Below are 144,179 nucleotides of genomic sequence, written 5' to 3' on the forward strand. Positions count from 1 at the left end.
CGGAACCACGTTTCACTTTCAGTCTGTCTGCGAGAATTTTTTTTAATATCTTTGGCTTCTGATGCTGACACTCTTAAGGAGTCTATCACTTTCTGCTGTTTTGGATCAGGATTTGTCAACATGTAACTACCTGTACGCCCATACACAGGAAAATCAGGAAACTCAGCAGCCTTGAACAATGCACTGGTTACAACACTGAGATTGGTTATAATACTACAAGTAGGATCATCTACTTGTAAATGGTTGGTCAACGTTGACAGTCCTGGTCATTTCAATACTCTGTTCTGACCAAGCTTGATCTGTAAATATTCTATTCGTTTAATTCTATCTTTCAATAGATAATTAAGAAAATAGTTTTGTATATTTCTCCCTTTTCCAAAAATACCATATGTGTCATGGCTTGGACTTCAAACTTAAATTACTTGCATCAATCTGGAAATGAGAGAACCAGCAGCGTAACCGGGATTTCGTTTGGGGGGGGGGGGTGTCAGTCTACATAATATAGTAGTCAAGAAAGCAAAAAATGGCATTAATTGGAATGACGGATCCAGGATTTACGATGAAAGGAGGGGGGGGGGGAAGAAGTAAAAAGTACGTCCTTGTCTCGAGCAATTTAATAATAGGCAAGGTCATCCTAATTCCTTTGGACCTTAGGAAGGGACGACGAAAATGTGCGGACTAAGTTAAATCTGTGCAGAAAATTTTGAGGTTTGAAGTGGTAAATATATCTATTTTGGGCGAGAAGATGGTTTGAAAGCAATGGTTTCTACCGCAAAGCAGCGGAAATTTTAGAACTATGTATAATTAAAAGGTGTACTATTCCATATATTTACTTCTTTTACACCTATCTTAGAGGATTAAATTATCTTAGAACTAGTTTTGTGTGAAGAGTTTAAGTTTTAAGAAAATGTCTAGTAAGAAAAGTCATTTTCTATTTTTTTCTGCTCATAATGAAGTTGGTGAATAGTCAAGGATAGAAAAGTATTTTCTGGCATGAAGCACTACATTTTTGGACTTACCACTAAAGCGTGCATTTTTTTTTCTATGAACAAGTAATTACTCTTTGGCTCCTTAATGCCTCCTGCCTACAGGACCTAATCTTCTGTACCAACCATACTATTTTGATGACAATTGGATGGTGAAGATTGCTAATGAATTGCCCTTTCAGTACCTAAAAGCTGAATTTTTCTGTTAAAAATGCATTTTCAAGTCTCTATTACAACACTAATAAAAAAAAAATTCCTCTGGTACAATGTAACAACCCATCCTTAGTTACACAACTGATGATAAGATCCAGGGTATTGGAACAGTCTGGAATAAGCAATTTAAGGCATTACAAGAACGCCGTTGCCCCCTTTGGACTGGGAAAATTTCCAATTTTATGGCATTTATGACAAACTTTACCAGATTTCAGAGGGAGGGTGATCACCCCTATCCCCCCCCCTAATATATGCTACTGACCGCTGTAACCATGAAAGCCATGTAAAACCTTAGGTAAACCTGTACATCAACCCCTTTTGCTTTATTGGAACTTGCTATCTGTTGTCTTATTCCTTGGCATGTGTCCTGGTAGTCCTGAAGCAAAACTTCTGAGATGCAAGTCAAAACAGCAACTCACAGCATGCTTCACCAATGGAACAGTTCAGCTACTGCATTCCCCAGTTCAAAGCCCAGAAAGCTGCCCAAAGGAAGAGCAGAGAAATACAAAGAAAAAGGTTTTTCTCATCATCAAAATGTTCACATGAGAGCCATCTCAGGATCCTAAGTCCAGGTACAGCTTACATTTGAAGATATAATTTTTGAACATAAGTTATTGTTTCTGAGAGTAAAATAAAATTGCTTTAGTGAATCAGATTTACCTTTATAAAAAACCATTAACAAAAATAAACAAAGATTATGTAACAGAAACTCTGTCCTACCTGAAAATGCAGATACAGCCGGGTTAAGGGAAAAAATAAGTTGCGCAACTCGCAATCTCAGACTGAGAGAATCATCTTTACTGACTCACAGGTCATACAGCTGAATTGTCTTTTGAGTTGACAGTCCTCCTTTCTGAACTTGGCGAATGTCAATGTCCATCACCTGTGGTGGTTCAAGATCCCGCTTTCTCATGTAATTCCACTGTTGAGACATCTCGGTGCAGCTCATGCAGGCGGGGATTTCTTTTACTTCAGACTTTGCATCAAACTGATAATTTTCAAGAGCGACACCAGGTGATTGCAAAAAACACTTCCAGCAACGCATGAACAAGCACTGTTGATAATCTGACTGTCACATGAAAGATAGACTTTGATTGAATGTGGCTTGTCCCTCTTTAAAACTGCGATAGCAACTCCCTTTTATCACTAACCCTTTATTTCCGAAAAGTCCTTCCACTTCTAAAATATGCACGGTTTCCAGGTCAATATATTGCTCCACCAAAAAGCTGTAGCTTCTCTTGAGTTGCGGGCTAGCTGAATTTGAAGCTTTGTAATAATCTTCAATAAGATTGCCTGAGATAAGTGGGACAACATCAAGATCTCTGCACCACTGGCCCTTAAAAATATGAGAAAATTAGAACTGACAAATTTTGTTCTGATTTGTTCTTCAAATAGACATAGGCCTAGGCCTAACCAGTTAAACTGAGGAGATTTGAGCATGGTTTTTGGGTATGAAATGACTTTATAAAGTTTCTGCGTGTGTTGGAAGAGTAAAACTACTATGGGCTGCTTTAAATCAGTGGTTGAGGGGGGGGGGGCACCAGCTCCAGAATAATAAAAAAAAAAAACTGAAATGGACAGGTAGTGACCATCTTGGGAAATTTCAGGGGGGCCAGGCCCCTGACCCCCCCTAAACAAGCCACTACTTTAAATTATGTTTTTAGGAACTCTGGGATGCTTTTGTGTGACAGACATACATCGAAATTTTTATTTGAGATCTGAGATCAGACAGCGGAGGCCGGATTGCTAAATATACAAATTTATACTCTTGTGTTTGGTGTAGCCTGAGGAAAAGTTATAAAAAATGAAGCTTTCCTGCTGCTGAAGGAAAAGTAAAAGAAAAACAGATTAGGATCAAGGTCCATTTTCAGGAGAGGAAGAGGACTATTACCATGTGCTGAATTGCTGGGAATGGACTTAAATCTCCCTGATAGCTGATCAAAATCAAGGCCAGAACTAGGGGGGCCCATAGGGCACCTACCCTGGGTGCTGAGTTGCGGGGGTGCCTAAGGTGTCCCCTGCAACCCTCCAAAGTTAATTAATGTATTCAAAAAACATATTTCGATTCTGTTCTAGGGACAGAAACTGAGGAACAGGGATCCTTAGCTCCTCAAATGGTGACCTTCTCAGCTAAGTCAACTCAAATTCTCAGTCACAACACAAACATAACAGAATTTTTCATTAATATCCGCTCACTCTGCAAAACTCACTTGTACTTTTCATTTGATCCAATATGTTCATGGATTAAAAATCAATTCTGGTAATCAATTTATCAAATTAAATTTCACATTGAATTAATTAAATAAAATTAACTCAATTAATTGAATAATTAATTTGAATTCAGTTTCAAAATCAATTCCAAATAGCTTATATTCCAAGGGGCAGGGGCATCACCAAGGAGAGGGGCATAATATTTATTTTAAAATTATTTGCTTTCCTACAAAGAAATCTGAGATGCAAATGAAAAAAAATACACATTTTAGTAGAAAGTTTGAAAATTTTCCAGCACTTTGTACCAGAAAATAACATTTCAGACCATCCAATTATTTTATCTGCTGGCAAATAAGCAAGAAAACAAACTGACAATATCCTTGAACTAGATTTATAAAATTTTATTCTTTGCGGCAAACTATTAGTTAATGATTATTATATCTGGATTCAGCATGAAATTCTAAATGGAGATGTAGGTCTATTTCTTAGTTATTTCAATATTCCATGAATGGTAAAATTTACAAAAATGTTACAACACGATGCCTGTGCAGTTGGAACACAAAATATGAACCTGGCTGGACAGAGAGGAATTTCTTAAAGGGCACTGACCCCAAAACCATCCAATTATCATCACTTTTGTAGCAGAATCTAGCCTCAGTTTTCTTGGTACTGATTCACAATGTTAATTTGTAAGGGTCAAATTTTCCTAAAAAACTGGAAAGTCAACCTAGGTTCTTAGTTCATAAACATGTTGGAATTATTGTAGAGACTATGGCGGATCTTTCTGTGTCAGTTTTGTTAACTTCTTTGCCTTTTTTGGCACCTTAATAAATGTTTGTAATTTTCAAGTTAGAGTGCATGATTGGCTGGGCAAAGATATAGCCTAGTACAGGCTAAACTTACTACCCAAGCTCAGGAAAAATCAATTCAGAATGCAGGTGATGTACAGCCTTGCTATTAACAAGATTATCAACAAAATGAACTCACCAGTGCCTTCTGAATTTCAGGAAATTCCATGATAAGTTCCATGTTTGCACAACAAACCTGCCAACAATATGGCCGATTTTCGCGCAGCGTTGCAATTCAGGCGGAAAAACGAATAAGGTTGGCTTGAAAATCAAGAAAAGTGGCAGCTACTACATTTTTCGGCCTCAACGGCAATTTTTTTTCTCTTTCTCTCTTTTTTTTCACAGATAGCTTGGCACTGGAACATCGTAGAGTTGCTCAATGGCTCATTTTAAAGGAAATTGCTAGATCTAGTCTCATTTGTAATTAAAAAAAAATATATAATAAAATTAGAATCACTTTTTGTACGAAAAACTTCATTTTTCATGTGCAATATTGGTCAATGACGTCATAATTGTAGGTTGTAGTACATAGAGGCTCGATCATCGGATAAAGCTGAATGCTACTAAAGGAAAATTATCCAGCGCTACCATTGCTTATATTGGACTGAGTTAGCTGCCTGATAAACGGCATCTTTATTTGACGATATTTTGCATAAACGGCATCTTTTTCTTTTTTTCTTTTCCACAGATAGCTTGGCAGTGGAAATTCGTAAATGGCTCATTTTAGAGGAAATTGATTGGGTTAAAAAAAATCCTCAACATAAACAAAGTCCGCAATAAATAACCAAGTCAAACTCGGTATAAACAGAAATGATCGCAAATAAAGTTCAAAACCCGTATGCTATTCCAAAATCCAAATATGGTTCGTACTCCACTGAAAAAATACAAATGATTGCGAATCGCTAGTTTAAAATATATACATTGGTATTTATTAATCAATTTTAAAAGGTATTTGTATCTGCTGAGCTTAAATTTAAAATGGCTTCTCTTCCTGGCGAGTTTTGTTTGGCAGGAAACTGTCAGGTATTTCACGCTTGCTTTTCTTTACAGTCCCTACATAGGTCAGCTTCTGTTTCAGAAGCTCATACACGAGCTGAACGGAACTGTACCAATTGTCGGCCGTGATATTTCTGCCGGAGCCAGATATGGTCCTCGTCAAAGTAAGGGCTGTCCTAGTTGGTACCGAAAGATGCTCGGATCCAAGCAACTTTGTCACGATGTTTATAGCTCTGGTTCGACCCAGGGGTGGTGCACTTTTTGACCACTTTGTTGTTCTGTCACGTCCTAGTAGCACATCCTTGCGGGTCCATCTTTTGGTTCTCTTATAAAGAGGCACATCATCGAGGTCTGGCTGACCTGGAGCTGTTCTCTGAATTGATGGCTGGTGATGGCTGTTCTCTGAATTGACTTGAAGGAGCGGTAGCTTCATTGGATTCTTCTGCGCTTTCTTCTGATGATGAAATTTCATCTGGAACAAGGATTTCCGGCTCGTCATTCGATGGTCTGTGGTCATCGTCGTTCTGGGTGTCGGATCCACTTGATAAATCGTCATCTTCTTCAAGTATCTGAATGACATCTTCCTCTGTAAGGCGCTTCTTAGCTCGGGTATCCATTCTTTCTCTAAGAGCAGAAGAAATGTTAAAGTTTTCCATACGAATAACTTTTCGACACTGAAATCCGGAAAGAAAAGGTGAAAACGGCCAAAACAGAGAAATTAAAAAGTGAAATCCAACTAGAATTTACGAAAAAACAATTAAGTCATTCTTGGCAATGACAGAAACGTGTAATACAAGCAACAAATATCATATTCCTTCGAAAAACCAAATCTTCATTTTCCTTTTTTTTGTAACGCTAATGGCAGGGTGGGGTCAAAATGACCCCAGACCACTCTTACCTCCTCTGCCTTTGGTGCCAGTTACTCGACTGATTGTATGCTTCAACAACACCAAGTTTCCGGAGAATACACGATAAAACAGCGCTGTGCTCCTAACGGCATAGGAGGAATACACTCTCAAAGGGTCCTTGGGGTCAAAAAGACCCCACCCTACCAGTTAGATGAAATAACAAGGCCTGACTGGTGGTTAATGAAGGAAATGAAAGAATAGCACAAAAGATATGCACTTTAGAAGTTGAACCAAATATAGTTTGGTTCCAGGAGACAATTATAACTTTGAAGTGAGAGATGAAGTAAAACTTTCGTTGATTAAATCAAACAACAAACCAAAATATTTTTAAAATTTTCAAGTATTTTTCTAATTTGAATTAATTAAAGTAAAGAACTAAAAGTGAAGCCTATAAAAACTGAATATTACTAGGAGACTAAAAGTTTGTAATAAAACTTTACTTTCCTAGAAACCAGCATCTTCCATTTATAATTAACAGAAAAAGTTGCCCCGGGTGAGGTTCAAACTCGAGGAAAAAGGATTATAAGACCTACGCTCTACTGACTGTGCCCCCAAGACGTGTAAAGAGCAAACCACGGCCCATAGGAAACAAAAGTTAAAAAATTAGTGTTCGAAAAAACTGTCTAGTGAGAAAAAATTGCCATTTGACACTAAATCAGGAATTTTAACTATTGTTTCGGTTAATCTTAGAAGTAAAAGTTTATGACGAAAAGAAGTTCATGGTGATCTCAAAAAAGAGCCTGAAACCCCTTGAAATGGAGTCAAATGGAAACAAAAAGCGCACCATTGGAATCAGCATGGTCGAAAACCTATCGTAGGATAATTACAGTCCCCCACCTTGAACATCAAGGAAAATGACTTTTTTGCATGGGTAGCACTGATCTGTCTCCCTTTTTTTCGTTTTTTTTTCTAGAACGGCTAGGGGGTGGCCAGAGCGTCATATAGAGGTGTGTGATAGCTCATTCTAAAGGGAATTAAATTTGTAAGTGTCATTTTTAAGTGACCGAAAAGATTGGAGGGCAAACAGCCCCTCCCCCTCCCTACAAACCCCCTCCCCCCCCCCAACAAGTCCTATATAGCCATTTTGTTTAACATAGTTCAAAGGTCCAATATATATGGCTTTGATGATAATATGGCCCTCCATAGTCCCTGGGGAAGAGCTGTATGTGGAATCGGGTGTATCGGTATCGCGCGTATCGGTATCGTGTGTATTGGTATCGCATGTACCGTATCGGTAATATCGGTATCCGCTGTTGTTGTTTTTTTAGTCATTTTCTAGGCTCATTTTTTAAGCATGTCCCGGCAACGTATCATGGTTGCAGCGGCAACTGCAAGCTAGTAAAGAGCGAACCACAGCCCATAGTAACTAAAAGTTGAAAAACACGTTTTGAAAAAAACTGCTTGGTGAAAAAAATTCCCATCTAACACTGACTCGGGAATGTTAACTATTATTTTGGTTTGTCTTAAAAGTAAAAGTTTATTGCGAAAAGAAATTTATGGTGTTTTCAAAAAAAGCCTCAAACCCCTCGAAAATGGCGTCAGATCAAAATGAAAACTGTACCATTGGAATCAAAATGATCAAAACCTTGTACAGTCAAGTTACAGTCCCCCTCCCTGAACAAAAAGGAAAATCGTCGGTAGCACTGATTTTCCATCGGTAGCACTGACCTGTGTCCTTTTTTTTTTTTTTTTTTTTTTTTTTTTTTTTTTAACAGGTCTATCGGGCTACCAGAACATCATAAAGAGATTCTTAATGGCTCATTCAAAAGCTGTTTCTCATATCTACGTGCATTAAGATATAAGGAAATATATTTTTACTATTGCAATAAGTTAGAGACTTTCTATGTCTGCAAAATGATACATATATATATATATATATATATATATATATATATATATATATATATATATATATATATATATATATATATATATATCTATATATATATATATATATATATATATATATATATATATATATATATATATATATATATATATATATATATATATATATATATATATATATATATATATATATATATATATATATATATATATATATATATATATATATATATATATATATATATATATATATATATATATATATATGTATATATATATACCTTGTACAGGGAAATTACAGTCCCCCTCCTTAAATAAAAAGGAAAATCACTTTTTTCATCGGTGCCACTGATCTGTCTCCCTTTTTTTCAACAGGCCTAGCGTACTACCAAAACATCAAAGAGAGATTCTTAATCGCTCATTTTAAGCCTATTACTCATATCTATGTGCTTTTTATCCATTTTACAATCCAAAGGTGCCATATAGCACTAAAAACGACACTTTTGGTACCACTTTTTAATTGGAAGAGTTTGGAAACATAAAACGGTATCATTGCAATAATTATGGTCCAAAGCCCCTAACTGGAGGTTCATTATACCCCTCACATATATTCCCACTCCAGATCCTCTTAGTAAGTTTCATAAATCGCTTACTCATCTTAAAAGCAAAAGATTATTGCGAAAAACGATTAATTAAACTAAAAACTTTTCAACTGAAAATCTACCAAAAACTAAGTTTGAATGATCAACAGTTTTGAATTGAATCTTCAAACTTCACTCTGCGATGAAGCCTGTGTGCTAGTTCTAACGGCGGTAATTGAGGCGAAAGGACGTTCTTGCCCTCTTAGTTTTTTGCTCCTGCCTAGGTTTCGAAAAACACCTTTTTTGGGTCATTTCATTGGAAAAGATACATTTTTCATTAAACAAAATTGGGAAACAACCGGAAGTGCACTTTATGGGAATGTGCTATCAAGTCAAATTTATAAAAAGGGATTAGGTATAAATATAAGCTATTAAATGAGCCCTTAAACAGCTCTCTTTTGTTACAGTAGCCTTCTAGTTTCTGCTAGTCAGTAGGTAATTTACAAAGCCCTGTCTACATTGTGGCTTTTTCAGGGGAAGTCGGCCGAGTAAAAACAATTTTTTGTTCATCGAAAAACTAACGTTCCTGAAAAACATGTATTGTTTTGTGAAGTATGGATGGGGAACTTCATGTTATAGACTGAAAGTTTTTCTTAGCTGTCAAGGTTGTTTTCAGTATTTTCTATAGGTGTCTTATATCCCCTAGATCGGTGATAATTAGAAACTACATTAAAATAAATTTTCAACTGAAGCTTAGGAGTGCCATTAAAACTTAAAACGAACATACATTATTCCGTATAAAAAAAAAGATCATGGCAACGTTGTTTCTACATTAAATTTTAATCAAAAAACGAACAAAGATTAATTTAAAAAAACAATGCTTTTGCGAGGGAAGTAAAGAGCGAAGTTGAAACTTAAAACAAACAAAAATTATTACTTCACGGCCTATCTCACATATATTAATAAAACTAGTACAAATAAACCAAATAATTATGTTTCTCTATGCTTTTAGGATTATACAAAACTAGCGCTTTACTGAAAACACATAAGTCAAGTATAAAAAACAGGATTCAAACTTAAAAGAACAGAAACTATTACGATACTATTACTACAGAAACTATTACTATTACTGATATGGCGAGGATATCCCCTCCATAATACCTCACTCTTCACGCTAAAGTTATTTAGAATGTTCAAAAAGCTATCTTATTCTATTTTAACGAACCTTGTGTTTCACTTTTTGTTCGTAAAGGATTGGGATTCAAAGTCATACTTTAGCGTAAAGCGCAAAGTATTTAAGAGGGGGATTCCCCATATATCATCACTGAAAATTACCCAGAGAGAATTCGCCTCCCGAAAAATGTCTGTTGACTTCCCTATAATAGATGCAATTTGTAAGTAATAGCCTTTGTGCTTTTCTTCTTTGAATTGAATGAAAAAAACAAGTTTTTTAACTAAAACTAAGGAATGACCCTAGAACTTAAAACGAACAGAAATTATTGCGCATATGAAAGGTATGGTTCCCTCCTCAACGCCTCGCTCTTTACACTAAAGTTTGACTCTTTGTAACGACTCTACTTTTTAAAACAATAACAACTTTAGCGTAAAGAGCGAGGCGTTAAGGAGGGGACAGCTCCTTTTCATATGCGGAAATATTTCTGTTCGTTTTAAGTTTTAATGTTGCTCCTTACTTTCAGTTAAAAAAACTTATTTTTTATTAATTTCCGAACGTTTTTCAACTAATGCAGGTTCGAATTTGGCTCACCGTACATGAAAAATTAAAACCAAACTTGCAAATTGATTTTGGAAGATTTATTCCTTACTTGGAGGGTTGCCCCCTCCTCATTATCTTTACTCGCTAAAGCTGTTAGCACTTTTAAAAAAGCTTCCTATTCTAATTAAAAAGCCCCCGTTTTTCACTAAACGCTCTTAAAAAATTGGGACAGTCAAACTTTAGCTAAAAGACCAAGGTATTAAGGAGAGGGACACCTTTCATATGTGGAGGGGGCCCCTCTCCCACAGAAATTTCCGTTGGTGAAATTTCATCCAACATAAAGTAAACCTTCCCCTCGTCAAATTCCCTCCAAACAGTTCCATCCACGCTGAGAATCCCCCCTCCCTATAAAATTGCTTGAGGACGATTCATACAGAAAAAGTCTACTTGGTATTCTTTTATTTGAAAAAGACTTTAATCTCCAATCGGTCTCTCGATCACTCCAGAAATGGCCCCTTCTGAGGAAATTATTTCCCAGAAATCAAAACACGCGGAAAATACTCCCCAGATAATTCCGCCGGAACATCTCCACATGAAAAATTGGCAGAAACCGTAATACTTCCGGGCCGGCACTGATGTTTTCAATAGTTTACTATTTTTATTAAAATATTTATAGTATTCAGTGCTACTACAACTACTACTAACAACTCATCGCAGCACCAAACCACCCTAGGCCATTGACAAATTTGGGCTATATATTTGCACATTAGAGCGGGGAGGGGTGAAGTATAGCGGGTCTGCATGCAAATTATGGTATGTACAATTATTCTGCATATTACAAAGTAAGAATTCTTTTCTGACTTCAAACTGTCCAAATAATTTACCCCCCCCCCCTTATGTGCAAATATATAGCCCAAAATATATATTTCCCATCTATTCTGTCACTTGCCTTTGGCTTGTCTCGTGCTAAGCTAAAAGAAACTAACAAAGACATCGGTTTGTTCTCGAGTTTGCATGGCGTAAACTTGAGTGAGTGGCGCATAATAGACAAGGACCAAAATTCCTTCCCCTATGGAAAATAAGAAAAAAAATGAAACTCAAATAAAATTCTCAAATTTGGAAAGCCTTATTTTCCACCGGGAGGGGGGGGGTATTTTATCGGGAGATTGTTTTCCGGTGGGGTATTTTCCGCGGGGGGGGGGGGTATTTTCCGCGGGGGAGTATTTTCCTCGGGGGGGGATTTTCCGCAGGGGGGCAGGTGCAAACGCCTAGAACAATGAGGAAGATACCCTCTCCAGTATACCTCGCTCTTCCCGCTAACGTTATTTAGAATTTTCAAAAAGCTTCCTATTCTAATTTAACGAACTTTGTGTTTCACTTGTTGTTCGTAAAGGATTGGGATACAAAGTCATACGTAAGCATAAAGAGCGAAATATTTAAGAAGGGGCATCCTCTTCATCCCACCACCGAAAATTCCACCAGAGAAAATTCGCCTCCGCGAAAAATGTCTGTTTACTTCCCAATAACAAATGCTATGCGTAAGCAATAGGCAATATTGTTTTCTTAAGTTTTTTTTTAACTGAAAGTAAGGAACAACACTAAAACTTAAAACGAACAGAAATTATTCCGTATATGAAAGGGGCTGTTTTCTCGTCAATGCCTCGCTCTTTAAACTATAGTTTGACTCTTTGTCACAACAATAAAAGCTTTAGCATAAAGAGCGAGTTGTTGAGGAGAGGACAACCCCTTATACATACGGAATAATTTCTGTTCGTTTTGTATTAATGTCGCTCCTTACTTTCAGCAAAAAAAAAATTTATTTAATTTCTGAATGTTTTTCAACTAATGCAGGTTCGAATTTGGCTCACCGTACATGAAAATTAAAACAAAATTTGCATATTAATTTTGGGAAATTTATTACGGATATAGAAGGTTTGCCTCTTCATAAACAGTATTTTCCAGCAAAAGGTTTTTTTTTTTTTGGGGGGAGGGGGGGGGGGTACAAAAGAAACTTTCAAAAACACATCAAAAATGCGAAATTGATATCTACTCCCTTATGATTTCTGGATATATTTCTGGTCTACGCTGTTATTCGTAAATAAAGAATAGCATTAAACCCCAAAATGAGCAGAATTTACTCCGTACAGGAGGGGGATTTCCACAACTCCACCCCAAGGTCAAAGAAACTTCGGACTGTGCTCATCAGATCAGAAATTGATCTAGTCCTTCTTTTGAAGTCCAAGGAGATTGGAGACCAACCAGCTGCGTGAGGGTGATGTTTTCCGGGGGAGGGGGGTATTTTCTAAAAAAATTCTGGGGAGCATTTTCCACGAGGGGTTATTTTCCAGGGTTCCGGGGGGGGGGGGATAAACGCCGGCCACCGAAAAAGTACAAAGAAAGATAAAAAAGACCGCTAATATCTTTAGATGCGTCAAACGAGGCATGTTCAAAGCGGACAAAAACCAGAAGAGAACAGAAACGTCTAGCAATAAGGAAAAAGGAATTGCAACTAATCAAGTGAAGAAGAGAAGGGGAAAATCAGAATTGCTCGTCAATAAAACTAAAAGTAATTAAAATATAACCTGCATTAGGCTGGATTCTTATTACCTGGATGGGATTGGAGTAGCTTAAATACATTTGGTTTGCTTTTTTGTGCCGGAGGGGGCGGGGGTCAATTGTTTTTGGTTTTCTTTTTTTTAATATTGTTTTTAGTTTTCTCTCTTCTTGCACTGTTCTTGTTGTTTCATTCTTCCGATTTCGTATTGCTTTTGTTTTGAATCTTTTGTTGTGCTAACATTAATGAATAAATAAATCTTAAAACGAGTTCAGCTAAAATTGAATTAACAAATCAGCTTAAAACGAACAAAAATATCTTATTATTGTAGCATAACTGAAGCCCAAAACGAACATAGGCTAAATAAACTATCATAGCAAACAAACATACAACCTGTGCTACCATAAATGAATAAATAAACTTTAAAACAAACTAAAGATTTAATTAAATATGCGAATCAAGATTGAAACGTACAAAAATCACTACAAACAAGAGTATGAATACTGCCTCCTTCCCTAACTATAAAAGTATAAAACCTACTGCGTCATTGGCGCTTTACTGAAAATGAATTATATTACAAATATTTTCTTAAATACTTATTACAACATTGAAAATAAAAATGAAAATTACAATTAAATTAAATTTTGAAATGATGGGCTTTTCAGAAGCTGATATCACATACCAAATATTTAGTTTAATCTTATTTCTTCCCAAAACCGTTCACGACAAATTTAGTTTCGCTGCAAACAAGAATTTAGCTAATGTCTCCTTCCCTAACTGTAAAAATCTAAAGCCTACTTCATTGGCGCTTCACTAAAAACTAATTATATTACGAATATTCTTTTTTCCAGTTATTACAGCATTGAAATGAAAATAAAAATTACAACTACTCAAATTTTACATATTCAATTTTACTTATTAAAAAAATAATTTTATTTTTTCAATTTTATTTATTTAAATATAATTAAACGTTTAGCCTTCTAATAGTATATTAAACACTAAATGCATACTATATGCGTTCATATCTTGTGGCAATTAAATTTGTCTCCTGGTACTATAAAACATTACATTCAGATGCCTACTGGTACAGAAGTTTTAGCTCACATCGCCACTGCAACCGTGGGCGGTTCTGACAGATAACAAGCTGAACAAGTTCAGTGAAATCAGATTCCAACCCGGGTGTTTAGCCTGTTAGGAAAATGGGTTTTGACTATAATTGATTAGTGAGAAAGGTCCACCAGGAAAACTTAAACTTAAAAGCGCACCTTTTTGAGGCATCGGACCCTCACCAGGAAAATATTGTGATTTTTTTTTCGAAGGCAGAACAGGTTCGCATCTATAGATACACATTTCAGGCAACTACGATCAAAGTAAAGCACAGGAATGTCTTTTGGTTACGGAAGAAGAAGGTTATAACAGTTTTGTCCAGAAGAAAGGGCTCAAAATTTCCCTTTGAGCAAGAAGCATCCAAGGAAAAAAATTGGACAATTTTTAGGTCCAATTTCACTTAAACTATATGTCTTTTAATTTACTTTCCAAAATCTTCATTAGGAAGGCTTGACTCAGTCCAATCTTTAAGCGAAATATCTTTTCCTCTTGATTGTAATTATCCACACAAATACGTCTAATAGAGCATTGGGGAAAGTCCTGACTTGTAAGACAACGCTAATCAATTTGTATTATTTCTTGACTAGATGTCTTTGTATCAATAAAAACCTCCTCATTGTCAATCAAGTCAATAACAATGAAATTTTTGCCTTGGCGTTGATCAGATGTTGGAAGACTTTTATTCTCCTTAAAATGAATAGTCTCTTTCCGTGTTCTTCTCGATCCAATTGGCTCATTGAACCTTGGGGCATGTGCAATTGAGGCGCTATTAGTTGTTGATGTCACAGGCGCTTCTTCAATAATCAGGGGTATGTCCTCTTCCAAACGTGGAATAACGTCAGGATGGAGTACTGTGTGATTTAAACTACGACCCTTCAACACTATTGCTATTTCTTCAACTTCATCAAGGCTTTGAACCTTTTTTTGTTTATTTCGTGAATTTTTCAGGCGTGAGTCATCAATGATTTGGATACTTGCTAATAAAATATTGGGAGCAGTGTCGTTCTCTGAAATAGTTTGCACATTGGCATTGTCTTGGTTTCTAGGCATACTTTGTCTATGTCGCAATTTCGTAAAACTAGAGTCACTCCCGGTTAGATAACCAGGAGCGAGATCATTATTAGAAATAGGATCATCATTCAGTTCAAAGGTTTCACACAAAGACAGATTTTTATTCATATCTTTCAGGCTGTCGTCTTGGCAACAAGGATCGCTAACGACCTGCGAACGGTGCAATTTATTTGAAACTCTTGTATAATCTAAAAATCTGTGGTCGTTTAGTGACATATTCTCAGCATCGTTTGGGCTTTTGCAAGCCTCATTTCTACCATCATAATCAAATGATAAATTAGGAGTTGAAAAGACTGCTGTTCTATCTCCAATACCGTTGGGATACGATGTATCACGTTTATCCAAAACTTCTTTATGGTGAGTTCCAATCATACTTTTAAAGCATCCGCTTTCAGCCATATCCGAAAAAGATTCATTTTCATAATTCAATACCATCAACTGGGATTGAGATTTTGAATATTCTTCAGCTGGGATTATTTTCAAGTTGGTGACATTGGTTTCGTCAGAAGAATCAGAGCAGTCAGAAAGTCGAAACTCGTCGAAGATCAAATTCTTCAAACCGGAGTCCCTTCTAGGTGATAAGCAAAAACCATCAGAATGGTCACTTTCATCATCACTCTGGGATAGTCTAAAAGGTGATAGTAGTAAGTCTCTAACTGATCTGGCTATTGTCTTTTGGTTGTCGTCGTCTATAACATCATAGTTATTGGAAGAACTACTGAGAAAACTTGTTGGACAAGGAGGTGCAATATCACACCTTAACATAATAGAAGAAACATTATAGTTCCTAAGCCCCATAATATTTTTTGGCAACTCTATATTGCTATTATTAGAAATATTAGCCAATTGGCTACTTGGAATTTGCTGGCCTGGCTTGATTCCTATGCATGTCTCTGATGTTTGGGGCATTGAAACAGGTTTAAGGCCAGGAGCATTAACTTGCGTCTCTTTTTTCTTTTTCACGATTTCTTTATCATCAGAGACATATGGTAATTGTGGTTCTCTACAAGTTATAAGAGCCTTATGGTCTGTAAACTTTATTCCGGTTGAGGAATCATCATCAGAAGTGCAATAAGAAACATTTTCTTTAACTAATTCCGGTATAACAATTTTTTCAAAATTCGGATTTGACGTGGCAGAACCTGAGTCACTTATCCTTTTCTTTTTATAGGGAGGAGACAAATGTTCTTTATGCCCTTTAGGATTAATACTTGCCTGATCTGAACGAATTGCTGCTGAGCATTCAGGTCGTTTAAGAACGCCATCATTCAGACAATTTCTTAAGCCTCTTAATGCACTGCCGGTCTCAGCTTCTTCTAATCCTTTATCTGTAGAAGTAGATGGTATCTCTTGTTCACACGACGCTTTAGAAACATTATGTTGAATAGGGTTTAACTCAGGGGTGGAGGAATCTACAAAGGTCAGGAATGTTTTTCTTTGTTTAACTGGACTTGCTTTTTCAATCCCTTTAAAATCGGTGTTTGACGAGGAAACTATGAACTCCCTGTTTCTTTTCTTTTTCCAAGGGAAAATATTTCTATACTCTGACGTGGAACTTATGGGTCGTTGAAGAATGTCATCGTTCAGCAACGTTAAATAGCTTTTTGATGGGCAGCTAGTAATTGTTTCAATTTCAGCTAGTTTCCTGCTCTTAGTTGAGGTTTCAACACCGAATTGTTCAGTATTTAATTTCGGGTCTGAAGAAATTTCAGAAATGCTTAGAAGCTGGTCACGCACGTTCGCATCATCTACTATTTGCTGATCTGAAGACGGCGTTGCATTGAAGTCACTTCTTTCACAATTTTGCATAATTTTCGGTTTTCTAGACTTGTCATCAGGATTTCTTTTGACTGGACTTCCATAGCTATCATAAGGGGCATGCCCTGATGGAACATATGCTCCACTTAGCTCAGTAGCATGATCTTTTTTGGACGCTATTACATTCGAAAGTTCAAATTCATAACTTTGTATAATTTCTAATGTGCTAGCCTCATTAGCATGATTAAAAGCAGTTTGACTTGTATTAGCAGCACAAGCAACTTGCATTGATGAAACCTTTACTCTACTAGTCAGAAATCTTTCAGAATTCATATTCTGGTCATGTACGTCAGATTGCTTTGATATATGATGAGCTACAAATGTTGTTGCACCTAAATGTTCTCTTTCAGAATGCTGCATATTTGATTCATTACACTTGGCAATAGGGTTATCTTTGATTGAAGTGTCAGAGGCTTTACAGTCAACATGTGCAGACGAAACAGAACTTTCACAAGATTCATCTCCATCCAATCTACTGGAGTTACTTTCTTCCTGCCTGAATGGCTGTGCTTGAATACTACACAAATCATGTCGTGCACGTACAGGACAAACGCTTTCACAAGGATTTTGGTTCCAAAACTGCATCTCAGTACCACCATCATAGTTTACCTAAAGTATAGATGGTGTTATTAGCTAAAAAATATAGTTTCATTTCACACCTTGATAGTATGCTCAGAAGCACTGGAGAAAAGATTACCCATCCTGTAAAAGCAGCTATTTGACCCAAAAAAAAACAATTTCGCTGATCGATTTCTTAAAAAAAAAACGAAAGAAAGAAAAGGGAAAACAGTTTAACTGACAATTTTTATGTTCTGTTTTTACATTCATATAAACCATGCCATTTCCAAAAAAAACATTTGAAATAAAACAAGAAGAAAATATGTGGCAGGGGTCTAAGCTATCCAAGGAATCATTGTAAAAACCTTAAGCTGGATTTATTCTTGGTGCCGAGCAAAAGGTCACTGAAATAAAATAAATTTGCTGAATTGTAAACACATACAAGTCTGGTTCAAAACTTCAAGGCTCAAGACAGATCTGACACAAAAACATCCATATTTTGTTATTTGAGCCTAAAAATGCATCAGGTTCCCTTAGATAGCTCCTCTCATATCCCCTAGCCTGTTGATTATGTAAATCGAATCTTTAACGGGATCCCTTCAGAATACCAGGGGGTTTCTTCAAGATTAGGTTGACAGTGCCGTTTCAACCCTTCTACCTCTGTGATGCCCAAATTGGGCAAGAGACCCTTCCAAAATCCCGAGCCCTTATCCCACCACCAAGTTTTTAGTGGAAAAAGGGGCACTGTATTATTATATGGCTTTGTTTCTGCTTTTTTTAGGCTTTAATATAGCTCTTTTTTCTAGGATTTTTTTCTTTTTAGGGATTTTTTTTTAAATTACGTTTATTATGACGATAAGCTTAATTTTGCTTCAGGATAAAACAAAGCTCTTTTTTTAAATGACTCAGATAGGTATTCATGGAAATGCACAAACAGTTTCAATAAAACCGGACGAAACAGATTCCATTCATAAAAAAAGTGTGCGCTTTTATTCAAGTTGCCGACAAAATGAGAGTCATGATGGCTTCAATCTCATAGAAGAAAAGTAATAATAAAATTTAAATCCATACAGCTATAAATCCCCCCCCCCGGCCAAATTCCGAAATCCCCCACCAAATTTATAGCAAAAAATTCATGAAAAAATTGCTGCACAAAACTATGGCTGATCAAAAATTTAGATCTAAAATAGAAAATAATCTAATTAGAAAAATTGAGCATTAAAATTAAATAAGCTACTAAACGTTAAAGCATAAAAACTAAATTTCTTAATCATATACAGCGCAATAGCGCTGCCTAAGTAAAGAGCGATGTGGGCACAATGTATTATTCATTTATTTACTTTTTTGCTTTTTTTTAGACCAGGGCACTTCGTATCGAAGGAGTTGTCGTAAAAACTTCAAAAAGGGCTCATTCGATTGGAAATTCAAAGGGCTAGTGCCCTTTTTAATAGTCGAAAGTGATTGGAGGGCAACTAGCCCCGCTTCTACGCCCACCATTTCCCCAAACACATCCAATCAAAATTTTGAGGTAGCCATTTTGTTCAACGTAGTTGAAAGGCCCGTAAATCATTTATTTGAAGATGACAACCCCCCTACAGCCCTCAGGGCAAGGGTTGTAAGTTATGCCCGTGGGGCATACAAGGTTTATATAGAAAGGGCAATCGTATAAACTTTGGACGAGCTATCGGATTGTTAATCAAACATTTGAGTGTCCTTTTTGAGATTCAGAGTGATCGGAGGGCAGATGCCCCCCCCCCACACACCTTGTATTTTCCCGAGATGCATCTGAAAAGAAATTTTGAGATGGCCATTTGTTGTCGTAGAAACTTCCGAAAAGGGTTAATTCGATTGAAAAATGAAAGGGCTTTTAATAGTCGAAAGCAGCGGTTGGAGGGCAACTAACCCCCCTCTCACGCCCACCATTTCCCCAAACACATCCAATCAAAATTTTGAGATAGCTTTTTTATTCAACGTAATTGAAAGGTCCAGCAATTATGTCGTTGAGGATGGCAACCCCGCCACAGCCCTCTGGGAAAGGGTTGTAAGTTATGCCCTGGGGGCATATAAGGTTTATATAGAAAGGGTGATGGTATAGACTTCGAAGGGGGCTCTTTGAAATGGTAATCAGATTTATAGTGTCCTTATAAGATTCAGAGTAATCGGCGGCTGGATACTCCCCACACTTCATATTTTCCCGAAATGCATCTGATATAAATTTTGAGAGGTCATTTGTTGTCGTAAAAACTTCGAAAAAGGCTCATTCGATTGGAAATTGAAAGGACAAGTGCCCTTTTTATTAGTCAAAAGTGATTGGAGGGCAACAAGCCCCCCCCCCTCCCCCACGCCCATCAATTCCCAAAACTCATCTAATCAAAATTTTGAGATAGGCATTTTGTTCAGCGTAGTTGAATGGTCTATAAAATGATGTCTTTGACAACCCCCATAAATTCTCAAGACCAGAACATAATTTGCACTTTACTGAAAACAAAATTCATTTAAAATGTTTTCTCTTTGTTTTTACTTGTTTAAAATGTTTTACTAGATATATGAGGGGAGAAGTCCTTCCTCTTGCACTCCAATTACAGCACGAGTGTCTGGTGCCCTTTTTAAGAGTAACAAGATACTAGAGGGCAAGCAGCCCTTCTCTCAAGCCCATTCATTTTCTAAACGCATCCAGTCAAAATCTTGACACAGCCAAATTGTTCAGCATGCTAGAACGGTCCAGCAACTATGTCTTTAGGGATATTAGGCATGTCAACCCCCCACAATTATGCCACTGTGCTTTAAAAGGTAAAACTGGCCCATTGTGCTTTAAAACTAAATTTTTCTTTAAAATAAATAGAAAGGCATTGTGTTTATGGTTACCAATAAGACTCCTCAGCAATATATCGAGAAAGACTGGAGGTATCAAGTTGAATTCTTTGTAGCTGCTGCTCAATCTACTTCTACTCTTACGATTTAGTCAAATAACAAGAGTGTAAACATGTCCAGGCTGTCTAACAGCATACATAGAATATTTTGGGAATGGAATTAAGATTTAAGATCAACGTCAGGAGCTATAAAATTAAATTAAAAACTAGTGTTTGTGTCAGGATTCAAAATTGTTGAAAAAGTTTCTCCAACATACAGATAGCAGTAAGTAAATTAATTAGGATATTAGTTCGGATAAGTAAAGTAAACCTATAGTAAAACTACTTACTACTTAGGATAACCTAAAGTAAATTAGGAATATAGTTAATCTTGTCAGTAAAGAAAATGCAAGACAGTAAACATAATGTTTTAAACGTAAAAAATAATAAAAAAGTAAAGAAAATTATATTAGAATTCTTGTTCTAAAAATCCTATTTTAAAAGATAGAACAAGTACTGCGAAGTGTGCATTCGGTTAAAAACGAGATAGCATTTGAAGAACAAAATGACATGCAGATAATAACATCCGTATGTTACATTCGAGCATCCGAATTCTAAATATCCGAATATCCACTCTGCTGAAACAGTGGCTCCTATTAAAATATCATTTCATTTTCAAAAAGCAGATGCCACTTTTCAATTGAGAAAACGAAAAAAAAACCGTAAAAAAAAGAGAAACGAGGATAATACAGGCAAGTGAAAAACATAAATTGCAATGCAAATATTTCGGTCAAGACCTCCGCTTGACCGTCCAAAGATAATATAAAAAATCAAACCTTAAAAGAAAGACGAAAACTAAAATATGAAGACCCTCTCCAAGTAACAGTGAAAGTGTGGTCTCAGGAATTATTTACTATTTAAATTTGTCAACAGATGCGGGTTTTTGTCATCTCTTTTATTCACCCAGGCCACAGTTCGAAAAACGCAGTAAAAAAAGAAAAAAAAACCTTTACTTCATAATGTTTAATTCCAGTTTCTAGTTTGACAGCAGGCCCAGTGCTCTTAACTTCATCTATAAACTCAACATCATAGTCAACTTCTTTTGCATCGCTAAATGTAACACCTTGACTGGTGGCGTACCCGAAATCATTGACGCTATATCCCTCAACGGGAGTTAAGGGCTCCTGTATCGAAATTAGTGGGTCTTGAGTGATAGGCGGTGATTCTAAATCTGGATCAAAATGAAGCCTAGTGCTAGCTAGTGATGTGGGCCCGACTATGTTTCGTGATAGTGTTAAAGGTGGTAGCAAGTTTTCCACAAAATCTGGTGAATTAGAAGTATTGCTAATTTCGGCAACTTTGGATGTCAAATATTCTTTGACCTAAAGAAAAGACAGTACACAGATAAATAAGCAAAGTAGAATGAAAACAGTAGACACAATAAGTAATAAATCTGAAACGAAAAAATCTTCGATTGTTGACTCACTATCTAAGATAGAAATTTTCAGTTTTTAGTAGTTTAAAACTGAATGAAAATTATCAATAGGATGGTGGAATTATCAAAATTTTATTGAACAATTAAAATGCTTTCTATTTAAGTTTGGTGCGAAAATATTGTTTAATAAAAATTAAGTGTGACTGTAAAACCGTAACTAACATTATTTTGATTACAACAACATCAAGTAAAATTTCCTGTTTTTTCTTCTTTTCATTTTTTTTACATTTTTGAAGTTTTAGCACCAAAACACTTCGTTAACTCTTAAACTTTTTACTTTCATTAGGATGTTCATGATGTTAACATTTAAAACCAAATAAAAAGATGAGATTCAAATTTAATACAGATTTCCTTCAAATTTAATGCAAAATATCTGCGAGGCTGGAACAGTTTTTTAGCTAATGCCTTAATGCGCATTGTAATGATTGTTAAATATATGTAATTTCAATAAGTAGCGAGTAAAACATGAAAGATATGAGTGTTAATGCCTTAATGCTCATTGATTCTCATAGATTGGGTCGTTTGCCCCTATTTTCTCCAATTTGACAATGATTCGGCAGAAGTTAATACGCTAAAGATGCTCATTAACTGTATAAAAAAAAAACAATAAAAAACTGAATACATAGTTAACTTTCGACCATTTCAGCAAATAGTTTGCTCTCACCTCAAAAGATAAACTAACTTTTATTAAATATTATTAACTTATTGTCGAAGCTGGAATGTACTCAAAGCATACGTCATTGACCATCAAATTAACTTTGAACTTAATTGTCTGAATTCATTAGAGAATGCATTTACGAACATTCTCTATACTCAAGAGCAGCATCAGATAACAAATAAAAATTTTCCATCAGATGAAAATTAATTTAAATTTGATTTAAATGGTAGATAACAAAATAACATTTTTCCATCAGATGAAAATTAATTTAAATTTGATTTAAATGGTAGAAAGCACATTAAAATCAGAATCAGCAATAAACCATCTTTTTGGACTTTTTCTGCTGCTAAATTAATGCATTCAGGTAAATTAGCTCATCAACATCACTTCACTTAAGAAATTCATTGAACATTAACATTTAATTTCAATGACAAGTTTTTTTTCTACAGTAGTTGCTATTGTAGGGAATATCCTTATGACACTATGAACTTTTGAGAATTAATCAAGTGCTTTGATACAAAAACTTCAAAATACAAAAAAAAACTTGCTTTTTTAGATTGTATTCTAAAGGCTCATATAACAGTTGAATGTAACAAGTTTACTTCATTCTTCAAATAAGAAAGGAGGGAGCTCAACCCTGTGAGTGATAAAAGAAATGTTTATCCCCAGAGCTAGGTCATGGCTCTATATGGACCATGAAATCAGTGAAACTAAGTGGCATAGAAGTATGAAAACTAAAGGAAGCAGAGACACATATACGAAGCCAAGGCCGTATCCAGGGGGTGGGGTTACCCGGTTTGAACCCCCCCCCCCGAAATTTTTGTTCGACGTAAAAACGTAACAAAAATGGACATAAACAAATTTTGTATGCGGTTTTTGAGTTTTTTTATGTAAGCCCCCCCCCTAAAAAAAAATTAGTACCCCCCCCCCTGAACAAAAATCCTGGATGCGCTTCTGTACGAAGCAGTTTCTACGAAAATAACTCTGAGCAAACTTTTAAATAATTTCTTAGACCACACTTCTTTTCCATTTACAAAAACTGAGATTAAATGGTTATGAAAAGGTAAACAGATTAAATGCATTGAAATGCCAGACGCCACTGATTAGGCTGAAATAAGATTCTAGCATGATTTATTTCTTTGTTTAATCTCAGTACGACTCTTGATTGGCTCAATAATACTTTATTTTTTAACATTTTAAATTGAACAAAAGCAATCTGAGCTATGTTTATTCTCCCATATTCCAAAATACTTTATAAAATAAGAAAGAAATTATCTTACTAAATGAATTTCTTCTGTAAGGACTCTTGATTGCTAGTGAACCTATCACATGCATTATTATCACATGCATTTCGTAATTCAATGCGTAAATCTAATAATTAAGGTATTATAGAGGCATGGTCTAGAAATATATCCGATAAAACTTAAAAACCTGCTCAAACATAATACCACTGTAACTATAGGGTCTGAAATCTCAGCTATTGAACAGCTCTTTATTGAAAATACATAACTGTCTGCCCAAATAGAAAAGATGTTCTCTTAGTGGCAGGAATTCTGCAAGTATCCTGCTGAAAATAAAAGACTAATTTATGAGGCTCTCAAAATCATTCAGGCTCATTTTATCATTCAATGCCTCACTTATGCACACCCTAGTTGACCTTAACTGCCTTACTAAGTTCAATAATTGTGACCAGATGATTGAACCTTGGCATTTTTCTGACTTACGATTTATGGACTCGATTAATCGAAGCAAACTAGTTTCATAAGTTATATCACAGATTTTCATTTATGGAGTACTAGTGTAAGTGAAAATGAAAGATCCCGGAATTTGAGTGAAAGATAAACTTTTCTATAATCCAGTGTCGGATTCCATACAGAAATATCCCAAATAAGGAGTTTCCCACTATTCAATTAAAGACCCTTTTTTTGTTTTGTTTTTTTGTTGTTGTTTTTTTCAGCTACAGAGGTGTTAGATGCAAGATAGCTTTTTCTACAGAAATCTTCAGTTTGTGGTACATGAGGCAAGTTACTTGTTATTTTGTTCGTGTTAATTAGAGAATTCACTTACGAACTTTCAGCATACTCAAGAGCACAAGCAGATTAAAAAATTGTATGACTATACTAGATTAACCTCACCAATTATATTTTACTTACCAATCAAATAAGCAATTTAAATTTAAATTAAAAGATCAAATCCCATTAAAACCAACATCATGAGTGGCTGAGTGGCAATGAATATTGGTAATAGTTTTATACGAATTTGCTTTGAATTTACAGGTCTAAGATGCATCTTTAGACTGCCGTGGATGAAAAACTCAAATTCTTTATTTTGAACGACGATTATTATTAGCATCCAGTGATTTAGTCTGTTTCTCAGACACAAGTTTTCATTTCATTCATTGACAGTTCCACCGTAGCGATCTTTTTTTTATTGAATAATGGACTAATTAAACTACAGATTTCGTTTTCAAGTAGATTTTTCAAAAGATCAAATCCCATGAATAATCCCATTATTTTATCATTCAGCCACTTATTGCAATGAATCTTTTTTTCTGCTGTTCGTTTAAAAGGTTCGAGTAAATTAGCTTATCAGTGTTATTCAACTTAAGAAATACATTTAACGTTGCACAACTTAATTTTCAATGACAAATAATTTTGTTTTGCGTTTTGGCAGTAGTTGTTATTGTACGGAATCAAGGCCGTACCCGGGATTTTTTTTTCGGGAGGAGTTTTACTCAAAAAATTTTGTTTGGGGATTTTACACATAAAAATCCTCAAAAAACACATACAAAATTTTTTTATGTCCTTTTTTGTTACGTTTTTACGCGTCAGACAAACATTTCGGGGGGGGGGTCAAATCCCCTTACCCCCCCCCCCTGGATACGGCCTTGTACAGAATATCTTTATAACTGTATAATAGTTACCATTCTTGAATAAGCTAAATATGAATTTTTTTTTACTAGCCAGATTTTTTTTGACACGTTTTTTAATTTTTTGTTACTATGGGCTGTCATTCATTCTTTACTAGGTTCTAACTACCGTTGCAAGCATGTCTTGAGAATTGATCAAGTGCTTTGACAATAAAGCTTCAAAAATGTAAAAAAAAAACTTTACTTATTTAAATTGTATTCTAAAGGCTCCAATAACAGTTGAATGAAAAAATATTCCTTGATGTTATAAATAGGAAGGGATAAAGCAAAATTATAAGCAACAAAATTGAAAAGAAAAAATTGTCACCAGGGCATAATCATGAGTCTACATGGTCCTTTAAATCAGCGTAGATAGATGGCATTGAAGCATGGAAACTAAAGGAAGAAGAGAAGAGGTTTCCAGGAAAATTACTCTGAGCAAAATTTTAATGATAAGATTAAGAGATTAAATGTATTGAAATACCGGGCGCCCTTGATTAGTTTGGAATGAGATTATAGAAAGATTTATTTCTTTGTTGGATTTCAGTTCGACTCTGCTCGACTCAATGAGTCTTTATTTATTAATACTTTAAATTGGACGAAAACGATTTGAGCAATATTTATTCGTCCGTATTCCAAAATACTTTTAAAGAAAGAAAAAGTGATCTTACGAAACGTCCTTCTTCGTTAAGGACTCTTTATTACCAGTAATCCTAATTACCGCATCAATTTGCTCAAGGAGGCCAAAATTGTTTGAATCTTTGACATTTTTCAGCTGAAAAAACGCAAACAAAGTCTTTGTCTTTGAAAATTTCCTGGAAGTTGATTAAAACCGAGACCTTGAATCCAGCGGAGGTTGGAGGACGAGCAATCAGCATTAAGTCTGCCCAGGGACCTTAATGCCGCGAAAAGTTTGCAGCAGTAGTAGAAGATCATGCATGGATCAATCAAAGACTTCGATCAAAAGATTGAAAATGCACTTACCTCTTCAAAAGTATACTGTTTGTCGTTGAAAGCAGTTGGATGTATTTTCTCTGGCTTCAAAGTTCGAAGGAAGTCCACCAGCTCCTCCTCTGAGCAATGCATTGAATAAAGAATACGCGTTTTTGACCCATCTTTTTTTGTTGTTAGGGCGTTGTTCTGCCGTACATGCCACATAGTAGTGAGAGCAATTTCTTTAACTTGTTTCCCTTGAAAACACTTGTTACCCTGAAATGGATAAATAAGTAAATAATTAGCTATATCAATACAAAACTTAGATTATGAACAATAAGTAGAATTCTTAGCACATAGTAAGAATAACTATACATATGAAACTAGCTTCTAATTTCCAGCCATTATAGTGTTAATACTGAAACTTGGTAAAATTGAGTCTCTCCTCATGAACAATATCACTTAGCCATAGTAATTATTTTTTGGATAAAACTGTGCTCAAGGACATTTTATTCTTTCTGCAATTACAAACACCATAATTCACATATGGACTATAGTATGGCTAATATGTAGCTTTTCCTATGTCACCATGTAGCTTTCAAAGACTTGAAAAGCATCCTACTCGCTTGTCTCCTAACTAGTGTGGAATACATTTGCCAGTCGAGCGTAAAGTACAAGCTATTGCGAGGCAATCAGCCTCCTCTCAAAACAGCTCAAAATAAGAGAAATGCATATCTAGAGGTAAGGTTCATTGATCAAGGCCCAAAATATTAAACTAGCCGCAATGTATCAGAAATATCTTTCAATAATCTGGTTCAGCAAAAGGGAGCTTTAGCAAAAGGAATTTTGAACGATGCAACCTATCCAAATCTAAAGAAATCTTCTATTCAAAAAGGCAAGCCTCAAAGGAATCAACATAGAAATCGATTAATATTGGATCACCGAACTCAGCTAAGACTCATAACACCGGTCTGAGCATTCAGATTCACTTCAGAGATCCTGACAGCCCTGAATTTTCTGGTATATTTCAGTTAAAAAGCTCATATCAACGAGATAGGTGCTACTTACAAGACATTTATAAATACTGAAACAAGAGTAGTAGCCAGGTTTCACCTTCATATAACGATTAAAAATTTCTTTTATAATTTTTTTTTTCAAAATTATAGCTTGTTAAAAGATGCTTGCACAATACTATGGATAATCACTTTGTAATTGATTTGTCTGTTGTATCTACAAAAGTCTTATTTCATCAGTTGAATCTCAGCAATCTTACAGATGACTTTCTGATATGGAAGCTAAGCATTGTCCGTTATTGTGTTTAAGAATACTGATATAAATTGGTGCACACACAAAATCCGCTCTCTAAGATTGGTCTAAAAGACCTCGTCACAAAGAAATGTACTGAAAAGAAAATTATTGTTTTCTATCTAATGCTTTTTAACATTATGTTGGTTAGTTTCCAGACCCACACAATTTTTTTCTTTTCTTTAGAACTACTGGCCTTTTTTCACTAGCTTCGGTACAGAAGATTCATTCTAAAACTGGGTGAAAAAAATTTACTTTTGCAACAAAATAAAAGAAACAAATCCAGATATTTCAACTGCACCCCCAGAACTGTTTCAACAGACATGGAGCAACAAAATATACAGGCTCGAAAGCTGTATTTTAATGTTGCAATACAATTGTTCTCAATTTTTAACTTCATTAATGGAAACAGTTATTTCTAGCAACAACATAATCAAAAGGTGAAAAATTTATCTTCCACCATTAGCTTAAAAGACTGTTAAACATGCGTTTTTTCTGGCAACAAAGATTGGTCAAAATCTAGATTCGGATTTTGTGATTCTAGGGGGCTTGAGAGGGCCAACAGTGCTACCAAGGCGTTTACTCCAATCCTAATATGAATCTACTTAACGAATCTGCTTCTAATAATTAACTTTAATTGATACTATTTACCACTGATGATCTTTTTTGTGTGAAATTGCTTGTATTTGACAACTAGCGCAATAAAACGTCAATAAAGTAGCTTATTTGTTTACAGTAATAACATCACTGTTGAGACCTGGGGCCCTAGTTATTTATCAGATAAATGTCATTTTTTGCATAACTTATTTATTCCCTTTAAACTTATTCCTTCCTTTCGTTTTCCTTTGACAATTATTTACCTTTTTAAGATTTGCTAATTGAAATAAAATCTGGACTATGACTCACCAGCTTGTTCAGGCAGATGTTTACGTCATTTTGGATAAAATAGTCGAACAATAAATTCTCTTCAAGAGAGAAGAATCTTCTGCCGTCTACGATTGGTCAGATTGACACTGAAGGGACATTCCTGTGTATGTTTGAAAAGAAGATATTATTTTTGAGTTGAGCATTATTTTGTGATTGAAATAGAATAGTGATTTTTTCATCTAATTGTATGATTTTTTTCTAGTATAGTCCAGAATAAGGAAATTTATAGCTGATATATTTTTTTGGAAAGTATTAACATCCCAAGTTGAGTAGGATAGACCTAGACAAAGAGGATTCCCCGAAGTGTACCGTTGCAATTAAGGCAGTTTTATATATAATTGTAAACCACCCGTTCAATTACACCCGAGGCGTGCACTGCCTCTCCAAACCGGCTCCAATCGTGGCAGCCTAAGGTGGCTACTGAGTCGTACCAGATCGAGACAGTATCAGCTCGAAGCGATTATAAGTGTAAGTTCTCTCTAGGATGGTTTATCTAGGCTTTTCAAGCAACCTAATGTTATAATCTAAAACAAAATTCATATTTGAATTAGAGTGAACACCTCAGAAATACTATTTCCCCCTCCAGCCCCCTTTTATCACAAAATCCAAATTTAGGTTCTGGCTAATATGAAACTTCTGAAAAATAATTTTACGAAATAAAAATAAATAGCCAGATGGTGCAGATAGAACAAGCTAAAAAAAAAGCAATGTGAATACAGCAGTTTATTTGATGTAATGATGTTACAAAATCTAAACCTTGGTATTAATTAATCTGATAATTCTGAAAAAAAGCTATATGATTTAAATATCCATAACCAAATCACACAAGCTCATATAAAAGCAATGTTACAGAAACAAAAAAAGTTTTCCATAACGGTTTCCTTAAAAAACGGTTAAAAAAACGGTTTTTTGAAAGGTACTAAAAAAACGGTTTCCATAACGCAATACAAGCAGTAGTTTGTCAATGGCACGTTGTCCACGGTTGTTCTTCTTTTGTTATAATACATAAACTAACTCAAAGAAATAAACGGTAAACGATTTGTTAGAAACTACATGAAATTTTTGTAACCATGAATCCACTTTTTTATGCATCATACTGAGTTTGTCGGCTATAGTACCGCAGAGTCACCGCCAAAAAGTCATTTGAAGTTTTCAATTTGCGATTGACTAAGTTTCAATTACAAAATTTCAGGCAAACGCGAATCTGCTACCCACTCTATTGGATAAACAAGAACGAAAACTAAAGGGCTTACACATAGACTGCGACTTGCCCCCATTGCTAGATGCACTCTAGTGTCTAGATTTTCGGTAACCGCCTGTTGAATCCTCGGTATAAATTTATAGTATTCTTTTTTCTCTGGAGTAACATGCACTTGAATGCCTAGTTTTTCATAAAGCTCAACGAACAAGAACTCCGATCCAAAATTTCCTAAAAAAAATAAATATATGTATATATGTAGATTACAGGTACAAGAAGCAATCACTAACCACAATAAAGCCACATTAACACTTCAATAAAACCACCAGAACTGAGAAAGTCACAAAACAACTAAAAAAAAGATGAAACTTTAATTTATCTTTCCGTTGGAGTATGGAGGAAACTTCGGAATTCTATTTGAGACAGAAAGAATGAGGCAAAGTTTAATTGGACGATTAAGACGACTTTGTTCTGTGGGTGGATTAGAGAAAGCGATGTTGATGGAACGTAAACAGATTCTTCTAGGGTAAAAAATAAATATGCTGGAGCAACAAAAGACAAACAGTATAGTAAATAAATCAGTTGATATTTCGCAGTTAATAGAAGACATTCATGTTTATTCAAATTTGAGTATTTGCCTTCTACAATAGACAATATTTACGATTTCTCTTGCTACTCTCGGCCAAATTATTAATTGTAAGAATCCACCGCTGGGCAGCAGTAGGGAGCCAGGTATTACTCCGACGGGCAGCTCTGCTGCCATCTATAACCAGTCTTACTGTACCTAACCGCATAGACAATGTTATTGATCTACTAACGGTACTTGATTTCTAGGAATTATGCGGGACTCTAAAGAGATAGAAATTATATTTTAATATGGCTTCTCTACTTTAGTGTCAGAGATAAATTCGGGAATTAATATTCTTTCGAAGCCTTAATAGTGTAACTTGGCATAAATGTTAGAATAACAACACTAGTATCAATCTTTGGAAACGGTTAACGGTGAAAAGAAAATTTTGCGACTTAACTTGGCTTTACTTTACGAATGTGTTCGGTATAAAACACAAATACCAATCGAGCAGTGTTGCCAATATAAAATATGCTTTTAACAATGGAGCATGCTAAAAAGTTGATACTAATAGAGATTTAGATGCCAAGAAAAGAATTTTAATAAAGAAATTCAGAACAGTCCTTAGAAATCCTTAGAAATGAACTAGTGAGACGAATATGGATTTGAACATCAAGGACAGCAACAACCAATGACCCTAGCCATCAAGGACCTCAACCTCCAAGGTCCCCTACCCCAACCCTCAAGGACCCCCCCTCCACCCGACTTTTGCCCCCCCCCATTTTTTTAATACTTGTTTTGCGCGCTTGAGGCACAGAAGGGTCCCCCCTCCCTCAACTTTTTTGCCCCCCCTCCCATATTTTTTATAATACTTTTTTTGCGCGCTTGAGACACAGAAGGGCCCCCTCCCCCAACTTTTTGCCACCACCCCCCCCCCCCATTTTTATTACATTTTCAAATATGGCATTTAGAATGTTACCATTTTTCAAGTCCCACCCCACCCCTAACCCCCATGACCTAAAATGTTTCCCCATTATGACTTTTGTATTTACGAAACTTAGCACATCAGCTATTCATGCAAACATCCACCAATAAAATCCATATTAAAAGAAATTTTCGTCAATATAAAATTAAGACACAGCGAAAACGTCTTTTTCCAAACACATTTTAGATCGATATGCTAAGATAAATGGCTAGAAACAGTTTGCAGACGTTCACGAAACGTTGAAAAGTTGATTGTTTCTATATTCCGGGTGTCATGTGAAACAATCGTGCTTATTTCCACCAGAATAGACTGCACTATTAGCGATATCTAATAATGATAAAAAGTTATATCATTTTCTTAGGGGTGAACCAAAGCTCCTTTCAAATTAGCTAGTGAAAATATTAAAAAAGTAGGCGACTTAGGAAAACTAATATTATTTAGGGAGTGAAGGATGATTCAAGGGTTCATTAGGTATATTCTTATGCCCTTCTTTTTTTCAAAATTAGCTAGTGAAAATATTAAACAATGTAGGACGACTTATGAAAACATTAATATTTTTAGGTGGATGGGGGTTTGATTCAAGGGCTCATTGGGTGCATTTTTGTATTTCGTCCAGAATTGAGTGCATTATTAGCGATATCTAATAATGATAAAAAGTTAACTCACTTTCTTAGGAGTGAAACAAAGCTCTTTTCAAAATTAGCTAGTGAAAATATTAAACAATGTAGACGACTTATGAAAACTTTAATATGTTTTAGGGGGGATGGGGACTGATTCAAGGGTTCATTGTGTACATTCTTATGCCCTTCTTTTTCAAAATTAGCTAGTGAAAATATTAAACATGTAGGCAACTTATGAAAGCATTAATATTTTTTAGGGGGATGGGGGTGATTCATGAGCTCATTGGGATACATTTTTACATCTCGTCCAGAATTGAGTGCGTTATTAGCGATATCTAATAATGATAAAAAGTTATATCATTTTCTTAGGAGTGAAACAAAGCTCTTTTCAAAATTAGCTAGTGAAAATATTAAACAATGTAGTCGACTTATGAAAACTTTAATATCTTTTAGGGGGATGGGGGATGATTCAAGGGTTCATTGGGTACATTCTTATGCCCTTCTTTTTTCAAAACTAGCAATTGCAAATATTAAACAATTTAGGGAATGATCAACAAGAGATGTAACAACACCTCCTTTAATAAAGTGGGGTTTTAGTTTTCAGAAATACACTTTAGTTTTCAGAAATAAGAATATCCACGTTTGAAATACATTTGATTATATTAATAATATTTGATTTTTCTTAATAAAGCTGGGTTTATGTTTTCGGAAACAAGGACACCCAGGTTTGAAGTATATCAGGTTTTATTAATAATATTTAAATTTTCAAATAAAGTAATTTCATTGTCAAAATCAACGATAAACCCATTTTACACGTTGAAGTACTTAACATTTTTCACTCCTAATATTACTTAACGAATTTTTGCACACATCAACACCAAGCAAAACTCTTCAAAAGGCTTTAAAATATTATTTCATAACAACTTCTTTTCTTAATTTTCATCCTAAACCCATCTTACAAGTTGAAGCACTCATCTTTTTTCACTCCCAACTTTAATTTAAGGCTTTTTGCATACTCTAACACAAAGAAGTACTTTTCAAATGCTTTATTATATGTTTTCAGAACATGTTCTTTTCTTAATAGTAATACAAAGACTGAAGTACTATTTGAGGTAGTCATCTTTTTTTCACTCTCAACATTACTTTACGAATTTTTTCATACACCAACACCAAGGAATACTTTTCAAAAGGCTTTACCATATTATTTCAGAACAAGGTCTTTTCGTGATATTCCTCCTAAACCCATTTTACAAGTTTAAGTACTAATCTTTTTTCACTTTCAACATCAATGTAGGACTTTTTGCATACCCCAACATCAAGCAATACTTTTCAAATGACTTTATTATATGACTGTAGAACACCTTTTTTTATCAACTTTCCTTCTAAACCTTATATTATTTGAGAACAACGTCCTTTGTTAATTTCTCTCCTGAACATGTTTTACAGTTTTTGGTACTTATCCTTTTTAATTCTCAACATTTCTTTAAAACTTTTTGCACGCTCCAACACCAAGCAACACTCTACAAAAGGCTTTATTATATTAATTCAGAACAAGTTCTTTTCTTTATATTCATCCTAACCCCATTTTACAAGTTGAAGCATTCATTTTTTCATTCCCAACATTACTTTAAGACTTTTTGCATACCCCAACACCAAGAAATACTTTCCAAATGCTTTTTTATATCTTTTAAGAACAAGGTTTTTTCTTAATAGTCCACCTAACCCTGTTCTAATAGTTGAATAAGTCGTCTCTTTTTCACTCTCAACATTATTTTAAAACTTATTGCATAAACCAACACCAAGCAGTACTTTTCAAAAGGCTTTAATTTATTATTTCAGAACAAGGTCTTTTCGTAACATTCCGCCTAAACCCATTTTACAAGTTTAAGTACTAATCTTTTTGCACTCCCAACATTACTTTACAACTTTTTGCATACCCCAACATCAAGCAATACTTTTCAAAAGGCTTTATTATATTAATTCAGAACAAGTTTTTTTCTTAATTTTCCTCCTAAACCTGATATTATTTCAGAACAAATTCATTTCTTAATATCTCTCCTGAACCTGTTTTATAAGTTATACTACTAATCCTTTGCCATTCAAAACATTACTTTAAGACTTTTTGCATACACCAACACCAAGAAACAATTTTCAAAAGGCTTTATTATATTATTTTATAAAAAGTTCTTTTCTTTGTATTCATCATAAACCTGTTTTACCAGTCAAGGTACTCTCCTTTTTTCAATGCCATCATTACTCTAAGACTTATTGCATACACCAACACCTAAAAATACTTTTCAAATGCGTTATCATACTATTTCAGAACAAGTTATTTTCTTAATATTCCTCCTAAACCCATTTTACAAGTTTACGTACTCATCTTTTTTCACTCCCAACATTACTTTACGACTTTTTCCATACTCCAACACCAAGCAAATACTTTTCAAAAGGCTTTATTATTTTTTTTTAGAACACCTTCTGTTTTTAACATTCCTCGTAAACCTGACATTATTTAAGGACTACTTCTTCTGTTAATATTCCTCCAAAACCTATCTAAAAAGTCGAAGTACTCATCCTTCTCACTCTCGATATTACTTTACAGCTTTTTGCATGCTCTAACACCAAGAAATACTTTCCAAATGCTTTATTATATCTTTTAAGAACAAGTTCTTTTCTTAATATTCCACCTAACCCTGTACTAAAAGTTGAAGTACTCATCTTTTTTCACTCCCAACCTTACTTTACGACTTTTTGTATACACCAACACCAAGCAATACTTTTCAAAAGGCTTTACTTTATTATTTCAGAACAAGATCTTTTCGTAATATTCCTCCTAAACCCATTTTACAAATTTAAGTACTTATCTTTTTTTCACTCCCAACATTACTGTACAACTTTTTGCATACCCCAACATCAACCAATACTTTTCAAAAGGCGATTATGTTATTTCAGAACACCTTCCTTTCTTAATATTCCTCCTAAAGCTGTTTTACAAGTTGAATTACTCATCTCAATTCACTCCCAACATTACTTTACGACTTTTTGCACACCCCAACGCCAAGCAATATTTTGAAAAGGCTTTATTATATTATTTCAGAACAAGTTCTTTTCTTAATATTCCTCCTAAACCCATTCTACTAGTTGAAGTACTAATCTTTTTTCACTCCCAACATTACTTTACGATAGATCCTTAATAAGGATAGTTAAAATGTTTATTTCTATCAAAAAATATAGTTAATTCTGAACAAATGGTACCCAAAAATGGATTTATAGATCCTTAATAAGGACATTAAAAATGTTTATTTCGAGCAAAAAAATATAGTAAATTCTGAACAAATGGTATATACAAATAGTTTTATAGATATTTAATTTACAGGTTTAGCGATCTCGCAAGGTTTAAGAACAGTTAAAAATGTTTATTTCTATAAAAAAATATATTTAATTCTGAAAAAATAGAAACCACAAAGGGGTTTATAGATCTTTAACTTGCAATTCTAGCTGTCCTTACACGTAAGGGCTAAAGACTACTAAAAATGTTTATATCTACCAAAACAACATAATCAAACCTGAAAAAATGGTACCCACAAATGGGTTTATAGATACTTAGTTTACAGATTTGGCTATCTCGTAATGGTTAAGGACAGTTACTCTTCTGAATTTTCTCAATGAAAAAGAAATTAGTTACAGATCAATTCTATTTTTTTTCAAGAAATTAAAAGGTTTCACTTGAATTCCGATTTTTCCCAAAGACATAAAAAAATTTAAAGCTCTGCTCTAAATTTTTCCGTAAAAGACAGAAAAAGTTACACTATGATTGTGAATATTTTCCATGAAGATAAAAAGTTCCACTTTAATTCTAAATTTTCTGAAGGATGTGAAGAAAAGTTCAAGTTCTCTTCTGAATTTTCTTTATGAAAAAGAAATAAGTTACAGATCAATTCTATTTTTTCAAAAGAAAATAAAAAGGTTCCACTTCAGTTCAGGTTTTTCTCAAAGAACTAAATTTAAAGTCCTCCGCCCAATTTTTTGTAGAAGATAGAAAAAGTTATAAATTGATCATAAATATTTTACCATAAAGATGAGGGGCTCCACTGTAGTTTTAAGATTTTTTCCCATAATTGTAAAAAAAATTTAAAGCTCTTTCTAAATTTTACCGTAAAAGATAGGAAATTACGATATGATTGTGATTATTTTTCATGAAGATAAAAAGCTCCATTTTAATTCTAATTTTCTCAATGAAGGGAGGAAAAGTTCAAATTCTCTTCTGAATTTTCTCTATGAAAAGAAATAAGTTACAGATCAATTCTATTTTTTCCAGAGAAAATAAAAATTTTCCACTTCAGTTCAGATTTTTATCAAAGAGATGACAAAATTTAATGTGGAACCTTTTTATTTTCTCTGGAAAAATAGAATAGATCTGTAGCTTATTTCTTTTTCATAGAGAAAATTCAGAAGAGAGCTTGATATTTTCTACACATTGTTGACAAAAGTTAGAATTAAAGTGGAACTTTTTATTTTCATGGAAAATATTTATAATCATAGTATAACTTTGCCTGTCTTCTATGGAAAAATTTAGAACAGAGCTTTAATTTTTTATGTCTTTGGGAAAAACCGGAACTCAAGTGAAACCTTTTAACTTCTTGAAAAATATAAGAATTGATCTGTAACTAATTCCTTTTTCATTGAGAAAATTCAGAAGAGTAGCTGTTCTTAATCACTAGGAGATAACGAGACCTGTAAATTAAGCATCTATAAACCTATCTGTGGGTACGATTTTTTCAGAATTATCTATATTATTTTGGTAGAAACAAACATTTTTAGTAGTCCTTAGCCATTACGTGATAGCCAGACCTGTAAATTAAAGATCTATAAACCCCTTTGTGGTTACTATTTGTTCAGAATTAACTATATTTTTTGCTAGAAATAAACATAGTTAGCTGTCCTTAACCATTATGAGATAACCAAACCTGTAAACTATGGATCTATAAACCCATTTGTGGGTACCATTTGTTCAGAATTAACCATATTTTTTTGCTAGAAATAAACATTTTTACTGTCCTTATTAAGGATCTATAAACCCATTTGTGGGTACCATTTGTTCAGAATTAACTATAGTTTTTTGTAATAAATAAACATTTTAACTGTCCTTATTAAGGATCTATCGTAAAGTAACGTTGGGAGTGAAAAAAGATTAGTACTTCACACTCGTAGAATAGGTTTAGGAGGAATATTAAGAAAAGAAGTTGTTCTGAAATAATATATTAAAGCCTTTTGAAAATATTGCTTGTTGTTGGGGTATGCAAAAAGTCATAAAGTAATGTTGGGAGTGAAAAAAGATAAATACTTCAACTTGTAAAACAGGTTTAGGAGAAATATTAAGAAAAGAAGTTGTTCTGAAATCATATAATAGCAATTTGAAAAGTATTGGTTGATGTTGGGGTATGCAAAAAGTTGGACAGTAATGTGGGGAGTGAAAAAAAGATGATTACTTAAACTTTTAAAATGGGTTTAGAAGGGATATCACGAAAAGATCTTGTTCGGAAATAATAAGGTAAAGCCCTTTGAAAAGTATTGCTGGGTCTTGGTGTATACAAAAGTCGTAAAGTAAGGTTGGGAGTGAAAAAGATGAGTACTTCAACTTGTAGTAAAGGTTTAGGTGGAATATCAAGAAAAGAACTTGTTCTGAAAAGAATTGAAAAGATCTTTCAAATCTCTCAATAAAGCATTTGAAAAGTATTACTTGGTGTTGGAGTATGCAAAAAGCTGTAAAGTAATGTTTAGAGCGAAAAAAGATGAGTACTTCAACTTTTAAGATGGGTTTAGGAGGAATATTAAGAGAAGTTGTTCTGAAATAATGTCAGGTTTACGAGGAATGTTAAGAACAAAAGGTGTTCTAAAATAAAATAATAAAGCCTTTTGAAAATTATTTGCTTGGTGTTAGAGTATGCAAAAAGTCGTAAAGTAATGTTGGGAGTGAACATAGATGAGTACGTAAACTTGTAAAAATGGGTTTAGGAGGAATATTAAGAAAAGAACTTGTTCTGAAAAGATATAATAAAGCATTTGAAAAGTATTGTTTGGTGTTGGGGTATGCAAAAAGTCGTAAAGAAATGTTGGGAGTTAAAAAGGATTAGTACTACAACTTGTAAAACAGGTTTAGGAGGAATATTAAGAAAGGAAGTTGTTCTGAAATAATATCAGGTTTAGGAGGAATGTTGAGAAAAGAACTTGTTCTGAAGTAATATAATAAAGTCTTTTGAAAATTATTTGCTTGACGTCGGGGTATGCAAAAAGTTGTACAGTAATGTTGGAAGTGAAAAAAGATGAGTACTTAAACTTGTAAAATGGGTTTAGGAGGAATATCACGAAAAGACCTTGTTCTGAAATAATAAAGTAAAGACTTTCGAAAAGTATTGCTAGGTGTTGGGGCATGCAAAAAGTTGTAAAGTAATGTTGGGAGTGAAAAAAAGATGAGTACTTCAACTTGTAGAAGAGGTTTAGGTAAAATATTAAGAAAAGAACTTGTTCTGAAAAGATATAAAAAAAGCATTTGAAAAGTATTGCTTGTTGTTGGGGTATACAAAAAGTCGTAAAGTAATGTTGGGAGTGAAAAAAGATGAGTAATCCAATTTGTAAATGGGTTTAGGAGGAATATTAAGAAAAGAAGTTGTTCTGAAATTGTATTATAAAGCCTATTGAAGTGTTGCTTGGTGTGGATGTGTGCAAAAATTCGTTAAGTAATATTAGGAGTGAAAAAGGATGAGTACTTCAACTTGTAAAATGGGTTTATCGTTGATTTCGACAATGCAATTAATTTATTTGAAAATTAAATATTATTAATAAAACCTGATATATTTTAAACCTGGGTTTCCTTGTTTCCGGAAACTAAAACCCAGCTTTATTAAGAAAAATCAAATATTATTAGTATAATCAAATGTATTTCAAAGGTGGATATTCTTATTTCTGAAAACTAAAGCCTATTTCTGAAAACTAAAACCCCACTTTATTAAAGGAGGTGTTGTTACATCTCTTGTTGATCATTCCCTAAATTGTTTAATATTTTCAATAGCTATTTTTGAAAAAGAAGGGCAAAAGAATATACCCGAGGATCCCTTGAATCATCCCCCACCCCCTAAAAAAAATTAGTTTTAATAAGCCACCTATATTGTTTAATATTTTCACTAGCTAATTTTGAAAGCTTTGTTTCACTCCTAAGAAAATGATATAACTTTTTATCATTATTAGATATCGCTAATAACGCACTCAATTCTGGACGAGATGTAAAAATGTATCCCAATGAGCTCATGAATCACCCCAACCCCCCTAAAAATATTAATGTTTTCATAAACCACCTACATTGTTTAATATTTTCACTAGCTAATTTTGAAAAAGAAGGGCATAAGAATGTACCCAATGAACCCTTGAATCCTCCCCCACCCCCCACCCCCTAAAAGATATTAAAGTTCTCATAAATCGCCGAAATTGTTTAATATTTTCACTAGCTAATTTTGAAAAGAGCTTTGTTTCACTCCTAATAAAGTGATACAGCTTTTTATCATTGTTAGATATCGCTAATAACGCACTCAATTCTGGACGAGATGTAAAAATGTATCCTAATGAGCTCATGAATCACCCCCCCCCCCTAAAAATATTAATGTTTTCAGAAGTCACCAACATTGTTTAATATTTTCACAAGCTAATTTTGAAAAAGAAGAGTATAGGAATATACCGAATGAACCCTTGAATCGTCCCCCATCCCCCTAAAAGATATTAAAGTTTTCATAAGTCGACTACATTGTTTAATATTTTCAAAAGGTATTTTGAAAGGAGCATAGTTTCACTCCTAAGAAAATGAGATAACTTTTTATCATTGTTAGATATCGCTGATAATGCACTAAATTCTGGACGAGATGTAAAAATGTACTCAATGAGCCCTTGAATCAAACCCCCCTCCTTAAAATATTAATGTTCTCATAATTCACCTACATTGTTTAATATTTTCACTGGCTATTTTTGAAAAAAGAATGGTATAAGAATATGCCCAATGAATCCTTTGAATCATCCCCCACCCCCAAAAAATATTTAATATTTTCACTAGCTAATTTGAAAGGAGCTTTGGTTCACTCCTAAAAAATGATATAACTTTTTATCATTATTAGATGTCGCTAATAGTGCAGTCTATTCTGGTGGAAATAAGCACGATTGTTTCACATGACACCCGGAATATACAAACAATCAACTTTTCAACGTTTCGTGAACGTCTGCAAACTGTTTCTAGCCATTTATTTTAGCAGATCGATCAAAAATGTGTTTGGAAAAAGCCGTTTTCGCTGTGTCTTAATTTTTATAGTGGCGAAAATTTCTTTTAATATGGATTTTATTGGTGGATGTTTGCATGAATAGTTGATGCGGTAAGGTTCGTAAATACAAAAGTCATAATGGGGAAATATTTTATGTAATGGGGGTGGGGGTGGGGTGGGACTTTTTTTTAAAAAATGGTAACATTCTAAATGCCATATTTGAAAATGTTATAAAAAATGGGGGGGCCAAAAAGTTTAGGGGGAGTGGGCCCTTCTGTGTCTCAAGTGCAAAAAAAGTGTTATAAGAAAAATGGGGGGGGGGCCAAAAAGTTGAGGGAGAGGGGACCTTCTGTGTCTCAAGCGCGCGAATGAAAAGTATTAAAAAAATGGGGGGGGACCTTGGAGGTTAAGGTTTTTGATGGCTAGGGTCATTGATGGTTGCTGTCCTTGATGTTCAAATACATAATCGTCTCACTAGTTCATTTCTAAGGATTTCTAAGGACTGTTCAAAATTTCTTTATTAAAATTCTTTTCTTGGCATCTAAATCTCTATTAGTATCAACTTTTTAGCATGCTCCATTGTTAAAAGCATATTTTATATTGGCAACACTGCTCGATTGGTATTTGTGTTTTATACCGATTACATTCGTAAAGTAGAGCCAAGTTAAGTCGCAAAATCTTCTTGTCACCGTTAACCGTTTCCAAAGATTGATACTAGTGTTGTTATTCTACAATTTATGCCAAGTTACACTATTAAGGCTTCGAAAGAATATTAATTCCCGAATTTATCTCTGACACTAAAGTAGAGAAGCCATATTAAAATATAATTTCTATCTCTTTAGAGTCCCGCATAATTCCTAGAAATCAAGTACCGTTAGTAGATCAATAACATTGTCTATGTGGTTAGGTAAAGTTAGACTGGTCATATATGGCAGTAGAGGTAACCCGTCGGAGTAATACCTGGCTCCCTACTGGCAGCCTCATTAATATAAAGCCTTTTTGATATTTTTTAAAGAATATAACGTGTGAAGAAAAGAGCGTGCAAAGAAAACGTCAACCTGTGAAGAAAAGAACCTACGAATAAAATGTCAAGTAGTGAAGAAAGTTCAATATGTTTTAGCATTTTAAACCGAAAAAATAGCTGGTAGAGTGCGTTCAAGAAAACAATAAGATTAACATAAAGTTTATTACTCCAACAACAAAAACATCCAGCCTGAATACCCCACCCTTCCCCGCAAGGCTCTATCACCAGGAATACCGGGAGAAAGAAAAAACGAACATCAAAAATACTTTTACGGTTCTTTTAAAGGCACCAAAGGAGGGGAATTTTCTAGTCATCTCAGGGAAATTATACCAGGCAAAATGACAAGCATTCAGGGGGTTGAAGTCTGATCTGACAGATGAACTGAATGGAATCCAAAGACTATCATATACTGTTTTTGTAATATTACTGGGAAGACAATTTGTAGAATAGCCACAGACAAGAGACGATCTAGTTTTAAGGGCCGCTGGAATATACAATATTACTATTGATATAATATATTGATATTGATACTATTGATATAAGTAATAGAACTACTTGTTTCAGGGGTAAGATTTCTTGCTTTCTCATATATCATAGAGAGTGTAATCAGAAGGAAAGCAAATGTTGACATCCATATAGTGGGGCAATAAGAGACGTGAGACTGAATTATACTCTGAAACAAGATTTTTTTTAATTGACCCAAAAAAGCACGTTTGAGCTTTCTAAGATTTCCAAGATATCTCGGCATCATCATTTTAATTTGATTAATATGATGCCTAAAGGAGAAATTTTCATTGAGAAGAACATCCAGGAAACGAACAAAACGATCACTAGGTCCTATGAGATAACCTCTTCAAACATGAATCTACAAAAGTTGGAGGCAAGCGTGAGAAATAAACAAGAAAATCAGAAAGCTCGAATTAGCCCCATTTAATGTCAGGCAATTAGCATTGAACCGTAAAATTACTCCCCCAAACAAAATACTCAACTTGTTACGGATATCAGGCTCTGTTCTGACAGCAGTACCAAGGCTACTATCGTTAGTAAGGGTAACAAGAATGTCGTCACCAGCTGAATTAGATCTAACTGTGTGGGCATGGGAAGATTTGATGTGACATTGAAGACAGCAAACTGTTTATTTTCTGTTCATAGTCTAAAAATTAGATCAATAATGTAAATTAAGAACAGAGCCGGCCCTGGGATTGAGCCTTGTGGGACCCCAAACTCAACCTGAGACGGTGAGTGGAAAAAAGAAAATCAACGAAAATAAGCCTCTAAGGCAAATAAGAATCAACCCAAGCACTAGCATTCAATACTATACCATAATTAGATAGCTTGAAGAATATAATATGGAGGGTCAAGAAATTAAAAACTTTTTAGACGTCCAAAAATATAGCAGCAGGAATGAGACGAGAATCAAGAGTTGAATGTTAAAAAACGAAAAAAATTGCATAAACATGCGCAATTGAGTACTTTTCTCTGAAGCTACACTACATATGTGGCACCCTTCAGATATGCCACCCCGCTGTCAAGCAAAGTAACTGAGATATCTGCTTTCTCTTCTGTAAATATTGATGATCCTAAATATCCTGGAGAAAATTACTTCACTTGGGGCATGCAAATAGCAGACAATCCTTCTCTGTATGTGTACTACTGAAAATTCCTGAGCTTGCCAGAGCTGTACCACCATATATTTTTCAAACCACTAGGGATGACTATCCCAAAGGCTTCCAAGGAAAACTAGTTGCTTATACTCTGAAACAGGCAGAATAATATGTGGTCTAAGCTTACCAGAAATTTCAGAAACTCAAAAGGACGGTTTGGCAACGTTTCTGTTATTGGCTAAAGCAGAAAAAGTAAAAAAAAAATGGCAATTAAAAAACCGAACAGAAAGAGAAACTGATAAAAAAAACCTGTTTCAGTTTTTCCGTTTTTACCGAAATACAGAAACAATCTATTTTTACAAAAAAAAAAAAAAAAGAAGAAAAGAAAAAGAAAAAGGCCATTTTAACAGATATTTACAACAGAATAACCTTCAGGCTATTCTGTTGCAACATGCTAGGCTTGAAATATTTCAAATAGATGCAGATGAGATAGCTATCAAGTCTATGATGTAACTAAACTAGAAGTAGTTAAATATTTGCTTCTTGGTCATGCTATTTCGAGCTTTGATATTACAACCAAACTGTACAGGGTTGGGAAACCAGCCGTCTTGTGTCCACAATTGAAGATGCAGGTCTCAAGAAGTAAGAAGGATCTTACCATTCTAAGATCAAGACAATCGGAGTGTGAAAGCAGGAAAAACTGTACAAAGCAAAATCTAAAGAGAGGACTCTGACTGATGTATAGGTACACGAATTTAATACACATCTTGCAGCTGCCCGTAATTTAATCCAGGCAGAGCCATTAAATGCTGAAAAGAACTTCTTTTGTCGATCTAATTTGGAAGTCATGAAGTGGCAATATATATCTGCCTGATTAACCCTGATTACTGGGGTTGGAAGTTGTCTCTATTGAAAATGTATGTCTCGGCATTTTGAGAGCTAAATTACCAGCACCAGAGAATCTTCCGGAAGTGGTACAATGTCAGTGTACTAAGAGTTCCTTTATGTTTCTTTACTTTGATTTCTAATATATCAATATTGATTATGCACGTCCTTCCATAAATTTATAGGCTTCTTGGCCATAGACCAAAGGTGAACAGGTTATGGCCAAGTCAAATCCAAGTCCAGTTTAGCGTCTGTTCATGGGTGTATCTTTTCGATTTGAAGACATCAACAACAGCAGAATTAATTTTAAATGTACTGTTGCTCCGTCTGGACCTTGGCTAATCCTGGGCTCATTTTGGTCACAACATGGTTTTCAGCACTTGGCGATGCTTTTCTATCAACAAGAGTCGAAATCCTGCACAGACAATCTCCAGCCTATTACCTCCGACTCATTATAAATTCATGCCTACAAATATTATGCTACTAAGGGAAGGCAGCCCATGGTAGATATTTTCATAGCTCATTTAGATGCATCTGCTTTGAACTAAAATAGTTTTCATTTCAAATGTTTTCAAAGACCATGGGTAAATAAAACACTCAGAATTAATAACTGAAAATCAATTCTGGTTTGAAAATTAATGTTAAGAAGACTAAGTCAAGACTAGGAATAAGTGAAAGTGAAAAGGTGATATTGGGTAACGAGAAGATGGTTTAAGTGGACAGCTTTTCATGCCTAGGTAGTATTGTTAGTAAAGATGGTGGGCGCAGTGAAAACATTAAAAGTAGTATAGCCAAGGCCAGGGTGTTTTTTTCCACCGGTTAAAAATTTTTTGAAGAACAGGAAGATAAGTCTGCGAACAGAGACTATGATATTAAAAGCTACAGTGATGACAGTGATCAAGCATGGTTCTGGAGCGTGGGCACTCCGAATAAAATGGAGGAAGATTTACTAGATGTTTTCCAGAGAAATTGACTGACAGTATCTCAAACAGTAGGCTGTAAGAAAAACGTGGTTTATTTCCAAGAAAATTTGAGATGGCTAGGGCACGTTCTGCGGATAAAACATAACAGATTACCAAATATTGTTTTTGTCGGCCAACTGTCTAGGGCCAAACAAAAAGCAGGTCGAGCGTCCCTAGCTGTGATGGCCTCAGGCGGCTTGGTGCAGCAGTACACCAATATTTTCTGGCAACAGCTGGAGCTGGCAACATTTTATTGCAATCAAAACTGCTTTGAGAAAACACTAGTCAAAGATATTCCCTCGGCCCTTTTACACAGAATGACTTCTTTTTTCCAATTTTTTATGTCACTATTTACTTTCATTTAAAAACAAATATTTTCACCTAACTCTAAAAAAGAACTATTCACAGAATATACAAGAAAGTAAATTATGTTTGGTCAAGAAGGAGATTTAAATATACATGATACTTTATCCTGTTTCAAGTTTCAAGGGAGCGAGCCCCCCTTTGTGAACATGTTCATGCGAGTAAATATAGATTTTATAGGCGATTACAATAAACTTATGATATCTGTAAATAATTCAAAAATTAATGAGATGGAAGAACTTGGAATAAATAAGGATACACTTTGGGTTTACCTAGTACTAATTCATATGAAAATAAAATTTACCTGATAATGTGAGCTTTACAATAATATTTTCTTCTCTTAAAAAATCCTGTATGGCCTTACAGAGCTCTGTTCGACTTTCAGTTCGTGATGGAAAGTTAGTTATCTTTGCTTTACAGAATGTTGCGTCTACGTATATTGCCTGAAATTAGATACAATATATTCCAGCACAGCCACATTTAACCAAAACCCAATAAGATCTAACAAAATTTTTTCATGAGAAAATAAATTTTAATTTTTTGAATCTTTCTGTCTCTAGCGATAGGCAAACAGGAAACATAATTTCCCAGAGTATCAAAAATAACACTAATTTCCTCCACAGCATAGGCTTACTCTGTCGAATAGGGTAGACAGAGTTTCTAAAAAGAATTAGTTTCTGATTTTGAGAAATTAGAAACTGCATATTTTCAAGGTTGTCGTCAGCTCTGTGATACTCTATCAAGCTAAGTCATAGCAAACATCAGAAATAATCCTCAAAACCATTGTTCTATTTCGGTCAAAGAGCATGAAGAGTGTTGAGATCTGTTATGGTTCGATTTAGTTAGCAGCGAGAAGTTATTCCAGCTGACTAAGCAGTCTTGCTTTTCGCTCCAAATAACAAAAGAACCCTATGCTGGCTCAGGCATCTGCTTCAATTGCCGCGGGTTCGCTGATGGTCTGAAAGCCTGTCCGAGGTCCTCGCGTAGGCAAACATCACACTTAGTGAAGAAAAAGCACTCTCTACGGACCAAAGAGGATGAAGGAGGTAGACATGACTCTACGCCGGACATCACCTGGCAGGAGATACAAGTCAAGCAAGCCCAGTCAAGTTTCCACTATTGTAAAAATATTTTTGAAGGTTGGTATAAACTGAGTTAGGTTTTTAGTTAAAACTGCATTTTTAGTTAAAACTGCAAATGTAAATCGGTAAAGTGGTTTTTACTAAGCATGCAATTCATACAGTGTTTAGCCGGTATTAAGAAATTAAGTAGCGAGAAAAACAAGATTAACTATACTTAAAAGACTAAAATAGGTGATTAATATTAGAAAGAGCAAATAAAAAGAAAAGAAAAAAAATTTGGCTCAAAATCCAAGAGTTGCATGAGAAGAAAACAAAACGATGGGACAAACAAGGAAATAAGACACCATACAACAGTAATCAAATAAGGCCAAAATAGTGTTATTCCGACAGCCCCATACCATACGAAATTGGATAACTTCTGAATGAAGATTTCTCATTCAGCAACAGTTATTATCATTAAATAACACTTTTTAAAGCTAGTTTCCTTTCTGATCATACCAAAAGGAGATTAAGCAACTCAGCTGTGACCCTTCCAATGTTTAGTTAAGCCAAGAGCATTTTTTGCATCAGAAATGTACTTTTTATGTACGTGCGTAAAAAGAATTCGTTAATAGTATATTAATATTTTATTTATGCCCACTACAGAACAAATGAAGGTAGCGGAGTAAATAACCAACAAAAGAAAAAAAGAGAACACTTCACACAACTACATTACATACGCAAAATAATGATAATTGAGTTCAGGAATACACCCGAAACTTATAGGTACAAAACATAATGAAGATGGTGAAATTACTTTGACATTTTGTTTCGTGTATGGGAAGAAACTGAAAGTATTTGAACCAAACCTTGAACGTTTTGTATTCTCTTTCTTGAAATGGAAGACTTCCTTTTGTCCGGAAGCACTGAAATAAACGAGTTTCGCCAATGGGCATCCGGAAGTCACCAGTATAGAGTACATTACCATTTGGCCCCTCAAAGAGAAACCTGAAAGAAAGACTAGTAATGAGCAAAAAAAAGTTCACAAACCAAACCTTGCACGTCAAAAAAACTTAAAAAAACACATCAAATGTGTTTGTATGCATTTTTGTTACGACTTCCGGAATTACAAAATTTATATTTTCAGCAAACTCGGTCTGGTTGGGAGGATGCTGTAAAAAAAAATTTAAAGGACTTTAAAGAAATTTAAGGCCAGAACATAATTTGCACTTTACTGAAAAAAAAAACAAATGAATGTGCATTGTCAGGTTAATATACATATAATGATATTTAGTAATCAATATGTTAATATTATTTTATTTATTGAAGTTACAAAAGTAATAACGTTTATGTTGTTTCAGTAAATTGCAAATTTTGTTCTGGCCTTGAGAAGGCATATGGGGTTTAAGCCCTACTCATGTTGATTTCTTCCCGTTTTAAGTTTGACTCGGTTAATTATTGTAATTTCTGTTCGTTTTACTTTCATTTATTTATCGATGCTGATTTGTGGTAGTTTCATGCTTTATAGATTATCTGATTTTATTTTGCTCATTTTGGTTTAATGGAGTTCTTTACTTCTCTTTGAAAAACTTATTTTGTGGACAGTTTTCTTAATTAATTTATATATGTGGTCCAGTATCAATTGCTTTCATGTCTTTCTTGGTCAGCCACTTGGATTGATGTTATGTATTGTAAATAAATGAACTGAACTGAACCTTATCCCAACTAACCCAAACTTGGAATTTGGTCCACCTATTGTATTCGTGATTTATTTCCCGGTAAATTAAAGGCTACATATTGAGACCTGTAAATCCATGTTACCTAACAGCGAATGTCAATTAGTCTAACTAGGGCAAAGTTACAAGGGATACATTTTAGCTACATATATTGTCTTACCTAGTTTAATTAGTATTTAAAACCTTTTTAAAGAAAATAAATAGATAAGTCAAACTTTTTCATTAGAATGAAACACTTGAAAATTCTATTAAGAGCTCTTGTTATAAAATGGCACAAGCTTTCAACAAAGATAAGTGACAAAAATTTCTTAGAGCTCTGGAAGCTCAGTGTCGAAAAGGCAAATTTTTCTTGTACCACTATAAGTCATAATGAAAACCAGAAGTGGCGAAAAGCGAATAGAAAATATTACTGATATTTCGGGAAGGACATCCCTTTCATTGCAAGAAACAGAAGAAAGACGAAAAAATCAAAACAGTGAAAAGAAGGTTTATGTTAAACAAGGTTATTATTTCCTCTGTCCTTTATTTCTGTGCTTCTCTTTGTGCAAAAGACAGCTTGGAAGATACTGTTGCCAAAGTATTGGTACCCTTTTTGAGTACAAGTTTTTGTGACTATCTTAGTCCTTATTTTGTTTTGTGCTCATTGATGTATCGAACCAGTGAAGCTCCACAGTTTATTTACTCAGAAAGGCACATTGGGAAATATATGATCAGTAGTGACATTCAGAAACATAACTAAATGCACTTAAGCTGTGTAATATATCACAAAAAAGGTTCACAACTGGTCTGAAATTGATCAACTTTCAAGGCTTCGGAAAACTTCTTAGATAGAAGAGAAGGGCCAAGTCCCCCTTCCTCCAGAACCTTATATTGGCTGCAGAACTGATATTTGAACAGTAATGCTAACCTATTATGAGGATCATACCTAACATATTTTCTTAAAATAGAAACCCTATGCACATACAAGGAGAATCCCCTTAATAAGAAAAGAAAGCAACTACAACTAATGACTCACCGTCTAGTCTGTTCAAAGCTTCAGTCTCTACTCTCCCCTCAAGAAGTTCCTATTTCCTTTCTTATCACATCTTCCAACACCATTCTAGAATATTGGGTTATCTGTTTGGCCCTGAATGGATTGCCAAAAAAATCTGTAGTATATTATCATAAATTCCTAAAACCTGACATAAGCAGGGATTTTTTTTTCATTATAGCCTTAGAAAGTGAGGCTGAGTCAATCTTTTATAACGTTTAGGCCTATTCTTTTATATATGGTCTATTGAACGGCAACATAAAAGATCCTTAGCAAAAGTCTGTGAGAAATATCTGGCCAAACCTTTCGAAACCTTTCAAGGCACCCTTGTTTCAGACAGTGGCGTGATTTCGTCAAAATCTTGGGGGGGGGGCAAAGATGGAGTCTATTTTTCCAAATCAAGTGAAAATGACAATAAAAACTGAAAAATGAGCCATATGGTACCATGAAAGTAGGCCTACTATATAGTACTATAAAAGTACTATAAAAATACTTTATAGTCGCCTACTATAAAGGTAAATATGTACTAAAGAAAACTGATCCGTTCCTTTTGATGCTTAAATTATGTAAGCTCATCTTAGTTTTGACAATATTTTTGAAGAAACTAAATTTCAGCTGGGGGGCAGGACAAACCGAGGCCGGGGGGACAAACCAAGGTCTGGGAGGGGCAGTTGCTCCCCTGCCCCATAGCAAATTACGCCCCTGGTTTCAGAGCCCTGCTTGAACAATGTCATTATTGTGACTTTTAATTCCATTTCAAACAGCCTAGTCTCCTTAACAAAAAAATTCAACCTTATTACTGGGCCCTGAAATTTCCAAGCTTCCCAAGATTAATTTGTTTGCTTATAAGTTTATGTCTAAAAATACACTTACATAACAGAGCCAGGTATATGTGCATTTGGTATCAAAGTTACCATAAGTCGTACGTCTTGTCCATTTGAAAAAGTCACCAATCCAAATGGTATATAATCATAATATTCCAAAATAAACGGCTCCAATCTTTTGTATCGCCTGTCGCTTAAAAGAAACCATTTAGTGATCCTGCTACAAATTAGCTTCGCATCACCCTCTCGGGAAAGATAGTTGTAAAGCTCATCAGATCCCAGTCCATTCATGTGATCTAAAAGAGGCAGAAACAAATTATCTGCTCAGTGATTAATAACACACAATTTAAGGCCCAGTCACAACAGTGAGCCAATCATACTTTTCATAGAATTTTCTGGTTTCCTTTTGCTGAACAGGTAATTTTAATTGACTCAAGTTAGTACTCCCTAAATCTTGATATTAGTAAAATATCATTGTGAATAGACCCTCAACACCTCGTATCAAGGGTTTTCCAGTCATTAATATGGTTTGTGATCTACTACAGGCTAGATGTTGTGTTTACCACTGTGCTAGAAAAAATGACAAGCACAAGACATTAATTTCTAACATTCAGCAATTAAAAATTAATATCAAATAATTGAGAGGGGCATAGGCATGATTTTACTTTTGGGTGAGGGACAACATTCGGTTTAAAGAGGTGGGAGGTAACTTCGAAAAAATAATAGTCGGGTATAATTATTATAATGTGAGGTATCTAACTATAATTTTACCAACGTTTGGATCGCATAAGGTTCTGTGGATACATAATACCTTGCAAAAGACATTGGCGGTTTCTAATTATAATTATCATAGGAATATAGACAAGTATCTTCCTTGGTTCATGTTCACAAGAATGTCTACAAATAAAAAGAAGGTAGTGATGATAATAAACAATAAGTTATAATGCAGAAAATACACATTAAGACAACTATCAAATTGAATCTAAAAACACAACAATGCATTAACTATGCAATCTTATTGTAAGCATCATAATAAGAATATTTTTTTCTTTATCATTATCCATTTTACCATCATTAGGTTTATGTTTCTTCTCAGACTGTTCTTAGCACAGAAAACAATGTTTAACTCATCAATTAAATTTGGGCAATTGCAATTTAAGTTGTCTTTGCCAACCAGATCTCTACCATCACCAGCAACTAGTGTAATAAGCTAACTAATTAAACAAGAAACTGATAAAATGCTAAGACGCAAAAATAAAAATTGTAAGGTTTTGAATTGCAAGGTTTGAAGGTGTTTAAAACACCTTCCCAGGGAATAATTTGGGTTCTTAGTTTATTTCTATTTGGATTCTTGGAAAGTATAAACAAAATAAAATTGAATATTTGATATGGTATATAATAACATTAATTGTTGAAAGATCCATCAGTTCAAAATCTTATTTAACTGTAATTTTATTTTCATTTTTAAAACTGTAAGAACTAGAAAAGAAAATTTTTGTAATATAAATAGTTTTCAATGAATCACCAATAACGCACTAGACCTTTTGTTTTTACAACTACAGAAGGGGATACCATCCAAACTCGTGTTTGTAAAGAAACTATATTTGTCTCGAACAATCTTAGATAGAACGAATGGGTTAAATTAAACAGTCGATGCATAATGATATGAATTGTTGAAAGCTCATCAGTTAAAAATATTATTGTAATTTTAACGTTTATTTTCAATATTCAGTACAAAAGAAAATATTTGTAATATAATTCGTTTTCAGTAAAGTGCCAATGACAAAGTAGGTTTTAGACTTTTACAGTGAGAGAAGGAAGCAATACCCAAGCTCTTGCTTGTAGTGATTTTTTGTTTGTTTCAAGCTTGATTTGCATATTCAATTTAAGTGAAACTCGTTTTAAGATTGATTTATTCATTTATATTAGTATCAATTGTATGTTGGTTTGTATTGATAGTTTATCTAATTTCTGTTCATTTTGGGTTTAATTTATCCTTTAATAGTAATTTCTGGTTGTTTTGAGTTTGAATTTTAACAAATATTTTTATTTGCTGATCTTAAGTTTAAAATAGCCTTTATTTTTCTTTGAAATACTTCTTTTTCGGAAAGTTTTTTTTTAATAATTTTTGTTTGTTTTTGATTGCAAAAAGTTTCAAGTTTTTAAAAATTCCGTATTACAAAATCAAACTTTTTTTCAACATTAAATGTTCATCAAAGTATCAAACCTAGTATTAAAGGAACAATTTTAAAGTAAAAAAATAACAAAGTAAAGAAAACATCAAAGTAAACAAGATATCAAAGCAGTGGCAGATCCAGGGGCCACCCCCTCATAAAAAGGTAACTAGAACTTTCAATTTCAAATCAAATGAGCCACTTCTGGAGTTTACACAACCTCTCCTTATACAAAAACCTTATATGCCCTGTGGCATAACTTAAAACACTTGCCCCTGGGCTCTGGGGGTTTGTGTTGACCTTGGACTTTTTAATATCTGATTGTTGAACTATTTTTAACAAAATGGCTATTTCAAAATTTTTATTGGATGGGTTTGGGGAAAAAGGGCGTAGGGGAAGAGCTAATTGCCCTTTGATCTCTTTTGACTCTTTAAAAATGAACTAGAACTTTCAGTTTTCAATCAAATGAGCCCTCTCTGAAGTTTATACGAGTATCCCTTCTATAAGAACCATACATGCCCCTAGGGCATATCATAAAAAACCAACAAAGAGAAAAATCTCTATAAAAAAAAACAAAAAAAAAAAAAAAAAAAAAAAAAAAACAAAAAAACAAACGAGACTGTAGCCAGTGGAGAGAAAAGAAAACAACAGAAAAAAAACAACGCGGATATTTCGCCTGTATACAAACAAGGCGTCTTCAGCACGAAAGACACAAAAAAAAACAAGATAAAAATAAAACCCAATAAAACCACCATCAAAAAAAAAAACAAAAATGTACAATCGGCGCAAACTAATCCACGTAGGGAAAAGATGCTAATATAAGTTACTTCAGTGAGGACACCAGAGTAACTGAGGAAAAATAAAAAAACTGTAAATTACTTTAATTATTCAGTTGCGAAATAATCCTTTTGTTAGCTATTACTGAAGCAAATCGTTTTGGTCTAACAGGTAAAATAGTCCCCTGGTGATTATTTAAAATCTTTACTCCCTTATTGACAATTGATTCACTCTTTAGAAGGTTATCATAAATTGGGTCAATATTTAAATTACCCGTGTCCCTATTTATGGAAAGGTTAGCAAACATATGTTTTTTAATTTCTAGGGCGTCCCGGGCCCATTGGGTGTAACCCTTATCATTAGAAATAGCCAAGGCGTCATCAAATTTTACAAAATGATCTGGTTGAAGCCAACTATGCTCTGCTAAAGCTGAAACGAAAGTTTCTGGAGGCTTGCTTAATTGTAGGGTTTTTTTATTGAATTACGGTGTTCAATAAACCTTTCAACAAATTGTTGGTGAGTCCTACCAATATAGAACTTCCCACAAGAACACGGAATTTTATACACCCCACTTACTAAATTTCCCCGAGTTAAATCCTTACCAGAACTAAAAAAACTACTCATTGGCCTCAGCGATTGGAAACATGTATCAATACCAAATTTACGTAAAACCCGTGAAAGTTTCTCCCCCAAACCAGGTACATATGGTAATGAAATGAAGGTTTTTGATACAACTAAATCTAAAGACTGAGAAACCTCAATAACCCTACTGCTATGTTTGGCCCGTCTATTTTCAATTATTTTATCAATGAACTTAATTGGATAACTATTACAAAATAAAATATCCCTCAAGTATAACAATTCCGAATCCAGAAATTCCTGGGAACAGATTTTAAAGGCTCTATCCACTAGTGAAATTACAACCCCCTTTTCACCGACATAGGGTGGCAAGAATGAAAATTTAAATACCTATCATTGTGCGTAGGTTTTCTGTAAATCGAGAAAAGTAAATGGAAATCCCTTTTAATTAATAAAATATCCAGAAAAGGTAATTTATTATTATCCTCAAATTCAAGTGTAAATTTAATATTATTATCAAAACTATTTAAATGCTTACAAAAAAGGTCTAAGGAGTCCAACCCATGTTTCCAAACGCATACCACATCATCCATGAAACTACCCCAGAAACAAGGGGAGATTCTAAAACTGTTTATAGCGGAGGTTTCAATAGCATCTATGAATAGATTTGCCAATAAAGGAGAGAGAGAAGCCCCAATAGGTAGCCCAAAAAATTTGTCTATAAAAATCCCCTCAAAAACCAAAACAGAAAAAAAATTCATTTACCAGAATAATTGGTCTCATAATGACATCAATATCCAAACTGGCTAACCTCACAATCTGTATTAAATTAGAGTGTTTTTCTAATTTACTTTTTAAAATATCCTCGCATCTTTTTAAATCACAATTTGAATACATGGACACAACATCAAAACTGCAAAGAATTGAAGTCTCCTCCAGCGTGAAATTTCGCAATTTATTAGTAAGATCATTCGAATTTTTTAAATATGATTTTTGTGTTCCCAAAAGTGGACGCAAAGCTACCGACAACCATTTTCCTAATTTTGAAACAGGTGACAGACAAGTTGACACGATGGGGCGGAGGGGGGACCCAGTCTTATGAATCTTAGGTAGACCATAGATCTTGGGTGCTGAACAACCCCTAGGATAATATTTGTTATAAAACTGTGGGGTAATGTGAAAATTATTTTTCATTGACTCTAATTCCTTTCTTGTTGATTCTACATATTTATCTGTAGGATCAAAATCAAGTTTTTTGTATGTAATAGTGTTCAAAATAATGGATTTCATTTGATTATTATAATCTTCAGTGTTCATAATTACGATCGTGTTTCCCTTATCGGCTCTGGTGATAGTAAAGAATTTATCCTTTTTCAAATCAGAAAGTATTTTAATGTCATTTTTTTGTAAAATGTCTTTACCAATGAAGTTCATATTAAAGGTGTTTAGTTTTCTTACGATCTCAGCTCTGAGTTCTTGAGGAGTATCAACCTTATCTATAGAAGCCATAATTCCTGACTCCACCTTTGAAATTATTTTTTGAATAGGAGACTGGTGTTGGAAAACAGAACTTTGAACCTTTCAACAAATCGGCTTCCTGTTGAATATTAAGAGTTTTCGAAGAACAATTTTTAAGTGCGGGACCCAGACAAAAACAATGATAAAAAACATCTGAATCTTGGAACTTTCCAAACAAAAGTTTATTAAACGTGTGAAACAATCAAACCTTGGACAAATGAAAATCATGGTAAAAAAATCTCAGGGGTATTTCCTTAATTCGTATAAAAATATCAGATGGATGTTTATTTCTTAAAAAATTTTCAACAGAATTTAAGTCCTTAGACAGTTGAAAACGTCTCTGTTTTTGTTCATAAATTAAGTGATTTAAAGCTACTAGGCTTAATTTGTTTTTTAATTTTGTTTCATTTTCAGTTCCAAAATAGGTACATATTTTAAAATATTTCTGAATCACTGATTCCTTCTTGCAATTTTTTTAAGAAAATTTGTTGGTTTTATTGGTTTTTAGTTTTATCTTGTTTTTTTTTTGTGTCTTTTGTGCTGAAGACGCCTTGTTTGAATACAGGCGAAATATCCGCGTTGTTTTGTTTCTGTTGTTTTTCTTTTCTCTCCACTGGCCACAGTCTCGTTTGTTTGTTTTTTTTTTAGAGATTTTTAGATTTGTTGGTTTTTTGTCATGGCTGGCCGCTTCGGCTTAAGATCTTTCATAGGGCATATCATACAATGCCTGTCTCCAGGCCCTGGGGGGGGGGGTTGTGTTGACCCTGGAGTTTTTATATCTGATGTTTAATCTATTTTTAACAAAATGGTCATCTCAAAAAAATTTATTGGATAGGTTTGGGGGGAAAGGCGTGGAGGCAGGAGGGGCTATCTGCCCTCCAATCTCTTTTGACTCTGAAAAAGTCAACTAGAACTTTCAATCTCCAATCAAATGAGCTCTCTCTGAAGTTTATATGTGCATCCCTTCTATAAGAACCATATTTGCCCCCAGGGCATAATTTACAATGCCTACCCAGGGTCCTGGGGGGTTGTGCTAACACCAAATTTTTTGTTATCTGATCTTTGAATTATTTTTAACAAAAATATCATCTCAAAATTTTTATTGGATGGGTTTGGGGGGAAAAGGAGTGGAGGTGTAGGGGCTAGTTGCCATCCAATCACTTTTCACTCTTAAAAAGTAAACTCGAACTTTAAATTTCCAATCAATTAAGTTCTTTCTGAAGTTTATACAAGCATCCCTTCCATAAGAACCATATATGCCCCAAGGCATAGCTTACAACAACTGCACTTGGGCCCTGGGGGGTTGTGTTGACACCAGTTTTTGTTATCTGACCTTTAAACTATTTTTAAAAAAGTAGGTATCTCAAGATTTTTATCTTATGCATTTGGGGAGAAAGGGCATGGGGGGGGGGCTAGTTGCCCTCTGACCTCTTTTGACACTTAAAAAGTGAACAGGGACTTTCCCTTTCCAAACAAATCAGCTTTGTCTGAAGTATATACAAGTATCAGTTCCATAAGAACCATATATGCCCCAGGGCATAACTTAGAACACCTGCCCTGGCTCCTTGGGGGGGGGGAATGTTGACACAGGAAATTTCGTTTTGACCCTTGAATTATTTTTTTAAAAATGGCTATCTCAAAATTTTTATCTGCTGTATTTGGTGGAAAAGGGGCGTTGGAGGGGGGGGGGGGCTAGCTGCCCTCCAATTACTTTTGATTCTTAAAAGAAGTGAACTACAACTTTCAATATCCAATCAAATGAGCCCTCTCTGAAGTTTATACAAGTGTCCCTTTGATAAGAACCATAAATGTCCAAAGGGCACAACTTAGAACACCTGCCCACAGGCCCTAGGGGCTGTGTTGACGTCAGAGTTTTTGGTATTTGACTTGAACTATTTTTAACAAAATATCTATCTCAAAATTCTATTTGAAGCATTTGGGGAAAAAAGGGTGGGGGGGTCTAGCTGCCCTCCATTCACTTTTGACTCTTAAAAAGTGAACTAACCAAACATCAGATTTTAGCTATCTGACCTTTGAACTATTTATAACGAAAAGCCCTGAGTTTTTGTTATATGATCTTTGAACTATTTTTAACAAAATGGCCACCTCAAAATTTTATCAGATGTATTTGGGGAAAGAACACCATTGGTGGGGGGTGGGCTTTCCTCCAATCACTTTTGACTCTTAAGAAGTGAACTAGAACTTTCAATTAGCGTAACTTACAATGCCTGCCCCTGGGCCTTAAGGTGTTGTGTTGACATCAGATTTTTGTTATCTTTGAGCTATCTTTAACATAATGGCTATCTCAAAAGTTTTATCTCATATATTTGTGGGGAAAAGGCATGGAGGGGGGACTAGTTGCCCTCTGATCTCTTTCAACTCTGAAAAAGTGAGCTAGAACTTATTTGCCCCCAGGACATAACTTAAAATGCCTGCCCCTTGGCCACGGGGAGTTGTGTCAGCCCCAGAGATTTTTTTTATATGATCTTTGAACTATTTTTAACAAAATGGCTACCTCAAAATTTTATTGAATGTATTTGGGGAAAAAAGGATGTGGGGGCTAGCTGCCCTCCAATCACTTTTTAATCTTAAAAAGTGAACTAGAACTTTCAATTTCCTATCAAACGAGCCCTCTCTGAAGTTTATAAAAGCATCCCTTCTATAAGAGCCTTATATGCCCCTAGGACATAACATACAACACCTGCCCCTGGGCCCTGGGTGGTTGTGTCAACCCTGGACTTTTTTTTACATGATCTTTGAAGAATTTTTAACAAAATGGCTGCCTCAAAATTTTTATCTTGTTTTGTTTTCTGACCTTTGAACTAATTTTAACAAAATGTCTATCTCAAAATTTTTATCTGGGGGGGGGGGGTAGCTGCCTTTTGATCACTTTCGACTCTTAAAAAGTGAACTAGAACTTTCAGTGGCAGTCCAGGGGAGGGGCGAGGGGGGAGTGCGCCCCTCCCCCTAACATAGTCTAAAGTAGTGTAGTTTACTTAATTAACACAAGTTTGCACTAATTAAACCTGCTCCTAATGCAAGTTTATTGGATCAACCTATTTTGCCCCCCCCCCCTAAAACAAATCCTGGATCCACTTCTGAGAACTTTCAATTTCGAATCAAATGAGCCCTCTCTGAATTTTATACAAGCATCCCTTCCATAAGAACTTTATATGCCCCCAGGACATAAATTACAATGCCTGTCCCTGGGTTCTGGGTAGTTGTGTTGACATCAGAGTTTTGTAATCTGACCTTTGAACTATTTTTAACAAAATGCCTATCTCAAAATTTTTATCTGACTCATATGGGGAAAAAGGCATGGGGGGCTAGTTGCCCTCCAATCTCTTTTGACTCTAAAAAAGTGTACTGGAACTTTTCATTTCCAATTAAATGAGCCCTCTCTGAAGTTTATACAAGCATCCCTTCTATGAGAACCCTATTTTCCCCCAGGGCATAACTTGCAACACCTGCCCCTGGGGGATTGGGTCAACCCTGGAGTTTTGGTTATATGATCTTTGAACTATTTTTAGCAAAACGGCAACCTAAAAACTTGTATTGGCTGTATTTGGGGAAAAAAGGGCATGGGGGGTTAGTTACCCTCCAATCACTTTTCATTCTTAAAAAGGGCACTAGAACTCTCAATTTGCAATTGAATGAGCCCCCTTTGAAGTTTATACAACAACACCTTCCATATGAAGTGCCTCAGGGAAAAAATAGTAAATAAATAATAAAACATAGGAGCTGTATGGCCTTTACTATTGGCAATACTATACTATTGCCTCTGATAAGAGGTTTAAAACACCTTACCAGGGAACAATTTGGGTTCTTAGTTTATTCCTGAAAGTGTCATTCTCTTAAACCAACTGCTTTCCAAGAGATAGAAAAGCTAAACATCTTGAATTGTATCATTAGCCCTAACATAAAATAAGGTTGAATTTATTGGCTAGGAGACAATTTACCCCCCCCCCCCCTCTCTGTCTTCCTAATGAGACCAGATACCCCTAGACTATATGTAAAAGCTTGTTCACTTTTTTCATTTGGCTTTATCTGCCATTATTTATTTATTAGTGTATATAATGGTAAGTTAATACTTGTCTTATATAATACAAACACTCATTGCAATAGTAAGAACACTAAAAACTAGCTATCACAAAATAAGAAACAGAAAATAAAGTAAAAACCAAAGAAACAGGTTACCAGTAGAAATTAACAGCTTTGTAGATCAAAACATGCCAATAAAATAAAAGCCTTAACCTACTATTAGATTCCTTATTTAATGCTCTTTACATATATTAGGCTATACTCATTTTTATTCCAATTCACCCCCTCCCCCCTGGTTGTCCAAGATATAGCCCTAGATAATAGCTTTCTTTACTGTTTTTCATCTTGTGATATGCTGTTCTGTGTTTGTTAACAAGCAGCTGTAATCTTGACTTAAGAAAACATAGTGTGCACAGTAAAATAGAATTAAGTTTGAATAAAAATATTATTTGAAAATGTGGACAACAATGGAGAGAAACATTACAATTTGCTTATTAAGAACATGATGCTTATTATTAATTGATAATTCTACTCTTTCCTTTTAGTTTTGTATATATTCCTGGGCTCTATCAAGGGCAATCAAGGAGGAGGTGCATTATCACAAACATAAATATGGTATTTAGAAAGAGCATAAAATAAGGAATCTAGTGGTAATGCTCAATTTTTATTCATACATTTCCTTCTGTTGAACCTTTGACATACTCTGCTATCAAAATAGGGTAAATATCTACCAAATCATATTATTCACTTACGAACACAATAAACATACCATCCACTACCTTTTTTATGCTCTTTCTAAATGTAAAACTCATTTTTGTCGGAAATGTATTTCACTCCCATCCCTAGCCTATATACTAATTCTTGGTACTTATTTGCATGTTAGGGGGTGGAGGTAAAGTTTAAATTTACCTCCCATTTACACCAGAAATAAAATTTGCCCCACCCCCTTAATGTACAAATATATATCCTGAATTGGTAGGCTATATAGTGGTGGGGGTTAAAATTCATTTCCTACAAAAATGATTATTATATTTGGAAAGAGCATAAAAAAAGGCATCAAGTGGTATATTCACTTTATTTGTCAGTCAATAATACGATTTGGTAAAAATTTACCCAAAATAGACTTATAAATATTTAAAACTTTATAAATCAGAACAGAGCAAAGGTACAAGTCTCAAGAGCACTTTTTGTGCCTTATTTGAGTAGTTGATACATTTTCTGGAGGTCTTATATTTATAAAAAAAAATATTGTAGCCTATAAGGTCATTAAAGGTCAATATTCTTTGAGGTGGAAGGATGGAGATAGGTAGGTGGAATAATTGTAGTATTGGTCCTCTACATAAGGAAACATGTAACAAAAACCAAACTTACTTAAAAATATGGAAAATAATCTTAGTTAGCATATTTTGCAAGGGGAGAATCCTTATCTTCACTTCTTTTTCAAGTTTTACTATCATACTTTTAAATATTTGTGTCCATTCCCTAAGTCTTGAAATTTTTTTATAAAAAAACACCCAAGTGCCATCTTACCAACCTAACCTGACTTATATAATCTAACCTAATATAGATTATTTTAAAACAAAAAATGAAGTTGAATTCAAGCTTATTTTTCAGGATTTTGTTAAAATAAAATTGTAGAACAGTGAAAGAAGTGAAGTTAAAGGTTCTCCTCTTGCAAAAAATGTTAATTACAATTACTCTGCATATTATGAAGTAAGAATTGCTTTCTTAACTTGTTTCCTTAGGCTATACAGAGGACCAGCCCTATGTTTATTCCAGCTGTACTACTTTAATATGCCTTCATACCAAATCTGTGAGGCTCAAAACACTTTAATTTTGTTTCATTTCAGCAGTAGCTCTGTTTCTCAAGGTTTTATTTTAATAATACATAGCCTAGATATGTTGTAATCCAATATTTCAGTTAAAGATCTAGATTACTTTCTACTACCCTATCTATCTGGTAGGCTAGTACTAGTAGGCTAGTATCCTACTACAATAACAGTAGCTATTAGAGGTTAATTTTGAAAGGTTGAATAGGGATTTAAAGGATAGCCTAGGTTTCTTCTTATGATTTTTGTCCTATAGTTTAATTTTACAAATAATTGATCTAGGTTTATTTCTTAATTCTAACCTGTGTGAAAATGACTTAAGAACAGATATTTCCATGATTTGTTTCGTAGAAGTTGACCTTCAAAATTATCAATTAAAAAATGAGGATATTCTTCAAGAATGCCACCAAAAGAGCTCATTTCATCAATTTCATATTTGATGCCTAAACAGACTATGCTGCCGTAATCTTAGCTAGCTGGGCAATATTCCATTGGTTGTGTCTGTGGTTGAAACTTTGAAAAATGTTGTGGGATGACGAAACTAGCCAAGATTATGGCATCATGTCAGATACTCTAATTTGGTGCCAAATATGAAATTCATGAAATGGATCTTTTGGTGGCATTCAAGGAGAATAATCTCATTTTTAATTGATAACTTAAATTATCTGATGATGTACGCGCTGAGTTAGTTATTTTTATGTAACATAAAAATACTAGAAATAGTGATAAATCCCTAGGGTGGGCAACCATGCTGCAAAATAACATTATTACATTATACCGAGTAACATGCAATTCAATTTTTACATTTTTTGTATCGTACATTACTCAGTCAATTGGGCTGCAAATGCAGAGGTGTGTCTAAAAGGAAGCAGGCTATTATTTCTTGCTGTGGCTTAGGCTATGTCTTATTTTCCTTGGGCAATCCTTCTGCAACCTTTATGGCAAGGGGTCTTTGATCTGTAGATTTATCTATCTTTATTTTTGTGTCTCTATTTTTTGGTCATTTTTGTGTTTTCCGTATTGTACTTTGTTTCAGTTTTGACATCTCTATCTATTATATATTTCACCATCATCCCCACGAAATTGTGGTAATCATTAGAATACAAGTAAATTTTCAGTACAGCAAGTAATGGTAATATATGCAATTTTCACCGTTCAAAGAAAATTCAAGTTTATCATTGCATTTTCTTTGATAAGACTGAACCTAGATACTTTGCAGTCCCTCTTTCACGTCCTCTAAAAGAAACATCTTCAAAAATTGAAGAAATAAATCTTTTATTTGTTTTTTGTCTTGAATTTCTTTGTAACCAGCATTAATTTTTTAATGCCTCACAAGAACAAAATGTTTCCTCTTTACAATCCTTATTAACATAATTTTACTTTTCAAGTCTGTTTTGTAACTAGGATGTTTGAAAGGCCGAATCTATAAACAAAAATGTAGGTATCAGTAGTAAATCTCAAATATAAGCAATACTTCACACCAGAAGATGTTTTTTATTCAACAAAAATAAATTTTAAAATACTTATTCTGTTCTTAGATTAGGCTTTTACTGGTACAACACTCATTTTGAAATAATTTTCCTCATGTAAATAGTTGAGAATAAAAATGATGATGAGGATAAATGAGAATGCTAACACTAAATGGCGGGAATACTAAAATAATGGGAATAAATAGCTTTAAATTTCATGAAGCCTTAATATATTCAAGCAACTAATCCTTTCGCCATCAAACCGCACGATGAAGCAAACCATTTTTCCTATAACAGTGTCTACATCGATATAAAGGACCCAAAAAAATTATGGGGACTGAACGCGAGAAGTCGTTGATGGCCGATTTTTAGCCAGAGTTTCCTACTATGTCTTTCCGCAAAAGATTGTCATGGTAGAACTTTTAAACAGATTAAAGACCGCATTATCTTTGTTTAAAAGATCAATGACTTCTTTCATTCTCTGACCCCAAGTTCCATTTATGAGCTAAGAGTCACGAATCTTCAGCAATTCTATGAACACAATGACTCTAGTATATGGGATGAGCCAAAGATGAAGCAAGATTGACGGTCCATATCAAGCGTAATTTTTCCTGAATGCTTGAATCTTTTTTATTTGGACGACTTCGACATAGCGGTGTATTGGCACATGTCCTTACATTAAAACATTTTTCTGAATGAGCAATGTTTATGAAGGTTTCTAAAATGGTTCAATACTTTTTCCTCTGCCAGTATGAAATGTCATTACTAAGCGCCTTTTTGTTGTTTTAAAGGAAATTAAATCTGTCAGGTGAATTACTTAGTTTGACAACTCTTTTGTCGACATTAAATGTCAGATGCAGCCTGAAACATCAGCAAAAAATTAGTTGTTGCCATGACAAGGTGCAGTTAAAACTAAAAGTTGACCGATATGGATTTTTGGGTTCCGATAACCATATATAGGGAAAAAAACGAAATATCGATTACTTGCAAAACATAAAGTAGGTACGAGTGGTAAAAAAAATAAGCCTTATTTGTTGTGCCAGAAGCTTTACTGATAAAATTCGTGATGAAGGTTGCTGTAAACAACGTAAAATTTGCCAATTTGACTAAACTTGCTGGGTGACTTAATGTATTTTTGTGCATAGGCCCGACAGATTTTACCAGGAGTAATTATTCATAAGACAGTTGTAGCGATCTCCCTGAGTTCTTTTATTTTTTAGCTTCAAAAACCGTCAAGCTAAGAGTTTATACTATACACAATAGATTTATAAAATAGCAACAAACTCGTTATTTATTCATGGTTATTTTTTACTACTGTCACCCGAACTTTACTAAAACAACACGGTCCTTCTTTATATTATAGGCTGCTTCAGTCTCATATTGCCTTGCTGCACTGTATGAATAAAAGGAGTCCTTTAAGACGTTTACTCGGCAACTAATGGTATGCTTCCGATTGAGTACTAGCATTTTTATTTTATATATTTTTCAAAATACAGTTAAGGAGTTATGGGGCCACGTGACAAACCTAAAGCTCATGGAAGAAGGAATAGGGGGACCACATCTGTGTCATTGCTTATTTCACAGTTTAGTTTAGTATTGACTGCAAATATACCTTACTTCACTTTACTTCCCTCTGCTGCTCTTTTCACCATGCTAAAATTTTCACCCCCAAAGACTGGATAAGCAAAATTACCTTAAGAAATCTTACATCCCCTTCTGGATAAGTTACGCATTAGAAAATGGTCGATATTATTTTCCAGATATTCGATAATGACGCTGACTTCCATATTGGCCCGATAATGTGGGCCAGCCAATCTATAGTTCTGGCCCAAGCTAGAACCGAAATTTTTTAAGCTAGTTCCTAAAGTGAATGTTAATACAGCGTCCAATGGGTGCATTGCTATTAATCAAAATCTTTTATATAGTGCGGTCAATGTAGGTATTGACGGATTTCACACACTCTTTGATATCGTGTGACTTTTGACATGAGTGACCAGTCTACCAATATGAATTGGCAGACTTTTTGACGTTGAAATGCCGTTTTGCATATTTCCTGAAACAGTAACAACATTTAAATCTAGCAATCACATCTTTTGGAAGACGTCTAGAGTGTCCATTTCTATTGCAAAAACGTGGTGGTAAACCAAAAGTGTAGGTGGGTAGTTTTGTTCCTTTTTTTATTTTTAAGACCAAAAACATTAGAAAATGGAATTAAAACGATAATATGCAGGGGTCTTACGAAGAAAGTGTTCAAAAATAAGATAAAAGCGAAGAAATAACTTTTGATTTCATTTAAAGCAGAAGAGGGATTGTTTTTGCTTCTAATTTCCGGAGAACAGATAGAATATTCAAGCTATTAGTCATAAAAAAATGAATGACAGGGCCGGAAAGTGGAGAAAAACTGAATTTGCGATCAGCGACTGTATTTGGCCTTTCATATACGGAGGCAAGAATTTGGGGAATTTCACTCTTCCTTTCTCTTTTCTATCTTTTTTTGCGAAAATTTTGGAGGTAAAATGTGCAACTTAGAAAAATAAGCAAACCTTAGCAAGTATTTAAAAGAAAAAGTTACTAGACATTACTTGCTTTAAACAAGTTTTTTTTAACTAATGGCAACGTATTTTTTTCACTTCGTTGGCACCGATTTTTGACATTGTCGAATATTAAACGCTGTTTGAAAAAAAATTGCAGAAATTTATGATGTCTAAAGTAATTCCAAGAGATGTTTCACCCCTTATTCAAAAATTTAGGAATTTCTTGCTAGGAGTAAGTACATTAAGAATCTAACTATTACTGAATAGACGAAAAATCTGTTTCACAGGCCAGTCCTGCAGATGGAAAATAGATGTAGCTGATCTGGTCTCATACTGACATTTGTGGTAAGACAAACCAAATGGGAAAAAGAAAAAACCATTCAATTCCGAATTTAATACTCTTCCCAAATGTAGGTAATTTTATCAAGGTTTTGCAGCATCCCAAGTCAGCTTCAATTCTGTATTTGTCCAGTTCCCTTCCTGGATGAATCAACACCCTTCTTGAATGATTTTATGGTCTTGTATTAACAGTGATGTCTGATAGACTATCCCAAATGGAGCAAACAGCATAGAAGTTCAGATGCACACAATACTGACTTGTAGGGATCTAGGCCGGTAAAGTTCTATGAAATCATATTATTGAGTTATGACTAGAGTGAATACACCATTTGATGCCTTTTTTATGCTGATTACAAATATAATAAGCATTTCTATCAGAAATGAATTTCAGCCCCCCTCTCCTCCTATATAGGCTATACCTAACCCAACCTAACCTAACCCTGAATTGGCATATATAGGGGGGGGCTGAAATTCATTTCCAATAGAACTGCTTATTATATTTGTAATATAGAACTGCTTAGTTTCTTTGAATCCAAGACCTTTCTGTATTCCATTTATTTTGTCTATGTTAGACTTTAGACCTGTCATTCCTAACATGGAGGGCAGGCCCCACTGGTGATGTGTATTAATATTTAAGTGGGTTAGGGACAAGACTTGCACTATTTGATTGACTATACCTTAGAACAGTGGCATAATTCCATCAAATCCTAAGAGGATAGGGTTAAAGTAGGAGCCAATTTTCTTTAATCAAGTGAAAATGACAGCAGAGGAAATGAGCCATATAGTACCATAAAGGTACTATGTGGTACCTTTATGTGAACAGTAGTACCATAATGGTACTAGTTTTCTTTAGTAAAATACTAAAGAAAACAGACCCATTTCTATAGATGCTTGAATTATACAGACTTATCTCAGTTTTGACACTTTGAAGAAACTAAATTTCAGCTGGGGGGTTGAAGAAAACTAAGGTCTTGAAAAGACAGTTGCTCAATCCTTTTCCTCAAGAATCATCAGCAGTTGGAATAAACTCTATGAGGAATAAATTACATATTCTATTAATAATGTGAGGAAGCAATGTTATAAGAATGTTCTTATTGTTGGAGATTTTAATTTACTGGAACTACAGTGGATTGATGGGTTTGCTGTTACAGAAGGACTTGAAAGCCCAAATGACCAACTTTTAGAGTACCTTCATGAACATTTGCATATATATATATATAGTGATATATTTAATTAACAAAAAGTTTAAATACAAAATCAATATGATTCACCCAAAGCCAAATGGTTGACGTGGGGTGAAACAGGTAACAAAAAAATAATACATACATGTAACATCATTCAAATACACTATAATAAGAAAGAAAGATAAAAAGAGAGAAAAGAAAAGAAAGAAAAAAAAAAGAATAATAATAATAGTACAGGGACAGCAAATACATCCCATATTCATGTTGTGGGGTCGCACTCACAAACCAACAAGCAATTACAACTTAATTTAAATTAATTCGAATCAAGTCACCTCCAAAACAAACAAAACTAGAATTCATAGTTACTTAATATTTTTTTTTAAAACCACTAAAATTTTCTAGTTTCTTCATATCATTATCCAAATTATTCCATAAATTTATACCCTTTATAACAAAAGAAAACGTGGACCTGGCAGACACTATAGGTGGAGTATAATAATCATTTTTACCCCTAGTATTTTGGTCATGTATATTCCATTGGCTGTAAAACCAACCATTAAAGCACTCCGGCAGCTGCTTCATATTGTATCTATACATAAATACTAATATATAAAAATGATGAAGAACCGCTGCTGGCAGTATCCTAAAATCCCTATAGACTTCTCAGACCAATTCTCTTTCTGATTTTCCTGATAATACTCTAATAGACTTGTTTTGGATAATTCGCACAGGATTAACAATTGAAGAAAATGTACCCATGTATACAGAAGAACAATACAAAATATAGGGATGGATTAACAGAAAATCGAGAAGCCTAAGTATACTAGTTGGAAACATATATTTAAGTTACAAATCATCCCCAAATTATGCAATACAATCCAGGATAAAGTTTCAATATGGGATCGGAAATTGAGAGTCTCATCTATAATAATGCCAAGATACTTTACTGCCTTTTGACGAGCAATCATACCATCTTCATATGATCTATGCTGTATCCATGGATACTAATTCAATGTCCTCGAAAATATAAGAAAATTGCTCTTAGAGGGGTTCACCTTTAGCTGATTCACTCTCAGCCATCTTGAAACCTCATTTAGCGATTCTTGTACACTCTCTAGGAGCAATCTCTCTGACTTTGTGACCACCATTAAAGAAGTATCATCAGCAAACATAGGCACTGTAGCAGCGCTATCCTTTTTGACAATCTCACTCATTCTTGTTTCCAGTTTACTAACAGACTGTGGCAGATCATTCACAAAAATTAAAAATAATAAGGGTCCAAGTACCAAACCCTGTGGAACTCCACACTCAAATACAATTTTCATGAGAACCCATATTACCAATTTGAACATATTGTTTTCTACAAGACAAAAAAGAACGTAAAAACAAAAGAGCTGGACCCCTAATCCCATAAATTTCACACTTCATTAACAGAATATCATGACTGACCATATCAAAAGCCTTTACAATATCTAAAAATACAGTTGCCACTTTATACCCATTATCCAGCGCCATATTAATAATGCTAGTCAAATATATGTTTGCTTGCTCAGTAGTGCGATCTTGACGGAATCCAAATTGTGTAGGAATAAATATTCTCTGGTCTTAAAGATACTGAAAAAGTCTGACTAAAAAGTATTTTTCGAGTATCCTAGACATAATGGGTCAAATCGAAATTGGTCTCTAGTTTTCAACATCACCAGTATTACCTCCTTTTTGTATTGGTGTTACTTTCGCTTATTTAAAACAACTCGGAAACACTCCCTCTTTTAGACACTGATTAATTAATGAAACAAAATTTTGAGCAATCACATCCCAAAGTATTTTTATTGCTCTAACTGAAACAATATTAGAGCCAGAAGCGGTACCTTTCATACAATAAACAATGTTTCGAACTTCATTTTCTTTAACGGGTATTATTTTTAAATATATTTCCACCGTATTATTAAGATGTTTTTTAAAAGCCTGGTCGCCGGTTTTGATTATAATCGACTCTTTCACTCTCCTTCCAACTGTTGAAACATGAGTAGCAAATTCTTAACGAATTTACTCTGGATTTTTAAGGCTGGTTCCATCTTTATGGAATATTTCCTGAGGGATTCCTCCAGAGGATTGTCCTAAAGTGCTTCTTATCACATTCCATGTTTTCAACGGATTTCCAGATGCTTTTTCAAATTCTATTTTATAATAATCTTGTCTAGCTCTTTGCAGGAGTCTGTTTAGGGCATTACAATAACTCTTATAAATTTGCTCATTTATATTGCAGGGATGACGTACCTTTTTCTCATACAAATTATTCTTGTTATTTATCGATCTCAATAAACTTGGAGTAATCCAAGGCTTCTTCGAAGGTTTTCTTCTACTGTTGTTAATATTCTTAGAGCATTTTTCCAGCGATTGCTTAATTATTTGGTAAAAGACTCTGAACTTAGAGTCGATATCCGCAGAGATTGAAAACTCTGTATTCCAATCCTTATTGGCTAGCTCATTTCTACATTTCAGAAGTGCATCTTTATTGAGTAACATCCTCAGCTTGAGACCTCTTCTTTGTGGAATTTTTATTATCAACGCATACCGAGTAACTTGCAAATACACCAAAATCATCAGAAGTATCACTTATAAGAACAGTTAGACTACCCAACACATAATTTGAAAATGTGTTATAGAAAAATTTTGATGACGTCCTAATAACACAAGTACTAATATTAATAGTAGGAATAGAACCAAATGAAATTATCAAGTTTAACAATTAGTCTGTATTTGATCCATTATCCAAGAGATCAATGTTAAAATCTCCCATTATAAAAATAGGACTTTGATGTGGGATCTTTTCTAATTGTTCTTCAAGTAATTCATAAAACTCAATAAGAGATCCTGACGGTGGCCTATATACAACCAGAACATAACCACAACGTCCAGACAGCTCTAACTGCAAAATAAAAGACTCAAAAACCATTTCTTTATATATTAAAATATCCTCTTGGACACTTGCCCATATATCAGAATGTATATATGCTGCCAGTCCCCCATGTCAGCGAAGTTGACGATTTTTTGTGTAAAGATTATAACCTGAAATATGTAAAAGTTCCGAATTATAATCATTTAACCAAGTTTCAGTCAGTCCAATTACCTGAAAAAGAGATAAACTGGAAATTTCATTTATAAAATCTAAACTTGAATTCAATCCTTGGCAATTCAAATGGAACACATTAAATCTGTCCGAAACATTACTACATGCCATCTGCATTTGGTTTACGAATAAATATTTAGAATTTTCAAACTCCAACCTATAATAACCACCAGGCCCACCACTTCCATCAAAAATTTTATTATGCCTACTTTCAAAATTTACCTTATTATTATTTAGCTCCACTGCATTAATTTGTCCTGGAGGAGACTCCAATCTTTCATCAAACATCAAAACCAAATAAACAAATTTGAGTACGAATCCACAGGGGACACAATTAAATGCACTCTAAATATAAATTTATTACATGCTGCCCAATAACAATAATAACACAAATAATAATAATTATATAAAAAAAATAACAACAGCAGAAAAAGAAATATTAAAAAAAAAAACAAAAAAAAACACAACAACAACAATGACTAAAAAGGGTACACCCTGAATATTGGGTTCCTTCCCATATTTACATTTATTCTACGCTGCAAACAATCAAGTATGAACTATATGAACCATAAACCATGGACTCCTTCAATTTCTCGCCAAAATTTATTTTTATCACCAACTAATCACCAGCTACTTCTTAATCAATTGGAACATGAATTCGAACAATTATTTTTCCTCGTAAGCTTCACTAATTGCCGCTATGTTGGTTATGAAATGATTGATTATTCGGTGCATAATCAAGTTCAGGAATCAAATCGTCTGGTGAGTATTTAGCACGTGTTCCGTTGGGACGATTGAAAAGTAACACAGGCAGAAAAGTTTTCGAATCCAGGCGTGTATTCCTAATATACGTAGTTTCACCCTGTTAATCAACAAATAATTTCTTGCTTTGCCAACTTCAGCCGGGACATCATCACCGAGGTAAATATCCCGGCACGACAACACTGCTTTACCTTTTAATTTCTTAGCATTTTTCAAAATATCAATTTTCGATTTTTTATCAGATACTTCAACACGAATAAATTTCTGTTGCTCACTCACTTGGGTTACCTTGAATGGTGCGACTGGAGACATTTCGAGTCCTTCCATAAGAATACTTTTGAAGATATCCTTCGCATTTTTTTTCAGATTCACAAGAGACATTCCATACAACAATATTCTTTTCCAGTTTATCAAACTCCAGCCTGGCCAATCTCATACTCAAATTATTTGACTCTTTACTATGAGCTATACAATCATCAGAAATTATTTTTACTTGATTCTTTAGAGATTCTTTGATTTGCTAAAGCTGCCTCACTTGCTCATCATTTTCAGTCAGCTGCCTTGCAAATCCCGCGTGTGATATCTCCAAATTTGCCACTTTATCTTCAATTCCCTTAATCCTATTTTCTAAAGAATCTAGCTTTTTTCCATTTTCTGTTACCAAACTAATAAAAGTATTTAGACTCTCCGCAACTGCTGAAATCGTGAATTTATTTGTAGAATCAGTGCTACTAGCAGTAACGTTGAGATCATATTCCCCTTCTCCCCTCCGAGTGTTTTCTGTATCATCACCAATATTACGAGGTTGCTTTCTTTTACGTCCCATGATTATTTCCAGACAACAAAATTAAATTTAATTATCTGCTTACCTCATTAAGGACCAATTTTTCTATTCACATGGGTCCATTACATGCAATTTGCTAAGCCAGCGTTAATTTGGGCACGGCTTTCACCCCTCTTCATAAAAAGCTGCTCAAATAATCCAAATTTCAAATATAAAAAAAAAACAATCCAAAGGGCCACTTAGAAAATCGTAAATCCACTTGTCATTAACACTAGGCACCCCAAGCAAGGGCTTAATCAATCAAACGCATAGTTGCAATCAATATGTTAACAGCTGGAATTCTGCACATGTGAAATGTCAAGTTCAAATAAATTCCAATAACTTTCACAATATAATTTAAATTCTGTCAACTTATAATCCTTAATTTCCGTTATATATTTAATCTGCTTTAGATGTTCACCTGTTCACCAAGCAATTGATTTTCTGACCAGGTATAAATTAATTTTCTTTAGTAATATACTAAAGAAAACAGACCCATTTCTGTAGATGCTTGAATTATGCAGACTTATCTTAGTTTTGACACTATTTTTGAAGAAACTAAATTTCAGCTGGGGGGATGGGGAAAACTAAGGTCTTGAAGAGACAGTTGCTCAATCCTTTTCCTCAAGAATCATCAGCAGTTGGAATAAACTCTATGAGGAATAAATTACATATTCTATTAATAATGTGATGAAGCAATATTATAAGAATGTTCTTATTGTTGGAGATTTTAATTTACTGGAACTACAGTGGATTGATGGGCTTGCTGTTACAGAAGGAGTTGAAAGCCCAAATGATCCACTTCTTACCTTCATGAACATTTGCTATACCAAGCAACTGATTTTCTGACCAGGTATAAAAGTGGGCAGAACCCAACCCTACTAGAACTTTTGTTTATTAGTGACCATGAGGCACTCATTAGTGTTGATTCAGAACTACCATTTGGAGCGAGTAACCATGTTACAATTACTTGTAGGCTTAGGTTGTACCCGCAAAATGATAATTGGATTAAGCATGCGTACACAAATTACAACCAGGTCAGACAAGAGTTGGCACACTAGGATTGGTCATTCATTTATGTTAAGAATATGGAGGAGGCTTGGCTTGAATTAAAAAGGGTTTTAACTAAAGCAACAGAAAAACATACAGTAATTTCCTGGAAAATAAGACCCAAAACCCTACCATTTATCACTCGTGATGTGAAGCAAGCTATGGATAAAAAGAAGTAGTTTTAGAGCAAATACAAAAGTAACCCTCCCCATGAGAACTATGAGAAAATTAAATACACCCAAAATAAAGTTAGGTATCTAACAAGAAAACTTATGATAGAATATGAAGAGGGGTGGGCATTTGATTCAGAATCTAACCTGAAGAAATTTTGGAAGTATGCTTCAGCTCAGAAACCAGGGAGACACTCAGTTACAGAACTACTTGTGAATGGCAATACAGTTAGTACTCCAAAAGATATAGCAGCTGAATTGAGTAGTCAATTTAAATCAGTGTTCATGTCTCCAGACAATGTCTTCCTACATGAGGCACCAGAATATTCTGTTGAGGAGCATATGCATAAGATAACTGTGGTTGCCTCTGATGTGGAGAGTTGACCGAAGCAGCTTAATCCTAGTAAATCTGTTGGTCCTGATGAAGATCACCTATGAGTATTGAAAGAAGCTCATGTGGAAATAGCGCTTCCCCTTACAAACATATTTCAGAAGCCTCTTGATGCTAAGCAGATTCCTTGGGATTGGCGGAATGCTAACATTACACCTGTACACAAAGGGGGTAGCTGCAACAATATTTCCAATTATTGACCAATTAGTCTTACATCTGTAGCTAGTAAAATCTTAGAACAAATCATGAATATTCACATTGTTGGACACCTGACTACCAATGAGCTGCTCAGTGATAGTCAGCATGGCTTCAGACATAGATGCTTGGTTGAGATTAATTTGATTGATGTGTATAATTATATTACTAAGCATCTGGATCAAGCAATCCCTGTTGACTTGTTTCTATTGGATTTTGCAAAAGCCTTTGATAAAGTATGTCACCATTGACTAAGGACCAATTTATTTGCAATTGGAATACATAAGGAAATTGTAGACTGGGTACTTCAGTTTCTTTCAGAGAGGAAGCAATGGGTGAAAATATTTGGAAGAAATAGACAGGTATTATTTTGGAAGAAGTAGAAGTATTAAGTGGAGTGCCCCAGGGAACCATCTTGGGACCAACACTATTCAATATTTATATTAATGACACACCAACCACAGTCAAAAATAAAGTAAGTCTTTATGCTAATGACTCCAAACTCATTGGACCTGTTGATACAACCAATAAGAGAGCCTCTATGCATAATGACCTTTGGGTACTTTCCCAGTGGGCAACTCTGCGGAGGCTTGAATTCAATGTAAACAAATGTTGATCAATCCACTTTGGAAAGAATTGTTGATGGAGAATGATCATTGAAGCTTTGGCAAACTGAGTGGGATGCTGTTGAGACATCCAACCATCATCATCACTAACCAGCAATTCTACAGGATTTAATAAGTCCTTATTTTGCTGGACAATGCAATATAAGTTAATTTAAGGTAATTAAGAAACAGTTACTGCTGAATCTGTTTACAGCTTCAAACAAAGACTGGATGCTGAGTGGCCCTCCAGGAAGTGTAGACTCAACTGGGAAGCTATGGTTCAGCATAGTGTACCTGGTCAATAAAGAATCCTGAATACAACTCAAATTTTCAACTCTGGAACTCTACAAGGAGAAATCCTTAGATTGCTCCAAGTTGCGGGTTAAGGTAATTACTGGTATGACTGCAGTAGGGGGAAAACCTTAGATTCCAGACAGATCAGAGGTACAACAAGATTTTGTATATTGAGAGACAGTAGGTGTTTTGCAACAACTAATAGAGAAGATATTAGGTGTCTTGCAACACCTAATAGGGATCTAGTGCATGTCTTGCAACTTTTTATTGTATTTAGTAACCATTAAGAGAAGCTAAGTTATTGTATCTGAGTGACAGAATGTCATGTAAATGTTATCCATCTACATGGATTATAGTAAACAGGGGATTCACCCACAATGAGTTTGTTTACAACTTCAGTTCTATGTGTAGCCCTCAGAGTCTTTGTTTACAGCTTATCACAGAAGACAGAGAGAAGTCATTGCCAATTCTTCCACATTATGCAAGTGTGATTTAATACTGACAAATTTATTAGATCCCCTTTCAGAGACTACATATTTTTATCTTTTTATCATCTGACTACCTTTCTATTGTTTCTAAATCCAAGTAGTTATGTTTGTTTAGAGATGATGCTTTGTTTTCTCAGAATGTTTACGCTAATTTTATTATTATAAATTTTCAGAGCAAATAGGCAAGTCTATATGCCCCCATGTAGTGGCCCTTCTCCCATTTCACAAGGGTTTTTGGCCTATCCATCCTCCTTGATTATCTTGAAATTACAGCTTTTTTCTAATTTTTTAAGAAACTGGCTAATTTTTCATTGTTTAAACTACCCTTTTAACTTGTATTTTAGAATAAGCTGTGCTTAATTACATTTTTTTCCCCTCTAAGTCTAATTTTGTTAGGCAGTTTAGTCTGAATTTGTCCATCCTTTCACCCCTACCCCACATGTGGTGTGCATTATGGAAAATTTCTAATTAAAGCCCACTCTAAAATTTTGCTCTTATAGATTGAATTGTGCATTTTATTTATACCAAGGTTACACACTGTCTTTTAAGGTTAACCCCCCCCCCTGCCCTTTGTGCACAAGGAATATTTGTTGAAACTTGATTATTGGAAGCTCTTGTATTTTCACAGAATCAAAAATAACTAAAGAACAACTAGTACCCCCATTTTTCCAGGGCAAGCATTTTTTTAGCCCTATTTTTAGTAAAATTTTTCTTCAGTTAGTTGTTTATCCAAACTAATTTTAGAAATTTTTTCTGCATAACCAAATTGTTATAAAACTTTACTTCACCAGATTTTCTTTTACTAACTAATTTTAAGCACTATTTCTTTTTTTCTGCTAACTAAATTTCAATAATCTTTTTCCCCACCATTTTTTATGCTAATTTTATCCTTAACCTTTTTTTCACATTTGAGTTTGCTCCTATAACACCATTCTTCCCAAAAGCTTTTATTTTATTAATTTAAAACGAGTAGCTCCTAAACCTTTTTTTTCACATTTATGTACACTTCTATAACACTATACTACCCAAAATACTTTATTCTATTAATTTCAAATGAGTGCACAAAAAGCTGCCAAACAAGGTATTGCAAAGTGCTTGCTACGTTCCCTATTTTGTGTTGCACCCACTCTCCCTCAATATAAAAAAACTGCATTGTATGGCCAGTAGAAATACATAAAAAGGACAAAACTGTGTCTGTATTGCCTGGTCTGTCAGGAATCTAAGGCTTTTCTTCTACTTACTATGTCTTTTACCATTAATTATGCTACTTTTGTCACTACTGCTACTGCCAATGCTCTCAGCTCTAACTGTGACTATTTGCTTCCACAAACCTGCAACTCTGACTACTTGTAACTGCAACAACTACTTTGCAACTGTGACTGCAACTCTTTGATTGCACTACTTGCAACTACAACTTTGACTACTTGCAACTCTGATTGTAACTACTTGTGACTGCTACAACTCCTCCTACATTGTAGATGTGTCAGAATTCCTGCAGTCTTATAACTCTAAAGACGCATATTTTCAATCCATTTATTTGAATATTATCCCTATACTCATCCATCTAAAATAGTTTTCAACTATTATTAAAATATTTTGCAATATTATGTCCAAAATATAAATAGTAGGCAAAATCTTGATTCTTATGGAGAAAAACAAACAGAAAAAATATTTTAAAATGTTATTTTATTAACCAATGAAGAAGGAACAGTCAATTAAAAAGAAAACTAATGTCAAAACACTTTTTTTCACAAAATAAGTTTTCAAAGACAAGTGAAGAGCCTACATTAAACCAAAAACAAGGAGTTTTAAAGTCAATTAATAATTCAAGTGTTAAATCACCATGAATGGGTATCATCAATAAATCAATGAAACTTAAAAACAACATATCACCACAAACAGGAGTAGGCCTAACAGCCCCCTATGCCTTCTAAAGACCAGAACGTCATTTGTGCTTTACTGAAAACATAATACACATTAAACATTTTTTTTTATAATGTTAAGAAATCTAAAATTGTACAGACTTTCAGGAATGATTATCAACGTACATTCAACTGTCAACCTTTATTTATTTTTTCCTTTTACGTAGTATTCTTTTCTTTTAAGTAGTAGTAAAAAAATTGCTCAAAATAAAATTGTTTTCAGTAAAGCACAGATAATGTTCTGGTTTTTGGAGGGCATAAGGGGGTCTTTGCCTTACCCTTGTTTATGTTGTCTGTTTTGTCTTAAGTTTGTCTTGTTTATTTAAGTAACTTTTGTTCTCTTTGTGTTTCATTTATTTATTGATGGTGGTTTTTGGTCATTTTAATCTTGAGTTATTATTTGAATTTATTTCTGCTCATCTTTGGTTTAATTTAGCTCTTTATTTTTCTTTGAAAAACTCCTTTTCTGGAAATTTTTACTTTAATATCCCATTATTGTCCCAGAATAAATCTACAGCCAAAACTGTGATGGAAAATCCTTAAATTTGCTCCAAGCTGTGATTTAAGGTAATTTAAGGTAAAACAAGGGTCTAGAATCTTTTTTCCATCCTTGTGTCCACTTTTGCCTACTTTGTAAGGTTTGAAATGCTCTCCTTTTTTTAACATAAACTAAGATTTGGTTAAAAACCCAGCTCAAATGATAAGGACTGTTTACAAGGGTCCATAATCAAAAACAAGCAGAATCCCAACCCAAACTTAAAACTTTTTTCTAAGTTAAATCAGATTAATATGTCTTCAAAATATTTAGAACTCTGTAAATACACACATTACAGAGGTAGGAGCATGAAAAAATCTTCATGGCCCTAATCTGAGATGCACCTGTCAGCCTAGGTATAGATATAGAGGGATGGAGAAAATACTTAAGCTTTAAAATGGTCCTTTTTTTATGTTATAGCAATTTTTGTTTTGTATAAATTGTTCTCTTTGTAGGCTAATCGTTTTGTACTTTGTGTAATTTTTACTAGCCCATTCCTTCAGCAGAGTCTATCACAAGTGCACAGGCATATTTACCATAAATTTCTCAGATTCAAAAATCAGGCTAAATTCCAACAGAAAACTGCAAGTTTACCCCTCCATATCCAGCTTACTGGTCTCCTATTCTCAGAAAAATCCTAAGCTAGGAATGTACTCATTAGGATGCCTTAATGCAAATTAGGTAAATTTGAACTTCCAAGAGCACCAAATGCCACCAAGGTCTAACCTTCTGGCAAGCTTGCACAATTTGCATTTTGGATAGGTGTGGTAGTAAATTGTTTTCCAATGACTTTCTAAGCCACTGGCATGCATCATCATCTTCAGATATTTGTTAAGATTGGGGAACATTTGAAGAAAGTTCTAAAAAGAAAATCTCTTTAAACCAATCATAAATGCTTACTTATCTCATTTCTAAAGTTACTTCAGTAAAGGGTAAAAATGATAGAGCTTTTTTTGGATGGAGCATGTAAAGTCTAGTTAATTACCTGGTACAATAGATAAAGCATCCTAGCTGAAACCTTTACCAAGTTGTTCTCTAACTCTCCCTTAAATACTTTGATGGATGCAGCTCACAAAGTGTTCAGGCTAATGGTACATTGAAGTACCAAGGACAGTGGCTCTTGATAAATTACAAAAATAAAGATAGAAAAGCAATTAAGTAATCAGAAAACAAGTGTGGTTTTCAGCTAGTTTAAAAAAAAGCGGAAACTAAAATACAAATCAGATATTTCTGCAAGCACCTTGGCTAAACTGTCCTCACTGCACTACATAGGAAACAAAAACAGGTCAGAACAAATGAAAGATGATTCAAAATTAGATTGGACAAGAATCCTGTCCCTAGTGATTAGTGCAGCCTGTCTACTAACCTGATTTTTTCTTTTTCTTTTTAATATGGTCAATTGCTTGGTTTAAAATGAGAAGGAACATCAGTTGATTCTGTTTGTAACAAAATTATCATTTTATAGAAATTAATTAAGAAAAACTTTTTCAACAAAATAAGTTTTTTTTAAAGTAAAGAACTCCATTAAAACAAAATGAACAAAAACAGAATCAAATTATCTACCAAGACTACAACTACCACAAATCACTCAATAAATAAATGAAACCCAAAACAAACAGAAATTAAAATAAATAAGAGTCAAACTCAAAACGAGCAGAAATTAACATAAGTAGGGTTCTAAGCCCCAAGCTTTCTAAAAGCCAGAATATATTTTGTACTTTGCGGAAAAAAAATTCAAATAAATTTACCGAAAAAATGTGCAATGTCAGTTTAATATAGTTATGCTGATAATTATTGATTAAAATCTTAATTGAGTTTTAATTTCTTAAAGTGAGAAAAGTGAAAACTTTAAAAAGAATTTTTTCAGTAAAGTGCAAATTATATTCTGGCTTTTAGAAAGCTTGGGGTTTAGAACCCTACTCATATTAATTTCTGTTCGTTTTGAGTTTGACTCTTATTTACTTTAATTTCTGTTTGTTTTGGGTTTCATTTGTTTATTGTTACTGATTTGTGGTAATTGAATTCTTAGTAGATAATTTGATCCTATTTTTGTTCACTTTGGTTTAATGGAGTTCTTTACTTTTTATAAAAAACATATTTTGTTGAAAAAGATTTTTTAAATTAATTTCTGTTCATTTTATATCGACATAGTCTTTTTCAAGGAGAAAGCCTGAGCCTCTTCTAAAGTTAAACAACTGTCCCTTCCATAACAATCTGGGCATAGCTTACAACCCTTGCTCCTAGTCTCTGGGGATGGTTTCAACCCCCAAGGCCTTGTTATATGATATTTAGACTATTTTGAATAGAATAGCTATCTCAAAATTTTTATTAGATACATTTCGGGACAATACGACGTGTGTGTGCGCGTGGGAGGGGGGGGGCGGTAGCTGCCCTCCGATCACTTTGAATCTTAAAAAGAACACTAGAGCGTCTGAGCGTTACTAATCCAATGAGCCTCCTCCGAAGTTTATATGACCATCATTTCTATAAAAAACCTTATATGTCACCAGGGCATAACTTACAACTCTTACCTTGAGGGCTGGGGGTTTTGCTATCCTCTAAGACATAACTTCCAGACCGTTCAACTATGTTGAACAAAATGGTTCCATCAAAATGTTGATCGGAATGTTTCGGGAAATGATGGGCGTGGAGGGATTCTCCCTCCGAATACTTTCGACTATTAAAAAGGGCAATAGCCTTTTCATTTTCCAATCGAATGAGCCCTTTTTGAAATTTTTACGGCAACGCTTTCTATAAAAACATATGCCTCCAGGGCATAACTTACAACCCTTCGCTCTGAGGGCTGGGGGGGGGGGTCATCCTCAAAGACCTAATATTTAGAACTTTCAAATACGTTGAACAAAATGGCTATTTCAAAATTTTGATTGGATGTGTTTGGGAAAAGGGTGGGCGTAAGATGGGGGTTAGTTGCCCTCCAATCACTTTCGACTACTGGAAAGGGCACTAGACCTTCTAATTTCTAATCGAATAAGCCCTTTTTCAAGTTTCTATGACAAAGCTTTCAATAAAAACCTTATATATAACTTACAACCTTTGCCCTGTGGGCTCTAGGGGGTTTGTCATCCTCAAATGCATAATTTCCAGAACTTTCAACTACATTGAACAAAATGGCTATCTCTAAACTTAGATTGAATGTGTTTGGGGAAATGGTGGGCGTGAGAGGAGGGTTAGTTGCTCTCCATTCACTTTCGACTATTAAAAAGGGCAGTAGGCCTTTCAATTTCAGATTAAATGAGCCCTTTTTGATGTTTCTATGTCAAAACTTTCCATAAAACCTTCTATGCCCCCCAGGGCATAACTTACAACCCTTGCCCTGAGGGCTCTGAAAGGGTTATCATCCTCAAAGACCTAATTTAAAGAACTTTCAAATACTTTGAACAAAATGAATGTATGTCTCAAAATTTTGATTGGATGTGTTTGGGGAAATGGTGGGCGTGAGAGGGTGGTTAGTTGCCCTTCAATCACTTTCGACTATTAAAAAGGACACTAGCCCGTTCAATTTCCCAATCGAATGAAGACTTTTTGAAGTTTCTAGAACATTGCTTTCTATAAAAAACCTTATATGCCCCCAGGGCATAACTTACAACTTTTGCCCTCAGGGCTGTGGGGGGGGGTCATCCTCAAAGACATAATTTCTAGAACTTTCAACTACGTTGAAAAATAGCTATAACAAAATTTTGATTGGGTGTGTTTGGGGAAATGGTGGGCGTGAGAGGGGGTTAGTTGCCCTCCAATCATTTTCAACTATTAAAAAGGGCACTAGCCATTTTAATTTTCAATTGAATTAGCCTTCTTTGAAGTTTATACGACAACGCTTTCTATAACAACCTTATATGCCCCCAGGGCATAACTTACAACCCTTGCCCTGAGGGCTGTGGGGAGGGGGATCTCATCCTTGAAGACCTAATTTCCAAAACTTTCAACCACGTTGAACAAAATGGCTGTCTAAAATTTTTTATTGAATTTGTTAGGGCAAAAGGTGGGCGTGAGAGCAGGGTTAGATGCCCTCCAATCACTTTCGATTATTAAAAAGGGTACTAGCCCTTTGAATTTCCAATCGAATGAGCCCTTTTTCAAGTTTCTATGACTAAGCTTTCAATAAAAAACCAGGGCATATCGTGTAACCCTTGCCCTTCAAATTGTGGGGATAGTGTCCTGCTCAAAGATATAATTTCCAGAACTTTAAACAGCGTTGAACAAAATGGCTATCTCAAAATTTTGATTGAATGTGTTTGGGGAAATGGTGGCCCTGGAAGGGGTGTTAGTTGCCTTCCAATCACTCGACTATTAAAAAGGGCACTAGCCATTTCAATTTCTAATCGAATGAGCCCTTTTTGAAGTTTCTACAACAGCGCTTTCAATAAAAACCTTATATGCTCCCCAGGGAATAACTTACAACCGTGGACCTGAGGAATGAAGGGAGGTTGTCATTCCCAAGGAAATGATAACCAGAGCTTTCAACAACGATGAACAATATGGCTATCTTAAATTGCTTATTGAAAGTGTATAGGGAAAAGGTGGGCATGAGAGGGGTTTAGTTACCCTATAATCACTTTTGACTATTAAAAAGGGCACTAGCCTTTTGAATTTCCAATCGAATGAATCCTTTTTGAAGTTTCTATAACGAAGCTTTCTATAAAAACCTTATATGCCCCCAGGCCATAACTTACAGCCCTTGCCCCGAGGGTTGTGGGGGGAGTGTCCTCCTCAAAAACATAAATTCTATCTTGAAATCAACTACGTTGAACAAAATGGGTATCTCAAAATTTGGATTGGGTGTGTTTTGGGAAATGGTGGGTGTGGAAGGGGTGTTCGTTGCCTTCTAATCATTTCTGACTATTAAAAAGGGCACAATACCTTCCAATTTCCAATCGAATGAGCCATTTTCGAAGTTTCTACGACAACTCCTTCGATATGAAGTGCCCTGGTCTAAAAAAAAAAAAAATAGTACATGGTGCCAACATAGTTCTTTACTTAGGCAGCGCTATTGTGCTGCCTATGATATCCTTAGCATGTATATTTAAACTTCTTTCATCCTTAGCATTAATCAGCAGGGACAAAATTCTTATTCAATCTAATTTTGAATAGTCTTTCATCTGTTCTGGCCTGTTTTTTTTTCAGTCTTTCTTCTGTCTTGTTGGAGTTCACTTTCTTCTTCTATTGTGGGATGAGCAGGCTTTTCATTCAAGACTATTCAGCCCTTTTCCTTTTGATATACTACATAGGATGACTTGGACTACTGCAAGTGATTGTAGAGGGCACTGGAAAACGGCCTTAGAAGTTCTTAATGTCTGACAAGAATAGTTTTTTTGCATTATCATTACTAATTTTGGGCCAAATGTAATTCTTGTAGGACTTAAGTAAAGTCAAGATATTTTGAATTGGTGGTGGTCTTAATTATATGTTCATTGTTTTTTTTTTAATATTCATGAATCACAGTTTGGATGTGAATGGCGAAATTCAAGTTTTTGCATTTTGCATCATCCTTGATAATTAACTCAAATTACATAGGGGATATGAAAATTTTGAATTCTTCGATTATTTTAAGTTGCAGACTATTATTTTTTTTTTCAAAGTTGTATTAGGCCTATAGCAGGTTTGGCAGAAGCTTTAGGAGTATATAACTCTAGTTGAGAACTGTTAAAACATTACAGTGATCTTGCAAATTTCAATCAAAAGGCTCAGATTTATTGTCAGTTAACAAAACGGCATTGCCATCTGCATTTTGAATATTTGTGAGGGAAATATCTATGTCTTGTAGAAATAGGGTTAATAAAAGGCTGCTGATGACGGTGTCCTTTGGTAGACCCTCTGAGACTATGGTTTTGAACAAGTTGTTGACTCAATTTGTTGTACTAAACACTGATTATGTAGTGAACTTTTTATTAAATTTTCCTTTCTTGATGCGACAGGCTGTTTGGCTTGTTTTCCAAGAAGTACCCGTATCTTATGAAAAATATTATTATTTGTCCCCTCATAGTCTAGAATGGCTGCAATATCAACAAGTTTAGCCTTATAAAATCCTTTTTTGACGATAATTGGTGAGAAATAACTATATATCTATTGAGAAATGGTGCCAATGAAGATCAAATATTTATGAAAGCGAATTTTAAATGGTCTTTTCTGTCCCCCTTCTAGGATAGGAGTTATCATTACGGGTAATGCTGGATTGACCTTTTTGAGGTTTAGAATTTCACAGAGGACTATGCAGTTTCAGAAAGCTTGTAATTTCACCTGCCATGTTATAACAGTAGGAAATCCTTCATTTACAAAGGAGAGTATGAGCCTGATCAAAGGTGCTGGTTGGTAATCGGATTCAATCAAATGCTAAATTTTAACCATAGAACAAGGTTAAATAATTGGCTATCGGCAATGTCTATATCATGTGTTATGTCAGCGAATATTAAGTCATATTTTATTCTGTTATTGCTTAGTCTTGTTTGCACATACTGCTAATTAGCTTCTTAATTCCCCGAAGATATAATCTCAAGAATATATATTATTCAATAAGTACTTCTGGCATAGCTGATGATTCTCTTGAGTTAGGCCTCAGATTGGAGTTTATTCACATATGTTGCAGCAGAAGGACGTGTTTAAACACTTGTTATTGCCTTTCTTTTAGACAACCAGACTTGTTGGCAGTCTGAAAACCAGAATAAGCTGAGATTTCATGATTCTTTGAATCAGCTAAACTGGAAGACAAAGAGATCATCTCATTTGCTTCCTATAACATATTTGAAGATCGGTTCTTAGTATCTGCATCAGGTACCCTGTTTGCATGATAAACAGTATTATCTAGATAATTTAGAATATTGAAATTTCTGCAATTTGCTCTAGATTTTAAGTAATGAGGTATATGGTTAATTGATGTGATGGACGGGTAACATCAGTCAGCTATAATGAGTAGGGGTTACACAAATTTAGTGTGGCTTTTTGAATAATTCTTATTTTTCATTTATTGATTACTAAGTGTGTTCAGATGATTTTGCCTGTGTTTAGGATCTATGGGTTACTTCTGGCAACTTTTGTGAACTAAGCTTATTGCATTCAAAGTTTTTACTTGTTGGGACTGCACAAGCAATAGCATGAGCTGTAAAGATTCTTAATTTCTTTGTTTTGCAGTTTTTATGGCTTCAGTTAATTTATATAGGGGTGCCAGTTCACACAAATGTAGGCTGGGAGGATTTTTTTTTTTTTTTTTTTTTTTTTTTTTTTTTATTATAAAAATACCAAAAAGGATATTTTCAGAATCTAGGGGTGGGGTATTTTCCGCTCCCCCAATTGACACATGCCTATACTTTGAATTCATGTGCTAATTGCTTTTATATTTCTCATATTTCAGTTACATTCAAAGAATGGTCGGATTAGGTTATGACAAATTCTTTTTGGCTATGTGCCAAATCTATTGGGAGAATGAAACTAGGACTTTGGTGTAAAGTGCTCCAAGTTTGTTAGCCCCATCTGCAGAATAGATACTTTTGTTGTTATAAGCTTTTCTTTGCTCAATAGAAGCCTCAAAACTTTATTTCTGATTTATTTATAGAGAGAACTTGTAAGTACTCTTCGATTTGAAGGTAAGAATATTGCTGCTCGAACCCAGCCACCACCAAGTATCCCTGGAGGTCCCAACCATAAAATAAGCCATAACTATTACTACGCCAGAGACTGTCGCGGAGAAATGGCTCAGCCTGAATTGATATCTGGTGGGCAGAATTCTGGCCTCCTTGCAAGTGGAGTTTCTGAAAGGTTAGTCCAATATATGCCATTATCAATACGATGTAGTTAATTTTTAAATTATATTTACAAAGTGTTTTTTATGTATTTGATGATATATTCAAATTTGACTAGTGAGAGCCATTTTGAGAATAAAACTTCGTCTTATCCTAAATATACTTCGTCTTATGTCGTATTGCTAATTATTACCTGGAAAAATTTTACTGTCAGTAATATTAGGTTTTGCCAGGGTTTTGCAACAGACTATGCATATTATTGTCAATATTTGATCTGTACAGTATCAATACATTCTAAAACTATTTTATAACAATAGAAATTACATGAAATATGACAATGAAAAGTTGGAACAACAATATGCCTACACATTCATCTAGGCTAAGCTAGGTGGTAGAGGTGCTTTGTGCTCATAACCCTTCTTGTATTTGTTTTTACTGATGTCTAAAGATTTTTCAATTTTTTTTATGTATTCAGTTGTGAATTATATGACACATTAGGTACTTGTGGATGAAATATTAAAAAGTCTTGGATATTTTTAGGGGGTGAGTCCAAAGCCCCCCACATCCCTGCATAGGTGTTTGTAACCAATTTTAAGTTTATTCTTTCGTTTAAAGAATTTGGGCTAAATTTTATTCCGGTTCTTAATGGGCAAGCAAGACTTGTAGTATAGATTTAAGCACAAAGATAAGTTGAGGGATTAATGCTTAGCAGAGAATCTCCTAGTGCACGTGAGAATTCAAGCTACTTCTGATGAAGTCACTGTAACTTTAATGGTACCTCTGACAAATTTTATGATGGTGAGTACATTAATAAAGCCATCTGCTAAACTTATCATGGCTCTTTAGGGATTTTCCAGTTCATTCCTGAATGAGACACTGCATTCTTCAAATTTTTTTTTCTGATGATTAAGATTAATTTACTCCCAACTGCCCTCTTAACGGCAAAAAGTTTATTCAAAGTATATCTTCTTTTCCTTTCACACGGTGTTAAAACAGTCCTAGGTAGAAGGAATTTAAAATTTGTTCAGGGAATCTGTCTAGTGCAGCAGCTGAATCAGGAAGTCTGTCCCAGTATTAAACCACTACGTGATCGGAGTTCAGACTGGCATGAGGCAGGTTGGTTTCTGCCCTCAAGAGAAAATCTGTAATTGTAGTCATATTTTCTTTCCCTTTTAATTGCTAGTCCTAGCTATTTTAAGTTCATCTTTTTGTCCTTTTGCCCGGTATTAAAAACTTTCCTTTTGTTCCTTTCTTTTAAGTAGAACATTAAATGGCAAGTTTTATTTTCCTTGGAATGAATTTAGGCAAAACAGCAAAAAATAGCCATCCAAGGGAGACTTTTACTTGAGATTAATTAAAAAAAAAAACTTTCCGAAAAATAAGTTTTTCAAAGAAAAGTAAAGGCCATTTAAAACTTAAGCTCAGCAGATACAAATACCTATTAAAATTCAAATTCTAAACGACCAGAAATTACTATTAAAGAATAAATGAAACCCAACAACGAACAGAAATTAAATAAACAATCATAGCAAATCACATATAACAAGTAACATTATAAATGAATAAATAGATCTTAAAGCGAGTAATGCTTAGGTTGAATATGAAAATCAAGCTTAAAACGGAAAAAAATATTTTCCTATTTAAGTATAAATGAAACTTAAAAACGAACAAAAATTAAATAAACAATTAATGCGAACAAACATACAATAGATATTAATGTAAATGAATAAATAAACCTTAAAACGAGTGAAACTTAAATTGAATATGCAAATCAAGCTTGAAACGAACAAAACTCACTACAAACAAGAGTTTGGGTATCACATCCTTTTCTCACTGTAAAATTCTAAAACCTACTGCGTCATTAAGATAGCAAAATATTGATGGAAATATGTTGAGGCTAAATCGAAATCAGCTTTCTGAATTTTGAGATTTTAGGTTAAAAATAGTTGGATTGACTGCTAAGTTTCTTCATTCGCAAGGAAATTCCTTAATAGTAAGGGAATCGTGCCACTGAACGTTAAAAACAAATCTGATTCAATTTAAACGAATGCTAAAATTTATTTAGATGATGAAAATAAGCAGTATAAGTCTTAATAACTTCTTCTATGAGATCATTAATAGATTCTACATTACAATAAAAATCGCCAACTTATTCTTGGTTTAAATTTTATCCAGTGTGTTTTACGGCGTTAATTTGATTTGCCATCAGTACGAATCATTTCACATTGATGGAGAATACTTGTTTCATTTGTGAGCTTCAGTCAATTAGCTAAGGTGAATATGTTAACCTGTTTTATAACGAAAAGTAAAATCTATAGTCTGTCTACAGTGCGCAAAACAGTAGTAATATTTTGTTTTTATTACTTTTTATATTTTAAGTTTATGTATCTCTTTTATTTCGTTTTTTTGTTTTTGCAGTTCAGAAAAAGCCTTGGTGAGCGGTAAGAAGCCAAAGACTCCGGGAAAGGTAAACTTGTGGGATATGTAGAACGTGTCAATGCTATGTAAATAATTAGTTTAAATATATTATTTGGATTTATTTTGTCTAAACTATTATTAGTTAGTGGAAATTATTGCAGATTTTATTGTTTATTGTTTTAAATCCCAATGTTACTCTCTGGAAAATGACGAATCACAGCAAATTTTGTTTTTTTGTACATTAGTTGCTTCAATTGAAGAAAGTCCTTATGATCCTAGATTTAAATAAAGTTACTCCCATAACTGTTTCTTAATATAATATATATGTTAATATATTATATATGGTTATATCTGTAATGAGGATTCATGAACAGTTAAATTCTATTTTTTAGAAAACACCATAGTTTCAAACTTGAATTGGGTCGATGTGGGCGCTGGTACTCACCAGAAAATGTCAAGGTGTATTTGATAAAATTATTACTGTTGATTGCAAATTAATCAGTACGAGAAATATACAATGAGTAGGTTCCAGGGCAGGACAAATGTATGTGCTTGTAGTACATTCTCTAGGATGCATGTATAAAGCGTCATGTATGGATCGGCTACCCTAGACACTACTCACAATAAGGGTCAACACTTTAAAATCCAGAAGCTAAAGAGTAAAGGGCGATTTAGTTAATTTCATATCTACTATGATAAGAAATCAGAGTGATTGAGCGTTTTACAGAAAAGATCCTTACCTTAGACCTTAGCTCCTCCTGTACCTCCAGAGGCATACAGGGCGTCCGTTAACAGCCTCCAATCATCCCGCAAATGAGCTGCGGCGTAGATGTCCTCCCACTCTAAGGATGCATGATTCCATCTATTAATAAAAACAGCCTACAAAGGATTGGAGGCAAGGTGAGAAAAGAGGTGTAGCTGGAAATTCATTAAACCTAACGCAAGGGGTTAATGTAATTTAACTAAACTTGTAGGAAATCAAACCTATTTTCTTATCCGTGACTTTGGGCTACCCAGACACAATCTTGCCTCTGCTGGCCATGTGCAGGAATGAGGGATACATAAATAATTGCCATCAGGAAATTTACAGAAAAAGATTGTTATATACCAAACAAAGTGGGAAGTAATACTTCTCACTTTTGGAAGTTAAGATCCGGCTCAAATGTTGTACGGGATGGAAGGAGTACTAAATTTTTGTTACTAGTGTAACTAACACAAAGGGTTTCTGGTCTCAATTAAACTGGGTGAAAAAGAGTAAACGTCCTAGTTGTGCTTCTTGGAGGTCCATGACTGATGCCAACTCTGGGGGGAAGGGTATTTCTAAAGTTGGGTCGTCTACCATAGGGGGTAAAGGATCTGAATCGAACTTGTTGGCAGCAAGAGCTAGTTCCTAGCTATGAGAAGAAGTCCCGAATCCTCATATCAAACAAACTTAGTGGGAAGTGAAAACAAATGCAGTAGTTTTCCTTTTAAGAATCAGTACCAAATCTAAAAAATTTGGGCCAGAGAAAAAGTTCCTAAATACTCATTATCAGGGCATCTAGCAGAAGTAGCTATCAAACTTGAGCCGAGGTGAGAATAGTAAGTGATCTGGCTGTCATTTCGGGGCTATGTATCCATTCTGAACTTCGTAGAACAGTGGGTCTCCTAAATTCTGGCAATCACGAGATCTACCAAACCAGGTTATTCGTTTGCGTCCAGACTTGGTTCGAAGTACTAGTAATGACAAAAGATGCTTTATTGACCAAAATAGCAAACGCTAGCGCAGGTACGCGACGTGTTCAATCTAAACTATGATATTAACAGGCAAGCACGATACGATTCCATATAATAGCTATGTAAAAAATCAAATGCATCCTAAAACTTTTCTATCTGTCTTGACTTTTCTCTGTCCTAATTGCGGACAAATCCTTTTGATTTGTTTAGTTCTTAGGTAGGGGGTTCTCAAAATCGGGTAATGAACCCCGATGAGCTGGAAGTTCGAATTATTTATTCCAAATCGACTCTGTCTACGACTATAAAGGGAAATCCAAGTTGAGTTGTTTGAGGGCATCATAATATGTTGAGTAGCTGTGTCCAAGTGTAGTTGGTATCGCTTTTTTTTGTACCATCTCAGGTCCGTCTGATTGATCTTTGGTCTATACAGATTACCAAGCTGGATATACATATTCAAGAGAAGGACTAAGGTAACTGCAATATACAGACTTTGAAACCTCAGTTGGTATTACGAATCTCTTCAGGTTGGAAGAAGAATAAAGAAAATGAGGCACCTTTTTTTATTCAGATAGTCAACGTGGGAATTCCAATATTATTCCAAGTATTTTCACATTTTTTCGTCGGTTGCAGAGAATTATAAGAAATGTGGCTGTCAAGCTCTAGGAAGAAAAAGTCAGAGTAGAGCTCTCACTGACCGCCAGTTCTTAGTTCATTAGAAACTTCTCGTTCAGTCAGTCTGTTCCGTAGTCGGAGGTTTTAGTCCCGGTGCTAAGGTAATAAGCCATCAGCAAATTTACAAAATTCATGAATTATTGTTCAATCTTTTATCCCTTATTTCTATGACTATCTTACCTTAGTTCTGCCCTAGGAGACATATGTATGGATGATAGATAGACTTATCTATCAACAAATGAAATAACGTTATTTTTATACAATCCTAAAAAGGGCTTATCCCAGATTTGCCTCTCAATCACTCGGACTATCTGTCTTGGCTTTTTCTACAATTAGCCTTGTCCCGATAAATGCAAAATACTTGATTTTCAATTAAGTTTTCCGTTGATTTTGAATTGAAAATCAAATATTTTGCAGACATCAAGACATGACTAATTGTAGAAAAAGCCAAGACAGATAGTCCGAGTGATTGAGAGGCAAAATTGGGATAAGCCCTTTTTAGGATTGTATAAAAATAACGTTATTTCATTTGTTAATGTCTATCTATCGTCCAATATGGTTAAAAACAATAAGAAATGAAAGTGGGCATAATTTAGTCCCTCGTTTCGAAGCGTAAAAAATATCTAAAAATCCAGATGGGGCATGGTCAGGTAGTTGGAGACACTCAGATCTATTTAAAAGGAACTAGAAAGAGCTTTTACTGATGGTCAATGATTTACACCAAATTATGGTCAATGATTTATGCCTAATTACGTCACACCATCTTTGTGTGATGTAATTAGGCATCATTCTTGGTCTAAAATAGTAATCTGAAATCCTTCAAATACAACTAACTCCTCAGTCATTGGCCACGATTTATAGATACAAGCAATATCAACAAGTGTATTTTTCAAGCATAATTTGATCTCTTCCGTTTGGTTCATAAGTGAGAGAACATTTGGCAATAGTATTTTAGGAATTAAATAAGGACTAATATAATGCTTTATGCTGCTGTCTTGAATTCGCTTGCCACTACACTAAATCGGTTACAAGTTGATAAAATCAGAAAATATGGTTTGAATCATGGTTAATCTTTGATCTCTCTCAGCCGATTTGTTATCCAGACTGGGCAGATCGAGGGACACTGGTTCTTGCAAGCTCCTCCAGGGTATCAAAACGAGAGACGAGAGGCATAAGCTGCTTTGAGATTCAAGTTCAAAAGCGTGACTGGAGATAACCTTGCATAAAAATGGGTGCAGATTTTTGCTCCCGTATTTTGTTAGACCTTGTAGTACTATTTTGAATCGGAGGTTTTTCCTTCATCGGAAAGTGAGGGGCACATTATGACAACGGGCCACGAGAATTTTTTTTTAAACAAAGACGTGAGTGACAGAGCACAGCACGCGTCACGGTATCTGGCTTTTAAACAATATCCACGCAAACATGGAGAAATCTGCAGCCTTCCGCCTCTCTGTAGCCACAACTTACGTGAAATCTGCAAAAATGCAGCTCAGATGCAGATGTCCATAGATCTGTATGAAGGGATTGGGAGTACTCGTTCAGTTTGTGTGGATTTACTGGTGACAAGGGTGCTGCTATCTAACAGATTTAACCGTACTGAGGTAGCTTGATATCGACTTATAACTTCCAAAGGCAAACAGGAAGAATATTCCTGGAGGCTTCTGCACAGCAAGAACTAAGTCCACGTTAATTCTGACACGGGCGGCATGCATGTGGTGTAATCTTGTCACATGTAAGGCATCTCAGGTTGGCCTGGGTTAGGGCTTGATCATTTGTTTCTTTCTAGTGATATAGTCTACGCTCGATTTACTAAAATTCGTTTTGATTTGCTCACGGGTCTTCTCGTTGGACCTTGGCTGTATTGGACTGCTGCAACCTGGGTTTGGACGGAATATGGATTTCTGGAGAATCCATTTGCGTACAAAGTGGTAAAAAAATAAAGGACTTTCTCCTTCACTTAAAATAAAGTCACTTAAATGCTTAGTTTTCTTACAGCTAAAACGAGACCGTTTACTGCGGCACCTATTCTCCTAGTTTGCCTTAGCATTCTAAATAGAGACTAGATGGCCCTGCAATGAACAACAAAAAAACAAATCTTTCAAGATATTAAAAAATTACAGGAAAATCTCACGGTTAAAGTCTAGTGTCTTGCTAACAGTTTTAATCGGCATGTAACCGTAGCGCGAAATGGAAGGGGTAGGCGGTATGAAATCGCTATCCTAGGTTCAGGAAAAATACCCTTTTTGTATTTTCATTGAAAAAAAAAATAACCTTCTCCCTTAGATTCTAAAAATCACTACTTGGTACATCCCACATTTTCCTGAATTGACGGTATTCCCAATAGGCATGATGACTGCTTTCTAGAGTTCGTACCCAGGATTTTTTTCGGGGGGGGGGGGATACACAAAAAACCTCCAAAAACGCATACAAATTTTGTTTATATTCATTTTTGTTACGTCTTTACGAGTCAGACAAACATTTCCCCTCCCTCCGGGCACGGCCTTGTTTGTACCTGATCTTACCTATTTGGTGAGGAGCATATATATCCTTAGTATCAAGGCATTTACAGGAAGGGCTTGTCAAATCCACAAAACCATGTGGATAGTAAGAGCTATTGTCATTATGTTTCTGTTACCTGGATATTTAGCAGAAAGGCTTATCAAAATGAAACCAATCTTGGACAAAAGGTGTGATTTTTCAACTTTTTCTTCTAATGCCCATTTCAGACCTCTGTGGGAGATGAGCGGATTCCCTCTCAGTATCACCATCATAATCAATTTTCAGCACTAGCCAGAATGGGCTGTGGAAATGAACCTGTAAAAGTAGGCTTTTTGCTATAGTCTTGTCTTTTTGTCCTTACCTGATCCAACCTTTGTGGGGGAGAGGTTCCTCCATTCGTGTTATCATTTCGCAGGAATGGATTGCCAAACATAAGCAAATTTAATGGGAAAGAACAAATAGAGGGCTAATTATGCCTTACGCGGCCCAGACCCAATTCTAACTCTGGGTAATAGAGGGGAGAGGGGTAGGGACGTAATTTGCTTTGAGGCAGGTGGGGGGTGGGGAGAACTGCCTCTCCCAGACCTCGGTTTGTCCCCTCCCCCAGCTGAAATTTAGTTTCTTCCAAAATGTTGTCAAAACTAAGATAAACCTGCATAATTCAAGCATCAACAGAAACAGATTTATTTTTCAGTACATATTTACTTTTATAGTAACTATATAGTTACCTTGTAGTACTAGTTCTGGATGGACTGGTCCCCCCCCCCCCCAAGGATTTTGACGAAATTACGCCCCCGGAAAGACGGATAAACTGCTGTAATTAAGATATATATATATATATATATATATATATATATATATATATATATATATATATATATATATATATATATATATATATATATATATATATAATACACGTATATATGTTACAATTTGAAGAACAACTGGAAGAAATTAAATATCTTTGATAGACATGAGCATAATGTTACTAATGAACAGAAATCAAACTAAAAGTATGTTTTTTCAAATGAAACTAAGCGAGCAACATAAAAATTCAAATCAAGACAGAACCTATCCTCCATAAATGGGAATGCCGCCCTCCTCAACTCCCGTTCCTTACGCAACGCTTAAAATTTCCTTAACCGACAGAATTATAGACTACAAAAACTAACAGTTGCATATATATATATATATTGTTAGATGATAGCTTTCTGCTTATTAATGAATGCAAAACAGACGGAGTAAAAAAAATAATCACAATAGCATCAATCTACAAAAAAATAATTAAAAAGATAAAAGTAAAATCAGAATAGCAGACGGTTTATTGTTTATCAGAAGACGTAAAAAATCACAGTCACAAAATTTTTCCTCTACACCTGATCTGGCCAGAACTTTACGTAACCAATTAAACCACGTTGAATGACTCCATAAAGCTTTTTTTACTGATAAAATGTTTCTTCGATTTCTCACAGTTGAACGAAAATTACCACGCTTTCATGTCTTTGACAGCCGCAAAAATTTACAAAACTAAGCAATCTTATAATAACCATTCATATAATAGCTTGAATATGACACAAACTTAAGCCGATACTGAGCAAATAAAATTTTTTCAACCTTAATCTAAATCCAAGTTATCATCTTGACGAGAACGAGTTTGTGACCGCGTCACCCTGCGGTTCTCAGAAGGTTCGCGGGACTCACTTGACGGCTCGTTGGGGTTTGATTGATTGTTACTAGATTGATTTCCACGACCACTGGTTAAGTTGGACAACGAACTAAAAATAGAATCAATAGTCAAACCTGCTACATATATGGAAAGTGCTCCTGACAAGCATCCAAGCAAAAACAGCATTGCAAGTACGAAAGTCGGCCTAAATAAAATTCTGTTCACGCCTAAATAATGCGAAAGCAATGTTTCAAGGGTTTCAAGAAAATAATTTGTTGCGAAGATTTTAGTTTGTTTGCGGAAGGTTTTAATTTGTTTGCAGAGGAAACCATGGATGTTATAGTGTTGTCTCTGAGATCTCCCAGAAGGAAATACAACCAGTGGATAGGTTGAACTAAAGGAATTTTTCTCACTCATTAATTCATTTTCGACAAAGGGCAAAATACGTCCTTAGTTTTTGGAACAATCATATAATGTAATATTTAAAATCATTAAAAGTAAACCGAACCTAGCAGGTATAGTAGATGATTTCATTACAATACTCTTCCACTGAAGTTCTAAGTTTATGAGATACATCTTGTAGGCTTAGAACAATATTACTGGCTTGAATTTGGCAGATAGAAGATAAGTAAATATCAGGCGTGTACGAATGAATTTGTTTCGGGGGGGAGAAAAAATTGAGCCATAGAATAACTGAGGGGAAGCCCGTAGAGCGTTAAAATACTTCTGAGTAGAAGCTGGCTCAAAGACCCCTCCGTCTACATCTGTGCCTGAACGATATCAAACTTGAATGCCATGCAGCTCTGAAAGATTCTGAACTTCTATAACCCTATGTTTACTTGAGAAATGTTTTTTAATAAAATCCAGATTTGAAAAATTGAGTACTGAAACATATAAAAATTTATGGTGCAAAGGTGCCAAACCTAAGAGTTTTGGAACTATAGTATAAAGTTAATAAACTAAAAGGAAAATGCTGGCAAACATTGTATTTTGAAAATATGATTTGATCATATAAAAATAAAAGAAATGCAAGGAAAACAGAGAAAGCATTAAAATATGAATTAAGGAGGTGCGAAGTGGAGGCCATGATTAATATTGCTGGAAATCTAGAAGATGCAGCCAGGTGGCATTATAGTTAATATTGTATTTCCATATTAAGTAATTGAGAGGGGGAAGTCTATCTGGAATTATCCCAGTTAAAGATGGGAACGGGGCCATAACTAGGGATAACGTAGGAGTTAAAGCGATACGGACAGAACATTTTGAGAATGTGCGAAACCACGATGAAGTTACAGGGAACGATAAAGAAAAGAATGTAAAAGCTCGTGACACTTCAGAAGTGAAAGAAGATTTATTTTGAAAGGAAGAATTAGAAAAAACTAAAAGGATTAAAAAATACAAAGGTAAAAGTGTTTCCTTTAAACTTAGTTATTTATTTTTTTTAATTTTTTTTAGTTGAAGAAAGTTTGGAAGAATAAAAAGATAAGTCTGGGAACCAAGGTTAGAATATTTGAAGCTACAGTGATGACAGTGGTCAAGCATGGTTCTGACGCATGGGCGCTCTAAAAGACGGAGAATTTATTAGATGTTTTCCAGAAAAATCGTCGACAGATTTATTTGAGTACCGTCTGACTGACCGTATTTCAAACATTGAGCTGTACAAAAAATGTGGTTGCATTCCATATTCTGGGGCTATAATGAGAGAAAGGTTGAGATGGCTAGGACACATTCTGCAGATAAAAGATGGCAGATTACCAAAGATAGTCCTTTTCGGCCAACCATCAAGTGTCAAACGAAAAGCAGGCCGTCCCCAAATTGGGTGGCAGGAGCTCGTAAGAAAGGATTGAAGGGAAATTGGAACTTCTTGGGAGGCTTCAAATAGATGGGGATGGAAGAAGAGCGTGTGTATCTGTGTTGACCCCAGGCGGCTCGGTGCTGGAGCCATCAGAAAGGAAGGATCTAGCAATTTGTCAGACGTCATTAACTGATACATCATTCGCAATAACCAAGCATTGGGCATTCAACTTAAAATCATGCAGTACTTATATAATGTGCTTTGATATCCAACGGGTATTTTGTCTTTAAAATTCAAATAGTATTACACATAAAATATTACTTATCTGGAATAAACACAAAAAATTAAGTTGACTTTGCCCGAAGGTTAGATTTGAAGTGCTTCTACAAATATTTATAAGCATTCGGGGGTTAAAGTGAGAATACTTGAGCCTTGAGTAAAAGTCAAGCAGGTTCCAGAAAACTAAAGTAAAATTTCACCCCTTCTCATATAGATTGGATACGCATACACCCGGCCTACTGAATAAATACAGTTTTGGTTATGCAAGGCTTAGTGAACAATTTCCATTTGTTGATTTACCTCAATGTATGAATGCTTCTAAACTTTGACAGGAGTATAAAAGATTAAATAACTATTAAATTGGGTTTAAAGGTCCATTCACAATGAGATTTAGCTAATATCAAGATTTGGCAAGGGTTAGTGTGAGCCAATCAGATTTTTTTATAGAATTTTCTGATTGGCTTAAATTAGCGCAAGCCAGATCTCAATGTCAGTAAAATTTCACTATGACTGGGACACTTAATTCTTGTTTTTAGAAAATTCCTTAAGCGGCGTTCACATGCGTGTCAGCTAGAATCCCATGTCTAGACATGTGTCTGGCCAGAAATCAATGTCTAGATAACTACCGTTCACAAGTAAACTCTGATACTTTGGCTAGACAAGTAACAGCTAAGAATCCAGTTCTAGACTCTAGAACTCATGGTCTAGGATTTTTGATTACAGACACTCAGAATGTGTCAAGCTCCACTATTTTCATCATCTATGTTTACGTTTTTAATCTGAAATTTAATTTTTGCTTTCTCATTTTTTTTTTTTTCATTTTAGGCAAATATGCAACACCAGACATAATAGTGAAGCACACTAAAGCAATTTTTTGACTTGTCACATCCATTAGCTTGTGACAGTAAAAACAGGAATTACAACTTTGAAAGTTTTGCCCGCATAAGCTCATTTGATTAGTTAGAAATGACAACTGTAATCCATTTGAAACTAAATTTGTAGTTTTAGCTAAGTACTGAATTCTTCTTGGGAACGGTAGTTGCCTAGACATTGATTTCTGGCCAGACACGTGTCTAGACATGAGATTCTAGCTAGACACACGTGTGAACGCCGCTTTAATGATAAAAGAATAGAGCATTGCATTTTAATTATTTTTAAATTGCAGGTTTATTTCCTCCTCACTCTGAGCTGATTCTTCTGCGTGACTTCCCTCCTAAATATGTGAACAGAGGAGCTTGGAGGGATCGAAAACAAAAACGCAGTATAGATGCCAAATCGAATGACTCCACAAAAACAAGCATCAGAGGAAATTGAAAAATGAAATAAGTTGGAGAGTTTGATTATGTTGCGCTTTTTAAGGATACAAAAGCGTAGAGCACATACCTTCAAGTATATGTTAAATAAATCAAGTTTATTATACCATAGATACATTCAAATTTATGATTGACACATCATGGAACATATCAGACATATATATTAAGCATACGCAGATAGCTAGTGCTCTTTTTCTCATTAACAGGCATTGGGAATTTATGTAGTCTTTTCTGGTTATTTTCCATGATCGGCAAAACAAACTGTTATAAAAACCAACGATTATCGAAAAAAGAGTTCCCTAAAATGCCCGAATGTTAGGTCATTTATATATAAACAATATCTTGGAAGGAATTAACGTTGAGTTGACCAAACTATTTTATCCTTGTATATAATATATAGGAAAAATAGACACTTCAGAGTATTTTCTGACAAAGCCTCAAATTTACACATAATGAATAGTTATAACATAAAATAAAAAGAACATAGAACGAAAATGGATTACCCAAACAAACTCTGTAAAAAACCACCGGCGTTTGACGATCTTCTACTCCAAAGTGACTCTCCATTATTTGACCCTCGACTACTTCCGGCCTCGGTACTACTACTTGAACTTGATGATGTACTAGGTCCGTCACTTCCTCTTGATTCTCCTTCTTCAACAAACGACTTACGGCATACTGGACACGTACCATGGAGTTCTAGCCAAGGGACAATGCAATCATTATGGAATAAATGTTCACAAGGAAGCTTTCGGACACTTTCTCCAAGTTTATAGTCTTCCCAGCAAACAGAACACTGCAAACTCTCGCCTAGGGAAGATAATTTCAATAAAAACCTGTCCATACAAGCATATAATTTAGCTATCTGCCGTCTATAGTATCCAGACAGTCAAGATGTTGCTTAAGAATATGTACCCTATTCGAAATATACAATGTCGTCTAAATTTTACCGATTGAAAAATACATTCACACATATATGATGTTTTAAAATTAAATAATATAAGAAAACTATACAACTTCTACTACATAATCATAGCAGTTTTAGATGCCCAAACCCAACGGACCGGCGAGCTCTTGTTTTGACAACTCCTGTGGGATTTCGATACATTTTAAGTAACGTCATTCATTTTCAGCCAGCCTTATCCAATACTCACAATATGCTCCTGAAATATATAGAGATTGCCCCCCTTCTTTTTGATGAAGTATTCAAGTCCCTCCAAGACTTAGATTATGCTAATGGTTTAAGCATCTTAGATCAAAATGTTAGCAAAATGAATGACCCTGGCGAGTTCCGGGTGCAAAAATAGGTTTAAAAATTGAAGTTAAGAAGACTAAGTAGTTAAGGCTAGGAACAAGTGAATGTGAAAAGGTGATGCTGGGTAACGAGAAGATCGATCAAGTCGACAGATTCACTTACCAAGGTAGAATTATTAGCAAAGACGCTGGGCACAGTGAAAATGTTAAAAGTAGAATAGCCAAGGCCCAGGGTGTTTTTTCACAGTTGAAAAAAGTTTGGAAGAGCAGGAACATAAGTCTGCCAATCAAGATGAAAATTTTGGGAGCTACAGTAACCACAGTGGTAAAAAAAAGTTTAAAAGAACAGGAACATAAGTCTGCGAATCAAGATTAGAATATGGGAAGCTACAGTGATGACAGTGGTGAAGTATGATTTTGAAGCGTGGGCGCTCCGAAAAAAACGAGGAGATTTGCTAGATATTTTCCAGAGCAATTGCCTAAAGATTGTTTTGATTCAACGTATCTCATATCTTTGACTAACTTGACATATCTCAAACAGTAAACTGAACGAGAAATATACTTCAGTCCCACTTTCTATGGCTATAATGAGAGAAGGGATGAGATGGCTAGAACACGTTCAGCTGATGAAGGATGACAGATTGCCAAATATTAACCTTGTCGGCCAACCGTCTAGGGCCAAACGAAAAGTAGGTCGTCCCTGAATCGTGTGGAAGTATGTCGTAATTATTTGAAAAAAACTACGTTTTCTAAAGAGTTAAAGAGGCTGAGTTACAAGGTCGAACCTTAAAACGTACAGGGATTAGGAAGCACAGTTGGGGGGCTGCCGCCCCCAAACCCCCGCTTTCGCAGCCTTTAAATAAAAAAAAGTTTTTTAAACTGAAAGTAAGGAGCGACATTAAATCTTCAAACGAACAGAAATTATTCCGTATATGAAAGGGGCTGTGCCCTCCTCAACGCCTCGCTCTTTACGCTAAAGTTTGACTTTCTCACAACTCTTTTTTTTAAACAATAAAAACTTTAGCGTAAAGAGCGAGGCGTTGAGGAGGGCACAGCCCCTTTCATATACGGAATAATTTCTGTTCATTTTAAGATTTAATGTCGCTCCTTACTTTCAGTTTAAAAACTTTTTTTTATTTAAAGGCTGCGAAAGCGGGAGTTTGGGGGCGGCAGCCCCCAACTGTGCCTTCTAATCCCTGTACTTTTTAAGGTTCGACCTTGTAACTCAGCCTCTTTAACTCTTTAGAAAACGTAGTTTTTTTCAAATAATTTCTGCACGTTTTTGTACAGTTTATTACTTATTATTGCTTGACTAACTGGTAGATGATTGTGTATTATTCTTTTCGTTCTCGACAGGGTGTTTTAAGGGTAGACCTTGTAACTCAGCCTCTTTAACTCTTTAGAAAACGTAATTTTTTTCAAATAATTTAAAAAAGAAACTGAGTTTCTTTTTTAAACTTTAAAGTCAGTACATAAAAAATTTTCTCTGACGGTTAATCGAACCCGGGTTTTCTGCCTGACAGTCTGAAGTATCAACCACTGGACTAATGAGACACAATTGTAATTGTTTTTTAGTAAATGGAATCTATTTTCGCAAAGCAAATTCCCACAAAACTTGATATTTGGTTTTTCGAAAACAGGAAAGGAGTGATCAGATTGAGCTGAAATTTCGAGGATAAGCTCCCAGGACCCAGAAAAGCTTATTCTCTAAATTTCAGCCAGATCAGACAACGTTAAAGGGGGGTTGTGGTGGGAAAAATTAACATGGGATATTATAGGAAAACGAGGTTTTTCGTAAATGTAAATTCGGTGGATGATATTTTGGGTCTGAAAATAACAAAAGGCCCTAAAAGGTCAAATTCTGCTTCGAATGAGTCCTCATTCACCCGGATCAGATGCCAACTGTGGCCTGTAGGCGTGGATAAGAAAAAAAAGAAATGATGATGATGAATTTTAAGTGGCTATATTTGGTTTTTTGAAAACAGGGAAAGAGTGATCGGATTGAGCTGAAATTTCGAGGATAAGCTCCCCGGCCCTAGGAAAGCTTAACCTCTAAATTTCAGCCCAATCGGACAACGTTAAAGGATGGCTGTGGTGGGAGGGTCAAAACTTCCGGCCCAGTTTACCCCATGAAGATAAAGTCGGAGGAGGATGAAATTTTGCAAGTTTCTTAGTTTGAGTTTGGGCTACAAAATGCGATTACCGCCGTCTCTCTGCGACCTCTAGGACCTGAAATCGCTTAACATTGTGGTGGGTCGCCTCTTTATAGAGGCACAAGTGTGCCTCCTTGAGGAAAGACTTAGGGAGATTAGTAACTACTTGTGAGGGTATAAAGAAGGAGGCTTTGAATAAACTGGGATGAAGGAGGAGCGCACGTAGCTGTTGCAGTCGGGTTGCTAGGCGCAGTAGTGAGTAGTTAGAAGTAGTAGTTGTTTGAATTTCATAAACCTCTCTGACCATAGGGAAATAATATAATAGTGGCCTAAGAAACCAATATTTTCGTGTTTTGCTCCCCCCCCCTCTACTCTCCAAGAAAAAAACAACTTCAAGTCCTATCCATCTTAGTATTGGAAATCCTTAAAAAAAGCCTAAATTAGGTATTGTAATTGAAAAACTGATATCGAAATAGTGTAGCATCGAAAATTGTCATAGCCTTGAGAATTTAAGCAAATATTAGAACAAAAAAAGTCTTTTGTCAACACCTTGTTAAGGAACTTTTACATCAAGCTAGGACCTGCGCCTTCTCGTTCATCGAATCCGTTCGGATAAATAAACAATTGAATTTGGAACTAAAACTTGACATTTCTTTTTAAAGACATTAGCCAAATTAAAAAATCAGTTAAATTCGAGACCCCCTCCATCTTACAGAGGGTAACTGGGGCACCCTCACCCGGGGTCATAAATACAGGCAGAGTAGGAAGAAGGCCCCTCAAATGTACACTCAATAGGGCCCACCGGTGTATCCACAAGTCCCATGAGTTACAAACCTTCTCTCAGTAATGGGTTAAATTGCATGGTTATGCAGAACACCATCGCGGGACAACTTTAGGAGGACAACTGCAGCAAGGCGTAAGATCCAGATTTGTGGACAGCGGCCTCTGCAAAGGGCTGCCTCGACCCTTTGTGGGTACCTGCAAGACTGGAGACCTTGCGGTCAACTCTATTCTCACTTGAGGAGTTGTGCCCCTCGAGGAAATTATAGCCTAGTAAACGACACAGCATTTGCACGGGATTCTGATTAATGGACAATTCTTCTGGGCTTGGTCTGTTTTGACGGGCGTCTTCGGACTGAAAAAGCTCTTCTTAGCTAATTTATCAGCTATGGGTTGCCTCCCAGTAGTAGCATAATATTTGTAGGCATGAATATATAATGAGTCGGAGGTAATAGACTTGAGATTGTTTGTGCAGGATTTCGACTTTTGTTGATAGAAGAGCATCGATAAATGCTGACAATCATGTTGTGACAAACATGGGTCTAGGGTGGCACGAAGCCTCTATTCATGCTGGAGGTCCTAAGGGCCTCTTGCTGTCTGGTTCTAAGCCAAGCGCTTCGGTGAGGCTTTGAAACGATGTGTGACCCCCTTCCTGTACTGGTATCTGGGATCATTGCTTTTCCTGAGGCCAAAATAATTTCAACGATTTAAAGAACATGAAAATTGGAACTTGGAATGTTACGACGTTAAAAAATGACTATCGTATATCGACTTTTTGACTGACGAATTCAAATGATTCGAAATGGACTTATTAGGAGTTTGAGAAACCCATATCCCAGGGGTAGGAAGCATGAGATTAGGTGATATAGAATTTGTTTACTCAGGGAGGAAGGATGGGATACATAGACAGGGAGTAGGGCTCATGATGAATGAGGAAACTGCTAACTCTTGTTTAGGCTGGGAAGGTATTAATAATAGAATACTTATTGCTCATTTTATGACTAAAAAGCTCTGGGTATCAGTTATAGTAGTATATGCCCCTGTAGAACCGACTGACGGAGATACTAGTGACTCAGATAAATTTTAAAGTTACAGTAGCAATTAGACAGGTCCCAGGTAAAAATATGATGTTTTTACTAGGAGATTTTAACGCCCAGGTCGGTAAAAATAGGAATACATGGTATCCTAGCCTAGGTAAATTTTTTGTAGGAAAAGAAAACAGTAATGGATACGGACTTTTGCAATTTTGTAAGTAAAACAATCTAGTTATAACTAATACACTGTTTGGTCACAAAAAAGCTCATAAGTTAACATGGTATTCACGTAATGGTAAGACAGCAAACCTTATTGATTATATTATAGTAAACCGAAGACTGGCAGGATCAATACAATATACTACGGTATATAGAAGTACAGTTGATGTTAAAATTAAAGATCACGAGATCACCATCTAATATTGTCTAGGGTTAATTTAAAGCTGAAATTTCGGATGGGTAACTACCTCCCGGGAAGTTATGATGTTGGTACTGGTAGACTCCAGGATGAGAATTTGAGAGAAACATTCCAGGAACAGTTAAATACTAAACTTTAGAGTTGAAAATGTGGAAGATGGTTGGAATAATTTTAGAAAAATAATTTGTGAAGTTACTGAAGGTGTCTTAGGGAACAAAAGCTAGGACTGCAGCTAAGAATACAAGTGAAAAAGCTTTATGTTTAATAGAAAGGAGAAGGGACTTGTACAAGAATTATCTGAGCGATAGATCATATGAAAACAAAAGGAATGTAAAGAAAGTGGAGAAAGCATTAAAATGTAAACTAAAGAGGTTTGAAGTGAGGCCATGGATAAAATCACCGAGGATCTGGAAGATGCAGCTAGACGGCATAATAGTAAAATATTGTACTGGCATGTCAATAAATTGAGAGGGAGTAGTCAACAAGGACTTGGCCCAATTAAAGATAGAAACGGGGCCACAATTAATGATAAAGCAAGAATTAAATAGAGATGGGCAGAAAATTTTGAGAATGTGCTTAACTAAGATAGAGTTGCTTTAAAAGATATTGAGGAAAATGAAAAAGTTTATTACACCTTCGGTGTAACGGAAGTTTTATTTTATTATGAAGCATTAGCGACAGTACTGAAAGTATTAAAAAATAACAAGGGCCTAGGTGCTGATGGTATCATAAATAAGTTTCTTAAATGTTGTGGCTATGGGGTTTGGAATAAGCTACTGAAGATTATTAATATGATTTTTGAAAAAGGCGAAGTAACTAACGATTTAAAAAAAACTTAATTAAGCCACTTTATAAGAAAGGTGATAAAAGTCAGTGTGGTAATTATCGAGGGATTAGTCTGTTTTTGTAGGTAGCAAATTACTTTGTAATATGATACTTTTTAGACTGAGAGATGCCGTGGACGAAGTTTTAAGAGAAGAACAGTGCGGTTTTAGAAAAGGTAGAGGATGCGTCGACCAAATTTTCACTCTTAGGTTAATAATTGAGAAGTGTCTGAATTGTCAAACAATTTTGGTCCTAAGTTTTATAAATTACGAGCAAGCGTTCGATTCTGTTGATAGAAGCGCTTTAGTAAAGGTTTCATCCTTGTACAGTATACCAGACAAATACATTAAAGTGATTATTGCTATGTACGAGAATAACGCTGCTGTGGTTAAGGTAGGAAATGAGGTTAGCAGCTGGTTTTGTATTAAATCAGTAGTTAAGCAGGGATGTATTCTATCCCCCTTTATATGTATTATTTTGATGGACTTTGTCTTAAGAAGCACAGTAAAGGCAATGGGAGCCTACGGAATCAAATGGGGAGGTAAAAGTCTCCTGGATTTAGATTATGCTGATAATTCAGCATCCTAGATGAAAGTCTGAGCAAAATCAATGGAGTTTTAAAGGTTTTGAGAGTGTATGGTTTTAGAATAGGTTTGAAAATTAATGTTAAGAAGACTAAGTCACTAAGGCTAGGAGTAAGTGAAAATCAAAAGAAGATGTTGGGTAACGAAAAGATTGATCAGGTGGGGAGCTTCACTTACCTTGGTAGTATTATTAGTAAAGATGGTGGAAGCAGTGAAGATGTTAAAATTAGAATAGCCAAGGTTCAGGGTGTTTTTTAACAGTTAAAAAAAAAAATTTGGAAGAATAGGAAAATAATTTGGAAAAGCAAGATTAGAATATTATAAGCTATTTTGATGACAGTGATGCAATATGGCTCTGAAGCATGGGCGCTCCGAAAAGCGGATGAAGATTTGCTAGATGTTTTCCAGAGAAATTGCTTAAGGATTGTTCTGGGTACCAGGCTAACTGACCGTATTTCAAACAATATGCTGTACAAAAATGTGTTTCAATACCGCTCTGTCAAGAGCTATAATAAAAGAAAGGTTGAGGTGGCTAGGGTACGTTGTGCGGATGAAGAATGACAGATTGCCAAAGATTGTCCTTTTTAGCCAACCGTCAAGGGCTAAACGGAAAGCATGTGTCCTCGTCTGGGGTGGGAGGACGTCATAAAGAGAGATTTAAAGGGAAAATAAATGAAAATGCCCAGAAAACATTTTTATACGATTTATAAGATATATGATTCAAGCAAAGAAAAAAAACTCATGAAGTTTTAGTTCTTCCTTGTCATATTCCCACCCTTCCCTCTCAAAACCAATGCACTGACTAAGTCTTACATTTGGTTACCAAGAGACTGGTATTTCAATTTCGACTACTTTTGTCTTATAATCCCCGAATTCTTCTGTATATTTTTTTTAAGTTTGCGTTTCGTCTGTAACAGACTTATTCGGGGACTTTTTTCCTCATTTGATTCACTGTGCAATTGTGTCTTTTTTAGCTTTTCACAAATGTGAACTTCCTGGGAGGGTGTAAAAAGGGATGCTTTGAATAGATTGAGATGGAGGAGGAGCGGCGTAGCTGTGTTGGCCTCAGGCGGCTTGATGCTGCGGTGAGTTGTTAGCAGTAGTAGTAGTAAAACTTTATGAGCTTCTGCGGCAAATGCCTGTAAGGAAAATTCTGCCACACAAAGATTCACCAGGAACAAGTAATGTGAGCCTTGTGAATGTCGTTCTCACAAAAAAACATTAAAACTGTTAATCAACAAAAACGCAAATGCCTTATGGCATAATTAAGCGTATTACCTGTTACAAAGAAAAGGAAAAATCATCATGCAGACCACATTTTCAATAATTTAAAAGGCTACATCTTACCCACAGTATATAAATTATAGGCAGTATGATCTTTCCCTATCTCACCCATTATAAAAACCCAGACCGAGGTGCGAGTGCTCCAGAGTAGACCCCGAAGTCGCGCCGAAAAATCGGCGGCGCGCCGCCGAGCTTGCATCAGCGCGCTGACGCCGCCGCTGATTCTATCGGCGGCGGCGTCACTAATACGCCGCCGTTTTTTTCTCTCTTTTTTACTTATCGATATTGACCTCCGAGCTTCAACCGTCATCCCGGCTAATCTGTTTCTTAAAGATAAATACTGTTATATTGGGCTCGCCATGTATATCGGTTAGTAAGAAGGAGAAGAAAAAATTTTTCTTGAAACAAAAATTCTACCTTCCACTTTAGAATTCTGTTTATTTTTCTGTCTGATATTTCGGATGAAAAGAGGTAGGTAAAAGAGCATTAGGCGGTTCAGGATGTTATCATAGGCAGCGCAATGGCGCTGCCTAAGTAAAGAACAATTTTGGCACAATGTATTATTTTTTTGTTTTTGTTTTTTCCGTACCAGGGCAATTCGTGTCGAAGGAGTTGTCGTAGAAACTTTGAAAAGGGCTCATTCGATTGGAAATTGGAATAGCTAGTGCCCTGTTTAATAGTCGAAAGTGATTGGAAGGTAGCTAACACCCCTTCCACGCCCACCATTTCCCCAAACACATCCAATCAAAATTCTAAGATAGCCATTTTGTTCAGAGTAACTGATTTCCAGAGAGAAAATATGTTTTCGAGGAGATTACTCCCCCGCAACCCTTAGGGAAAGGGTTTTAAGTTATGCCCTGGGGGTATATAAGAACGATGTTGGCACAATGTATTATTTTTTTTTCTTTAGACCAGGGCACTTCGTATCGAAAAAGTTGTCGTAGAAATTTCGAAAAGAGCTCATTCAATTAGAAATTGGAGTGGCTTGTGCCCTTTTTAATAGTCGAAAGTGATTGGAAGGCAACTAACACCCCTTCCACGCCCACCATTTCCCCAAACACATCCAATCATAATTTTGAGATAGCCATTTTGTTCAGCGCAGTTGAGAGATCTGGAAATTAGGTCTTAGAGGATGACAACCACCCTCACAGCCCTTAGGGTAAGCGTTGTAATTTATGCCCTAGGGGCATATAAGGTGTTAATAGAAAGCGTTGTCGTAGAAACCCAAAAAGGGATCATTCGATTGGAAATCGAAAGGCCTAGAGCCCTTTTTAACAATCGAAAGTGATTGGAAGGCATGATATTTTTATAGTAAAGATAGATGTGGGTATAAGATAAGGTAATCTTATCTTATCATATAATGTATCATTTTTGTTGTTGTTGTTGTTTAGACCAGGGCACTTCGTATCGAAGGAGTTGTCGTAGGAACTTCGAAAAGGGCTCATTCGATTGAAAATAGAAAGGGCAGATGCCCTTTTTAATAGTCGAAAGTGATTGGAGGGAAACTAATCCCCCTCCCCCGCCCACCCTCCCAATTTGCCTTTATGTTTAAAAAGTTAATGTTGCCTTAATATTAAATCAAAATGCACTGTGTTAATGCTAATTTCCAGTCAGACATCTCAACAGTGTCACAAGAACGACTAAGGGTATTATTTTCAAAATTTCGGGGCTACTTCTGCTCTTTAAATTTAATCAAATCACAATATCGTAATTTCATCCAAGCTATCAAAGAAAGTAAACAGATTTTTTTTTCGAATGGTATGAAGTTTTCCATTTCAGGTCAACTAGATGAGGTATGAAACTAAATTAAACACTACTATTTGTAACCAGATTTTTAAAAGGATCTGTGTTGTTAAAAATTGCTGAATTTTTTTTCCAGCATACAAATAGCAGGCCAAACTATAAATTCTTAATAAAACGAAAAGATTTAAAGTATTATTTTCCTTTTCCCTGAAAAGACTATGTCAATATAAAACGAACAGAAATTAATTAAAAAAACTGTTTCCACAAAATAAGTTTTTAAAGAAAAGTAAAGAACTCTACTAAATAAAAATGAGCAAAAATAAAACCAAATAATCTACCAAGCGTGAAACTACCACAAATCAGCAACGATAAATAAATGAAACCCAAAACGAACAGAAATTACAATAAATAACCGAGTCGAACTAAAAACGAGCAGAAATTAACATTAGTAGGGCTCAAAGCCCTAAGCCTTCCCAAGGCCAGAATATTATTTGCTCTTTACTGAAAAAAAAATACAAATGAATGTGCATTGCCAGTTTAATATACATATACTGATATTTAGCAATCAAAATGTTAATATTATTTGACTTATTAAAGTTATAAAAGTAAAAACATTTATATTTTTTTTAGTAAAGTGCAAATTATGCTCTGGCCTTGGGGATGCATAGGGGTTTTGAGCCCAACTTATGTTAATTTTTGCTCGTTTTGATTTTGACTCGGTTATTTCTAATATTTGTAATTTCTGTTCGTTTTAGGTTTCATGTATTTATGGATACTCAATGGCTCCAGGCAGAGCGAACAAACTCACTTTTGTTACATCAGTTGTAACTGAAGTGATGTAACCGCTGATTTAAAATAGTTGGTGTTGTTAAGCCATGGTATCTGACTTGTATACAGTGTTTTTTCGATGTTGTTATTTGTTTTTTTCACTTCCTTTTCGTATGTATTTGATGAAAAGGAGATGTTTGAACCCCAAACTTTGAGAGTTATACACATATTAGCCGAAATCAATAATAAGAAGAAAGTGACTAAACACAGGATTTTATAGGAACAATGCGATATTAAACATAAACACAACGGGTTTTCCTGGGTCTAGGGGCTAAAAATGAGGATTCTACTTGGTCTGATCGATGGTGAACATAAACACTTTCCGCACGGCCCAACAAATTCCTGTTTTGTCATATTGTTTTTGTATGTTTTTAGCTAACCATTTAAAAGTCCTTACAAAAATCAAGTTGAGGTTGAACGTGCTTGGTGAAGTGGAATTTTTATTATTATTTTTAATCAGAAAAATCGGCGGCGCGCCACCAAAAAAATTCGGCGCGCCGCCGCCGATACTAAATCACACATTCGCCGCCGTCATGTCGGCGTGGCGCAACTTCGGGGACTACTCCAGAGAACGTAGAAACATAGGCGACATTAGATCTTTTCACGGGTAGACAAGTCAGATTTTTCTTGAACGCGAAACTTGGCTTCAACGTTGGAAGATTAAATTTTGAAGAACTAATTTTAAATTAATTTATTCCAATACATATATGAAAATCGGTAATTAGTAGTGCAATGTTATCATTAGATGTTTTTTGGAATTAAAAGTAGGTTTCGATGTCTCAAGTTGGTTTCAAAGGCGTTTTGAGAGTTTCTGTCAAAATACGTGTTCCAGGGTACTTGGACCGCTGATGGCAGATCAAATAAGAGGAGCTGTTTGTACGCGCTAATGCAAGAATAAGTGGGAGGAGCTGTTTGTTCGCACAGAGAATGAAGAGTCAGAAATTACCTGCTGTAAACTTACTGCTATTATCTTTATACTGTGATCTTACCAAAACAAAAACAAGAAAAACAAAAACAGCCTGACACAATGAAGTCGCGACTGGTTTCTACAAAACTTATTGACAATTATTTGGCATTGAATGGGCTTAGGTGTTACAAGTCACCTGATCCAACTTCCTTATAGGTATTTCATATAAATTATTGGATCTTTTAGGCAAGTTAATTAAAAAAACTTTTTCCAAAAAATACGTTTTTCAAAAAAAAGTAAAGAACGACTGAGGGTATTATGTTCAAACTTTCGGGGCTACTTCTACTCTTAAAATTTAACCAAGTCAAAATAGCGTAAGCGTATCCACGCTATCAAAGAAAGTAAGCAGATTTTTTGGCGAATGGTATCAAGTTTTCCATTTCAGGTCAAATAGAGGAGGTATGAAACGAAATTAAAACACTACTATTTTTATTCAGATTTTTAAAAGGGTGTATGTTGTTAAAATTTGCTGAAAAAAATTTCTGCAGCATACAAATAGCAGACCAAACTATAAAGTCTTAAAAAAACAAAAAGATTTAAAGTATTATTTTCTTCTTCCCTGAAAAGACTATGTCAATATAAAACGTACCGAAACTAATTAAAAAAAACTTTTTCCACAAAATAAGTTTTTCAAAGAAAAGTAAAGAATTCCATTAAACAAAAAATGAGCAAAAAAAAAATCAAATAATCTACGAAGCGGAAACTACCGCAAATCAGCATCGATAAATAAATGAAACCCGAAACGAACAGAAATTACAATAAATAACCGAGTCAAACTCAAAACGAGCAGAAATTAACATAATTTGGGCTCAAAACCCCTATGCCTTCCCAAGGCCAGAACATAATCTACACTTTACTTAAAAAATATAAATGTTTTTACTTATAACTTTAATAAATCAAATAATATTAACATTCTGACTACTAAATATCAGTATATGTATATTAAACTGACAATGCACATTCATTTGTTGCCTTCCAATTATTTTCGACTATTAAAAAGGGCACTAGCCATTTCAATTTCCAATCGAATGAGCCCTTTTTTAAGTTTTTACGACAATGCTTTCTGTAAAAACCTTATATGCCCCCAGAGTATAACTTACGCCCTTTGCTCTGAGGGGTGTGGGTGGGGCTGTCATCCTCAAATACCTAATTACCCGAACTTAAAACTACGTTGAATAAAATGGCTATCTCCAAACTTTGATTGGATGGGTTTTTGGGAAAGGTGGGCGTGAGAGGGGGGGTTATTTGCACTCCAAGCACTTTTGACACTTAAAAACGGGACTGGCCCTTAAGACTTCCAATCAATTGAGCCCTTTCTGAACTTTATACAACAACGCTTTCTAAAAAAAACCTTATATGTCCCCAGGGCATAACTTACTACCCTGAAGGCTGTGGGGGAGTGTCCTCCTCAAAAACATAATTTCTATATGGAAATCAACTACGCTGAACAAAGTGGCTATCTCCAATTTTTGATTGGATGCGTTTTGGGAAATGGTGGGCGTGGAAGGGGTGTTAGTTGCCTTCCAATCACTTTCGACTATAAAAAATGGCACAAGTCACTCCAATTTCCAATTGGATGAGCCCTTTTCAAAGTTTCTACGACAAATTCTTCGATACGAATACGATACGATACGATACGGTTCATAGTTTTACATTGCCAAACAGCCAATGTTACCAACTGAATGAAACTTGTCCAATAGCTTTATGAAATAAGCTGAAATTGTAGTTACCCAATTGTAGGAACACTAAACCACTAAATTCAGTGTTTGTTGGTGTTGAATTATTGCTGGAAAATTATCATGCTTATCATTGCCAATAGTTAATATAATTGACCAATTGCTTTGGCATGTTATGCCAAAGCTTAACACTTTGGCATACAAAAAAACTGATATATTAAAAAAATAAGTATATATATATATATATATATATATATATATATATATATATATATATATATATATATATATATATATATATATATATATATATATATATATATATATATATATATATATATATATATATATATATATATATATATATATATATTGGAATAACTATAAAAATAAATATTCGTTAAACATAAGAAAAATTACATATAAAGAAAATTGAGAAGAGGAAGTAGTTTAATTTTTTTATTTAATATATTTGGGTTTCAATGAAAGATTTATTTGAATACAATCTAAATCATTCACAAATTATGTAAATTCTTATATTTCAAACTATTTCTTAGTCGCTCTTGGTAAGTAAGCCTTTTATCACTCGCCCCAATATTAAGCAAAAATAAAAATCGCAAGATTAAAAACATTACTACAACTAATGTTTTATTTAGGTTTTATGATAGGTTATCAATGTACTGAGTGACAACAGAAGGCGCTGGTTTTTTCTTCTCAAATGACAAGCTTCAGTCTGACATACTCTTTGACTGACACATTCAGGGTTCGGACAGGTCGGTTCGTTTCAAATTATAGGCTCTGTCCTATTTTTATAGGATTTCCCAGGCCAAAATATAGGCCAAATATAGGATTCGGAAGTCCTCGGAATCAGATCTATGGTAGATGGCGTGGGATGCCTGGTCACATAAATTGGTCATTTCCCGAGTTTTTGCATTCATTTATTTTTTTTTAATTTCAAATACAAACTGTACAAATAGTAGAAAACAGTAAAAAATCAGATACACATAGTGTGCCAACGATTGACTGATAAAGGTAAAATATTTGGAATCACTCTTGCTGCTTCTTGGGCATCAATTTCGATGTGAGGTTTTTCTCTTTGCAACAGGCTGCTTCATTCTCGCAGATTCCACCATCTGCTCCCCATCACTTGTCTTGGGCTTCAGAGCTCCTTTGAGCAGAGAAACAGCTAGGGCAATGTCTATGGAACTCTTGGACTTGGCAGCCTTCTTCCTTCTGTCGGTCGCATCCTGAAGTAGAGCATCTGCAACTGTTCTCTTTTCTTACTCTGATGCTCTAAGTTTTTTCCTTTTTCTTTCCAGGTCTTCTATTTCTTTCTTTTTGTCGTGGACCTCCTGCAACTTCCGCTTGTTGTCCTCTTCGAAAGCTGTTTTCTCCTTCTCAGATAGCTCTTCTTTTTTCTTTTCATCCAGATATTGTTGATACCGAGACCGTGCGGAACGTGCAAGATTCAACAGCTCTTTTGTAATAACAAACCGTTATGGTTTTCCTCCATAAAGCCTCAACGAGTCATATACCATGAGTCTCGCATCCAGAACGCGTTCAGACATCAAGGCCTGGTCTTCACCGAGAATCCTACCAGAACGCGAGAACCCACACTCAGCATCTGCGCTGCCATGCGACGTCTACCGCTACCACTTTGATAAGCTTGGTAAGTTCCGGGTACTTGCTGTCCCCACGCTCATTCACCAGTCCAAAATAATGGCTCCAAAATGATCGATCCGAGTAATGTCCTCACGGGGTCCAGTTTCCGTTCGCAAAAGCAGCCACTCAGCCTGGGCGACGACTGAGCTTACTCCAATCACAATCTCGCGTGCCACAACCGCTATGTCTGCAATGCTTCTTGAATCCTTCATGTTGATCGGACTCAAACAGCGTAAAGCCTCTAGAAAAACATCTTTTTCCAGGAGACTTTTGTTCAAAATATGGTGAATACCCGCAATAAAATGTTTTCGCACATTGACATAGAAAATAGTCCTGTCTTTCAGTGTTGCTTTCTGACCGAAAGCTCGTTCCACCTTCTCTGAAACTATGGACTTTTCTGCTAATTTTTCAGCAAGGTTCAACATTTCTGGTGAGAAATTTTCAGTCTTGGTCACGAAATCTGGAGTAAAGACCCGTCCGCAAAGCGTCACAACTAGTCTTTTGATCTCTGAGTGCAGAACATGAATGAGAGGCTCTTCTTTCTGGAACAGTTGGGTGAAACGCATGAACAGTTCTGCTGAGACTAGAACAAACTCAAGTTGAGCCTTCATCGTCGCACGTTTGATATAAGCCACAATCTTCAGAAATTTGGGAGTGGACGGAAGATTCTTCAATTTTTTCTCTCTCGGCACGAAGTTCAGGAAGTACTCTAAGATTGCCGGCCACTGCTGCACGATTCTAGCCAGGGCACGTCCGATCGTCAGCCAGCGGCTTGGGACATACTTCATGAAAGCATTCTCTGGCACTCCCACTTTCTTTTGGCACTTTCGATAGTCTTCACAACGTGCAGGCCAGCCGTCAAAAAATGAATGCACAAGAATAACAAAGTTGGAACTTACTTCTCCGAACACCTGAAGATCTTTCAAGAAAGCGTTATGAATTACATGGATGTTGCAAGTACCAATGTTTAACATTAACTTTCCCGCCACTTTCTTTTTTTCGGCATTGAACTTGTTCCAAACGCTTTTGTTGACGTTTGATCTGCCACTTCCAAGCGTAATCAGTTTTTCACGTGGCAGCTGATTCTGCTCAATGGCTGACATAATCTTTCTATACAGGTCATCCCTTGTTGTCGGTGATCAGATACGCGAGTTTCTTCTCACATAGGGACATTCCATCGGGGATCTTACCGGGAAAAATCGCATGGAAGGTTGCGACAATATGGTCTGAAAAGTTAGCAGACATGGAACTCTGTACCGTCTGAAGTGCCGATATTAACTAAGCTTTATAAGCAGCATCACGCTCACAAAACATTTTTGTACCAACTAATGGTTTATCCTTGATTGTTTCATCACCTCGAGATTGTCCGGTCAGGTGAAGCCGTAGTGGATGTAGTTGAGCAGTAACTGCGGCTTTGTGTTCTGCAGATCGGACATCTTGGTTTAGCTGAGCAACCCCAGCTGTGCAACCCAGATTTTTCAAGCAGAGTTTGCAAAAGAACGAGCACTGGTCGTTCCCAGTCTTAAACTATTCACCAATCTTTCTACCGCTGCAATCCGTCTTAGCAACCCATGAACTATTGAACTGGATAGGCCCCATACTCAATTACCAAGCATCATCTGCAAAATAGCATCCCACGATTAAAAGGCCATAAAAAGAAAGATTGTGGATATATCCGAAACTGGGCCGTATTCGCATCAGTCTTTAATAGCGTTCAGTCAGGAAACGCATAAGTCGCAAGAACTCACAGTCTCATTAAGTAGAGACTGCTAACCTTTATACTAATTTTTGCTCATTTTAGACAGGCCCCACATGACAAAAAACAAAACATAGGCTACTAAGTCAGCACAACGGCATAGCCTAGGCAGAAGCAACTTACTAATCTTGACACAATACATTAGCTAAGCTCAAACAGCTCAACAGTTCTAATTAGTTATCGATCTACACCAAAGGACAGCACAGTCTACAAGCAGAGTCAAAAGCAAAGCAAAGCAATGTCCTTGGTGCTCTTCAGCCGAAAATATAGGAATAATAGGATTTTAGCCAAAATATAGGCATTTTATAGGAGCGCATTAAAATATAGGAATTTATTGGAATTTATAGGCGAGTCCGAACCCTGCACATTACAGATTAAAAACATTACTACAACTAATGTTTTATTTAGCTTTTACGATAGGTTATCATTGTTTTTTCTTCTCAAGAGACAAGCTTCAGTCTGACATACTCTTTGACTGATACATTAACTCGACAAAAGAAATTTTTTAAGGGCTAAGAGTCTTCAGCATTTTATCACTTCAGGATCCAGTTCTCACCCAACATTGAGTTCTTTTTTCTTCTCAAGTGACAAGCTTCAGTCTGACACTCTTTGACTGATACATTACAAGATTAAAAACATTACTACAGCTAATAATAATAATAATAATAGTTTATCTATAACCCACTTTTATACAATACAAGCGGAGTAAAGAACACTAAAAAGGAAAAAAAAAATCAAATACACAGAAACAAAGATAACTTAAACCTTAATCACTGACAAACAAATACGGATAATATTATGGTTTGGGCCTAGGGACACAAAATCATGTCTTGTTAAATAATTACTAAGCAATTCAAACGATTGGATAATGTCAGTAGCATCATACTTCTCAATAAAACGTATATTACGATATGAAGTGGGAAGGTACAGTAAAAATTTGCAATATCTACAATAAGCAATACGGATTTGGCGCAAATCATTCTTATTCAATAACGAGTACATTCCACTTAAAAGCAAGACAGAATGGTCAAAATATGTGGAATACATTTTAGCTAAAGCTCGGCGTGAATATTTTCCACGGTTAGGTACAATATTCGCATACCCGATCTTCAACTTTTCTTTAACATCTCTCAGAACTTGAAGTCGCAAACAAGTGAATGTAGAACAAATACTAATTCCTATCCCCCATAAAGTTGCAACATTGCGAATTGCTGAGGATCCACAGGACAAATTATGAGCTGACGATTTGGGATTGAAAACTAAATATTCGCATTAATCCACATTCAAAAAGAAACCAACATTCCGAAACATAATAGAAATAAGTTGCACCGATAATGCAAAAATAGACTTGGTTCGGCTCAAGACTAGCAGGTCGTCCGCATAAGCAATATAAGACACATCAGATAAATTATAAAAATACGAAGGCTTGATTCCTAATAACACATTTTGAATGCAAGCATTAAATAGATAAGGTGATAGCACCGCACCCTGTCGTACTCAAGATTGAACTGGTATGTTACCGCAGTACTCTGTACCAGATTTTAAACGAAGAAACGAATTACTATACCAAAATTTAAGTATATGTATGACAGAAGGGTTCACTCCAAACTGTGACAAAGAGTGCCACATTTGTGCATGGCAAATACTATTGAAGGCTTTAGATAAATCCAAAGCGCAAATATGTAATTCACAACCTTTAGACTGGGCATCAAAAAGAATTGAAGCTAAAACCTTATGCGCATATTGGCAGCCAATACGAGGTTCAAACCCAAATTGGTTTGAGTCATTCGCAGTTCGTTCAATAATATATAGGAGCAGAACATATTCAAAAACCTTACTAATATTGCAAGCAACAATGATGGGCCTATATGAACTGCAATCTAAAGGGTCTCTTCCGTGTTTAAGAATTAAAATTACCGTTCCGCAAAGGAAGGAATCAGGCACCATTGACAAACATAAACAGAACTGAAAAAGTAACTGGAGCTGAGCGACTAGTGCCAGACAATAACAACGTGAAAGGTTAGCGCTAATCCCATCAAGATCACTCGAGTTAGACTTAAGCTTAAGCATACAATTAACAATACTTTTAGTTGATACTAACATGACGTTGCAAAACTTTAGATGGCAAATATTTAGAAGCTAAGTACTGGAAATGATAATGAACACTATACTCAATCTTACATGCCTAACCCAAGACGAATCTGGGATAACATCACTGGTCCCTAATGAATCAAATTTAGTCGCATTAATGACTTCTTTCCATTGTACTTTACTTTTAGGGAACTCAACACCATTATATCGAACCAAACGAAGATACCGTTTAAACTCCGATTTGTCTTACTCTCTATATCAAACACTTGGCCTCGCAAGGGCCACCCACACGCAATCCAGATGCAAAGCCAGAGTTTAGCATGATTTTTGACGGCTTTTAGACCCGGGTCTTCTTTCCAAATTGGACTTCAAGTTTTGAGTTATGTTTTATTTAGGTTTTACGATAGGTTATCATATAATAAACCTATCATACGATAGGTTCTTCTCAAGAGACAAGCTTCAGTCTGACATACTCTTTAACTGATACATTAACTTCACAAAAGAAATTTTTTAAGGGCTAAGAATCTTCAGCATTTTATTACTTCAAGACTCAGTTCTGAAGGGACAAGCTTCAGTCTGACATAATCTTTGACTGATACATTAACTCCATAAAAGAAATTTTTTAAGGAATAAGAGTCTTCAGCATTTTATCACTTCAGGATCCAGTTCTCAAGAGACAAGCTTCAGTCTGACATACTCTTTGACTGATACATTAACTCCATAAAAGAAATTTTTTAAGGAATAAGAGTCTTCAGCATTTTATCACTTCAGGATCCAGTTTTCAAGAGACAAGCTTCAGTCTGACATACTCTTTGACTGATACATTAACTCCATAAAAGAAATTTTTTAAGGAATAAGAGTCTTCAGCATTTTATCACTTCAGGATCCAGTTTTCAAGAGACAAGCTTCAGTCTGACATACTCTTTGACTGATACATTAACTCCATAAAAGAAATTTTTTAAGGAATAAGAGTCTTCAGCATTTTATCACTTCAGGATCAAGTTCTCAAGAGACAAGCTTCAGTCTGACATTCTCTTTGACTGATACATTAACTCCATAAAAGAAATTTTTTAAGGAATAAGAGTCTTCAGCATTTTATCACTATTGTATATTGACCCAAACCAGCTTTAAGAAAGTTGTACAAAATAGAAAAAAGAAATTGAAACTAACACTTACTGACTTGTCTTCCAGAAATTTCAACGGTTTCAAGATCTTTAATTTTTTCTTTTGACATTGGAGGAGGGCCCATACCCTCAACTTGATTCAACAACTGTGTAATTATTGTATCCAAACCTCCAAGACCCCATGCATAGTCTCCAGGGTTTCCCACTAAAAACCTAAAAGAATTGCAAAGTGATTAAGAACTAATATATCTAGCTACTCACTTGCTGAAAAGTAGACAAAGAGCAAATAGAATTACTTTCAGGACAGTTACCTAGATTGGCCTGGCCATCGAAAAGACCATAACGTCATGGTAGCAGCGGTATTTAAATGTAACTTCGTATTTTGAAAATTGTTATTTTATTCCTTTTCAACTGAATATTATTTTTTTATTATGAGAAAATGTTTTTGAGAGTCATTAAAAAGAGCTTGAAACCTTTAAATGGTCCAATTTAGATAAATGTACACCCCCGAAATCGCTTTTTGTCAAAAACCTTTTGAAAGAGTTTGAACAACAAAGACAATCAAATTTTCGCATGAGAAACACCAAAGTGTCTCTTTTTTGTGTCTTTGAAGTTTCTACGTATGGTAGGTTTAAAAATTATGAAAGCAAAATTTACATTATGACATCGTAACTTCTGAATGAGCGTTTGACAGGTATGTTCCAAGAACGGTGGGATATGAAATAGAACAGTCTAGTCTGATAGTGTAGGGAATGACTTGAATACGTTTACATAAATAGATTACGAACATAGCCGATGTTTCAGGGAGGAAAATTGAAAAGACGGCTGGGGTATTAGCAAAAAAGACTTAAGCTTGGTAGAGCAGAGAAAGGCTTAACATAAGGTTTTTCCAACATTTTGCCTTCAATCACAGTGACTTTAAATTCTTGTATGATTCTAGTCCGAGAAAGGTGCAACATATCAATCTCATACTTAAAGCTGGCCAAAAAATAAAAGTTTTTTGGGACCAGGCCAAGCAATTTCGCAAGTGGCACTGATAACGTCTAGTACTGATCACTTCACAAAGGCTTTTCAGGACACTTTCTGTTGTCCAGTTGATTTGGAGCTTGAATATAAGCTCAAACTCAGTGAAGACAAACTATTAAGACCAAATCCCAAGATTGATTCAACAACTGTGTAATTATTGTATCCAAACCTCCAAGACCCCATGCATAGTCTTCAGGGTTTCCCACTAAAAACCTAAAAAAATTGCAAAGTGATTAAGAACTAATATATCTAGCTACTCACTTGCTGAAAAGTAGACAAAGAGCAAATAGAATTACTTTCAGGACAGTTACCTAGATTGGCCTGGCCATCGAAAAGACCATAACGTCATGGTAGCAGCGGTATTTAAATGTAACTTCGTATTTTGAAAATTGTTATTTTATTCCTTTTCAACTGAATATTAATTTTTTATTATGAGAAAATGTTTTTGAGAGTCATTAAAAAGAGCTTGAAACCTTTAAATGGTCCAATTTAGATAAATGTACACCCATGAAATCGCTTTTTGTCAAAAACCTTTTGAAAGAGTTTGAACAACAAAGACAATCAAATTTTCGCATGGGAAACACCAAAGTGTCTCTTTTTTGTGTCTTTGAAGTTTCTACGTATGGTAGGTTTAAAAATTATGAAAGCAAAATTTACATTATGACATCGTAACTTCTGAATGAGCGTTTGACAGGTATGTTCCAAGAACGGTGGGATATGAAATAGAACAGTCTAGTCTGATAGTGTAGGGAATGACTTGAATACGTTTACATAAATAGATTACGAAAATAGCCGATGTTTCAGGGAGGAAAATTGAAAAGACGGCTTGGGTATTAGCAAAAAAGACTTAAGCTTGGTAGAGCAGAGAAAGGCTTAAGATAAGGTTTCTCCAACATTTTGCCTTCAATCACAGTGACTTTAAATTCTTGTATGATTCTAGTCCGAGAAAGGTGCAACATATCAATCTCATACTTAAAGCTGGCCAAAAAATAAAAGTTTTTTGGGACCAGGCCAAGCAATTTCGCAAGTGGCACTGATAACGTCTAGTACTGATCATTTCACAAAGGCTTTTCAGGACACTTTCTGTTGTCCAGTTGATTTGGAGCTTGAATATAAGCTCAAACTCAGTGAAGACAAACTATTAAGACCAAATCCCAAGATTGCGAAAGGGTACATGGACACGCATTAGCTTAAATGACTTTAAACTAGAAGCTTTAAAATGTATAATTCATTCCCTACTGTCAAAGATCCTTGTATTGGCCTTTGTATAAAACGCAGCTTATGATAGTTTAGAGGCAAAACTAGCAGAAAAAAGATTTATTTGATTTTTTAAATTTCTTTTGCAACTGGGTTTTATCTATTATTTATTTTTTTTGTCTAGGATTTATCCAATGTGTATATGATATTGGAACCAGCTCACAAATGACTCAAATCAAGCACGTCAGCCAAATATGTTTGGAGAGTGTGTGTGTGTGTGTGGGGGGGGGGTTGTATTTTTCAGAGGACTGGAGAAATTTCTCAAAACACCGAAAACTAGTCAACATATTTTTTGACAGTGGGGGGGGGGGTGTTGTGGTGTATGTTTCGGAGGACTGGAGGAATTTCTCAAAACACCAAAAACTAGTCAACTTATATTCCAATTCTAGAAAAAAAATTAAAGCTGAGGAACACTCACTAAACCTGCCTGGTTTAAGGGTTCCGACAGCCTAAGGGCATTAGACATCCCCTTATGATTGACTAATGCCCACAGTGTGGGCCGTCGCTATCGCAATTTTACTGCAAAGTTTAACGCTCCGACAAATTAGGAAAAAGTTTAATAAAATGGCGGGATAACAAGATTTATAAATTGCCAAGGCTTATTAGATTTGATCGTAATAAATTCATTCAAATGCAATGCATAACTGTGAAATATCCAGGGTTTGGCCCTGGATTTAGAATCTAATTTAAGTTGTAAACCCATTTCAACTAGCAAAAAATAAAGAAAAAGGTGTCACTTTAAGGGTCCCTTTGAGGGGTCAAAAGGGAGCTGGTGAAGGTAGCAATTAGCATATTTTCAAAGAACATAAAGACGCATTGATTAGTGTGTTCATCTTCTACCTATCAGAGCAATAAAAAAAAACTAGGACTATACCTAAAACTGGTAACAACACAGAAATTATGTAATTATCAAGACTCATCAAAAAGTTGAAATTGCAAATCAAAGCAGACTGCTTCAATTGCTACAATGTTAGACTGCTCAAAATGTCAAATTATTCTTCATTATCGTTATTGTTGTGATTGTTATGTCATTGTTGTTGTTATTGTTTTCATATTGTTATGATTATTCAGTCTTCTGTTCAGAACATGTAAAAGAAAGCGCTATTCGTTAGATGGTAAATACCAGAAATCAAATAAAAGCTGCTAGATTGCGCTATGACCCTATTTGCAATCTAAACACGAAGCATGAAGAAAAATGGACTTAAGTCAAACAGAACCCCAAAAAAAGCAGAGCAGAGAAAAAAAAGGGACTGAAACAGAAATTGAAAAAGAAAGGGAATTAACCCCAGAATTCGAATATTGGAAGCCACGGAAATGCCAGTGGTCAAATATGGCTCACCGAACCATGTATGGATGCTTCAAAAGACTTACAATGATATAGAAAAAATTTACCAGAGAAACCCTCTAAGGACAGTTTAGGTACTCGTCTCACAGACTGTGTATCAAATAATAAGCTGTGCAAAAAATGTTGTTCGATCCCACTTTCCGGGGGTATCGTGAGAAAAGATTAAGATGGCTAGGTCACGTTTTAAGGACGGTAGATTATCAAATTGGGCTTTTTAGCAATCCATCCAAGGCCAAACGAAAAGCAGGTCGTCCCAGAATGGGACGACCCTAAAGAAAATTCGACCTTCAGAGGATGTGGTAAAGAATGAAACCTTCAATAGATTGCTTGGAAGAGGAACGTGCGCAGCAGATATGGTCTCATGTGGCTTCGTACCAGGGCCGCCACGTATGGTGGGGAGAAGCCCCCCCCCCCAATATTTTTGGTCATTCAGTAAAAACAATAAAAATCGGGACGCTTTGCGCCCGATTTTTCTGACGCTGCTAAAATTCTTTGTTCAGTTCAATAAAGACCACGAAAATACTGACGCGTCGGCTATAGAAATTTTGAGCTTGATTGGTAAACATACAGTTTTAGCTACTCTTGCCGTAATCTTACAAATGGCGTCACAATTTTCTATTTCGGTTAAATAATCAGCACAAAAATAGTAACATAATATGCACCGAAATATAGATCTTGGCTGGTAAATTCGGAGGTTTTACCAACTCTTGCAGTGAATTTCCGTATTGTATTCGATATCTTTCATTTAATATTATGGCTTTCCGAAGGTTAAAATGATCTTTGTTGTTCATTTAAATACATACATGACAATTTTTTTATTGTCAATTGAAGTTCAGGTTTCTTTAATAGTAAAAACCACAAAAAGCCTACTCACATTGGGCCAACTCCTTCTTCGTCAAGATTCTCTAAATTCATACCACCAGTAAGATTATTTACAAATTCTTGGATTATTTGTTCCATTGGCGAAGCTTGCTGACCTGGTCCTCTGTCAGAATTTGTCCTAGAAAATAAGTAACTAACAAAGGGACATTACAATTTTTGGCGTTCATCAGTCTGTTTTAGAGATTAGTGAGATTTTTTTCCACCTCCAAAAGTCTCACTAGTGAGACTTTGGAAGGAACATTGGTACATAATATAAAATATTCTAGAAAAACCTTCTTGTACTAAGTCAATGACACTCGCATCTTTCTGTCCTCCTGAAATTCTGCTAATCATATGGAATCTAAGAAGCTATTCGGCATCTGAGTTCGACCGAGTACACATTAAAGTGCTATAAGCAGTTGCGCCGTCAATTGTAGAGCCTTACTTAGTTAATAAATTCGTCCTTCCAAAAGAGTTTTTTCCCAAGATTACTAAAAAAAAACTAGAATAAAGGAGGTTCTCCGGTTGATCTGGCTGATTACAGACCTATTTCCATTTTTCGAACTTTTTCATCTTTTTTACCCATTGCTGCAGCAACTACTCCAATTTCTAGAAAAGAAAGGGCGTCTTAATATTCGCCACTTTGGGGGATCAGACCAGGGCATTCCACTCGAGATGCGCTAACTGCGTTGGGCTTACGGATAAACAAATCTCTGGATTGTGATCTACTGCCTGCAGTGATTCTTTTTGAAATCAGAACAGCAATTGATAGTATCGACCATTCAATTTTCTCGAGAAACTAGAAAATATAGGAAAAAGAGACATTGCTTTGGATTGGTTTAGATCTTATCTGAGGGACAGCAGGATTTGTACTTGTGAAGATCCTGAAAACGATGGATTCGTCAACTACGATGTCCCCCAGGCCTCAATATTAGGACCACTACTGTCCCTGATCCATGTTACTGACCTATATCGAGTACTGAACCCAGCTTTTTACTCACTTTTACTCACTGCCTTATTCACCAAGAGGCCCTTGCAGCTGGAAAATAGCACCAGAATTAAACAATGTGCTTCAGGATGCTGTTAAGATTACAAATTTCGTTAAGAGCCATGCCCTTGACATCAGCTTATTTTCAGACCTCTAACAATACGGATTCTAACTACACAGCTTAATTATTACACGAAAAAGTAAAATGGTTTTCAAGACGTCAAAAGTTAAGAAGATTATTGTTATGAAAGGACGAAATTGAAATACAAACAAAAATGTCAACTTGCTGCTATTTTTCAAATTGTCTTATGGCTATCAAAGTTGTGTTATTTGTCAGATGTCTTTGTAAAACCAAAAAATCTGGAGTTATCTCTTCAAAAAAAAAAAAAAAAAAAAAAAAAAAAAAAAAAAAAAAAAAAAATATTTACTTCAAATGATGAAGATTGAAAGCTTTATAAAAAAAAGATCAACGTTTGGAAAAGTAGGGTAGAAAAAAAATCGATCGAAATGCTTTTCATTGTCGACAACTGGTTCCATTGTAACTGAACCACCGTGTAACTGAGCCCCAAGCAACTGAACCCCTGTAACTGAACCACCGAGCAATTGAACCACCGTGGAACTAAACCCTCGTGCTACTGGACCCTCGTGCAACTGAACTCCCTTTAAGTGAACCCTCGTGCAGCTCAACCCCCGTGCAACTCAACCCCATTTAACTAAGCCTCCGTGTAACTGAACCACCATGTAACTGAACCACCGTGCAACTGGATCACCGTGTAACTGAACCACCGTGCAACTGAACCCTCGTGCAACTCAATCACTGTACTTACAGTGGGTAAAACACAAGTTAGAATATTTACATGTTCAACCTTGTTGGAATTGTTTGCTTTTTTAAGTCTTTATATAAATTACTGTCAAGAGGATCTATAAAAATGCTCTGTTTTGTTGTCACAAAAGCAAATAAAATCGGACGTCATTAACTCTTAAATCCAGGTTTATTTCTCTTTTTTACGTCTGTTAATGGGGGGCTCCCTTCACCCTGTCACTTTCTACGGGTCTATGCGTTTACCCCCCCCCCCCACACCCCGCAGAAAATTTTCCTTTCTCCATCCACGGAGACCCCATCACCTAGAAAATACCCCCCTCGCGGAAATTATGGTTTTCAAAATTTAAAAATATTCTTTGAGTCGTGTTATTTTTTAGTTTAATTGAGAAGTTCTAAGGGAAGTGGAAAAAAGGAATTTATGTGTAAATCTTGCCCCCCCCCCCCTCCGTGCAAATACTTTCTTCTCATGAAAGATCGTCCAGAAAACCCCACACAAATAATTTCCGTATGTTTCCCAATGACAAATGCTATCTGTAAGCAATAGACAAATCAAAAAAACTTGAAAAGGAACTGAAACTTCTGCAATGGGATTATCTGATTGTTTTATAGCTAGAAAGAGAGGGAGATATCTCAAAGGGTGCATTTTGATGCCAAAGCATCTCAGCTCTCATTGAGCCTTCAAATAAATACAGAATTAGCTCTAAGGGAGAGACGACGGGAGGATTGAAGCAGAAGTTATTTGATAATCCCCAGGCATTTCTAGTCCTTTTTTATAAGCCAAAAGTGATTGGAGACTAACCAACCACACGAGGTATTTTTTTGTGTGTGGGGGGGGGGATTTTCAACGGGTAGGTATTTTCTGGGAGGGGGGTATTTTCCGTGAAGTATTATTTTCCTCGGGGTATTTTCCTTAAGGGAAGTTTTTTGCAGGGGGGGGGGGGGGGTAAACGGCGGCTCTCACCGTCTAAATCTGTATTTTTTTGTTATCTGACCTTTGAACTATTTTGAAAGAAATGACTCTCTCAAAGTTCTTATCGGATGGGTTTGAGGAAAATAGGACGTGGAGAGGGGGCTAGTTGCCCTCCGATCTTTTTTCACTCTGTGAAAATGAACTACAACTTTTAATTTCCATTCAAATGAACCCTCTCGGAAATTTATACGAGCATCCCTTTCATAAGAACCACTTACGGCCCTAGGACACAGCTTACAATGCGTGCTCCCGAGCCCTGGGGGAACGTGTCGACACCGGTGTTTTGTTATCTGACCTTTGAACTATTTTGAAAAAAATGGCTCTCTCAAAGTTCTTATCGGATGGGTTTGAGGAAAAAAGGGCGTGGATAGGGGGGTTAGTTGCCCTCCGATCTTTTTTCAATCTGAGAAAATGAACTGCAACTTTTAATTTCCATTCAAATGAACCATCTCGTAAGTTTATACGAGCATCCCTTTCATAAGAACCACTTACGGCCCTAGGACACAGCTTACAATGCCTGCCCCCGGGCCCTGGGGGGACGTGTCGACACCGGTGTTTTTGCTATCCGACCTTTGAACTATTTTGAAAAAAATGGCTCTCTCAAAGTTCTTATCGGATGGGTTTGAGGAAAACAGGGCGTGGAGAGGGGGGCTAGTTGCCCTCCGATCTCTTTTGACTCTTAACAAGTGAATGAGAACTTTCAATTTCCAATCATATGATCCCTCCAAAGTTTATATGAGCATACCTTCCATAAGAACCATATATGCCCCCAGAGCAATACTTACAACGCCTGCCCTGGGTCATTGGGGGGGGGGAGGGTGTCGACACAAGAGTTTTTGTTATATGATCTTTGAGCTATTTTTAACAAAATAGCTACCTAAAATTTTTTTATTAGATGTATTTGGAGAAAAAGGGCTTGGGGGGGACAGTAGCCCACCGATCACTTTGGACTCTTAAAAAGGGCAATATAAATCTCGATTTCTAATCGAATGAGCCCCTTTCGAATTATACACGGCGACCCTTTCTACATGACGTGCGTTTGGTGGAAAAATTATTAGAATGTTGGGGGAGGCTAGCTGCCCTTCGATCCCTTTTTACACTTAAAAGGTCTATTTCGACTTTGAATTTCCAATCAAATGAGCCCTCTATGAAGTTTATACGAGCATCTCTCCGATAACAACCATATATGCCCCCAAGGCATAACTTACAACACCAGGGCCTGGGGGGGGGCTGTGCCGACACCCAAGCTTTTTGTTATCTGAATTTTGAACCTTTTCAACAAAATGTCTAGCTCAAAATTTTTATCTGATGTATTTCGGGCGTTGAGGAAGGGGGGGCTAGTTGCCCTCCGATCTCTCAACTCTTAAAAAGTGAACAAGAACTTTCAATTTTCAATTAAACGAGCCCTCTCCGAAGTTTATACGAGCATCCCTTCCATAAGAACTATATATGCCCCTAGAGCATTACTCATGACGCCTGCCTCCAGGCCCTGGGGGGTTGCGTCGACACAGGAATTTTTCTTATCTGACCTTTGAACTATTTTTAATGAAATGTCTATTATAAAAATTTTATCGGATGAGCTTGGAGAAAAAAGGGTGCGTGTGGGATGGGGGAACAGTTGCCCTCGGATAAAGTGATCGGAGGGCTTCCGCCACACCCTATGTTTTCCCCAAATACATTCGATCTAAATTTTGAGACGGCCATTCTATTTAAAACAGTTCAAAGGTTAAATAACTATACCATAGTTAAATAGCTATGGTTCATAACCCTCAGCCTTTGTGCAAGTGCTGTAAGTTATGCAAGTTGCCTCTTGTTAACATATAAGTTTTTTTTATCAATAAAAGATGGCATGTTTGATCCTATAAATAAAAAAACATGCATCATTAAGGTAAAACCTTAGGGAAATGTCAAGAAGAATGCCAAACATAATCAAAAAGCATTTATTCCTTTATTGGATGTGAAAAGGAAATATCAGAAACATTTACAATGGCTGATGGCATCAGCCGTCACATTGTTTGGAAAATATCTAGGAGCATCTTCAACTAAATCAAGAGGTACAGTGTGCATCCAGTTTTAAAAGACGTTGTATCTGCAATGTGTCGAGAACAGCAAAGGGTATAAACCTGACGGTATGAAGTTAAAACTTTCAGGGCAAGTTGAGGGAATGTTGAAAAAAAGGCTGGAGTGCAACCAGTCCCCCTCCCATATCCTTTTTAGTTGCAATCTTATCAAGGACATCTGATCAAAATTCATTATCTAGATTCACAAAGGTCAAATATTTTCAACACATATGTTTATTACTTGACGTCCAAAAGGTATGATTCATCTGAAAAACAGAGTAGTAAATCAGCTTTAATGGCTTGCGACATCGGATTCTTTTGCAAAAACAAAACAAAGTTTTTTCGTGAATACTTTTGACAGGCGTTTATATCATGAATTTAAGAAACAAACAATTTCAACAAGGTTGAACATGTAAAAATTCTAGCTTGTGTTTTACCCAATGATACTGCCTAATATTTTTAGAGAATAGAAAACCTGAGTTCAGTGGTTCAGTTACACGATGGCTCAGTTACATGAGGGTTCAGTTGCACGATGGTTCAGTTGGACGGTGGTTCAGTTGTACGGTGGTTCAGTTTTACGGTGGTTTAGCTACACGGGGGTTCAGTTACAGGGAGGTTCAGTTAAATGAGGTTGAGTTGCACGGGGGTTTAGTTACACGAGGGTTTAGTTAAATGGGGTTCAGTTACCCGGTCGTTCAGTTGCACCAGAGTTCAGTTACACGGGGGTTCAGTTGCACGGTGGTTCAGTTACACGGTGGTTCAGTTGCACTGTTGTTCAGTTGCTTGGGGTTCAGTTACACGCACACCTCGACAATTTTATAATTGAGAGAAATCCTTGTAAAACTTTTATGGCAAAAATCATTGTAGATCACTTAAAAGCGCTAAAAACACAGTTCTGTACATACTTTATATTGAATATTGATTTCAAAAAGGTAGCTTGGATTTAAAGGGTGTTTTGGATTGACTTAAGTGAGATTGGCCTGCCACTTAAAGTTCAAGAGGAATTTATTGAGCTCTCGAGTGACTTAACTTAAAACAGCAATTTTCAAAAAAGAATTTAACTGAATCCTGGATCTGAACTAGAACTGAATTGAACTGAATCGCTGAAATGGCGTTAAATGGTCTTCTGCCATTCAACACCACATATTTATGTTACGTTACTTTCTCAGCTTCAACACATATTAAATCCCAATATTGTCATCGCTAAAAAATGTTGAAGAGGTCTTACGTCGAGCAGCTTCAAACATTCTATCAAGATTTAATTTGCTACACTTTAAAAAAAAACAAGCATATCCATCTCATTAAACTTTTTTCCTTAATTTTAGTTTAATACTTACCACTCAACGACTGCGTTCGAACAAATTCGAGCAAAATAAGACGGTCAGAATTCCCTTTCACTCATTTTGTTGCAAAAAATAGATTTTGTAATTTTTGTAACAATAATAAGTACAATTTTTCAACTTTAAATTTTATATTTTAGATTTTTGTATGCTTCTAAACGAATTCTAAAACTAAATATCTTCATGTGTATATGTATGTTATTCCGTAATAAATAAATCATCAAAAAATATTTATGAATCTTTATGTTTTACATTTATAAAGGTCGGCAAGAAACTTGGAATAATAAATGGGGTCATCAATGAAACAAGTTTAAGAAGCCCTGCTCTAAATGAAAGATTTTATGTAGCGTCGATGGCTGTATCTACAAGTACATGAATTCGCTTCCCTCAAACGAGCTCTACTGCACTGTGTCAAGCCGTCAAGGCAGACTTGAAGGCGCATAGCTCGGTCCGATTATCCAAAGGAGGACACGCCAAGAACCGAGTACTTGAGAAACAGCTTGATCCGATGTTGCACTTCTATCTAGAACAATCTTCCTGGGGATGTTATGCCCGCAAATACCTCTGTTGACTCCCTCAAAAGAACGTTCAACAGACATTTAAAACCTCGGGGTTTATGCCGTGAATATAGAAATACAAAGTCAAAGTTTTGGCAAGTTTTGGTAATTTCAGTTGTTTTTCTTTAGGCAACCACAGTTTGGTATTCATATGGCTTTTATTTTGAGGTAATTAAAAATTAAATTGCACCATTGTTTATATAAAAGTAGAAATCTACAAAATTGCAATTCTATTTGTTTTTGGTAAATTCAGTTGTTAATTTTGATAATTTCAGTTGTTTTTCTTTAGTTGGCCACAATTTTGTACTCATATGGCTTTTATTTTGAGATAATTAAAAATTAAATTGCACCATTGTTTATACAAAAGTAGAAATCTGCTAAATTGCAATTCTATTTGTTTTTGGTAATTTCAGTTGTTAGTTTTGGCAATTTCAGTTGTTTTTCATTAGGTGACCACAATTTCGTACTCATATCGCTTTTATTTTGCCGGTAATTAAAAATTAAATTGCACAATTTTTTATACAAAAGCAGAAATCTACAAAATTGCAATTCTATTTGTTTTTGGTAATTTTAGTTGTTAGTTTTGGTAGCTTCAGTTGCTTTTCTTTAGGTGACCACAATTTCGTACTCATATCGCTTTTATTTTGCCGGTAATTAAAAATTAAATTGCACAGTTGCTTATATATAAGTAGAAATCTACAAAATTGCAATTCTATTTGTTTTTGGTAATTTTAGTTGTTAGTTTTGGTAGCTTCAGTTGCTTTTCTTTAGGTGACCACAATTTTGTACCCATGTGGCTTTTATTTTGAGGTAACTAAAAATTAAATTGCACCATTGTTTATATAAAAGTAGAAATATACAAAATTGCAATTCTATTCGTTTTTGGTAATTTCAGTTGTTAGTTTTGGTAACTTCAGCTGTTTTTCTTTAGGTGACCACAATTTCGTACTCATATCGCTTTTATTTTGAGGTAATTAAAAATCAAATTGCACCATTGTTTATATAAAAGTAGAAACCTACAAAATTACAATTTTATTTGTTTTTGGTAATTTCAGTTGTTAGTTTTGATAATTTCAGTTGTTTTTCTTTAGGTGACCACAATTTCGTTCTCATATGGCTTTTATTTTGAGGTAATTAAAAATTAAATTGCACCATTGTTTATATAAAAGTAGAAATCTACAAAATTGCAATTCTATTTGTTTTTGGTAATTTCAGTGTTAGTTTTGGTGATTTCAGTTGTTTTTCTTTAGGTGACCACATTTTCGTACTCATATGGCTTTTATTCTGAGGTAATTAAAAATTAAATTGCACTATTGTTTATATAAAAGAAGAAACCTACAAAATTGCAATTCTATGCACATTCCAACGTTGTATGTTTCCTGTTTTTTAGTATGCTTTAAGTTAAAATGACGTTTTACCAACTGTTATCTGATGCTTAAACAATGAGCATACCTTCTTCGTATAGAGCGAATCTGATGAGTAGCCATGTGACGTCTTCTTCGACTACCTTCCTGTCTGTCAGAGCCCGAGTTTCCCTATAAAATATAAATAGGTTGTAACAAATGTGCATAAGGAACAAGTTAACGACAAAGAAACTTATGGCATAAAAGAGGCGCAAATTGGAGGCACCTTTTTCAATTTTATTTTTAAAACCCGAAAAAGCAAAAATTCAATCCCCCTCCAAGACTTTAAATTTTTTTTTTTTTTTAAACAAAAAGAATGAAATCGTTAATTCCCCTCCATATTTTTACAAATTGATTTTACTGGGTATAAATAATGGCAACTTTGGGACCAAACAAACATAAACTAGAAACATGTTTTGAAAATAACATCGGTAGAAAAGGCAAGTACCATCAAGGGCGTACCCAGAGAGGGGGTTAGGGGGGTTTGAACCACCTCTCCCCCCCCCCCCGAAATGTTTTTCTGACTCGTAAAAACGCAACAAAAAATGGATATAAACAAATTTTGTATGCATTTTTTTAGTTTTTTTGTGTACCCCCTCCCCCCCCGAAAAAAAATCTTTAAGAAAAACCCCTCCGAAAAAATCCTGGGTACGGCCTTGAGTACCATATATTTTAAGTTATTGGTACTAGGTAACTGAGAAAAGAATAAAACCCAATCAATAATAATAAAAGCAACCAATAATACAAAACAAGCTTAAGGGGCATTAAAACTTAGAATAAACGGAATTTATTCGGTGCATGAGGAGGCTGTTCCTTCCTCAACCCTAGCCCTTTATGCTAAAGTCTTTAAGTTCTTGAACAATACTTCTCATTCAAATTCAACGGCCCTTGTGTTTCAGGGGTCATTTTAAAAGAATTATGACAAACTAAACAATCAGAAAACTTAAGCAAGGTTTGAGGAAGGGATAGATAGCCTTCTTATAAAAGGAATAAACTCTGTTCGTTCTAAATCCTAATGTTGCTCCTTACTTTCAGCTGAAATAGAGTTGTTTTTTATTTAATTTCGGTATTTTTCAATTCATTTTTCAATTCTCCCACTGTTTAAAATTTTACCTGAAAATCCTGCCCGAAAACATCTATACCAACGGAAAATTCTCCTCCAAAAATTCAGTATATTTCCCAATAACAAATGCTGAATGTAAACAATGGACAAATTGGATAACTTACAGCGATTTCCCGAGGGACTATGGGGGGGTCATGTCATCCCTAAACCATAGGGACTTTTCAAATATACTCAATTGAATTACTATCCAAAAATTTTGATGGGACGTCTTTGGAGGAAAAGAGACGTAAGAGGGGGTTAGTTGTCCTCCAATCTTTCTGGTCATTTAAAAAGGACACTAGAGCTTCTGATTTTTGTGTTGGCGCAGTGTGGGTCACATTTCTAATCAAGTCACTTTCATACGAAAAATCGTGAATGTTGAACTTTTATGCACTGTTAAATCCGCGATTATACCTAAGAGTAGTCTATTGGATGCATCATTTTCGATAAGGAACACTTTATATCCATAAAACAGATATGATCATTTACAGCATCAAAAGAAACTAGCCAAATCTTATCTTGGTAAAAGTATAAAGAGTAACATCATAAAATACTATGCTGGCTAAATGAAACTTTCATGGAATGGATTGCGGTATTTAAGTGCATTGGAAGATATATTTAAGTTTCTTATAAGGCTGGAATGAGTTCTTTCTCAGAAATGTCTTTTCTCGAATGTAGGCATTGGCAAGCTTGCTCCATGGACTTGATCTAAATTTTAAGCCAAATTCCTTTTTTCTTTTAAATCAGAACCTGATTTCTGGAATGTTTCCAGAAATGTTGCAAAGTAGTGAACAAATTAGGCGGTTGGAGGCGCTTTTTTTAAACTTAATTTGGGATTTGGATTAATCACTTGAAGTTTTATTCACCAATGACAACTGTTTTCCAAGCTCAACAAACTCACAGTTTTCAAGGGGTTGGCATTCCTGTCATTTCCTTTTATTTACTATTTTCAATAGATGGGAAATATATAGTTTGAGTTATATATTTACACATAAGGGGGGGGGGGTAAAGTATTGGACAGTTTGAAGTCAGAAAACAATTCCTTCTAGGTATGGCCACGAAAAAAATACAGAAGAATAGCGAGGTATCTGGAAATTTTGTTAACTAGAAAAAAAGAAAGAAAAAAAATCCCAGTATAAAGTAAATGTTATGTTTCATTTAAGTGTTTTTTCCAAGCGTTAAGTATTTTTTTTATCAATGACCGATTTTCGAAGTATTAAGTACTATTATGCAGTGTGGTCTTTGATATTACCTATGTTAAACTTCAGTGACAATTTTTTGGAGGGGGGGGGGAGGAATCTACGAACTATATCTAAAGAGATAAAAACAATTCCAAGGATTCCAATGTGATGGACTGTAAGCAGTATGAAAATTTGTTTACGTTTCAAATAGATCTAAATATTAACATAGTTCAATACACCATCATGCCCAAGTATAAATTTAAAAGCTGCTTTTGGTGCTGTCTTAAGTCTGCTGTATTGTTCCATTCTCAGTCGTGGATGCCAAGCTGGAATATTACATGTTCCAGACAAGGTCTTATATAACTGCAGTGTACAAACCTTAAAAAATTAGCTTGTATATCAAATCTCTTCAAGTTAGTAAAAGAATGTAGAAGGGGGGGCATCTTTTTTAGTCAGATAGCTACTGTGTGTATTCTGCCTTATATTCTCATCCAAAGTTTCCATGTATATAACTTCTTTTTTTTGTATTATGGAAGTGTATAAAGCTTAGATATCCAAATCATAGGAAGGAAAAATTAGAAAAAGCACTTAGTCTTAAATACAACCAACTTAAAACCAAGGGGACAAGTGTGTTTGGCCAAAGTCCAAGCTTCTTGAACGAAAGCTAAAATAGATTCATCGCAGATACCATGTAGTTGGATAAACCACAGCAAGCTGAAGCAGAGAAGTGTGATTTGGAATACCACACTATAACAGTTTTATCCCTCTTAAAGCATTAAGTTTTATCCTGCACTAGAAATTTTTTCATGGAAGTCTTGGTGAATTTGTAATGCTATTTTCATCTACGAAGTTCAATTGTCATATTAACTTATTTTATGAATTTTACTAGTAATTTTTAATACTTTAGAGGCTGTTCTTTGCTCCAAAAGACAACGTTTACCCAGCTTAAACACAACTTCTACATAAGACTTGTTACACCATTTGGCCACCTCCTTTGTACTCGGACTATACAACTCCAAGAATCACTTTGGAACATGTATAATACCGTTTTTTGGGATAACCACTAAAACAAGTGAATATTTCAAGGAAGACGCTTGGTGTCAATAAACTCAAACAGATTCATAGCCTATTTACCATAGCTAAATGTACAATCTAGAACTCAATTCCTGTTAAATTGGGATGTGCAGATTACTCCTGTAGTTGTAACTTTTCCAATCCAGAAAAGATAAAAAAACTTTCGTCTGAGAAGCTCTTTCTCTGAGTGCTATTGTTTGTGAAGATAACAAGAAAGATAGAAAGGCGGACAGCTAGCTCCGATTGCATGTAGGGCTGAATACTTAAGGAACAGCTCTGTTCTATAATCAACAACCATTTGGAAAAGCCTTCTTTGGACATTTATCCCATTAAAACTACAGCTACTCTCAGATCTAGTCCATGGAGGAGGGTAGTCTCCCAATTTTCATGGGGTGTAGATTAAAAACAAGTGGCAAAAGCATTATTTGGGTGAACTTCATCCAGGAAGGACCATCCAAAGAAACTAAGAGACAGATTTAGTGAAAAGAAATAGCGCCATATGATGCAATTTAAATCTACCTGGAATTGTTTAACAAGAAGACTATTTACTTTTATGTTTCAAAATAGAATGCTACAAAGTAAATACTTACACTATCAAAAATTCCAAGATACACAGGTTCATCAAAATCTACATGAGGAATATTTTCTTCTAATTCTTCCACAAAACCGCTAAGACAAGTTGGGCATTTGAAATCCTGAAAAAAAGGTCAAAACGCAGTCAGTAAAATATACAAATTGGTTCATGGATTTTACAAAATGGTTAGCCCCATACTTCTTGTTACTGAAATCAAGAATCACTATATTTGTTTACTTTTGTTACCACAAACACTATGTGAAAAAGGTTGTAGTAACTTATTGGTGAAAGAGAATGAAGGTGCTCTTAGATGGATTAAGTACATGCTTGCTCTGTAAGTTAAGATGTCAGGAGAATAGTTTAAAAAGAACATTGGGTTTTTCTTTGGGTATAGGGCTAAAATTATTCTGCTATTTTCACCTTTTTGCTCATGCACTTTTTAAGGCGATGAAGAAATAAAAGAAAAACACCATTTCAGTATTTATGTTGTAAACCATTATTACCAGAAAAAAAGCACAAAAAACCCACTTTTTAAGAAGATAGCAAGGTGATTGAACATCAAAATATAATGACATAAATAGAACAAACATTCAAAGTTTGATTGATCCAGTATGACGCAACGTGTATCTTTCTCTGTTTTGAATGAACCAGAATAAATCATCCTTTGTCAGCAAAAGACAGAATATGGATTGAATATCTTTTAATTATCCCATGAAAAACAGGGTTCAAAAAAATATCTCCAGCATCTGGGTTTAAAGCAAATTCTTGGTGGATGCATTTGTCTTAATTCAACTCCTTTTGTGGAACCAAATATTTGCTTTGTTCTGTATTTCCCATTCACTGGTTGAAAAATGACCCAACTATTTGGTTAAGGGTAAAATATAACGGAAGCGCTTTCAAAATGCCTTAACCATAATTTTTCTGCATATTGCAGAAATACAAATGCATTTTTCTGCAATTGTTTTTCTAACATGTTTCCTTCTCAATAGCCCCATTTCTAGGCTTATACCCAACAAACCTCTATTTACTGGTTTCAAAATCACGTTTTGTTAACTATCCCCCCCCCAATGCCTGAAAGTGATGTCAAATCACAAAAGTAAAGAGGGGGAAGGGTGAAAATGTACCTTTGAAGTTCTAGAGAGGAGAGGGCAAATTTACTGGGTTTTTTTTCCCCTGACTGTACTAAAGATTTTTTTTGTGAAAAGGAAGTAAGGGGAGGCTGATTGTCCTCCAGTAGTATCCCTACTTCAAAAAGGGAAACATAACTTTCAATTTCCAATTGAATTTAGCCCCCTCCCAGGCAGAGGCGTAATTTGCTATGGGACAGGGGGGAGGAGCAAATGTCCCCCCACAGATCCCAGTTTGTCCCCCCCCCCCGAAATATAACTTCATAAAAAAAATCTTGTCAAACCTAAAATAAGCCTGCCTAATTGAAGCATCCACAAAAACAGGTCAGTTTTCTTTGGTTCATCTAGTTAATTTTTCACTGTCATTTTCACTTAATTAGGAAAAATTGGCTCCAACTTCCCCCCCCCCCCCTCCCCCAAGGATTTTGAGGAAAATATGCTACTGCTCTCAGATTTGTAAGACAGCCCTTTCTATTTGAAGTGGATGGAAAAAAAATTCTTGGCCCTTTCATTTTAGGGGAAGCAATATTTTTGTTTGTTTCCCTTCTGCATTAGGGTCCTCTTAGCTTAAGATTTCATATAAGTTTCAAGCCAATAAAAAAAATGCCCCTTTTTTTACAGAAGGGACCAATTTCATAAGGACCAACCCTTTAACTAATTTTTGTGCATTAGTTTCCTTGGTTCAAGGACTTACAGCTATAAGTTTCAAATTGATCAGGAAAAAAAGTTTTACAGAAACAGAAAAAAAAAGAATATAAAAGTAAATAATATAGGATATTCTGCACCATATGTTCCACCTATATTAGGCACAAAATTCCTTTTTCCTTCATCATTTTTATTTGTCAAACTTTTTTTGTGCCTACTCAGTTTTACATGGGGGGGGGGGATTCCAGGGGATGGAGAATTTTCCGGTGAGAAACTCTGTGGGGGCGTTTTCCAGGGGGACTATCCCACAAGGAAAATTTTCCAGGGAGAAAAGGCTGGACCCGAAATGGACCTAAGAGGAGGCTCTTGGGTCTAAGTACCCCCTCTCCCTAGTTCCTTCCTTTTGTCAATAAAAACGGTATTTAAGGATCTCTGTACTTTTTAATTGCAAATGTGCATATGTTAAACCTAGTTGGAACCAGTCATCTAAGGAATATCAATCTCTATGATTTATGGGTTCCCTGTTGGGTTCTAAGCCCAATATCTCCTCACCACTTGCACATAAACATGTTGCCTCTTTGACTTCACTTTGATTTGCTGATTATATATCTGAGGCTAATACTGAATAAAGTATTATTACAGCATTATATATTTTAATGCACCATGATTAATAAAAAGAATTGATTCCTCTAGGCTGGCACATACAAAGGTGGCCAGCCTCTGGGCCCAATCCCCTCCTGAAATCATACTACTTTTATTTTCTCATAATTTTCAAACAACTTCTTACATAGTAAGGTATACTGGTTAATTACTGATCTCAAAATAATTTGTTAGTGTTCACAACAATTTTTCTACCAATAATTACCCAATTGAGATGCCAGTATAGTATTAACATACTCCTAATCCAGCTTCACGTCCTGTGTCAGGCAATATTTGAGTTAACTGTTAGTTTGAAAGATCATCTGGTCATAGTCCTTCTGTAGCTTCTAGGGAATAAAACAGTCAATCCTGCAATCAAACTCTGTCACCTGACAGTCCAAACCCAAGTGTTTCTAAGTATAGGGCAAGTGTGAAAATATTGAAAAAAGCAACAGAATGTTCTCCAGCCTTGGGGTAAAAAAACAACAGATTAGTGAGGTTGACTCAGAAAAAAAAGTGACAATAGTGATCATCTGAACATTGTTTTTGTGACTGAGCTTCCAACCTCAGCTTGAGAGCCGATACAAAAACCCACGATTGTAGCAAACAAATGTGACAAAATATAATTTTCTGAAAAGATATTTTAAATAAAAAAAGGTACTATCCTTTCTCAGTTCATGTCACAGGATCAAAAAAAGGAAGTTTCAAGTTAGCTGGATGGATAATTACACCTGGGTAGTATTTTCTGCAGTGAAGAAAGGGTGTTTCTGCAAATATTGTGTTTTATTTGCTTGTGATGAAGCTGAAAGGAATGTCACTAAAATTAGGGCAGCTTATCATAGAGCCTCACATGAATTGGAAAAACACCCTGGAACTCTTCCAAACATCAGTTACCTACCATAAAAACACAGTTATTTGGAGGAGGTTTTATGGCAACAGAGATCAGACAAATGTAAAAAAAAGTAAGTATGATAGCACTAGACCCTCAAGGTCCAAACTGGCAGTGCTGATCTCTGTTATGTAGCCCTTCAACCAGGAAGTGCAATGGGGTGTTGGGCCCCAGCCATCCTATGTCTTTGCATACCCTTTCTGCATACCTTCTGGGGATTTCTCCTGGTACCCATTTAGAGCTGGGTTGACTCTGGCTGAGCTTACAGACTCAAGACACTGACCCCTGTCCCAAACCAAATAACCCGCCATGTCCTCTATAGAAGAAATCTTCAATACTCAGAAAAGAAGATATAGAAATAAACCAGAAATAGCCCCATTTCATCACAGAAAATGCTGCTATGTAGATGGCAAGGACTTAAACTGCATGGAACAGAAAATTTGGAGGAGTTGACCTATATAGAGCCTGTAATAAATGATGAATATTTTATAACCTTGCTATGCTATTGGATGAAAGACAATACAATAATGAAAAAACTGTTTGAGAACAGCCCAGGCAATGCCCAGTACTGCTGCCCCTGAATTCAGAAAGCTTTAAGAAGCTCATACTCTTACAGCAGTTTTTACTGCCCTCGCTGACGCTGAATCTTCGGGAGAAAGTATGATCCTCGCTGGACATGATGTTAGACGTGCGTTTGATTCCTTAATTCATTCGTCCATGCTTCTTCATATGGCAAGGCGATGCGTAAACCCATCAGTTGTCCGTGTTCTCAGGGATTTATATAGGAATATAAAAGTGCGTTTAAAACTTCCATCCCGTTTTTCCCTTCAGTCGGCTTTTCATCCTTCCCTATATAATTGCATTAATTCTCGTGTGAGGCCAAACTCTTCGATTCCCTTGAATATGCTTGTGAATCTTCAGAACCCCGTCCTTGTTAAGAAAGGGACTAGACAGGGAGCTATCACGCCCCCAACCCTGTTCAATACTAGTGTCCTGAATGTGCAGGCAAAGTGTCTTCCTTCATGCATTCTTGAGAGAATTTAAATGTCTTTTATTTGTTATGCTGATGACATCCTGAATCTCAGTTGTACGATCCAGCGCACTGAACAGAATTTCAAAATCCTCAAAGATGAATATTCAAAAATCGGTCTGTCTTTTAATCCTGAGAAATCTGAAGTAATCCTTTTCAATTGGCGAAATCCCTCTACTTCTCTTATAAATACGGACGGTTCTCTTGTTAAACCCTCAGACCATATTACATACCTGGGCCTCCCAATTGGCACATCTATAGGCCACACATGTCGTTTGCTGATTTCTCACATTGAGCGTAAAATTAGCATTTCTTACGCTGTAATCGTAAAAAGCAAATTACGTTTCAACCGTTATATTCTAGCATCCATTTATAAAGCCACAGCCCTTCCTCATCTGCTTTACATTGCTCCTTTCTGGAGATTCTTTACAGTTACAGATAAAAAGCACCTACGATCAACCTTCTTCAGATTTGCTAAATATCTTCTACATTTTCCCCCTTGGACAAGAAACCGTAAAATTATTCATTTGTATAAGCTATCTGACCCTAATATTAGCATTAATAAATCTGTATCCTGTTTTCAAAGTAAGTTTAATCATCCATGGTCAACAAATTGTTCATAATAGTTTTTTATATTAATGTAATGCATATAGTCACTGTTTGTATTAATGTAATGAAGAGTTTTCTTTTGTCATGTGTTTGAATTTTCAATGTGTGTTTGTGTCCTTCTTTTTCTTCTTTTTTTTCTTTTTTGTTTTCTTTAGTGATTACTCTATCTACTGTACCTTTTGTACCTTTTTTTGATGGGCAATAAATGAATAATAATAATAATAATACTTGACTCAAGAAGGGACCATTTTAAGAACAGTCCCACCTGGTTGAATGTCAATCAGTGAAATCATTAAGATTGCAGTATAAATATCCTGAGTAAAAGCAATCTAAAACACAATAAAGAAATGATGCTTAATATCCATCAAAATTGACATTTAGGGGTTACTGAGCTTGTTAATAATTAACCTGAGGCTATACTCCAATATAGGCACCCTAGCCAAGTGAATGACTCAATGATTAAATTTGAACTAGTTATTAATGATCCTTAAGACCACAATAGAACAAAACTCAGGTCAAAGAACACTAGGAACATATTTCACAAATATAACTTGTATTCTGCCAAAGTTGACTTGCAGTGAATCCTGACCTTGTTGACTACATATCTAAGGCAAATACTGGAAAATAAACAAGTCAGATAAAATTTACAAATAGTGGTCATGCCTCCTCCAACCTCCAAAGCTTCTATATTTGACTCAAGAAGGGACCATTTTAAGAACAGTCCCACCTGGTTGAATGTCAATCAGTGAAATCATTAAGATTGCAGTATAAATATCCTGAGTAAAAGCAATCTAAAACACAATAAAGAAATGCTTAATATCCATCAAAATTGACATTTAGGGGTTACTGAGCTTGTTAATAATTAACCTGAGGCTATACTCCAATATAGACACCCTAGCCAAGTGAATGACATGCTGAGCTTCCAATCCTTAAGAGCAGGTGTTTGGGTCCTGGTTTTTCAATCCTTTGGCATAGGGTTGGGGTCAGTGGTGAGCATCTACAAGCTCAGCTACCATGAGTCTATAGAGCTTATGAAAACATTTTTCCACATGACATATGAAATTTATATATCCAGGCAAGACTGAAAAACACCTGGCCCTGCTGAAACAAGCAAGAAAAAGAATACTGCAATATAGAAGTCCAAATTACAACATGTTATGTATATCTTTCTCAAACAGTGTTTTGAAACAGGCTTTGATTACCACCAGATATTTAAGAGATTTTGGGCTGGCTGACTACAAATCTGCACTAACTATTGTGCTAACTAGTTTTAGAACTCAAACCACCTTAAATCAATCTTTCAAAAATAATGAACTGGTAGCAGTTCACTAGGAATAAAAGGCATACAACAAACTTCAATATTCATGTTTAGAGGGCAGAAAGAAAAAGCTGAATGTGGCAAAGACAAATTTCTTGACTGACCATTCTAAGAGGAAGCTCAACACTAGTGTTTACAGAACTCTCCCATAATGCTAGAAGATGATAATCCAACCCAAAATCTTTCCTCCATGAAAGCAATAGCTTGCAAGAACATTTCCTAAAAAAACAGAGTTGCAGCAAAGTATCATTGAGAAAGAGCATCACAGTATCCCTAAGTCTGATAAAACTCCCAACTATGGCTTGTTTTTCATCCTAAAAATTATGAAACTTCCTAAAAAAAAAAAAAAAAACATTTAAAGGCAGAGAAATAAAATTGACATATGTACAGAAAACATCTTTTCTAGTCCCAGAAGTGAAAATAGACAATCTCAAATATAACTCATTCAACAAACCTATTATGTATCATCATGTATTTGGCAGAACATTTGAAAAGAAGGTATGCAACAATATCAGATGGTTTAGTGAAGTGAGCTTAATAGTTTAGTAAATGCCTCTCTAAGATTCAGGATGAGTATTGTTGATTCTACTTAATCACAGACACAATACTTTACTTGACAGTGACTATTTCTGATGCCCATTGGAAAGATCTACACTAGATGCAGCATTTCTATATATTCACAGAGCTGAAGGCAACATAGATTGCAAGAATGGAGCTTCCAATAAGTGTTGCAAAGTTGTCTTAGAAAAAGCCATAACAAGCATAAAAAAATAAGTGTCAAGCTAAATTAAACCAGCATTTCAGAATTACCCAGCTAAGCATAAGTTGGGACTGGGATAATAGCTTACCTAACATATACAAGGCATAACAAAGAAATACTACAGAAAACAAATGTTATGATGGGCCTGGGATGAACCATCTGGAGTTAGAATGACAAAATTTAATTGAGAAATATAAACAGTACATCCATCCTGTAGAACATCAGGCCATTATTTTGCATACTAACTCTTCAAATAACAGCAAAAACAAGCTTGAAACAATAGAAGACTTGTATTGTGTACTTCCTTCAATGCTAAATGGAGGTCCCAACCTAAATACCTCTCTGGCTTTTTGAAAATCCACAATCCCATAACATTGAAAATTACTTCTAAAATTGACACCAAAACTTCTCAGTTCAGGGAAGTTTTCTGCTGCTGGAGACTTCCAAAGGTGAAAGTCTCTATTAATTTACCCTACATTGAATTTAGAAACCTGGACCTGACACAAAAATATGCAGGGGACAACACTATGATAGGGCTGTAAACAGTGGGAATTTGTCAAAAGCCCAGGCTTTTATACCAAAAAATATTCACTCACCAAGTATGTTCACTGTATTGTTGACTCCTTGAACATAGTGTTGACAGACTTGAGCAAGATATCCAATAATACCACTGTATAAATGTTATTTGTGAAACAGAAGTTTTTTTGCCACATTAGTGCCAAGCAAAGTGCTGTGTTAAAAGCTTACATCAAGGTTTGCACAATCTGAAAGGATTGTGCAAAACTCAATGAGTCAAAGGACACAATACAAAACAGAATTCAAGGCAGTTATTTATTCCAACCTCTAAGACCCTAAAAGACATAGACAAATGGAAACTTTAAGTTTCTATCAAAAGCCACAAGTCTACCCAATAAAATCCTGAGTTTGGACTATATTTAAATCCTTATTATGATGTATTTTTTTCTGGGTACCCACTGACTTTGTCTAAGCTCCTGCAGTCCAGGAACATCAATATGACTATCGCATACAGGAAAGGCTATGTTTGATACCCATCAAAATTGGTGTTTCTCAGCTTGTTGATTATTAAACTTTGGCTAATATTCTAATACAGCCACCCTAGCCCAGTGGATGGCATAATGGACATGAAATCCTTTAGGACAAGAGGTTTCAGTCCTGGTATTACCAAGTCTTTGGCTTGGTAGCAAGAAAAAAGAAGACATCAGTTCTATCCCAGCAAAAATGTGATTTCCCTTATTTTTCAAGGAGGGGACTGTAAGCTTCCTGATTAGAGTTTTAATAACAGTAATTCTAATGGTGTACTTTTTGCTCTGCTCTAATACCTTTTTTGAGGGGTTTCAGGCTCTTCTGAAAATTCCTACAAATTGGTTTGCAAATTCACCTACTATTTTACTATTCATACTAATGGAAATAGTAATTACCACTCCTGAATCAGCTACAGATAGCAATCTCATTAGACAGATTTTCCAGAAATATATGTTTAAACTTTTGGTTACTATCGGGTGTTTTGAGCCCAACAAAGGGCTCAGAATTAAAATTTTCCCCCAAAGCAATTATTGAATTCAGAACAAGCATAAAAAAGACACTAAGTGATACATTCACTTTCTTCCCAGCTAAATAATATAAATATACATAAATTTACCCTAAACAGAGCTATTGTTTTCTTAGATAACTTCTTATGGAAGAGATGATCAAAAATACCTAGAATAACTTCTATCTTATCCTGTATAATGGAGAAAGTTCTGGTGAGCATATTTTGAGAAAAATAACTTATGGCATTAAGCTCACCATGGGTTCTGTAAACAGCATTCTTGTAACATGCAACTTCTGGAGGTGATTAATCATTTTCAATTGATGGTGGATAATGGTATTTTGTTTGATTGTATTTATATTGACTTTTCCAAAGCGTTTGACAAAATTTCCACCCCACTTCTGATAAAGCAATGTCAACTATACAGTATTGGCCTGTGATAGTGCATTGTGGATGGATAGTGCATTGTCTTACAAAAAGAACCCAAGAAGTTTTGGTAGGTGATGCTTTGTCATCACCTATGTCTGTCATAAGTGGAGTTCCACAAGGCAGTTGTCTTGAGCTGGTACTCTTCTGCCTTGTCATCAATGATTTGCTGCATGTTGTTAAAAATGTGACCTTAAAAATGTTTGCAAATGATGTAAACCTTTACAGGTCAGTCATGAATAAACATGAGTTTTCTTTACTTCAAGAGGATTTGGATGCTCTGCACTGGTGGTGTATGGCAAACTCTATGTTCATTATCAAAACCAAGTGCATTGCTGTGCACTATTTGCATAGACTCCATCAACATTACTATTACTTTGTTGATGATAAATAAATTTCGAGTGTGGAGTATGTTCAAGACCTTGGGCTTTGCTTTGAATTGTGTCTCAAATTTGATAAACATATATCAGATATCACCCACAGGGCAAATTACAATTATTGCATCTAAAGCATACATTTTCTAACTTTAATCTTTGTTCATTGATTTCACTTTATGTATCCACTCTATGTCCAATACTTGAGTATTGCTCATCAGTATGGTACCCCCTTAATAAGAGAGATAGAGAAAGGATTGAGAAAGGGGAATGTAGGGCCACCAAACTCATACCTTACCTGAGACATCTACCATACCACCAGAGAATGCAGAGACTACAGTTGCCAAGTCTTCAGTTCTGATGTGATAGAGCTGACCTAATAAATACATTCTGCATTGTTAGGAACATTGATAATACCACTCTAACTTACTTCTTCACTTTTACAGAATACAGTGGTACCCATCAACACCAACACAAAATATACCCACCATATTCACAGAAAAGATTAGGGTAAAACTCTTTATCTAACCCAGTGTGGAAGACTTGGAATGCACTTTCATTAGAAACAGTTGCAACTATCACAGTCCAGTCTTTCAAAAGTAGTTTAGCCTCTACAGATTTCTATACTAGGTCTTATCACAATTTTTTTTTAGAATATTTTATGTTTTCTAGTATTAGTTCTGTTTGTAGCCTTTATGTTTTCAGAGTGTGTTATTTTCGTTGATTTGCATGTGTGTATGTTGTCAGTGCTGTCATAAATTTTTATAAAGTTTAGTGTAACAAGCTTGGTAGCTTGTTACAGCAACCAGCAACTCTACAGGATTTTTTTTTTCTTATTTTGCTGGACAGTGCAATTTAAGGTAATTTACGGTAAGCTTTCTGCATTTTGGAATTAATAGATAAATAAATAAGGAAAATGTACAAGAGAAGAAGGTAAACATCTAGATTAGGAGCTATTGAGAAGGAAACATGCTAAGAAATCAATTCTTACTTCATAATATGGAGAATATTTGTGACACAATTATTAAGTGTACCTCTGCTATACTTTACCCTCAGCCCCCACTTCTAATGTGCAAATATGTAGCCAAAATTACTCATTTCCATTGCATTTTCCCAATGCATCTCTCTTGTTTCAAACTGTGCACCCATAAACTGAATCAACTGTGACGAAACAAGAACCAGAAAAACAGGAGTGATGGGTGGCAAAATACATCAGAAATATATAATTTGAGTTCTATATTTACACATTAGGGGGGTTGGGAGTAAAATAAATTGGGACTGCCTGTAAAATGTGTTAGCTAGCCTATAATTATTCTGCATAGGGCAAGGCCATCATGTATGAGGGGGAAGGGGGACACTCCCTCTCCCAATGTTTTTTGTCATTTGGTAAAAAAATAAGTTGGTAAAATTGTGGTGCAAACTACCACAATTTTTCCAATGCTGCTAAAATTCTTTGTTCAGTTCAATAAAGACAAAGAGAATACTGACATGTCATCTACAGACA

At 35.2% G+C, this 144,179-nt stretch overlaps 4 protein-coding genes across 8 annotated transcripts in view; 1 reads left to right on the forward strand and 3 right to left on the reverse strand.

The window, feature by feature from the left end:
- Positions 1 to 2,271: 2,271 nt before the first annotated feature.
- Positions 2,272 to 4,439, reverse strand: LOC148939323 (uncharacterized). Its single transcript, XM_089106845.1, has 2 exons — positions 4,398 to 4,439; positions 2,272 to 2,535 (listed from the first exon to the last, which is right to left on the reverse strand). Exons 1-2 carry the CDS (start codon positions 4,437 to 4,439, stop codon positions 2,272 to 2,274), a joined length of 306 nt encoding a protein of 101 aa, XP_088962971.1.
- Positions 4,440 to 13,659: 9,220 nt separating this feature from the next.
- On the reverse strand, positions 13,660 to 61,004 carry LOC148939324 (uncharacterized). 2 transcript variants are annotated; one of them, XM_089106769.1, is made up of 8 exons: positions 60,869 to 61,004; positions 49,698 to 49,944; positions 46,928 to 47,066; positions 45,302 to 45,440; positions 29,742 to 29,917; positions 26,308 to 26,532; positions 21,276 to 21,644; positions 13,660 to 17,464 (listed from the first exon to the last, which is right to left on the reverse strand). In XM_089106769.1, the coding sequence occupies exons 1-8, from the start codon at positions 60,984 to 60,986 to the stop codon at positions 14,525 to 14,527; spliced, it is 4,353 nt and encodes a 1,450-aa protein (XP_088962895.1). In that variant the 5' UTR covers positions 60,987 to 61,004; the 3' UTR covers positions 13,660 to 14,524. The 2 variants fall into 2 exon arrangements, with proteins under 2 accessions (XP_088962895.1, XP_088962894.1); XM_089106768.1 differs by having other exon boundaries at positions 21,270 to 21,644.
- Positions 61,005 to 64,675: 3,671 nt separating this feature from the next.
- LOC148939325 (NADH dehydrogenase [ubiquinone] 1 alpha subcomplex subunit 7-like) lies at positions 64,676 to 86,747 on the forward strand. 2 transcript variants are annotated; one of them, XM_089106782.1, is made up of 3 exons: positions 64,676 to 64,801; positions 84,022 to 84,224; positions 86,627 to 86,747. In XM_089106782.1, the coding sequence occupies exons 1-3, from the start codon at positions 64,733 to 64,735 to the stop codon at positions 86,694 to 86,696; spliced, it is 342 nt and encodes a 113-aa protein (XP_088962908.1). In that variant the 5' UTR covers positions 64,676 to 64,732; the 3' UTR covers positions 86,697 to 86,747. The 2 variants fall into 2 exon arrangements, with proteins under 2 accessions (XP_088962908.1, XP_088962909.1); XM_089106783.1 differs by lacking the exon at positions 64,676 to 64,801 and adding an exon at positions 64,922 to 64,979.
- A 6,073-nt stretch (positions 86,748 to 92,820) lies between these two features.
- Positions 92,821 to 144,179, reverse strand: part of LOC148939326 (E3 ubiquitin-protein ligase RNF126-B-like) — a 155,469-nt gene continuing 104,110 nt past the window's right edge. For 2 of the 3 annotated variants that reach the window (XM_089107269.1, XM_089107268.1), the window contains exons 2-7: positions 133,326 to 133,430; positions 129,428 to 129,510; positions 121,251 to 121,376; positions 116,795 to 116,961; positions 97,073 to 97,379; positions 92,821 to 93,291 (exon numbers count right to left, since the gene is read on the reverse strand). In XM_089107269.1, the coding sequence (XP_088963395.1) occupies positions 93,132 to 93,291; positions 97,073 to 97,379; positions 116,795 to 116,961; positions 121,251 to 121,376; positions 129,428 to 129,510; positions 133,326 to 133,430 (948 nt within the window). In that variant the 3' untranslated portion in view covers positions 92,821 to 93,131. The remainder of the gene's footprint in view (positions 93,292 to 97,072; positions 97,380 to 116,794; positions 116,962 to 121,250; positions 121,377 to 129,427; positions 129,511 to 133,325; positions 133,431 to 144,179) is intronic. The other variant, XM_089107270.1, reaches the window with a different exon arrangement.

The sequence above is a fragment of the Artemia sp. Qi Xiang Cuo genome, chromosome 21 (assembly GCF_049724085.1).
Source record: "Artemia sp. Qi Xiang Cuo chromosome 21, ASM4972408v1, whole genome shotgun sequence".
NCBI lineage: Eukaryota > Metazoa > Arthropoda > Branchiopoda > Anostraca > Artemiidae > Artemia > Artemia sp. Qi Xiang Cuo.

What these genes read in the sequence shown, in the direction of transcription:
- LOC148939323 (XM_089106845.1), bottom strand. Translation starts at nt 4,439, where the DNA reads ATGGAACTTATCATGGAATTTCCTGAAATTCAGAAGGCACTG. An exon ending in CTGAAATTCAGAAGGCACTG is followed by an intron (nt 2,536 to 4,397) that starts GTGAGTTCATTT and finishes CATATTTTTAAG; the next exon opens with GGCCAGTGGTGCAGAGATCT.
- LOC148939324 (XM_089106768.1), bottom strand. Translation starts at nt 60,986, where the DNA reads ATGAGCTCTTTTGGTGGCATTCTTGAAGAATATCCTCATTTTTTAATT. An exon ending in TGTAAAGCTCACATTATCAG is followed by an intron (nt 29,918 to 45,301) that starts GTAAATTTTATT and finishes TATTTTTTTTAG; the next exon opens with GAAATTTTGGATCGGAGTTC. An exon ending in AACAGTATACTTTTGAAGAG is followed by an intron (nt 21,645 to 26,307) that starts GTAAGTGCATTT and finishes TCTTTTCTTTAG; the next exon opens with GTCAAAGAATATTTGACATC.
- LOC148939325 (XM_089106782.1), top strand. Translation starts at nt 64,733, where the DNA reads ATGATGTCTAAAGTAATTCCAAGAGATGTTTCACCCCTTATTCAAAAA. An exon ending in TTAGGAATTTCTTGCTAGGA is followed by an intron (nt 64,802 to 84,021) that starts GTAAGTACATTA and finishes ATTTATTTATAG; the next exon opens with AGAGAACTTGTAAGTACTCT. An exon ending in GCAAGTGGAGTTTCTGAAAG is followed by an intron (nt 84,225 to 86,626) that starts GTTAGTCCAATA and finishes TTGTTTTTGCAG; the next exon opens with TTCAGAAAAAGCCTTGGTGA.